Source organism: Peromyscus leucopus, chromosome 20 (assembly GCF_004664715.2).
Source record: "Peromyscus leucopus breed LL Stock chromosome 20, UCI_PerLeu_2.1, whole genome shotgun sequence".
NCBI lineage: Eukaryota > Metazoa > Chordata > Mammalia > Rodentia > Cricetidae > Peromyscus > Peromyscus leucopus.
Genome location: NC_051080.1, coordinates 51,538,086 through 51,659,981, shown reverse-complemented (window position 1 = coordinate 51,659,981; position 121,896 = coordinate 51,538,086). Strand labels below are relative to the sequence as shown.

General features: G+C 38.7%; 2 protein-coding genes across 5 annotated transcripts; one reads left to right on the top strand and one right to left on the bottom strand.

Moving 5' to 3' along the window:
- Nucleotides 1-320: 320 nt before the first annotated feature.
- Eny2 (ENY2 transcription and export complex 2 subunit) lies at nucleotides 321-10,595 on the bottom strand. Of its 3 annotated transcripts, XM_028867948.2 has the most exons (6): nucleotides 10,421-10,548; nucleotides 10,035-10,067; nucleotides 8,989-9,065; nucleotides 6,060-6,130; nucleotides 4,794-4,868; nucleotides 321-3,072 (listed from the first exon to the last, which is right to left on the bottom strand). In XM_028867948.2, exons 1-6 carry the CDS (start codon nucleotides 10,424-10,426, stop codon nucleotides 2,996-2,998), a joined length of 339 nt encoding a protein of 112 aa, XP_028723781.1. In that variant the 5' UTR covers nucleotides 10,427-10,548; the 3' UTR covers nucleotides 321-2,995. The 3 variants fall into 3 exon arrangements, with proteins under 3 accessions (XP_028723781.1, XP_028723784.1, XP_028723782.1); XM_028867951.1 differs by lacking the exon at nucleotides 10,035-10,067 and having other exon boundaries at nucleotides 10,493-10,595; XM_028867949.1 differs by lacking the exon at nucleotides 10,035-10,067 and having other exon boundaries at nucleotides 10,421-10,572.
- Nudcd1 (NudC domain containing 1) lies at nucleotides 10,419-73,956 on the top strand. 2 transcript variants are annotated; one of them, XM_028867946.2, is made up of 10 exons: nucleotides 10,419-11,001; nucleotides 23,378-23,532; nucleotides 39,308-39,490; nucleotides 39,728-39,908; nucleotides 46,684-46,866; nucleotides 49,138-49,345; nucleotides 52,249-52,393; nucleotides 55,639-55,764; nucleotides 68,298-68,457; nucleotides 72,443-73,956. In XM_028867946.2, exons 1-10 carry the CDS (start codon nucleotides 10,887-10,889, stop codon nucleotides 72,733-72,735), a joined length of 1,749 nt encoding a protein of 582 aa, XP_028723779.1. In that variant the 5' UTR covers nucleotides 10,419-10,886; the 3' UTR covers nucleotides 72,736-73,956. The 2 variants fall into 2 exon arrangements, with proteins under 2 accessions (XP_028723779.1, XP_028723780.1); XM_028867947.2 differs by having other exon boundaries at nucleotides 49,141-49,345; nucleotides 72,443-73,628.
- Nucleotides 73,957-121,896: the final 47,940 nt, after the last annotated feature.

Here is a 121,896-nt window from a genome sequence, read left to right as displayed (position 1 = left end):
TGAGCAGCTGTCACAGTTCCTTTGTGTTGGGTGGCATTTTCTACCAAGTTATGTAAAGTCCTGTATCCAATTACCAATCCCCAGCATCAACCAGTCCCTGGCTTGGCACTGCTTAACCAAATGATACACTTGTAATGCCCAAAGTGATTGTATAAATAATTTAGTTGGATCTTCTTTTACCCTATAGAAGAGGATACAGTGATGCTGATACTAACCCAGTGCAGGCATGGAACAACTCTATTACATTTCCAACACTAAGTGTGAAAGGCTGAAAAGGTTTCAGTGTATTCCTACTTTACATAAATCAATGAGAGCCAAAATGTTCACAAAGTTGATTTATTTACAAATACCAGTGATTCTAGATTCAATCTACAAGACATTTAGAAGATGCCAAAGAAAAAAGTGGTAGGGGAGTCTTAGCATTATTTTAAATCTAGACTTAGTTACGGGCCCCGGAGGTGGCACACACCTGTAATCCCAGCACTTGGGAGGTAGAGGTAGGAGGATCAGGTATTCAAGGCTTACCTAGGCTACATAGCAAGAACAGGGAAAGCCTGGACTACATGTGACCCTGTCTCAAAACAAATGGCAAAATCCCAAAATAACATAAACAAAGCAAAAACACCTTCAAAAACCAAATCTATGCTCTTAACTTAAATTTCTACAAAGTATTTTCAATTCAGCTCAAGATATTTCCAAAACTTGATCATTTTTTAAATCTTTTGGGATATTAAAACATTATCTTTATAAGCCCTTTCCATTTGTTTCTATGTACAGAATTGTGAAGAACTACCCCTTATTTCTAATATTTTCTGTGTACCATGTAAGACTATTTCTTTTTTGATAATGGTTAACAAAATGAACATCCCTATCAATACTTTAGAACATCATGAAACTGAAACAAAACATCACTTTGGGTAAGATTTTGTGTGTATACATATATCAAGACACAGTTTACATAGTTATGTAAATGACTTGACATTTGAACTCATGACTTTTAAGTGTGGACCATGAACCACAAATTGAGAAGCCTTTTCTCAATTATACCCTATTAGGGCTTTATCTCATGTTCCTGTAGCACACACTCCATTCATTCATTCATTCCCTTACCCATTTATTTACAAATGAGCATCTTTACAATGAAGACATGCTTCCTCCCCTCCAGAAGTATCACCAAGCCAGTAAGCCCAGCTCTCAGGGTTCACGTTCAAAGCCAGCCTGGGCTATGAGTTTGAGGCTATCTGGCCTATAAAGGAACAGCCTATCTCAAAAATCCAAAAAGAAATCAGTGATAAGGAACTGAAATTATAGGACTGTCAGAACATTTAGAAACACAAGTTGAACTCTGAAGGTAAAGTCGTAAGATGACTTAGCGGGCTTTGTTTGCAAAAGTACTAAGGGATAGAACAATTTAATATGTTGAGGATTCTACAGATTGGAGAGGTAAGTACATACTAGATTTAGAAAGGTCTAGCTAGTATGCTGAATTTGGATTCCATCCAGTATTGAAACATTTCACGTAGGGGAATAAAATGATCAGACTTGAATTTTATAAGGCCACATAGGCAGTAACAGTAAGGGAGAGATAATGGAGGCACAAAGAAGTCACTGCAATCACTTGGGTTTAAGAGGGCCAAAAAGGATAATCCAAGTTTACATCGGATATTCTCACAGCGGTCCTCAATCAATCAGCAGCAGTAATACAAACTTAAGAGTGTTTCAGAAATAATCCTGTCTCTTATCTCTTACCTTCAGAAATAGCATTAACTATCATCTTGAGTCATCTGTAGCTGAGAGACCCCATGAATAAGGAATAAAACAAAGATGGTTACTAGGGGGAAATGCTACTATTTGATGGTTACTAGGGGGAAATGCTACTATTTAAAGTATGGTCATTTTAAAGGTGTTTGTGTAATATCCAAGGAAGCAGACTCACTGATGGTTATTCGTGTATCGAGGCTAGAATTAAGTCTGGCTATGAGGAAGTTTAGCATTTATCAATCTGTTGGTATTTGAAGCCATGGTCAGACCCATTTCCTGGGTTTCAAGCCAGGGAAAATATATTGTTAATTAGAGGACTCAGAAGAAAGTCCTACAAAACATTACTTAAAAGTTACATACAGCAAAAAGTACTTGATGAAAAAAACAAACAAAAACCCCAAAAACAAACAAAAAAAACCCAACCAACCAAAAAAGCTCCCAAAGAAACACACAAACAAAAACAACCAGAAAAAGTGTGAGGAGTGGGATGCAAAGTTCCAAGCAGAAGGATGGTCAACATTATCACTCTGCGTCAAAGGTCACATTAACAAACAAGAGTCCATTAGCTCTAACAATCCTGAGGGCAGAGGAAAGCTAATGGGTAGAAGTCATTTTCCATTAAAGTTCTTTCTTGACCTCAGTATATAGGGATGCAATTTAGAGATTCTGCTTTCAAAGTTCAGATGAGTAGAGAATGTGGTGTGCAGCCAGCTTGCAAATGTTCTGTCTTCCACTAGATGGTAAATTCTTTGAAGCATAAGGAAGGCACATACAGATAAGACCCAGTTCTAACCCTCAGAATTTTTAACAAATAAGAAATTAGACAACCTATAGTACAAGATGGGGCACAACAATTATCAAATATGATAATTCAAAAGAAGAACATATCATATGTAGACAACCCAGAAAGCCTTCTAAGCTGTTAGCACAGAGAACCACACATTATAAATACTGGATTATTAAGTAATTGCTGGCATTTTCTCTCAACATATCTAGTCAATCAGTAATAAACTGAGTCCCATTTATTCCAAAATCGAAAAAGTTTGAAACTCATTCATGAGATATTTATTAAAATAACACATTTAGGGAAAAAATCAATACAATGTATACATCATTACTGAAAACTGTATACCATCATACAAAAAAGGACTTTATTTTGGGAAATCAATCTCTAATTTATGGCAAGTTTTACTTTCAGAACTAAACCCACAGAACACCACATTCTAGTTCACCCTTAAAGACTGGCATGCTGAGCAAGGAATGTTCTTATTCTTTGTAGGAGCTCCTTCTTTACACTGTCAGGTACCAGGGCTGAAACATAAAAATCAAACAGCAAAGTCAGAGGATTCCAATGACCACATGTCAATCTGACTTGACATTTTAGTATACATTACTAATACAGTGATTTCACAGAACTCTCATGGTTGAATTAAAAAAAAAAGATGATATCAGGACTTAACATCATAGCACATCAACGAGAAGCCAGCCTAGGGAAGTTTTTTTTTTTTAAGGATTTATTTATTTATTATAATGTATACATTGTTCTGTCTACACATATTCCTGCATGCCAGGATAGGATACCAGATCTCATTATAGATGGTTGTGAGCCAAAACGTGGTTGCTGGGAATTGAACTCGGGACTTCTGGAAGAACAGCCAGTGCTCTTAACCTCTGAGCCATCTCCCTAGCCCCCGGAAAAATTCTTTAAATATATATATACATATATATATATGTATATATATGTACACATATATGTATACACACACACACACACAGTCCATTTGAAAATGCAAAGGCACACTGACAAATCTGGCTTTAACAAGACTGACCAAGCAAGTGAGCTCTGAATAGTCTGACTGTAAAGTCATCAATAGAGTTGGAGAGAACTTTTATTTGAGGAGTGGGGGTGAGGAAAAATACAGGAAATTGCCGGGCGGTGGTGGCGCACGCCTTTAGTCCCAGCACTCAGGAGACAGAGGCAGGCGGATCTCTGTGAGTTCGAGGCCAGCCTGGTCTACCAAGTGAGTTCCAGGAAAGGCGCAAAACTGCACAGAGAAACCCTGTCTCGAAAAACCAAAAAAAAAAAAAAAAAAAAAATACAGGAAATTGTTCTTTAAAACAGAGGCCATAAATTTGAAGAAGTGGGGGAGGGGCGTGAAGATCAAGCAGGAGAAAAGGGAAAAATGTTGTAATTATAATTTCAAAAAAGGGGGCAATTTTACTGGATACCAATAGAAAAGCTGTAAGGTATGAACATATCCAAGATGGAAATGTTGAAGGAGAAATAGAGGATAATTTCTTATTTAAATAAACAATGTCTAAGCAATCTTAACAGATTAAGGGAAAAAAAATAGAAAAAGAAATTAGAGAAAACTAGCTTAAAGTATAAACTCATAAAATGAACAAATATTTTTCCTGAGCCATAGTTGAAAAAAATAAATGTTTTTAAGTTGTAAATAAACTTTAAGAAAAAGGACCATGGGCTTTATATATAGTTCTTTCTCAACAGGGAATTTGTATTCTGTCATAATTTTCAGACATTTATTATAGTCAAGTGGTTTTGACCATAGCTATGTGTAGAGACATCCTAATCTAGAGGCTTTCACTTCTAAGTCTTAAATATGTATCACCCTGAATTACCAAATTCTTAATTAGACATTCAAGAAGACAGACTTTCATTTATTTTTAATAAGGAAAGAGTAGAACAATGACTCAGGACTGGAGCAAAACTCTAAATTATTAAATATTTAAGTGGAATCAGGCCATATCTAATAAAGTTTATAAATCCAAGCTTCAGGTGACATTTTCCTGTATAAAATCTCATGTCCAAAATAATCTGTTTTAGCAAACATCAACCACACACTGCATCAGCGTGTGTGCCAATTTATATCAATTACTCAAGACTGCTACAGCAGTCAGTGAGGCAACTGTACTCTTACACTTTCCCCACAGGAAGAACAACTCATGATTTTGCAAGGATGTTTTTCCTACAGAAAGCTTGTATTTCCTCTGATACAATTTGTGTTTCTTACCTCTGCCTTTTGGAGTGATTTCAGCCACCAAGTCATCAACAGTAACGTGTTCTAGTCCTTTTTCTTTAATTACCTCTTATGCAAAAGCAAAAAACAAATCATATCATTTAAAATCATTATCTGTAAGAAAGATTTTCATAGAGGAAGGGTTAAAATCATGTTTTTAGAGTATAGATTGGTCTTTAAATAAAAAGAGGACACTTCTTTTTTCTTTTTTAATGAAAATTTACAGACTCATAAATGTATTAATCTCCAGATTATAGACAGTCAGTATATCCTTCCACTAGATAACTTAAGCAAATAGCTGGAACACTTAGGATAAATTAGAACTGTGTAGTGTCAAATCTAACTTCTGTAAAAAGGTGGAAATTTGTAACTGAATAGATTTTACTCTATTAGATTGAGTTGAAATGCATCAAGGAAATAAAATTTATTTCTGGAATCTACTGTATAACTTTATAGGCAAGAATTAGGATGTAGAGCTACTTTGCTCTTTTCTCTTCTCTAGCCTGCACCAAAGGAAATGAAGAAGGAATACAATCAACATTTACTGGTACCCTGGGAGCTGGTTTACAACTTTCAATAGCCACAGTAACTGTAGGTCAAAGGTGAGGCAACTGAAGCGTGAAGACCACTCATTTGTACGTGGCAGAGCACAGTTCAGCTTCCCTCTTTATTAACTTGTCAAAATGCTTTTTATAGTTAATAGCGACAGTCTGTTGTTTTTGCTTGTAGAAAATGTACTAAGGACAACTCATTAAAAATATCTAGAATTTTACTATACCAAAAGTTGAGCCAGAAAAAGGCTCATTTTAAAAGCACGTGTAATATCAACAATAGCTACCAAAAACATAAAAAGTTTATTGTACATTTTCTACAGTACGCTTAGTCCCCTGAAAACACTGTTACAAAACACGTGACCCTATTCCTCACACAACTGGTCTATCAACCATCAAGCGCTCATTTTATTAAGAGAAAGTACATCAGGATAACTAACATTACTTAAAAACACAGGCAACCATATTTTGGTCCCAGAGGATCTGTAGTATTTATGCTTCACTTTTGGAAATACATGGCAAATTCAGAAATTAAGTCTAAAAATATCACTGAGAAGAAAACTCTCACCATAAAACTCAATTTCCTATTTGCTTAAAATGATGCTTGAGGATTTATACTGTAAGATACGAACTATACTTTCTTGTAATGACTCCCATACCAACCCAGTTCAGAGCAGCAGCCACAGCTTATCTAAGTGAAACTGATTACCTTTACAATGTGCCTTCAACTGATCCTTCCAGCCACACTCGATTAATTTAGCTCTCAGCAACTCTTTGAGGCTGTTTAAAGAGGAAATGTTTTCCATTTAATCGAAGCAAGATACTTTAGACAGAAATATCTGAAGCAATGCACTAGTACAAACTGTTCAACCAAAAACCCGTGGCTTTCTGTCCCCAGACTAACTGGGGTCTAATCCTGAGTCATTACTTAGTTTTCTAATGTTACACAAGCCAATTCTCGTCCTCACTTATCTCAGGTTCCAAATCCAATCACTGACTATAGTATTAACCTGCCCTATGTCTCTCCCTATTTCCATACTTCAGCAATTGGCATGTATGCTGAAATTTAATTAACAGGATTTTCTTTTTCTTAATGATGAAAATGTTGTACCAATTAGTGACACCAATAAAATATTATGCTATCTTTTTTGTCACACCCATTTTTGTAAATTCAAAATCCTTAATTGAAAAAATTTTTGTTTAAATGTGTCAGGCTTTAAACTAAACAGATTTTCTTTCCCTGCAAAGCACCACTCTTTCAATAATATCCACAGAGATACACTATGTGGTATGTCTATCTTGATGCCTAAGTAGGTCTTTCCATTTCAAGAGCCAGAAGCCAACTTCATGTTCCCTCCCACTTTCTCTCCTTCTCAAAACAACAATCTCATTCTCTGGTTTCTTGAGCTAGAACTTGGGAGTATCCTTCAAGTCACTACACACACAAGGAATAAGTAAATCCTGCAGTTTCAGTTTTAAAATGCTTACCTAGAATTCAAATGTTTCTGCCAAGAGTACCCTAGTTCCAGCTACCATCTTTTCTTGTCTGGACTTACACCTAACTTCCTACACACCTCCCTGCCTCTTCCCGATCATAACATTCTCCTCAAAATCTTCTAGTGCCTTCCCAACTTCCTCAGGGTAAAATTCAAAGATTCTACTATGGACCAACAAGCTCTGCCTTCTCTTCTGTCATGCTTCCGGCTCTATTTCTTCCTTTCACTCACTTTATTCCTTAGCTGGCATGTGATCAGTAGACAAGTTTATCTTAGACTGTGGCACTTGGAGCTCCCCCACTCTTTCATACTCGTCTGATCGCTTACAAGAGATGCTTTCCTTTTTTTTTTTTTGTCTACAACATCTCCCTCCCTGCATATCCCTTGCTTTCTTCTTCCCCTGGCACTCATTACCGTGTGACATATTACAGTTATGATGTGTTTCTTGCCATGAAAATGTTAGTCGCACGAAAGTACAGTTTACTACTGTATCCTGGGCACCTAATAGATAATGGCACACAACAGACACCGCATGAATAAAAAAGAAAACTGTAATTCTCTAAACCCATTCCTATCAACACTATCTGTACACATTCCAGCAGAGCACCTGTACCTCTTTCTCCATATGGATGTCTGTTTTTCCTTTTCATTATGAAAAAGTATCCAGGTATGTCCTCCTTTCCGAATTTTTGCTTCCTTTCACCTTCACACCCGTTACTTTTCTAACTAATTTTTCTACCAGTTATCTTAGCCTCTTCAAATCTACCTTCACACTGCCAAAATAATATCCCTATGATGAAAATGTACCTTAATCATTTCCTTTCCAAAAACTCTTACTAATTCTCATTATCTAAGGATAAAGACAGCAACATTATGCTTGTGCAAACTCATTTTTCTGCTCTGTAACAGAAAAACAAGCAAACAACACTACTGTGTCACTCTCCCTATACAAATCTGGACATGGTTCTTGTAATTTGAAATATGACCTGGGCAAGGCTGATCATAACTTGCCTATTACCTAAGAAAGATGGTAATCAAGTGAGGCTCTTTGCTGAGAAAGGTACTCTGAGCTGGTGGAATGTAAATTTTGAACTGCTAATCTCTGCCACCTGTGGGTAGGGCCTGTTTGAGAATAAAGACAACAAAGAGGAAAGGAGAGCTGAGAGAGGAAAAGATAAATCTTGCAACAATTTCTAAGTGCCTGGTCTCAATGATGGAAAACCATCTTCAATCTTTTAATTAGACGGGCTTAAATACTCCATTGGCTAGAACAGTTTTGAAATTCAGTATGTTTTCAATGGACAGAATTCTTACACAAAATTCTACACTCCTCACTTTCCCTACATCCTGCAGTTCCCTGAGCACTTCTCAGGTACCAAAGCTCTGACTGCATATCCTGTTCAACATGCCTAGACCATCTTTTCCCTTTGTGACCTAGAGAAATACTGATTCTTCTTCTACCCTAGGTGAAATTCTTTTATTATCAAAATTTACCCAATCACCTCCTGGTAACATGGAAGAGATTCCTCTGTTTCTGAATATTCAGCTTCCTTTTGTAAATTTGATTACTCCGCTCTGGGATCCTTTCTGTTTCTCAGTCCTTTCTTTGTACTTCCAAATCAGTACTTTCTCTAAACATTTGCTCCTTAAGTTAGGTTTTAAGCATAACATTATATAGTGGGTATACAAAGATATTTCTGTCATGGAACCTGGATTACACTGAAGACCATAAACTAATGGAATATGTAGTGGATACAAGAGTTACAATTTGGAGAGAAATAACTGAATATTAAATAAGAGGAGGAAGAAAGTACTGCAGAAAATAGTCGCAGCACATGCTGCTCAGAGTCAGGAGCACGAGGTAACTAAACTAGTTCTATAGTAGAGCCTGGGTAATGGTCTCCAGCTGCATTACTTATGTCCCTGTTGTCATGTTAGCAGCGTCACTCACTGCTTACCTTTGTATGTAACTCTTCCGAATCTTGCAAGGCTGACTCAAACTATTATAGCTGTTAGGGATAGAAATTCTGGTAATCTTTCCTTTTTTCTAATTCCTTCCTTTCCCCTTGACACTAGAAAAACATAACACGTAACTACTATGGATTAGTAAAACCTAATTTATTAATACAATTTATTACTCACCGTTCTCTTTCTCCAGTTTCTATTAACTTTTGGTTAATCGCTGCTCTCATCTGCGCATCTTTGTTCATCTTGCTAACCTGGACATCAACATGCATTTTGAGATACATAATATTTAGAAAACTGTTTCCTTCTAAGTCCTCTCTAGACAATCATCCTAACAGCACATTGAACATTGTAGCAAGGAGAAGATGAGAATATCAAGTATGCTACATGGTATCGTTATTCTTAGTATTATTTAGTGTATCCCAATTCCTATTTGCTATGCTATTCCCTTCCCTTCTACGCTCTTTATTAATGAGTTTGGGGAATCACTACTATTATAACATCATCAAGCACTTACTACCTAATACAAGTTTAACTCCCAAACTTGCTCATTTTACAGATGAGAACACTGAGGCACAGAGACAGAAAATGGTGATGGGAGAATTTAAACTCAGACACCAGGAGCCCCAAACACCTTATTTAACTGGACATTCATAACTGACTACTGTTCCTTTCTGCACCTTAACTGAATTCAAATTTTGGGAAAGCCATACAGTATGCATACCAATAAAAGACACTATTATGAAAAATGAAATAAGACTGCGTGCTTTACTCGTCACTAAAATTTACTGAGAATTACAACTGCCTCCCTAGCTGTGGGGTTCTGTGCCCACAAATACACTTATTATTGGAGGGTATGGTAAAGGAAAACAAATCTCCAACTAGTCCTTAATTGCAAAAATTCTCCATTTTCATTAAAAACAACCAATGCCAAAATTGGTGTAGGAAAAAAAAAAAAGCACGGTCTTAAATTGGGCATTCTTGCCACTTAAAGGTTTAAAATAAAACCAGGGCTAAGCTAATGTTTTCCTACTGAATGTCACTAACTTGAGACTACTTGGTAGTTGCCCAAAACTCGTCCACATGAAAACTGGCGAAGAATTTTCAGAGTTGGACTGGGCAAGGAACAGGAGAACAGAGGGTTAATCACTAGGTAATGCCTGACTTCTGCAGCTGGAGCTCAGCATTTCTAAATTAACTGCAAAGTTCAGTCAGTACCCTACCGAGAAGAGCGAAACTTCATCTCGCCTTGGCCCCTAAAAAAAAAAAAAATCACGGCTGGTGACCTTGGACCAGTCACTTAATGCCTCAAGGCCTCAGTTTTCTCACTGGTAAAACAGGGGCGCTAGGGAATCCCTCCCGGCTCTGACATTCTGGGGGGGGGGGGGGGGGAACTCGGCGGGGACAGCTGGAGAGGCGGGAGGGGAGGAGCCAGAAAACAAAGCGAGGACGGGCTCCAGGCCAACTCCAGAAGCACGCACGCCCTGTCTGTCGGAGAGCCCTACAGGCCCGCGAGCGCGGGTCGGGGAAGCTAACGAAAAGACAGCACATCGAAAGGAGCCTGGGCTGGGCCCGGGTCCCGGCCCTGAGGACCACGGGCATAGCTCACCACCATCACCGCGGGCGAGGGCCGTCCCTTCCCAGCGACGAAATGACCCTTGCGCTGACGACCGTTACCTACCACACTCTTCGGCTGCCCGGACTTAGACCCTCAGTAGCTCGGGCACCTAAAGCACACAGAAAGCTAGCACACGCATTTCCGGGGCGGGATCTGGCCACCCTGCCTATAATGTGAGAATTCAACTAGCGCGGGCCGCCTTCTGGTCGCTCAGCCCTCTGGGTAAGGGAGTCCAGAGCCCGCGGAATGGGCGCGAGTTCGGTTGTCGGGAAACTACAGTTCCCAGCATGCAACAGGGCCAGCTTGCTCGTGCACACTACACTTCCCAGAAGAGATTGGGCGCCGCAGCGTCCTCTGGGATGGGAACCACGCTGCTTCCCACCCTGGGTTCCAGGAGTGAAGCGCGGACCTTTCAACAAGAGCTTTATTGGTTCTCCCGCTGGGCTCCCGGAACGCGATGGAGGCAGCCAATTGCTCCCTGCGGGTGAAGAGACCCTTACTGGATCCCCGCTTCGAGGGCTACAAGCTGTCCCTAGAGCCGCTGCCCTGCTACCAGCTGGAGCTTGATGCAGGTGGGAATCGGCGGCGCCCTCCGGCACTCGGTTCCTTTGCGTGGAGGCTGCCATTGGCGCGACCCTCTGTCACTCTGGCCAGCCAGGCGTGGTGGCCCTTCCTCCACGCGTCCTGCGGGGCTGCACCTAGAGCGGCCGTCCCTGGAGATCGGTGCCCACGCGGGGACCCGGGGGCACCCCCTTCCCTCCGCGTCTTAGCTGCGCGCGGGACGGTGGGCCCTCCCCGGCCTCCGCAGCCCAAGCTCAGGTTCTCCGCCCATGCATCTCTGGCCCCTGCGGTGGTGAAGGTTGCCCTCCCTTCCCGAAGCACCTCCTGTAAACGTGTTCGCTGAGAAGCCACACCTCCTTGGAAAATTCCCCAGCTCCTTTTTCTTCTGACGCAGAACTATTTCTTTGGAGAATTTTTTCCACATTCAGTTAGCAGTTTCAAGACACACACACACACACACACACACACACACACACACACAACGACACTATAATGTATTGAGGGAAAGTGAGTTAATGCACTTAACTACTGCTTACGGCTACTACTTGACTTTATTTGTAACTGGCCAGAGGCTATTCTCATCCTTCTTTTTACAGCGTTAAGATCTGCAGTTTTATTAATGAAAGCCCCCAGCGATTTTGTGTTTTTAAATACATGCCTCTGCAGATTCTGATTTTGATCCACGTTTTCCGAGGGTCGCACTTTGAGAAATACTGATCCAAAAGTATTAGCAGACGTTTGAGAATCAAGCAAGTGTTGGTATTTATTTGTTTATATATAGAGAGACTCAGTAGCCTTGACCGACTTGACACTTGCTTTGAAAACTAGGCTGGCCCTGAAATCAAAAATATCCAGCTGACTCTGTGCTGGGATTACTGGCATACACCCCCATTCCCTCATGAAGCCCAACAAATGCCTGTTTTTCAGTTTGTTTATTCAATTTAGAAGTCATTGTGGGTCTGTTTTGTGTTACATTATGGTGATGGCATGATTGGTATGAAACAATAAGTACCTAATAAGTCGTAATCCGTTTAAGAAGAAGCATCGAATTACAGTATGGGCAAGCAGTGATAGGGGTGTGAACAAAATGTAATGGTATAATTGAGTATGTTTTCTCAACTTGTCTGGAGATCAGGGAAAGCTTCCTGAGGAGTTGATAACTAAGTTGGCGGTGAAGAATAGGCAGGTAGCTGTTGGGCAGTATAAAAGAATAGCTTCCTTTTACTCTCTGTCCTGGGTATTTTGATGTTTTTGTCTCCATGTCAATAAATGATAACTGGTACGTTCAGTTAGTTAATTAATTGGGAACAAAACATCTAGAGGAACAAAGCCTATTGGCTCAAATCAGAAGGTACTGTTGCTCTCTAATGGACGCGTCAGCAGGTCCTCCTCACAGGGCCTCCTCACAGGGTGCATTCCTGCATCTTTGCTCAGTTATGGGTTGGCAGAAGCAGTTCTGGCCATCTTGGTTCAACTTTTCAAGAGAGTTTGCTGACTATTCGCTTGTTTCAGAATGTGTCAGATGGTCTTGACTTGAGTACTCCATGTGGTTGGTCATCTTTCAGCAGGCCAACTCAGGTCTTTTGCAGGAGGTAGGTTGTTTCAGTGTGCTTTCAACAAGTTTCCATGTGTTCTCTTTGCTAAAGTAAATTAAATGATCAAAACCAAGAGTCACTGGAAGGTCCCAGCAGAGGATATAGATCCAAAATGATATTTTTCCTTTATTCATTCATCTATTGATGAACATCTAGATTGATTCTGTTTCTTAGCTACTGTGAACAGAGCAGCAATAAACATGGGTGTGTAAGGATCTCTTGGTGGTAGGATATAGAATTCTTTGGGTATATGTCCAGAAATGGTATAGCTGGATAATATGGTAGTTCATTTTAAGTTTTTGAGGAACCTTCATATTGATCTCTACATGGCTATAACTAGTTTAAATTTCCACCAGTAGTGAATAAGGGCTCATCAGTATTTGTTGTCCTCTCATTTCTTATGGATAGCTATTCTGACTGGGATGACACCGAATCTCAAAGTAGTTTTAATTTGCTTTTCCTGATTGCTAAGGATGTGATGTGATGTCTGTGTATGTGTGTTTTAATTTTTGTAGGGTTTTTTTTTGTATAGTTAGTAACCTCTTGACTGAAATGTAGTTGGTAAAGATTTTGTCTCATTCTGTAGCCTGCTGTTTCACTCTGTTAATAGTTTCTTTGCTGTGCAGAAACATTTTAATCTTATGTAATCCCATTTATTAATTCCTGTGGCTACTTCCTGTGCTGATGAAGTCTTGTTCAAAAGTTTCTGTCTATACCTATGCCTTGAGGTATATTCCCTTTGATTTCTTGTAGCCATTTCAATATTTCAGGTTTTCAATTAAGACCTATGATGGAGTTTGAAATTATTATTATGCAGGATTTGTTGAATTCGCTATCTTTATTTCCAGTTATGTTTTTGAAACCTTTGTGAAAAATTAAGTAGTCCTAGCAGTGTGGGTTGATCTCTGGTCCTCCACCTGTTCCATTGGTCTACGTGTCTGTTTTCGTGCTGGAGTCACACTGTCTTTGTCACTGTGTCTGTTTTCGTGCTGGGGTCACACTGTCTTTGTCACTGTGTCCGTAGAATAAAGTCAGATATTTGATACCTTCAGTAGGATTGCTGCTTAGAATTGTTTTAATTATTTGTGGTCTTATGCATTTCCGTGTGAATTTTGGGGTTATTTCTTCTACTTCTATGAAGATTGCCATGGAATCTTGAAGGAGGTTGCATTAAATCTATAGAAAAAATTTTGGTAATATAGCCATTTTTACAGTATTATTTTATCCAGTCCATGGTCATAGGTCTTTCCATTATTTAATATCATCTTTGATTTATTTTTTAGTATCTAAAATTTTCATTGTACAGAAAGATCTCTCAGTAAGGTTTGTTTCTAGATTGGCTGGTTCTTTTTTTCTTTCCTTCTTTCAAAGAATTCATGACTAGAATATTTTATTTATTTCTCAGCAAGCTCATTATTAGTATATATGAAAGCTGTTAATTTTTGAATGATGATTTTGTATCCTACAACTTTACTGAAAGCCTCTATTTGATCTGAGAGTATTCTGATAGAGTCTGTTGAGTCTTTATAGAATCATGCCAGCCTTTGAGTAGAGATAATTTATTTTGCTTTATTTTCTTATTGCTCTACTTCAGACTTCAAGCACCATATTAAATAAGATGGAAAGAGTGGTTACTCTTGTCTCATCTTACTTTTAGAAGAAATACTCTTTTTCCCATTTAGTTTATAATGTTGGCTATAGGTTTGTTACTTATTATTTTGAGGTATAATCCATCTATTCCTAATTTCTCTAGCACTTTTGTCATGAAGAAACTATGAACTTAGTCTAGTGCCCTTTCTGAATCTATCAAGATGATAGATGGCTTCTTATGTTTATTTATATAGTGTATTACATTTGTTGATTGAGTATGTGGATATAGAACATTTTTATAAGCTTACAGTCTTCTTAAATGTTTTCCCCCTAGGATATAGTTCAGTTATTTGGAAACATTAACACCATTAGGCCTTGTTTTTGTGGTTAAGCTGGTTTGGAATAGTGCTCAGGGTAGGACAAACTATTAGTACTGAGGCAAGACTTTCCCATGTATCCCACCCAGCAGACTCTAATTAGGACATTTTTCCATTCTAACTGCTGGTCTTAGGCATTTCCCAGCCTTGTGTGAGTGTCCAGTACTGCTCCCTCCAATCCTTGCTGTGGGTCTGTCTTAGGCCCATTACTTTCATCAACTCATGCAGGTTCTGCTGTGCTGAGTGCTTGAGGGGAACCTTGTGTCCTTCTCCAGGGTGGTGTCTTGTGCTCTTCTCCTCTTCTCTGCTACTCTGTGCCAGGAACTATGGCCGCTTAGGTTTTCTCAGAATTTCAGGGCAGTGTCTTCAAGTCAAGCACTATTTTCTATCTCAGGTACCTTGTCCTGTGGTCTGGAAGCTTTTCAAGATTGTGAGATGGGGCGTGGCAGGCTGGCCTTCTGTGTGTCTGGTGTCTTGAGGATCTCTATCCTTAGTTGCTTGTGTATAGTTTTGGGAAACTTGCTTCATGTAATTTTGTCTGATTTATCTTATTCATTATTTTGATGAAAGAGAAATTGGTTTCTGTTACTGCATCTTGGTTGGAAATAAAAATTGTTCAAGATATATTTTAAGTGAAAAAAAAAAGATTTCTGTGGAGCATTTGAACAGGTGTAACATGAATTGCTAGTTTTATAATTAAAAAAAGCAAAAAATCCAGAGCCAGAATATTGGGGCAAATGCTGAAAGATCAGAGAGACAAAGGAACAAGCCACAGACACCTCTTACCTCCAGGACTCCCCAGCTTGAAAAAGCCTCAGCCGATAGAGTTTCCTTAGCCAAAAAAGCTTTGGTTCCTGTCTCCTCATGCTTTATATACCTTTCTCCGCCCACCATATCACTTCCTTTCTCAGCCTCTCTAATGCTGGGATTAAAAGCATGTGATTCCCAAGTACTAGGATTAAAGGTGTATACTAGCCTGGCTCTGTTTCTCTCCTAGACTGATGTCTTTCAAACTTACACATTTTATACCTCTTTAGTGAGTTTCTTTTCTGAATTTGTTAACAATGAAATCTATAGCTATCTAATCTTCAACTCCTTCAGAGACCCAAGAAGGAAATGTGGTGATATATTGTGTACCCTAATAAACTTTGCCTGAATATCAGAGGACAGAACAAGCCACTAGAATAAACACAGATGCCAGACAGTGGTGGCACACCTTTAATCCTAGCACTCAGGAGGCAGAGATCTGTCTGGATCTCTGTGAGTTCAAAGCCACCCTGGACTACATGGTGAGATTGACTCAGTCTAGGAGAGAAACAGAGCCAGGCTGTGGTGGCACACACCTTTAATCCTAGTACTTGGGAATCATACACCTTTAATCCAAGCACTAGCTTGAGAAAGGAAGTGATATGGTGGCCAGAGAAAGGTATCTAAGGCGTGAGGAGACAGGAACCTTAGCTTTTTTTGGCTAAGGAAGCTCATTCGGTTAGAGGCCTATCGGCTGAGGCTTTTTCAGGCTGGGGAGTCCTAGAGGTAAGAGGTGTCTTGTTCCTTTGTCTCTCTGGTCTTTTGGCATTTACTCCCAATATTCTGACTGCGGGTTTTTTTTTTTTTTTTTTTTTATTAAAAAGAAATTTTTAGAAATTTGTGTTACAAACAGGAAACAATTGGAAATGGCTGATAAGGATGTATAGAATGGAAGAGGATATAGCTTTGTAAAGAAGTTTGAGAGGTGCAGGGAGACTGTTATTCAGTTTGTGTCACAACTTCAAGGAAAAGAGTTATTTTGCTCATGATCTCAAAGTCAACCTTGCAAACAATGTTCTTTGTGTCCTGCTCCCGCCCCCCCCACATTGTAAACTAATGCACTTATATACTTATTAGATTGTTTCATACTTTATTGCCCAAGAGTTAAATACAGGGAATTTCAAGAACTTCTCATAATAGTATATTTCAAGAGATCAAGAAGTAGCAGTGAGTAGCATTTTTAACACCATTAGCAAAGGAGTGAGGTCTGCTTTTCTCATCAATATGTGCCCAAAGCCAAGTACAATCAATGCCTGGCCTGTAGTAGTCAACATATAACCATAGTTGTTTTTATGGATTGACTGGGGGCAGGAGTTGTAAAGATTTAGGGGAGATCACTTTCTTGGATTCTTTATATGAAAAGAGTAAAATAATGACATTTTTAGTAATGCTTCTTTATAGTGCATAATAACATTAAATAATAAAATATTAACTTTTGGCTTCTCTAAAAGTGGTCTTCATCAGTTTCAAATATCCCAGAGAGATTAGATCCATCCTGGCCACTCCTCCTTTTCTTGGAATGGGCAGGCTTTTTGGAAGAGTTCTTCTGGTTCTTAAGCTCTGCCATGGACTGAACACTGCTTTCTTCCTTTGGGGTGTTCTGTATCTCCTTTTTATATTTAAGATGATTGGCATGATAGATGCAGTTACAACTATTCATTGCTCATTTGAGGCCAGAGAAATAGCCTTTTTTCTATGAACTTTTTAACAGTTTTATAAAATAGTCATCATGCTATATACCTAATGCTGACTTTTGTATTTTAATGACATGTGAATTATATTGTAGAAATCTTATCAATCAAACTCAGATCTATGTATGTTTGTGGGTGGTGTTATAATGAAGCTAAAGGTTAAAAACTTTTGGTTTGTTTAGGGTTACCCAGGGTTCTTTATCCAAATATAACAAGAACATACTTGGCTTATTATTATCTAATATCATTACTGCTTTGGGCTATTATGTTCATATAAGCTTCCTGCATTATTAAGTTTCATCCACACAGTGGTGCTAGAAAACCAACAGTTGGCTAATGTGTTGCTCTTATTTAGTACAGTATATATTTCTAACCGTTCCTTACAAAATAAATAGTTCATTAGACTAAAGGGGACATTTCCACAGCTCCCACCAACATTCTCATAAACTTAGAATTTTGCCTGTGAAGTCTGAAATATTGCCAGGCTTCAGTCACCCCTCTTGGATGTGACATGGATGACCACAGTAGCTTGCTAATAATGGTTTTGCCCCTTCTTTGCTGCAGGCTGTTTTCCACATCTTATTTTTAAGTGCTGTCTTAGGAACTCAAATCTGAACTTTCCTCTCCTGTTTAGACACTGATGAATCCTTACTTACATCGAGTTTAGAAAGGAAGAAATAGAGATAAAGTCAGATTAGATTATAGAAATCTAGCTTCTCCCCTTATTCTCCAGCTGCATTCATTTGCAGCTAGTCTTGGTGTATAATTCCTGTAGTTTACAAAGCCAGTGTGGTGGCTGCTGTGGATATCGCTGTATATAAATAAAACACTGATGGCCAGTGACCAGACAGGAAGTATAGGCGGGACAAGGAGAGAGGAGAATTGGGGAAACAGGAAGCAGGGGAGGGAGACACTGTAACCACCGCCAGGACAAGCAACATGTAAAGATGCCGGTAAGCCACGATCCACGTGGCAAGGTATAGATTTATAGAAATGGGTTAATTTAAGATATAAGAACAGTTAGCAAGAAGCCTGCCACGGCCATACAGTTTATAAGTAATATAAGCATCTGAGTGATTATTTTATACGTGGATTGTGTGACTGCAGGGCTTGGTGGAACCTGGAGAGAAGCTCTCCAGCAACAGGTGGCTAGTTCTAATTGTCACTTGACACAATCTGGAATCACTGCGGAGGAAATCTCAATAAGGAGTAGATTAGGGTGGCCTGTGGGTGTGATTGTGAGAATTAATTGATGTTAATTAATTCATTGTTCAGTTAATTGAGGTGGGAAGGCATACCTTGAATGTGGTGGCACTGTTTAATGGGTTGGGCTCTGGCTTGAGTGACAGGGAAGGGAAGGATGAGTTTAGCACTGAGCATGCCTTCATCCTCTTTCTGTTCTTGACCGTGGATGTGAATAGCTGCTTCAAGTTTCTGCCATGACTTCCCTGGCAGCGATGGATGGTGATCTGGAGTCATGATGTACAGAAATCCCTTTTCTCCCCAAAGTTGCTTCTGTCCAGATTTTATCACAGCAACAGGAAAGAAAAACTAGGACATCTAGCATGAATACTTTGTCTTTTTCTTCCAGTTTCTTCCTGCTTTTGTTTAGAAGGTATATTATTTAAACATGTATTTCTTCAACTAATTCTTCTTTCTGTATCTTGGCCTAGTCTTGGAAAGCTGTTCTTAATCTCCTGGAGATCAATTATCTTTTATATTTCCTGTGGTATTTGTATTTTTTTTAAATAATTTTTTTCCCTCGATAGGGTTTCTTTTTTTTTTTAAATTTCATTATTTATTTATGTATATGAGTGCTTTATCTGAGTGTACAACTTTATGCCAGAAGAGGGCGCCAGATCTCATTACAGATGGTTGTGAGCCACCATGTGGTTGCTGGGAGGTGAACTCAGGACCTCTGGAAGAGCAGGCAGTACTCTTAACCCCTGAGCCATCTCTCCAGCCCTGGTATTTGTATTTTTTTTATGTAACAGTTTAATTCTATAGAATTCAGTATACAACAAATGATTATTTGACCAGTGTCCCTTAGTTTTGTTTGGTGGTGGGGTTATTTATTTATTTATTTATTTATTTATTTATTTATTTATTTATTTATGGGGCACGGTCTCACTATGTAGCCCTAGCTTATCTAGAACTTGCTGGCCCCTAAATCACAGCGATCTGTGTGCCTCTGCCTCCCAAATGCTGGGATTAAAGGTGTGTGCTATCACACCTGGCCCATTATCCTTTGGTTTATTAGATCCTAAGTTCTTAGAAAGTAGAGTATGTTCTCTTTGTGTATCACTAGTGTCATTGGTGCTTGTTAAAAGACTAAATAAATAAATGAGTGAATAAATATGTAAGCAGGACTCGGTGCAGGCATTGAAAACAGGGAAAGTGGGGCTGGAGAGATGTAGAGGGTTCAGTGCCCAGAACCTAAATCATGACTCGTAAGCATCTGTAACTCCAGTCCAAAGGATTGGATGCTCCTTCTGACCTCCAGGGACCAGGCATGCAAGTGGTACACATACATTCCTGCAGACAAACAAATATACAGAATAAAATACAAATGAAAACAACAAAGTGATATGATGTCCTGGATGGTTTTTTGTTGTCAACTTGACACAATTAGCAGTTACCCAGAAAAGGGAATCTCAGTTGAGGTAATACCCAGATCAGATTGGCCTTTGCCCTGTATGTGAAGAATTGTCTTTAGTTTGATTGACATGGGAAGACCCAATCCACCATGGACAGTGCCACCTCTGGGCGGATGATATATACGATAAGTACATGATCATCTCATTAGATGCTGAAAAAGCCTTTGACAAAATCCAACACCCCTTCATGATGAAGGTCTTGTAGTGACCAAGAATACAAGGACTGTACCTAAACATAATAAAGGCAATTTATAGCAAGCTGACAGTCAACATAAAATTAAATGGATAGAAATTCAAAGCAATTCCACTAAAATCAGGAACAAGACAAGGCTGTCTACTCTCTCCATATCTATTCAATATAGTGCCCAAAGTTATAGCTAGAGTAATAAGACAACAAAAGGAAATCAAAGGGATACAAATAGGAAAAGAAGAAGTCAAACTTTTTGCTATTTGCAGACGATATGATAGTCTACACAAATGACTCCAAAGATTCTACCAGGAAACTCCTATGATTGATAAACACCTTCAGTAATACGGCAGGATGCAAGATTAATTTAAAAAAATTGGTAGCTCTCCTATATACAAATGATAAATGGGCAGAGAAAGAAATCAGAGAAACATCACCCTTTACAATAGCCACAAATAATATAAAATACCTTGGGTAACTCTAACTAAGCAAGTGAAAGACCTGTATGACAAGAACTTTAAGCCTTTGAAGAGAGAAATTGAAGAAGATATCAGAAAATGGAAAGCTCCCATGCTCATGGATAGATAGGATTAACATAGTAAAAATGGCAAACTTACCAAAAGCAATCTACAGATTCAGTGCAATACCCATCAAAATTTTAACACAATTCTTCAGAGACCTGGAAAGAACAATATTCAACTTCATATGGAAAAACAAAAATCCCAGGATAGCTAAAACAATCCTGTACAATAAAGCAACTTCTGGAGGCATCACCATCCCTGACGTCAAGCTCTACTATAGAGCTATAGTAATAAAAACAGCTTGGTACTGGCATAAAAACCAACATGTTAGGAAAAGATCTTGACCAACCCCACATCTGATAGAGGGCTAATCTCCAAAATATATAAAGAATTCAAGAAACTAAACATAAAAATATCAAACAATCCAATTAAAAAATGGGATACAGAGCTAAACAGAGAATTCTCAACAGAAAAATCTCAAATGGCCGAAAGACATTTAAGGAGTTGCTCAACATCTTTAGTCATCAGGGAAATGCAAATCAAAATGACTCTGAGATACCATCTTTCACCTGTCAGAATAGCTAAGATTAAAAACACTGATGACAACTTATGTTGGAGATGATGTGGAGTAAGGGGAACACTCCTTTACTGTTGGTGGGAGTACAAACTTGTTCAGCCACTTTGGAAATCAGTATGGTGGTTTCTCAAAAAAACTGGGAATCAATCTACCTCAATACCTAATGATAGCACTCTTGGGCATATACCCAAAGGATGCTTAATCATACCACAAGGACACTTGCTTAACTATGTTCATAGCAGCATTATTCGTAATAGCCAGAGCCTGGAAACAACCTAGATGCCCTTCAACCGAAGAATGGATAAAGAAAATGTGGTACATATACAAAATGGAGTACTACTCAGCAGTAAAAAAAAAACAATGACATCATGGGGTTCACAGGCAAATGGATAGAACTAGAAAATATCATCCTGAGTGAGGTAACCCAGACTCAGAAAGACAAACATGGTATGTACTCACTTATAAGTGACTACTAGATGTAAAGCAAAAGATAACCAGACTATAACCCACAGCTCCAGAGAAGCTAGCTAACAAGGAGGACCCTAAGAGGGATGCATGGATCCCCCTGGGAAGGGGAAATAGATGAGCTCTCTATGGGTAAACTGGGGATGAGGGGGCAATAGCGTATAGGGGATAGGGGATGAGAACATAAGGGAACAGGATGGTCGAGCTGGAACAGAAATGGAATGGGAGAGCAATGAAAGAGATACTATGGTAGAGAGAGACATCATGGGGATAGGGAGAAACTAGGTGCTAGGGAAGGTCCCAGGAATCCACAAGGATGACCCCACCTTAGGCTACTAGCAGTGGTGGAGAGGGTGCCTGAACTGGCTTACCCCAGCAATCAGATTGGTGAATACCCTAACTGTCATCATAGAGCCTTCATCCAGTAACTGATGGAAGCAGATGCAGAGATTCACAGCCAAGCACCAGGTTGATCTCCAGGAGTCCAGTCTAAGAGAGAGAAGAGGGATTCTATGAGCAAGGGGCATCACGATCATGATGGGGAAACCTGCAGGAACTCAGGAAGTTTAGACCAACAGCTGTATAGCCTCCTTGGGACTGGAGCAGGCCCTCTATGTGAGCGAGACAGTTGTATAGCCTGATCTGCTTTAAGGGCCTCTTGGCAGTAGCATCAGGATCCATCCTTGGTGCATGCACTGGCTTTTTGGAGCCCACTATCCCTGGTGGGACACCTTTCACAGCCTTGATGCAGAGGGCGGGCCTAGGACCTGCCTCAACTGAATGTACCAGGCTCTGCTGACTCCCCATCGGAGGCCTTACATTGTAGCAGGAGAAATGGGGGGTGGAGGGGGGAAATGCTGGGGGGTGGGAGGAGGGAAGAGAGGGGATCTGAGGTTGGTATGTAAAATAAATTTAAAATTTTCTTAATTAAAAAAAGAAAGCTGGCTGATCACAAATCAGAGGAAGCAAGCCAGTAAACAACAACAGTCGTCCATGGTTTCTACTTCAGTTCCTGCTTGAGTCCCTGTCCTGAATTCCCTCAGTGAATGATGAACTGTGACCTGGATGCCAGAGCTGGAATTAACCCCTTTGTCTCTGAGGTTTTTTTTTTTTTTTGGTCACGAGGTTTACGACAGCAACAGAAGGGAAAGTAAAACCGTAGGTAAAGAAGAAAATAATTGCAATGAGAATAGAGTTAAAGTGAGTTTTATATAAAGGTAACATGTAGCTTCAGTGCAGTTTACTTCATTTTTTTTTGTTACAACGGAAATTAGTTGTAGGACATCAGTAGTCCTGAGCTGCAAGAGTTCTTAACTGCACAGAAAGGCAGGAGTGTGAGGGAGAGACTATATTTGGCCAATTCAGAATGAGGAAAACAGCTAATGTGTTAGTTTAGAGAGCTCTGTTCTATACATAGAAAAATCTATGTATGTCCTGACTATGATATTGTTTTATTCTATATAATTAGGAATGATCGACTATGATGGTGAGGTGACTGTGTTTACACATTGTTTTCTAACTGTGTAATCATATAATAAAGACATTTTTCCTTTATGTGTGATAAAGATGAATAATACACTGGGGTAAGATTGTTTTACAAAGCATGAAATGCTTTTATAAACTGGGCTTGTTTGCCCATAGGTTAGAAGTCCTTTGTTTTTAGAATTTCTATTCTTGTAATTCAAAATTGTAGAGGTACATAAAAGAAAAAGATTGTACTATGAAAGTCCTGTGTGTTGTAGCCTCTGTAGCTGGAATTGCCTGATTTCTGTACCCTGTAGGCATTCTCCAGAAAGTAATGATCTAAGGTGCAAGTTTTGATGATTGTGTGATTTGATATTTGATGATTTTGATGAACTGTACATATCAGTTTATGTAAATATATATGTGTATATTTATATACATATATTTGTCTTTCAGCTGTAGCAGAAGTAAAACTTCGGGATGACCAGTATACGTTGGAGCACATGCATGCTTTTGGAATGTATAATTATCTGCACTGTGATGCCTGGTATCAAGACAGTGTCTACTACATTGATAACCTTGGGAGAATTATGAACTTAACAGTGATGCTGGTAAGAAAAGCATACAGAGTATAAAGACAGCTCATCCTGTTCTGTTTGTTCTTTAATCTCTTTGAATCTGATGTCTAGACAGTCAAGGTGAGCATACCTTTGGAATGTGGAAACCTGTTGTCAAGCTGTAAGGCTCCCTTTCTGCTTATATCAATTGTAGCTTTTACTCTTGTTCTTGTATTTTATAATCCTTTGTCCCCAGCCATTTCCACCTGTGTGTGCACCAGGGATGGATCCTGATCCTACTGCCAGGTTAAAGTTAAAGTGTATCTCTTATAAACAGCTAGTACTTCATTTGGATAAGAATTTGTCAATCTTACTGATTTTTCTCAAAAACTCAATGCTGTGTTTCATTAACTCTTTTTGTTTTGTTTTGTTTTGTTTTGGCTGTTGTTTGTTTGTTTCTATTTTACTGATTTTAGCCCTGAGTTTATTTTCTGCTGTCTACTCCTTTTGGGTGTGATTTTTTATTTATTATTATTAGAGTTTTCAGCTGTGCTGTTAAATTACTAGTATGAGATTTCTCTAATTTTTTTTTTAATGTAGGCACTTAGTGTTATGAATTAGCCTCTTAGAACTGCTTTCATTGTGTCCCGTCAGTTTTGATATGTTGTATATTCATTTATCCATATTAACAAAATTAGAAATGAAAAGAGAAATATAGCAACAGATACCTAGGGACTCCTTATGATTATAAGGATATACTTTAAAAACCTGTACTCCACCAAATTGGAAAATCTAAAATAAATGGATAATATGCTCAATACATACCACTTGCCAAAGGTAAATCAATACCAGATGAACAATTTAAGCAGACCTATAACCCCTAGTGAAATAGAAGCAGTTATTAAAAACTCCCAACCAAAAACAGCCCCAGACCAGATGGTTTTAGCACAGACTTTCTAAGAATTAATGCCAGTACTCTTCAAATTATTCCATAACATAGAAACCGAAGGAACATTGTCCAATTCATTTTAGGAGGCCACAGTTATCCTGATACCCAAACTGCATAAAGACCCAACGAAGAAAGAGAATTAAAGACCAATTTTCCTTATGAATGTAGATACAAAAATACTCAATAAAATACTTGCAAACTGAATCCAAGAGCATCAAAAAGATTATTCACAATGATCAAGTAGTCTTTATCCCAGAGATACAGGGATGGTTCAACATACATAAATTGATAAACGTACTCTACCAAATAAAGAAACCGAGAAATAAAAACCATATAATCATCTTACTAGATGCAGAAAAGGCCTTTGACAAAATCTAGCACCCCTTCATGATAGAAGTCCTAGAGAAATTATGGATACTAGGAATATACTTCAACATAAGAAAGGCAGTTTACAGCATGCCCATAGCCAATATAAATTTGAATGGGGAGAAACTAAGATGCAATTCCACTAAAATCAGGAAGAAGACAAGGTTGTCTGTATTCCATACATATTCAATATATACTTAGGTAGAACAATAAGACAACTGAAGGAGATCAAGGGGATGCAAAGAGGAAGGGGAAAAGGCAAAATATGTTTATTTGCAGATGATATTATACTATACAAAGTGATCCTAAAAATTCCACTAGGAAACCCCTACAGTTGATAAACATTTTCTGCAAAGTAATTAGATAGAAAATTAACTTAAAAAAAAAATCTGTAGTCCTCCTATATTCAAATGACAAACAGACTGAGAAAGAAATCGACACTTTTCACAATAGCATCAAGTAATATAAACTATCTTGGGGATAACTCTAATGAAGCAAGTCAAAGACTTGTATGATAACAATTTCAAGTTTTTGAAGAAAGAAATTGGATATCGGAAGATGGGAAGATCTCCCATGCTCATGGATCAATAGGATTAATATAGTAAAGATGGCCATCCTACCAAAAGCAATCTCAAGATTCGATACAATTCACATCAAAATTCCAAAACAATTTTTCACAGATCTTGAAGGGAAAAATTTCAGCTTTATATGGAAATACAAAAAACCCAGGATAGCTAAAACAGTCCTGAATAACAAAAGACATGCAGGAGGTATCACCACCCCCAATTTCAAGTTGTACTACAGAGCTATAGTAACAAAAACAGCATGGTACTGGCACAAAACAGATACAATCAATGGAATTGAATTGAAGATCCAGACATAAATTCATACATATGGACATCTGATTTTTGATATAGAAGTCAGAAATACATACTAGGAAAAAGGAAGCATCTTCAACAAATGGTGCTGGTCAAACTGGATGGCTGCATGTAGAAGAATTCAAATGGATCCATGTTTATCATCCTGCACAAAACTCAAGTCTCAATGTATCAAAGACCTCTACATAAAACCAAATACACTGAATCTCATAGAGGAGAAAGTGAGGAATAACGTTGCACTCATTGGGACAGGAAAAGACTTTCTGAATAGAACATCATTAGCACAGGCACTTGTAGCTGAAGTTTTTTTGGTCCTCCCTGGCTCCCGTGGCCTCTCGGTCCCAAGTAAACACACAGAGGCTTATATTAATTAAGACTGTTCGGCCATTAGCTAGCTCCTACACTTAAACTCAGCCTGTTTTTGTTAATCTATAAATTGTCACATTTTCCATGGCTTTACCTGTGTGTCATTACATTCTGTTCCCTGGATGGTGGGCTGGCGTCTGTTGACTCAGCTTTCCCCTTATCAGAATTCTCCTTGTCTGCTTATCCCACCTATACTTCCTGCCTGGCTACTGGCCAATCAGCTTTTTATTTGTCAACCAATCAGAGCAACACATTCACAGCAGGCACTAAGATCCACAATTAATATATGGGACCTCATAAAACTGAAAAGCTTCTGCTCTGTAAACGACACTATTCTTTAGAACAAAGTGGCAGCATAGAGAATGGAAAAGGATTTTTACCAGCTGCACACCTGATAGAGTGCTATGTTGAGTAGTTTTATGTCAACTTAACACAGCTAAAGTCATCAGGAACCCTCAGTTAAGAAAATGCCTCCATAGGATCGAGCTGTAGGCAAGCATGTAGGGCATTTTCTTAATTAGTGATTGATGGGGGATGGCCCTGCCCATTGTGTGTGATATCATCCCTGGGCTGGTGGACCTGGGTTCTATAAGAAATCAGACTGAGCAAGCCAGTAAGCAATACTTCTTTTAGGCCTCTGCATCAGCTCCTGCCTTCAGGCTCCTGCCCCGCTTGAGTTCCTGTCCTGATTTCCTTTGATGATAAACTGTGATGTGGAAGCATAAGCCAAATAAACCCTTTCCTCCCCCTGTTATGGTGTTTCATCACAGCAGTAGTAACCCAACTAGAAGTAATATTTGAAATACATAAAGAGCTCAAAAAAACTAGGTATCAAGAAAACAGATAACCCAATTGTAAATGGGGATACAGATCTAAATAGAATTCTTAAAAGTGGAAACTCAAATGGCTGAGAAACACTTAAAAAAATGTTCAACATCCTTCATCATCAGGGAAGTGCAAATCAAAATTACTTTGAGATTTTATCTTACACCCATCAGAATGGCCAAGTGACAGTTCATGCTAATAAGGACATGGAATAAAGGAAACATTCATCCATTGCTGGTTAGAGTACAAACTTCTACAGTCAGTATGTAAATCAGTGTGTCAGTTCCTCAGAAAGATGGCAATCTATCCACCTTAAGATCCAGCTACACCACTCTTGGACATATACCCAAAGGATGCTTCATCCTCCCTCACACTTGCTCAACCACATTCATTGCTGCACTGTTCATAATAGCCAGAAACTGGAAACAATCTAGATGTCCTTCAACAGAATGGATAAAGAAAATGATACATTTATAAAATGGTGCATTATTCAGCTGTTTAAAAAAAAGAAAGAAAGAAAGAAATCATTATTTTTGCATGTAAATGGATGGAACTAGAAAAAAATTCATCCTGAGTGAGGTATGCCACAATGAGAAAGAAAGTCCGATAGTAGCTGTGAAGACAGTGATAACCAAGCTACAATCCATAGAGCCACAGAAGTTAGTTTTAGAATAATGGACTAAGAGGGACAGATAGATTTCCTTAGGAATGGGAACTAGGTCACATAGTTATGTATAGATGGTGGAGGATGGAATAGGAAGATCAAGTGGGGAGGGAGATGGGCACAAGCGAGGAAATATGGGGAGAGAGTTAAAATTGAGGGTCACTTAAAGGGCAGCACAGAAACCTAATACAGTAGATGCTTCTTAAAATATATACATATATGGAGGTGATCTAACTAAAAACACCAAATAATGGGGGAGAGAAAGCTCCAACTAGCTCTATCTTTTCACCAAATGAAACTCCTAGTACTGGAATTGGGTTACATCTAATTGAGATATTAGCCAAAGGGAATCCCCAAACAACCCAGACTGTTGCCAAGACCATAGGTTGCTATCTACATATGGACAAAAAGTCCCCGCTGCTGAAGACAATACCTACACAACTCTTTGAACACAGAGAAGTCGAGCTGGTACCCAATTATAGTCTTCACCCAGTGTGCTAATATCTTTTGTACAGGAAGATACTCTGCACTCTGCCAAAGAGAAACATAAACATCAGTCTAGTCACAAACGTTGATCTACAATGATGTTCTGCCTGTTATGCTAGTACAGTGATGACACAAAGCTTGTGGGAGTAGCCACCTAATACCTAATTTGACTTAAAGCCCCCTCACAAGGTTGAACCCATACCTGATACTGCTTGGGTGACCGAGAACCTGAGACTGGTTAGTCATAGTGCAGGGGCATAGGGTAAAACCAAATACTACTATCCTTAAAAAAATAAATATGTAGCCATAAAATGACTCCTAATGACATTCCACTATCCTCATAAATCAGTGCCTTGTTCAACCATCATCAGAGAAGCTTCCCCCTATAGCAGATGGGAACAAATACAGAGACCCACAGCTGGACATTATGCAGAGAGACCTGGGAATGTAGAGCCCTAAAAGGGATGTCTCCATCAAATCCTTCCCCTCAGTGCTCAGGGAACCTTGTGGAAGAGGAGGCTGAAAGAGGGTGAGAGTCATAGGGCATGGAGGACACAGCCCTAAATCAGCATGATCTCACAGAAAACAAGGCCCACTAAATCAACATAATCAAAGTTCATATGATCTCACAGAGACTGAGGCAGCATACACAGGCCTGTACAGGTCTGCCCCGGGTCCTTTTCATATATTTTATGGCTTCCTGTTTTGTGTTTTTATGGATTTCTGAGTGTGCAAATAAGAGGCCTTTGTTTCTTGTGCTTTCTCTTGGGCTCTTCCTTTTGTTTGTTTGTTTTTGTTCAATTCTGTTGTGTTAGTTTTTGTTTTATATCTCATATTTATCTTATTATTATCCCTTAGAAGCCTGTTTGCTTCTGTCTCTCTAATAAGAGACTGAAAGGGAGTAGATCTGGATGGGAGGGGAGGTAGGGAGGAGCTATAAGAGGGAGTGGAAACTAATCAGGAGATATTTTCTACGAAAAAAAATCCATTTTCAATAAAAGGAAAAATAAATGAATATTTAAATAAATAACTAATAAGTAGCTAGCTGTTAGTCTTTTACCCAGTATAACAATCTTAATTAGAAGGTTAGTATATCCATGGTTAATATCTTGAATTTTATGTTGGCCTCCCTCCAGTTTGTACTCTGACTCCTTGTTCTTCCTGCCTCTAGGAGGAAAGCAAGCCTGAGAAGCTTAGTCCCATGTTTTTCAGTGACTACTTTTAAAAACTTTATGTGTGCACATATGTATGAGGGTATGCTCCTCTCTGCAGACACATGTTCAAACTGGAGTTGGATGTTAGCTTGGTGCTCCTCCACCAGGTTTGGTGGCACACACCTTTAACCTCAGAACTTAGAAGGCAGAGGCTGGTGGATCTGTGAATTTGAGGACAGCTGGGTCTACACAGTGAGTTCCAGGACAGCCAGGGCTATGCAGAGAGACGCTGATCCAGAAAAGGAAAATGGTGCTGCTCCATCACTTTCCCACCTTGCTTTTGAGACAAGTTCTCCTGGTAAACCTGAAGCTCAATGTTTTGTCCACAATGAATGGCCAGGAAAAACCTACATCTGCCTGTTTCTGTTTCCCAGTGCTGCGATTGGAGGCACCACTGTGCTGGGATTTGAGCCTAAGTGAGCACAGCTGCTCAGATCCTACTTTTTCCTGAAATTTTATTTGAAATTATCTTGTCTTATTTCCTAACATGGTGACATTATTATTTATATTGTTCAGTGTAGAGATCATGGTACATAGCCTTCATGAATGCTTCTATTTATGTTATAAAAACCATATACAACCACTTTTACTTCTCATCTTTTGAGCTATTTGTGTTATATATTTTATTTCATCATATAAATGACTCATGTTAACGTATTAGCTAAACGGCCACTAAGTAGTATGTTAACTGATCCCTAACTGTTCACTGCTCCTTTTGTCTTCCTGTACATTTCCCCTATAGTGCTGTCTGTTTAATTGCCTCTCTCATTTAAATTCATTTAATAGTTATTTCATGTTAGGGCACAGTGTTTGGTATGTAACTAGAACAATCAGTGTTTATGTGATTAAAAAAAAACTGAAAACAGCAAAGGTGCTTAGTGATGTCTTAATCACATTGTTGCTCTGTCCTCGCCAGTACTCATTTGTTGTGAAATTTCTTCATTTATCTAAAGCAAGGTGTGCATGCACACCTAAGTTCTTAAAAATGCAATTTTGATCATGGAATAGGCTCGCTCCCCCGCCCCATCTTGTCTTCTACCACCTCGTCCATGATACTCCATCAGTACTAAACTAGTGCAGTCCTGAAAAACAGCTGTTAGCATTGGGGCTTTTCTCATCTGGTCACATCCATTTGGCCCATACTCTTAGTCCTCTGTCCGGCTGCTTCCAGGTCTTCATGTAAGTCTCTGTAAATCATTTCTTCATTTGAGCAGCTCTGTATCTTTTTCCTCTGCTGCCTAGGAATAGTCACGCCACCAATGCTCAGATGTGCATGGACCATGACCTCCTTTACCAGAGGCTAGCAGATTTTCTGTTCAGGACTAGATATATCAATCTTAATAGGCTCGTCTTCTGTTATAACTACTTACTTTTTGCTTTCCTTGGGAAAATAAAAATAATTGGGTAAAAAATACAAGTATGACTGCCTTCCAGTAAAACTTTATGTATAAACACAGAGAGTGAGCCAGAAGTGGTTGATGAACTGTTGTTAGCTGACCTGTGGACTAGGCCATGTGTCTTTAATACATTTCTTTGAAACATGGTTGTCATTACATTACTGCATTTGCTACTACTAATTTATTTTGGTTTTAAAATTAATTTAAAGAGTAATAGATTTATATATATATATATACATATATATATATGAAAATCTATATATATATATATAGTTTTGGTTGATTCTCCTTCCTTCTTTACTCCCCTTTTTCTCTCTGTCCCCCTTTTCCTGCTGTAACCTTTCACCCTGGTATTGCCTCATCCATTTTGTTGTATTGTTTTTCCTACTCTCCACTCCCTTAAAGCCTCTTTTTTTTTCTCTTGTCACTTGGACCGTTTCTAGTTTTCTGTCTTTACCCATATTTACTCCCATCTGAAAACACATATTTAACTATTGGAGTCTAGGATCTGTTTATTTACATCTGGGTTATCTTGTTATACAGTATTTTCCAGTTCTATCCATGATGTCATATATGTTATTGTATATGTATTTCACAGTTCTATTGTCCATTCACATTGATGGGCATCTAGCCTGACTCCATTTCCCTGCTAACATGACTAGAACAGTGTTAATGATGGCTGTGCAAATATTTGGGTTTTGTGTATATGTCCCGGCGTGGTGTAGCTGGCTCACATGTTAGTCCTCTAGCTAGTGTTTTGAGAAGACCTTGCAATGGTTTCCATAGTAGCCAAACTGCCACCATCAGTGGCTAAGGATCCTCTCGCCTACATTTTTTCCAGTGTTTGCTTTCCTCACAGTGGCTCCAGGGGTGGCTCTGTGTTTTCATCTGCTCCATATGATTTTTGATTTTAGTTTTGCTGTTGTTGGTAGAAGTTCCTGTCCAAATCAGGCATACAGAATAGCAATCAACTATGATGGCATATGAAACTAATCTAGAACATGATTTTATTTTTACGTAAATCTTAATGGATCATCCCACAGAATGCACTGTTTGAATTCCATGTATAATGGTCATTCCCTTAATTCCAGCCTTTGAATCTGCTGGCAGGAAAACTTACTGGGTAAAAATCACAAGCCTGCATGATCTACAGGTGACATTATATTTCTGAAATAACTACCATACTCTCTATATATTTTTAACTTTTGTCAAATAATTCTTAAATTTTTTATGTCGTGGTCTTTAGAGTATATGATTATCGACTTGAATTGGTGAGTACGGTAAGAAGAGTGAGCCTCTTTAACGTAAAGGAAGAAGAGTGGGCAGTTAATGTAGGCGCTATGATTCCTTTGTCTTTCTTACATCCTTTTTCTTTGTAAAAAGATGATTCAGACTACTTAAATCAAACTGCCTCTTTTAGTCTTGGTCCTCTGAATAGTGTCTCCAAGCAACTTGTATTATGTGCTTAGGATCAGTTTGGCCTACTTTTGACATGTGTATATGCTTCAAAACTTTCCACTGTTATTCATCAGTGACATCATACTTCTTTGTTTCTTCTCTCAGAATTTTCTTAGTAAAGTAGAGGTAGATTGCTCTTGGGAAAATATTTTCAATAAAATCTAGTGGTTCTCTTTGAAGGGGAACATTCCATTAGCATACTATAAAAGACTCATTTCTAACCCTTTTTATTCTGTTTTACTCATTTTACACTATTCAATATTTTTAAAAATCCACATGAATACGTATTCTTAGTTATCTTTAGTTTTTGATATAAATTAACCTCCCCAGTAAAGAAATACTTTTCTTCAAAGATTGACTGAATGCTTCTATATGGTTAGTCAAAAGTAAGTTGATCATATGCCGAAGTGAAGTCCAGCAGTAAGATGTACCATAGTACAGAGGAGGAAATGACAGATGTTGGGGATGCAGTGGTCAGGGTTTCCTGAGTTGATGTCACCTCAACAGAGTTTGGAAGGATGAATTAGAATCTGCCTCATAGGAGCTGGATGTGATGGTGCACACCTGTATTCACATCACTCAGGACATGGAAACAGGAGAATTATAAGTCAGAGGCAAATACATAACAAAACTATCTCTAAACAAAGGAAGGAAAGAAAAGAACTTGCCTTTTAGATTGAGGCAATGAGTATTCTGGCAACATAGAAACACATTGGACAAACAAAGTTAAGGCATAGTGGCTCCCTATAGGCAGTATGTTGAACTGGGAGGGGTGTATGGACAGGATCACAGTTAGAGCCAAAAGCTTGGTTGTTATCAGTTGTCTTGCTGATGACCAGGATTTGGAGTACCATGTCCAACTTAAATCACAAATACTTGATTAGAAATCTGAGGTAAAATTTAATTTCACTGGAAATCTACATAAACATTGTAGCTTGGTCCAAGTATTTTCCTCTGTTGGAAACTTCCACAGGAAACATATAATCAGAAGTTTTCCTGGGTTCTTCTGCAGCTGCTCTCAAATAATCACTCAGAGGCATAATATGAATTATAAATGCTCCACCAATAGCTCAGTCTTATTATTAGGTAACTCTTATATTTAAATTAACCCATATTTCTATTTATGCTTTGCCACGTGGCGATACCTTTATTAGCATGGCATGTTCATCTCCTGCTCCCTCTGCATCTGGCTGGTGACTCCTGACTCCATACTTCTTCCTGTCATCCTTTGTTTGGTCCCCCGGCCTATACTTCTTGTCCAGCTACTGGCCAATCAGCATTTTATTAAACCAATTCAAGTGACAAATCTTTACAGTGTACAAGAGGATTATTCCACAGCAGAAACAAGTTACTTATAATTATATCCAAACCGATTATTTGACATGTAATTGGAGCAAATACCAATACCAATACTTTTGAAATTCATTTTTTTCTGACCTAATTTGTATTATCTATGGGCAACTTAGAGAAAGTGGTTATACTTTTTTTTTTTAGTTTAGTTAGTGCCTTTTCTATTTTCTGCAATATTCCTCTTTTTACTCAATCAAGTTTTAAAAAGAGACTATTATTATAATAGTATATATTTTTAAAAAAGCCATGTTTTAGGGGTTTTGTTTTGTTGCTTTGTTTTTTGCTCCATTAATTCAGCTTCTTTCTTTGATTTTCCAACTCCACTTCACCTCAGAATCATGAGAGTAATTGGCTAACATGGGAACTAATTTCAGGATTCCATTTCCAAAGCCTCTGAATCAGTGTGTTATGACTGACGGTGGTCAGGAAATTTAAAATTTTATCCAGCACTGTAGGTAATTTTCCTGGGGTCCTAGTAGTGACTAAATCTTGAAGCCCAGTGGAATATCATACTTACTATTTTTTCTCATCAACAATAAAATAAATCAGCGAATTCTTTGAACTACTATGTTGACAGCATGTGAAGAATGCAGAGCATTAATTAGACACCAGCTTTTCCCTGTGGCTGGTGTAAATGAGTACCCTTGTTAAATCGGCAAATAGCACCATGGGAAAGTGGAAGGCTCCTTCCTTCCCTAACTATTAGGAGCCAGCAGATGGCAGCAACTCAATATAGCGATAACAGAGAGGCCTCCCACGCCAAGCAAGTTACTGTAGGATTGCAATGTTTAAGCTTTGAGAAATGTCAATGAGGAGAAAGTGTGCTTGGGGCATAGAAAAAGCCTGGAGGGAGAAACATTTTATTTGCTGCTACTGCACAATTTAAGGAAACTTGTTGTTTCTCTGTATTTAGAATACTTCTGTCATAATAGACTTCTGTTTACTTGACAAGCTATCTTGTGTTCTCCAGTAACAAGTATGTCATCTTCTTTGGTGTCTTTAAAATGTAGGCAGTATTTCTTGGATTTCACTTGTAAACATATATTCTGTGGCCATGCCATAGAGAAACAAGTTAGAACTACTTTTCAGCCCAGATCCTTTGGTGCCAGCAGGCTAATTCTAGGCCTGAAGCTTGGCTTATTTTTAACAGTTCAGTTAGGTAATGGGACCTAGTTATTTAAGGTAAAAGAAGAAGATAAAAGAGAGGGGTGAATTTTGAAAATAAAAATGTTTAGTGCAGTATTAAATACTTCATTTTACTTAGACATTAATGAAGCTAAACTGATTATAAACATCTATGCTTAAAGCTTTATAAGAATAGAAATGGAGAAAGCTTAAGAAATGAAGTTAGTTCTTAACAGTGATGGATGCTTTTTTTTGCTTCCTTTTTAAGGAACAAAGTTTTAAATGCTGTTCTAACAGCACTGGTGGGTGGCATCCCTCCTAAGTTCTGCTTGAATATGTTTTTAACCTTGAGTTTCCCTCTAGAGTATAAGTATTAAAAAACAAAACTTCATTCATTCAAAGCTCTATCTCCAGCTGCACCTACAAGGGTCCCAAAATCTAATTTAGATAAATATGTGCTATTTAAGGGCTTATTGACTATTCCTATATAATGCCATCCATCTGTAATATATGAACATTATGACTTATATTACACCTTATTGGTATAGGAGCCAGTATAGCCAAAACTATCATGTTTGGTTAAAGAAAAACTTAATGTGGTAATTGCAGTCAATGTGAATGTTTTAGGGGATGATATTTGGAAATTGCATTGGGACTTGAAGTATTTGTTTAGAAAAATGGTTTCTTTTCTAGAAGATAATGATAAGGGAAAGAAATACTAACCATCCACAGGACTGAGCAGGATTGGAATCTTGGCCTATGGCAGTGGAGTTTCAGTCAGATTTATCCATGTGAACCTCTTCTTAAACTGGAGTTAATGATTCATTGGTTTGGTGATGTTTAAATGAGATGGCCAAAATTGGAACTGCTTCATACTGTAGTCCCTCATTGAGTAGTAAATTTGCCAACACAATTCCAGTCCTGCAAATCAACAGAGAATTATTGCCTCAGAATAATTTTCCCAATATCCTTGAATATGGTTGCCTTACTTTTTGTGAGGAAGGGGAAATGGGTGGAACCTGGAACTGGAGATGTCACTTTCATAAGGCATTATTATGAGGACGCTTTCAAACTGAACTGAATTCTAAGTTGGGAACATTTGGGTTGTTTTTGTTTTATCATTTAACTCAAATGAGGCAGACACTGTGTGTTTTAAATTAGTTAATTTTGGTTTCACATTTATATACTCAGGCATCTTAATTATTCTATTAGATATTGTACCAATTTATCTGATAATTATACTGCTATTAACTTCAGTCATGTGTAGCCATGTATTGAAAAGAAAATGGCCTGAAACACTTACTGGTATATGATTGAACAGTGATTGCCTAGTTCAGTCCTCCTTCTTAATGATGGTTCACTAGAGTAAGTCTGACGGGCCGTGCAGTAAACACCTGCTTTGTGAAATTCTATTTTACTCTGTATTATTAATATTTTTAAATTATCTGTGCTACACAAATAATTTGGAATAGGACAAAAATAGCAACATATTTGAAGCGAAGGAGGAAAATTTGCCTTCTCCCTCATCTCCTTGCCCCCAGTCATACTCCAGTCTTATTTCCCTTCCTGATACCAAGCACTGTTGTGTGTCTGTCTGTAATTTACTGTGAGCTGATGTCTCACATTTGTTTTAGAATGTATGAATTCACAATGAATGTTAAACACATTGTGTCATTTTGTCTTTTTCTTTGTTAGTATCTCATTGAATTTATTATTATATTTTTGTCAGCAATACAAATCTATCTGAGTACATTTAACTGGTATTTGAGATTCCCTAGAGTGGATGTTCTATTTCCTTGCTAGCACTTGCTAGGCAAACAACAGTCACACTGTTGAACAAATTGGATTTGTTACTTCTTACAGTAAGGGAGAACATAAGTGAAGGAGAGCCACAGGGTATCTGGGAGCGTTTAGCATTGGTGGTGGTGAGGTATCTGACTCACATTAGGTGATTTGGAGGGGCAGGGTTTAAAGCAGTGGATGTGTGGGTATGTCATGTCTCACCTAGGAAAGAAGACTGGAATGGAACTCTGGCTATCATTAGTCAGGAAGATGTAGTGGCTCACACTAGTGCACTATAGAATCAGATTTGTAGTGTTGATGTGTTCTTCTGTGCATAGGAGTCCTCATAGAGTGACGTTGTTTTGTCTTGCTCCATTGGAGTTGTTGTGTTTGTCTGATATGAGTGTTCAGTCAAAGAATGCTGTAAGTATTGGACTTTTGTAGGCAAACCAAGACCTGCGCGAGGCTCCCAAGGCAGCTGCACTGTGTCGGGGCTGCTGTTACACTCCATCCCAGTTTTTACTGGCTTAAGTGTCTTTTTCTTTATACTTGAGCTTTATATTATTTGAAATACTATATAAAGTCCTATAGGCTGAGTTATATCAAAGGGTATGTAAAACACCAATAAATTTGATTTCTTTTCATTTTTAATAAGTCTGTACTTATTTTGTCTACCAACAGGGCACCTCAGCCAAGGCTGGCATTGCAAGTCTAATTTTTTTTCTCTCTGCTAATGGTAGAGTATTATTTTACCTTTTTTTTTTTTTTTTTTTTTTTTTTTGGTTTTTCGAGACAGGGTTTCTCTGTGTAGCTTTGCGCCTTTCCTGGGACTCACTTGGTAGCCCAGGCTGGCCTCGAACTCACAGAGATCCGCCTGCCTCTGCCTCCCGAGTGCTGGGATTAAAGGCGTGCGCCACCACCGCCCGGCTATTTTACCTTTTAAAAGCATTTTTAACAGGCTTTGAGGACTCTTGGAGTTTTAAAGACAAGGTGATTTTTATGCAGACATTAGTCCTGTGTTTGTTGTCTTTGGTTCCTATATCTTGCATTTTTGTATGGGCACTCATTGACTACCCTAAAATTATTAAACAGTCCTCTATCAGTTACTTAACTTCTCCTCTAAAGCATTCAGATTAATAGTCCATCTGGAATATTGAATATTTTTGCGTATGTGTCAGGTTTGATTTTTTTCCCCAGAAGTATTAAGCATGCCAGTATCACCTGTTGACCAGTCTGTTTTCTTTTAGTAGAAATACCATGTTGTGTTCTATATGTAGATAGACATGGACATCAGCCTATGGCAAAATTTCTGCTCACTGACCTCCATCTAACTGATTGGATTATCTGATGTTCTTTCCTCTAAAACGTCAGGACTGGAGACCACAATAAGCCAAGTGTTTACTGATGGAGGCTATACTGCACTGTATTTGAGGCATCTCAGTACTGTCATGTAATCCTGTTCCACATGGCTAATACTCAGATTTGATGTTTCTACAACAGTTGTTGGTAGCTATGCTTGCTATTTTTTATTTCTTATGTAATATAACATTACCAAATTTATAAAACATGAGCAAAAAATTAAAGATAGGATTTCATCGATAACTAAGTTTTTTAAAACCTTGTAATTAAAAGAGTATAGATTAAAACAGTTGTAGAATCGAACAAATACAGTGCATAAATTAAGGATTACTTTCCTTCTGTAGGGAACTCTGATAGTTAAAATTTTTTTAAATGAATATAGTCTGTTAGTTTATGAGCACTTGTTTCCTAAATGGTAAATTTTGAATGTATTTTCTCATAAAACATTTTGGTGATTCTTCATATCATAGCTCTATATTATAAAGACAGACATAACTGAAAATTTGTTAATAAAAATCTGAGTTGGTAGTATCTAAATGTAACACTCTCCCCACCACCCCCTAGACAGGGTTTCTCTGTGTAGCCCTAGCTGTCCTGGAACTCACTCTGTAGATCATGCTGGCCTCAAACTCAGAAATCCTCCTGTCTCTGCCTCCTGAGTTCTGGGTTAAAGATATGTTGGTTTGTTTTTCAGGTTTTTTTTTTTTTTTTTTTTTTTTTTTTTTTTTTGCTATAGAACAGTGGTTCCCAACCTGTGGGTCACAACCCCTTTGGGAGTTAGACGATCCTTTCATAGGGGTCACTTAAGACCATTAAAAAACAACAACAAAAACAAAACCCACAGATATTTACATTGCGATTCATAACAGTAGCAAAATTACAGTTATGAAGTAGCAACGAAAATAATTTTATGGTTGGGGGTCACCACAACATGATTAACTGTATTACCAGGTCACAGCATTAGGAAGGTTGAAAAACACTGCTATAGAATATTATCTACAAAGGCATTTGAAAATATAACATGGTATGTAGTTAGTAAATTAGCACTACTGATCATTAACCCTAAAACTAAGAATGAAATTAGATTACTGTATTGTACTAGCTTCTCTTGATAGAATAGTTACAGAGCTCAGTCACTTGAAGCAGTAGACAATGACCATCTCACTCTTTTTGTGGTCAGGAATTCACAAAGTGGTGAAAGTGACTGTCTCCCTTATGATTTCTCAAGGGAAACTTGACGACGGACCTCTAAGGAATGCAATTTCAACATGGTGCTGTTATTGTTGGGAGCCCCGGTTCCTCTCGATGTGGGTCTTTACATTTACTCACTATCTTATCTTCACCAAGCTTGACTGCTAGCCACCTTACAGTGTGTAACCTAAGAAAGAGCAGAGGGTGATGTAAAATGTTTGTGATCTCATCCTAGAGGCTGCGTGCCACCTGTCCCATCTACTGTGTTTTGTTTGTTAAAATCAGTACCGTTCATACGCAAATGAAGGGAAATTGACGCAGCTTTTGAATACAGAAGAATCAGCCGTACTCTAGGTATTTTGTGTGTGTATGCATCAGGAATAGGAAGGATTTTTTAATAATCCTTGGTTTCGTTTTAGGACACTGCCTTAGGAAAACCTCGAGAGGTGTTCCGACTCCCTACAGATTTGACAACATATGACAATCGTCTTTGTGCTTCTATCCATTTCACATCCCCTACCTGGGTTACCTTGTCAGACGGAACTGGAAGATTATATGTCATTGGAACAGGCAACCGTGGAAATAGTCCTGAAAAATGGGAAGTGAGTTGTTTTTTGTTCTTTGTAAGACGTGTGCAGAGTCCAGAAGGCATGTGTAAATTAGATGGAGGAGCCATTTACGTGACTGTGCTGAGTGCTTTGTGAAGCATCCCCCTTTCCATTTATGGTTCTCTTCCCCCGTCCATTCTGTTCAAAAGTTCTGTTATTTCTTTGGTGATGATCATATTTCTCTTTTATAAACCATGCATTTAAAATATGTGTGATTTTTTCCCCCTATAGATTATGTTTAATGAAGAACTTGGGAATCCATTTATTATAATCCATAGTATCTCATTGCTGGAAGGTGAAGAGCACTCAGTAGCTATGCTTCTTCTTCGAATAGAGAAGGAGGAATTGGACATGAAAGGAAGTGGCTTCTATGTTTCTTTAGAGTGGGTCACTGTCAGTAAGAAAAAAGAAGGTAAAGTAAACAAGATTCTGAACCTCTCTGGCTTGCCTTAGCTGGTTGGGGCTTGAAATGGAATACTGCTTGTTTCTTGAGCATTGTGATAAATTATGCTTCTAAAAAAACTATGATATGCTTCTACAACCAATTATGCAGTCTACTTAAAAGAATTACATGAATTGAATTTTGGAGACGTTTACCTAAAAATTCATATATATGAACATGCATATAAATAGCTATTGTGAGACATGAATAAACTTCATCCACACTAGATACAGCACTAACAATGACCAAAGTCACTACAGTGTATAGCTTAGTGAGCCCTAGCATTTACGTTTACGGGGGCTACATACAGGAGCCCCAGTAGATGTGTTATTTGCAGGGCCTGGGTGGTGTACAGGCAGCTACAGCACTGAAGAGCTCACCCCTGCATTGGTAACAAACTCACAGAACTGTCTCCCTGCCCCCCAACTCCCAGCGTGCTCCATTACAGCTCATATTACCTCAGGAGGGCCTTTGAATTTTGTAACTTTGGGGAGTTTCCTGAAAATTGTTTCTTTCACCTGAGTCTTACGAGCCTCTTTTTAAAATGAGGATGTGTCTCAAATTACAGGAAATAACTACCTAATAGCAATAGTAAATTTTTTTTTTTTTTTTTTTTTGGTTTTTTGAGACAGGGTTTCTCTGTGTAGCTTTGTGACTTTCCTGGAGCTCACTTGGTAGCCCAGGCTGGCCTCGAACTCACAGCGATCCGCCTGGCTCTGCTTCCAGAGTGCTGGGATTAAAGGCGTGCGCCACCACCGCCCGGCTGCAATAGTAAATTTTAATCTAACTTAAATACATTTAAATATAAGTACAAAAAGGAAAATGGAGTGAATGCCTTTATTTTGTTCAACCTAGTCTTTTGTTTCTATCTTCCATAAAACTTTCTTATCAATGTATGTCAGACTTCAAGCATGACATTAAAAAGTAGTTTTTTTTGTGTTACTGAGGTTCCTAATGGTGAGTGCCTGCTCTTTGCCATTGCTTAGTTCTTAGTATTTAACGTTCTTGCTCTCAGTCCCTCTCCATTTTTCTCTAATTGCTAGCTAAGAAGAGAGTTTGCTTGTTTTTCTTTGTGTTTGTTTGTTTGTTTTGTTTTTTCCATGTTGACATTGTCCCACTGTTCTTATTCATTACAAAAAAACTTACTGCCAATTACATTGTGCAGTGCAGTAAGGTTTTCTGCATATTTGCTTTCTAAAAGGAATAACTCTGTTAAGAAATGTCTATATTGACATGGAATTGCTTATGCTTAAGCTGAATAAATCTTCTATGTTTGTTTTTCACAGCATTTATCTCCATCTCTATAGGAAAGCAGTAACTACATTTTAGGAGTTGGAAAAAAAAAAAAAAAAAAAAAAAAAAAAAACTGCTTTAAAGGACCAGACGGTAGCCATCCAGTCTGTGTCACAGCTGTCCACCTGTTTTGTTACGACAAGAAAACAGCAGTGGATAGTGTATGAAGGCATGAGTAAGCTGGGCTCTAAAATACTTAGGGACATTAAAGCTTGAGTGACCAGAATTGTTACAGGTATTTAAATATTCTTTTGATTGATTCTCTACCATTTGAAAGAAAAAGTAATGCTTAACCCTCAAACTGTACAAATACAGGAATAGATTCAGCTTTGACTCCTAGGTAGTACTTTGAAGACTGCTACTTAAGGAAACAGTAGAAGTGGTTTTCTGTTTATTTGTCCTTTTTTTTTTTTTTTGTATATGATTTAGCTTCTTAGAGGAGAAATCATCATGCATTTTCCTTCTCCCTGTTCAAGAAACTTGGTTCTGTAGTTGCAGGTCAGTCCATGTTACTTACCTGATGCCTGTAGATTTCACAGCAGCTCTGGCATCACAGCCCCATTCTTCATCTCCTGCCTCATTTGAACAGGCACATTTAGATTTACCTTTCTGTTTTCACCCAGGGTTATTATTTGTGGAACTCAGCAATTCTCTTATTCTTTCTCTGCTCTTTTTAATATCTTACCTTCCCCAATTATTACTAATAGAATTTTTTAAAAAAATATTTTAACCCCCTGCCCATCTCATGTGTGTGTGTGTGTGTGTGTGTGTGTGTGTGTGTGTGTGTGTGTGTGTGTGTGTGTTCAGGTGCATGTAGAGGCCAGATGCAGTCCACCTTGTATTTTGAGATGGTGTTTCTCACTAGTCTGGAACTCACCAAGTAGACTAGACTGGTTGGCAGTAACAACCTGTTCTGCTTCTCTAGTGCATGGCTTTTTAAACGTGCATTCTGGGGACCAATGTCAAATTCTCATGTTTGCAGAGTAAGCACGTAATGGGCTGAGCTGTGTTTCCAGTCCTTTTGATGTTCGAATCTAACAAAACAGAGCAGTATTTTTCTAAACCATGTTGAAGGGAACATAAAATTAATTATATCTTTTTGTCAGTTAAGTTGGAAAATGAAAATGTTTAACATCCCCCAAATACACTAAGAATGCTAAAGCTTCTCAGTTTTATTTAGCAAAATAGAAAATTTAATCATGGAATCTACTGCTTAACACTTACTATTATTTACTTTCCCACACATCATCCTTGGTTTGGGGTCTTGAAAGAAATGTAGGACTGTTTGGTATGCATGTTTGTGTGGATGAAATATAGGAGTTTTTAGTTCATTCATGAAATGACAAGCTGGTTCTTAAATAGTTATGAACTGAATGTGTGGCTATAGGTGAGGATATAGAGTAAAAATAATTACATGTTTTACAGAAGATTGTATTGTTATATTTAATTTATAATAATGAGTTGTTTTTTTAACTACATAGTGTTAAGCTTATAAAAATTAGTAGGAAATTATTTTTTGTTTGCTTGTATGTTTGCATTTCTCATTATTATTTTTAAAATTTTTGTGTAATATATTTTGATCATATTCTTTCCCCTCCCCAAGTCTTTCCATATCCTTCCTACCCAACTTCATGTTCTTTCACTCTCTCATAAAACCAAAAGAACCCTAAAACAAGAAAACAAACTAAACAAAAAAGACAAAAAGCACACAAAAAACACCATATTTGGTGTTTTAAATGTATATTCTGGGGACCAAATTGTTGGTCAACTACTCCTAAGCATGAAGTCTGCACTGAGGTGTGCTTGTATACCCAGTGATACTGCACTGGAGAAAACTGATTTTCATTTTACCGGGAGGTATCAAATGCAAATTACTTCCTAGTTCATAGTGGGACTTTTATACACTTTCACTTATACTTCTTTGTGGTAGAATTTTATCTGGCATGAACTTGTACAAGTCTTGTGTGTGCTGTCACAGTCGCTGTGAGTTCATAGGTGTATTAGCCCTGTTTTGTCTAGATAACTCTACTTCCTTGAAGTCATCCTCAACCTCTGGCCTTTACAATCTTTCCACCTCATTTTCTGCATAGATCCCTGTGGTAGTTTGAATGTAATTGGCCCCCATAAGCTCATAGGGAGTGGCATTATTAGGAGGTGTGGCCTTGTTGGAGGAAGTGTGTCACTGGGGGTGGGATTTGAGGTCTTAAATATACTAAAGCCACGACCAGTGTCTGAGTTCACTTCCTATTGCATTCTGATCACGATGGAGGACTTGGAGCTCCTTCCTTCTCCAGCACCATGTCTGCCTACATGCTGCCATGTCCTGCCATGATGATAAGGGACTAAACCTCTGAACTGTAAACCACCCAGTTAAAATGTTTTCCTTTATAAGAGTTGCCGTGGTCATAGTGTCTCTTTGCAGCTATAGAAATCCTAAAGACAGAAGTTGGTACCAGGGACTGCATTATTGTTGTGATAGGTCTGGCTATGCTTTTGTTTGGAGGAATTTGAACTTTGGGAGTTTGGATTAGAAAGCAGTGGAATGCTTTGAGCACTGCTTAATGGGCCATCCTAGTAGGAGCATGGAAGACAGTGGTGCTGAGTGTGGTTTGAACTGTGGGAGCCTGACTCAAGAGGTTTCAGAGGAGAATGTTAATGTGTGGCTTAGAGATCATTCTTGTGATATTTTGGTGAAGAATGTGTCTGCTTTTTGTCCTTGTCTAAAGAGTCTGCCTGAGACTAAAGTGAATTTTTTTTAAATTAGTTCTATTGGCAGAGGAAATCTCAAAAACAGCCTAGTATGGATTCTGTTGTATGGTTCTTAGTGTTAAATCTAATGAAGATTTATAATGAAAAGGAGCAAGCTGAGCAAGGAAAAATAGAAAGTGTAAAATTTGAGGAGAAAAGGAGCACCAGGAAGTGGAATGGAGCTAAGTCCTGTGTTCAAGGAGATAGACAGATTAAGAAATGGAATAAAGGGAGTGGTAACCTCAGGGCAAGATCCCAACCAGCAAAGTTTTCAATTTGTGGAAAGGAATTAAAGAAAAGCTTACAGCCAGGTATGGTAGTACCCGCCTTTAATCCCAGCACTTGGAACGCAAAGGCAGACAGATCTCTGAGTTTGAGACTAGCAAACTTGTTCTACAGAGCAAGTTCCAGGATAGTGAAGCTTAGGCCATGAAGGTAACCTTCGAAAAAAGAAAGCCAATGAAGATATAATTAAACAAGGGGGCCATATTCCAGCCCAGTAAGCAGCAGAACTCTGCAGCTTCAGCCATGTTCTAGAGTCAAGGATAAAAGAAAGGCATCATGGAATCTTCCTCTGCAGCTAAGGAAAGCCGCTGAGGCCAGGTATGTGTCATAGGTATCCCTGAATGGAGGCCTAGAGAGGCCATTTTCTGTGAGTTGTGAGTTGTAGCCTGGATTGCCTTGGAAACCCCAAGATGTTGGAGAGGCTGGAGTCGTGGGATATCTGCAAAGGAGAGATGCTAACAGGGAGTGGAACCAGCCCAAGAGAAAGAAGTGCGTTGCAGTCAACAAAGCTGAACAGAATTGGAGATCTGAAGAGTAATTTTGATATCAGACATGGAGATGCAGTTTGGAGTTTGCCCAGCTGGTTTTCAGTCTTGCTTTGGTTCAGTATTTCCTCCTTATGCTGTCTTCCCTACTTTTGGAATGGTAATGAATATCCTCTGCAATTATATGTTGGAAGTGTGTGATCTGTTATTTCATTTTTATTTTATAAGGGATTACAGTTGAGAGATTGTGTGAATCTCAGAAGAGACTGAACTTTGGACTTTAAAGCATTGTTAAGACTGTAATAGACCATAGGTCTATTTTGATCTTGGACTAAATGCATTTTACATAATGCTATATTGTTGCAAGCTTATGGGAGCCAGGGAGTGGAATATGGTAGCTTGAATGTAGTTGACCCCCATAAGCTCATAGGGAGTAGCACTATTAGGAAGTGTGGCCTTGTTGGAGTAGGTGAGGCCTTGGAGGAAGTGTGTCACTGAAGGGTTGGACTTTGAGGTCTTATATATGTTCAAGCCATGACCAGTGTCTCAGTTCACTTCCTGTTGCATTCTGATCACAATGGAGGACTCTGAGCTCCTTCTCCAGCACCATGTCTGCCTGCATGCCATAGTGATAATGGATGGACTAAAGCTCTGAACTATAAGCGAGCCCCAAAGAAATGTTTTCCTTTATAAGAATTATCATGGTCACAGGGCGGTGGTGGCGCTCGCCTTTAATCCCACCACTAGGGAGGCAGAGCCAGCAGGATCTCTGTGAGTTCAAGGCCAGCCTGGTCTACAGAGAGAGATCCAGGACAGGCACCAAAACTACATAGAGAAACCCTGTCTTGAAAACAAAAAAACAACAAAAAAAAGAATTACCATGGTCATGGTGTCCCTTCGCAACAATAGAAACCTTAACCAAGACAATCCTTGAGCCATAAAAGGAGAAGTTTGATAGCCATCCCATTTAGGGCTGAGTTCTCCAACATCACTCACTGTCTGCACACTGTCCAGTTGTGGGTCTCTGTGTTAATTCTCTCGTAAGGGTTGATCTGGGTCCCAGCCAACTGTGGGGGCTGTGGGGTTCTGGGTAGAGAGTGGTTCTTTCATCTGAAGTGTTTTGAGTATGTAGAAAACAGTCTGTCTTCATAAGAGAATAAGTTTATTAAAACTTTAAAATTTAGTTAAATTGGTGTTTATTGTAAAGGTTTTAAATTCTGTTATTTCATTATTGATTATAATAATTATGTAGTTCTATCTTGGTATATAAAAATCAATTGCTCTGAAAATATTTCATTTTTAGAAACCCTCTTTATCCTTAGCTAAAACAAGAGAAAAATAGTTCATTCCACGTTTTTCCCCTCGATCTAAGCTAGTGTCTCTTTTCAAAAGGTACCTGTCACATACATGCTGGGAAAGTAGTCAGTCCCTTTGAAGGTCTAGACTTTGTTCTCCAGAGGAAACATGTGCAGGTTAGACATGTGCTGTGTGTGTGTCATTCACTGGGATCAGCCACTTGGAATGTGACTAAGTAACTGAGGTAGTGAGCTTCAAAATGGACTTCCTTTTAACAGCCATTTGCAGCAAGTGGCTGCTGCACTAGACAGTACAATTGAGAGTCAATTTCATCAAAAATTTCAGTATTTTAAAGTAGGACTTGAGGTAGGTAAAATTGTCAGGTGTTTGTGTGTGTGAGAGAGAGAGAGAGAGAGACAGACAGACAGAGAGAAAGAGGGGGGGCAGAGGACAGTTATGGGAGTCAGTTCTCTCCTCCCACCGTGTGGGTCTTGCCCATCAGACTCTTGCCATCAGGCTTGGTGGCAAGAGCCTTTACCCACTGTGCTGCTGCCTTGGTCGCTGTAAGTTGTTGATTTTTTATTCTTACCAAAAGATTTTTTAAAATGTAGCTTTTCATAATACTTATTTTCCTGCAGATAGTAAAAAGTATGAAATTACCAAGCGTCGTGTTCTCCGTGGCAAGTCAGTGCCGCATTATGCTGCTATTGAGCCCAATGGAAACGGTGTAATGATTGTATCCTACAAGTCCTTCAAGTTTATTTCAGTTGATCAGGATCTTGAAGAAAGTATGGATGAAGACAGGTCAGAGAAAATCAAAGGTAATTTAGCCCATCGGGGGAGCTCATGCGTACTTATGTACATAGACATGGATGTCTACTTTGTCCTCCCAGATGCTATGCGTCCCACTAGGGCACAATAGATGCTTACTCTTAATTTTATTTCATATCACCCACCCCCATCTTTTTGGAAGATTCTCCTTGAATGATGTGGACTAGTTTACCTTTATAATTTTGTAATTATCTGGTGTTTTAGAAATTGAAGTTGCTTACATGATTCCTTGTTTAATACTTAATAAATAATGTTTATATTAACAATGGATAAGGCAGTATGATAGTGTTCTTCTAAAATAAGATGTAATATCCATATTCTTGCCTTCATACTAAACTGACAGTTCCTTGAGGGCCGAATCATTGTGTTTCTCAATGTTGAGTGAGTGCATAAAGGTTATGAGGTCATGCCCTGGAATGAAAAGCTCAACAATGGAAGAAGCTTATATTTATAAATAAAGGATATTGTTGTTCCTATCAGAGAATAGTATATTTAACAGAATTATAAAATGTTTGATAGTTGCATATTATTCTTTGCATCTACCTTTTATTTTGAAATAATTAAATTATTTGAAATAAAATTAAGGACTGCAGTGATGATTCAGATGTTAAGAGCACTTGCTGATCTTGCTGACCTGGGTGTGGTACCCAGCACCCACTTGGTGGCTCACAACCATCCTTATCTGCAGTTTCAGGATCTGACATCTTCTGGCTTCTGAGGGCACCAGGCACACATTTACACATACATACATACATACATACATACAGACAGACAGACAGACAAACATATATGCAAGCACACATACATATTAAATAGCAATAAATAAAGCTTTAACATAAAAGTGTCCTCAGTATATTTGTGTACTTTTAAAAAAAATGGATCCTTCAAACCATATTTAAATATACTAATGTAATCAATATTTAAAAGTATTTCCCCAGATTTACAAATGTATGAGCCTCTAGATAGAAAAAGTTGTGCCTTGAGGCCTTCTCTCCTTCCCCCACCTTGTTTACACACACACACACACACACACACACACACACACACACACACACACACACGTTGTTAGACTGGGACTTCTCTCAATGAATTCCCTAACCTTGTTTCATTGGTAAATGTGCTTAAGCCCTTACCAAGTCAGTGCTCATGTATCAAGTCTACACACCCTTAGAACTCATTCACCGAGCAGTTGTGGAGGAAGGAAGGAATGAGAGCCTTGATCACTGAGATGTCTCTATCCATGTTGGGACCAGCACCAATCACAGTCCCGGCAGAGTACTGTATGTGTTTATGTCACTGTAGTTCAGCTGCTAGTTTTCTTGTTGATGCTTCATGTTACATCTTGAATTCTTTTGCAATTTATTTATTATTATTTGTGATTTTTTTCACAATGATAAAGGAAAAGAGACATATTTCAAATTACATATACTTGATTGATTAGCATTTTTTAACACTTCTGAGAATAGAAACTGGTTTCGTTTTCTGTAAACCTCATGGAAAATGGTGTCTGGACTATTTGGTATCATCATAATAAGACAAATAATTATATTTTCTTGTAAAAATGTAAACATAATCTCTAATGGCACAGGATGACACCTCAAGTTTTCCACAGTCAAAAAGGTCTGAAACAGCCTACTGGAGGAGGGCTTTCATAGCAGGTGCAAGCCCCAGGTTTGACCTTCACCAGAAGAAAACAGGGGAAATGTAAATGTTAATGTACTCCCTGTGATGAGGGGATTCAGAAATTCTGCATTTTCTTTAGTCTATTTTCACTAAAAACACATGTTATTTTACAGGTTCCTCTTATCCTCATTGTTTGTCAGAAGTTATCCTTTATGTGATTATATTGAGTTAACTGATAGGTTCACAATTCAGGGAGACTGGTGAGTGTGTGTGTGTGTGTGTGTGCGCGCGCGCGTGCGCGCGCGCTTGCATGTGTTGTAAATAAGAGGGAGAAGAAAGGGAGCGGTAGAGAAAAGCAGATAGTGAAGTAACGCAGTAAGGAATTGCTGTCAGCAGTATTTATGAGTGCCCATCCCTTAATGTGTTGGGTGAGCCTGAAAGAGGAAAATACCATGTGTATTGGTTACAACTCTTTGTGTCAAATTCCTTGACGTCTCGTGTGTTTACAATTGGTGTATGTGTGAGCGGGATTCTGACTAGGAAATATCCTGATTGACTTGGCTAGGTGTTCTCTTAGAAGTCTAAGTTTGTTATGTTGTATCTAATTTTTATTACATAATGCATTCTCTTATTTCCAGTAGAACCTTTGTATTACTGGCAACAAACTGACGATGATTTGACAGTAACAGTAAGGCTTCCAGAAAACTGTACTAAGGAAGATATTCAGATACAGTTTTTGCCTGATAACATCAACATTATGCTGAAGGAAATCCAGGTTTTGGAAGGAAAACTCTATTCATCTATTGATCATGAAAGCAGTACATGGACAATTAAGGAGAATGATAGGTATTTTTGTAGTTTTACATTTGAAATTTTATTTTTTATTTTACTTTTTATTTTTTTCTCTCTACAGTAGTTATATTGAAGATGAATATAATAGTCCACCCATAGTGATGGTTTTTTAGGTAGATTAAAAATGCTGAAACTCCATCGAACAGTAATTGTAGTTAAGAGTAATGACGCTGCTGCACTTACCTGCTTCTCATTACCACCTGTAGATACAGTGATGACAAAAGCTGAGACTATTTGTTTAACTTATACTCTTAAAGCTTTGTGATAGACACAATTTCAAGTTTAATTTACTTATGAAATAATAATATCCCATTCTTTAAAATTTATTTAAAGTGTAAAAAGTTATAGGGTGAGAAGTTTCCCTCCAACTAGTACCCCCAGTCATCGGTGCATCCTCCCCTCTGGCTACTGTTACTAGTTTCCTTCTAGAGGCATTTTCTGTTTATTCTACTAAATGTTTCATTTTGTTTTTAAGAAAAAAAAAAATCTCTGATATATGGCTATACATCTTGTCTTTCCGCATTTGCAAACAATGAGTTTTAGGTCTTTTCCCATTAAGGATACATGATTATTTTCAGTACTTTCTTATGTCTTTGTAAAGTTAAGTCTGTTAGGTAGATCATCATTTAAAACAATTAATTTTCTGTTGTTGAACATTTAGAATGTTTCCATTCTTTTGCTATAGTGAATAATTATCTGTTATTTTGCATATATAAAATATATATGAAAGATAGATTTCTACCTTTGAAGAATTAATTTTGAGAAACAAATTTTATTTCAGTATAAATTGATCACTTACATTTCTTTTATGTGTTCTGTGTTTGGTACACAAAAAAGTTAAATCATATAAGAAATGCATGGCAATTGGACTTGGTCTAAAATGTTTCTGCTCTTTAGAATTGAGAAGTTAAGCCAAGTGTGGTGGTGTGTATGACTTGTATCCCAGTGCTTGCAAAGCTGAGTGTCAGGAATTCAAGGTCAGCCTAGCTATACTTTTAGTCTGAGGTCAGTCTGGGTTACATGAAACCCTATCTCCAGAAGCCAAAATCAATTTTTAAAAATTGAAATTTTATGCTCATCTAAAAATGTTTTGCTTTTAAAGTAAGACATGAACAGTTACAAAAATATTTATAATAGAAACTTACATTTTCAATGCATAAAAGACCTATAAATTCCTAAGATAACCAAGGGACTTGGACTAGTTCAGTTGGTAGAGAGATTGCCTATCATACACAAATTTACTGTTCTTTTTGTTTTTTGTAATATATGAAAACAACTATCTTCAAATTCTTTTGAAAAAACTGTGTATTTCTACAGCTGTTTGAGGATAGCAGTTAAAATTATCAGTTAAAAATTAGTAAATAAAATGGGTAACTAGAACATACTGTTAAATGCAGTGCTTTCCTAACTTGTAAGTCTGGCAAGTTACTTAACCTCTTAAGTGTTTTTCATTCATATTTGGAACATGGACTTAAAGACAGAACTTTATTTGGTTGTGTTAAACAATAAATGAGGTAAAACATGAAGTTCCCAAGGCAGTCCCTATCATATGGGAAAGCGCTAGGTGAGTATGAGCTAGTGTTGTTGTTTTTGTTTTTGTCATTTTTATCAGATTAGCATATTCCTTAAGTCTGGGCATTATTGATTGTGGTGATATTTTTCAGTGTTAATGATAAGAACTTCATATTGCTCTGTAAGTGATATTATTTTGTATAGTCTCTTAAATAGTTGCAGAAAATTTTTAATGCTTTAATTATTTTATGAATTCATGATAATAACAACCTTGCTAAAGAATAGTTGATAAGTTTGCATGTTCTATTTGATAATTGCAGTAATGGGTTATTATTGTACTGGTGGATTTGTTTGCTTGAAGCTGTATTTTAGAATGTGGGTTAGTGTGGTGCACATTTATCAGAGTTGGCTCATGGATAAGATTCCTTCCTGTGGAAGCAACACAAGGCCTGCCACTTGATTTGCCTGACCTGTCCAGAGAAACTTGGGGTAGCTGCCTCCTCCTCTGTCCTCGTCTGCTCTGACCCAGGCCTTCTATTTCCTGTAGCCTAAGTTCTTGATCTGCGGGTCTCTGGCTGGCCCTGCCTAGTGCATTTGGAGTTGCTCTTTAACAGCTTAAATGTATAGAATTAGATAGAAAACAAGTTATATAGACTATACTAACATTTCTCCTGTATTACAAAGTTTCTTTTTTGAATTCCTACATTTGTTTTCAGTTCTTTAAAAAAATCCGTATTTTAAAAATTAACATTGGCGTTAATTTCACTTGCTCTGTCTTTGATTAAAACTACATGTTAAGGCTCCTGGTTTATGGTAGTGAATTGTTGGCTCTGTGTCCTGAGAGGTTAGCTGTAGGCCATTTTTTTGCTGTCTGTGCTCCGCTGCACAGCTGCTGCACATAGATCCATGCTGCTTGGACTTCATTGCTTGGATTTATTGACACCCTGCACACCTGCGTTCCAACAGCATTTTCCACATGCTCTCTTTCCAACCATTCCACATTCTGTCTTCAAGCCATTTGATGCTCCATTTCTGGTGGTACTTTAGTGTCTAGTTATTAAGTTTAGGTTACTTACCATTGGATTATAGATTTTTCCATCAGATGTAAAGCCAAAATGAGTAAGATTTTTGGTAAAATATTCTCTAGATACCAGATATTTACCTTCTTCTCCTTCTCCCTCTTCCTTTCTAGTCTTCCTTTTCCCTCTTCTTCCTCTCTCTCTAATTTTGATATGTGCTCTCACAACATGGCCTCAAGTGGCCGTGAACTCTTGATTCTTTCCTGTGTGAGTCTACTGAGTGCTGGGATACTGGAATGAAATACCACATCTGGTTTAAATGTATACTATTTAATGTAGCATCAGGTTTCTCATTTAATCTTTTAGCTTGGAGATTTCCTTGATTAAGAAGAATGAAAGTCTGACATGGCCAGAGCTGGTGGTTGGCGACAAACAAGGGGAACTCGTAAGAGACCCAGCCCAATGTGCTGCAATAGCAGAGCGCTTGATGCACCTGACCTCCGACGAGCTGGTAAGTGACTGCAGTAGTCAGGCACTGTCCGAGAATCCAGAAGTATCTTAAATGATGGTCATGCATGTTAAGCATTAGTGTGCCTTTCCTAATAGAAACGACACAGATAAGTGATTATCAACCTAATTAATGTTTTACTATGGAGGTTCTAATATTTCTATGTTTTACTCTGAATATATATAGAAATGTGAAGGCATATTTTACATGGTGTAAAATATGTAGAAATATACCTTGAGATTCTTTAGAAGAATCAACCAATGTTGACAGAAGTAGACATTACAATTATGCCAAATTTATGTTAATAACCTAGACTGATTCTATAACTTACTATTGTAAATAGTGCTATAATAAACATGAGTGTACAGATGTCTCTTCAGTGCATACCTAACCAGTGTAGAAATTACTATGGAGTTTCTTCATAAAAGTAAAAGTAAAACTACTGTGGGTCTGAGCTGTACCATATACCACTCCCAGGTAAGTGTATAAATCCCTCTCTCCCCATGTTATCATGAGCTCACAATCATGACTAGAACAGTCAAAGCATAACCAATATAAAACCTAATTAATTATTGACTATATGAGAGTAAGTTTAATAAAAGGATAAGTCGAGGTAAAAATAAAATAAGAGCAACAGTGACCATGTCTCTTTTACAGTGTTAGTAAATGTCCTGCATTCTTTTTGTCTCATGGATTTAAAGCTTTGCCCCTTTGTAAGTCTGCATTCAGTGTTCTTACCTTTATCTGTTTTATGTCTGTTTTTATTGCTGTCCATTGCCACTGCGTGCTTCCTCCTTTTTTCTCAAGTCCAGTCTTGAGTTAAGATTTGTGGAGATGTGGAAGATTACTGTTTGTTCCTACTTCACCATCTTCTAGTACAGGAATTTTTTTTTTTTTTTTTTTTTTAGGAATTGTTTTAATGGATGAAATATTTCCTTATAATTACAATGGCCTGACAATACTTATTCAGCTGCGGGGTAGAAAATATTACCACGTTAATAACTTGCAATAACCTGTTGAAAATTTGAAAACATTCAGCAATATTTTAGAACATTGGTAATATAATCATTTACCAAAAGTGCTCTCAGCATGTGTATTGTCTGACTTATTGCTATGTTGAATTAAAGTGATAAAGAAGATTCTGAAAAATTATTGACCCTGAAGGGTTAGGTGCATCCTAGTCTAGAAAAGAGAGATTAAAATATTAAAAGTATTAAGTGTCCTTATCAAAAAGAAGTATGGCCCAAATAGAGAACACAAGTTTCATCTTTGTCAATAGTCATTAACAATTTCAAGAATTATTGGAATTCATATGCCAGGATACGAAGTGTGATTTCATAGCTCTTTTTACAATAGCTTCATTCCTTAGGCTCATTCACTTGGTAGATTTTATTATGACCAGCATTGTTGTGAATATAATAATTGTGACACTAGAAGAGACTGTAGATAATTAAGCTGAGTGTTTTTAAACTTGATGGTTTCAAAGAAGCATTGATATTTATGAGAAAAGTTACTTACGCCCCAAGCAGTGCTTTATGATTTGAACAATAGAGAGATACAATATTGTCTTCTACATCTAACATCAGTGAACTAGGGAAATGGTAAATGGTAAATTACTATGACAGGTAAAAGCTAGATAATCCTTATATTATAAAATGATAGGGAAATCATCCTCCATCATGGAAGAGATTATATAGTATCACTGTTATATTTTAGCCATCTGAGCTTTGAGTTCCCTTCTTTGGAAGTTTTTAACTATTCAATTTAATACATGGAGTTTTATCTTAAATATGAGTTTCTATTGACTTTCAGTTTTTTACTTTCTAAATTGCTAAATTTATCTTGCCCCTTTGCTTACTTTGAATTTAGTTTGTTCTTTTTCTGCCTTTGAAGGTAGCTTAGGCAATTAATTTTTAAAATAATTAATATGTATACTTATTTTTGTTTGGGTGAATATTTGTGTATATATGTTAAATAACTATCTCTAATATTTCTCTTTTTAAAAGTATTGTTTCGCCGGGCGGTGGTGGTGCACGCCTTTAATCCCAGCACTCGGGAGGCAGAGCCAGGCGGATCTCTGTGAGTTCGAGGCCAGCCTGGGCTACCAAGTGAGTCCCAGGAAAGGCGCAAAGCTACACAGAGAAACCCTGTCTCGAAAAATCAAAAAAAAAAAAAAAAAAAAAAAAAAAAAAAAAAAAAAAGTATTGTTTCATTTACAACTTAAGAATTATGTAATGTATCCATTCCTTTATCGTTTGTATTGTTGTCATGTATTTTATTTCTGTCTCCAATCCCTAATAATTCAGTATTTTTCAGCCTTAGTCAGTTTCTTGAAGAAGAGCAAAAATGGAAGAAAAGAAGTCTTTTCAACTTATGTGCCTGTCCTCATTTCCTCTGGTTTCCATTTGGGTCAAGTCAGACGTCACTGACGTTTTCCCTTGCTTTAGGAATTTCCCCAAATGTTTCTTGCAGTAGTGTATATATGCTGGGGATTCATTCTCTCAGCTTTGTTGGTAAAAGTATTTTTCTTATTTAACCTTTTTCAGTTACTTTTGTTAGGAGTATCATTCAGTGGTAGCAGCAGTTTCTATTTCTGTGAGAAGTCAGTTATTTGTATCTGTGTTTAGTCATGCAAAATATTTGCTACTGACTGTTTTTAGCATTTTCTCTTTATTACAACTTTTCAGCAATCTTATTATTTTGACTTGCTATACTCTGACTTTTTTAAACATACAGTGATTTCTGATGTGTTATAGTGTTTAGCTTGTTCTGTCTTTATACTTCATGCATTGGCTAATTACATTGCTCACTTTTGTTTTCTAGTCTCACTTTGCATATTCATGTCCAGAAGTTCATTAAGGTTCTTTTTTTCCCCTGTCTTTCATATCTCATCATGTTCAGTTTTTATTTTATCTTTGAGTGTATAGAAAATATTTTACAGTAGCTAAGGGTTTTTTGTTGTTGCTAGCTGGTTGACTAATTTGTTGGTTGATTGGTTTTAGTTTCTTGATATTGGACTCCAGTCCAGACCGAACGCTGTCTCTCTATGTATCCCAGACTGGCTTTGAAGTCATGATGGTCCTCTTGTCTCAAACATTTGAGTCCTGGGTTCATAGGCTTGAGACACTGTGTCCAGCTGACCGAATCTGTCATTTTGACAACATTTTTTTAAAGATGGATAAATTATGTCCTATTGTTTGATATATTATTTGCTATTTATTTATTTGTTTGTTTGTTTTTGGCTTAAGAATCCAAATCCAGATAAAGAAAAACCTCCTTGTAATGCTCAGGAATTAGAAGAATGTGATATCTTCTTTGAAGAGAGCTCCAGTTTATGCCGATTTGATGGCAATACATTAAAAACAACTCATGTGGTAAGTTTTTGATAATGGTAATTCTAAAAAGCTGTGGATAATAAGTAGAAATTTGGCAGATAAAAATTGAATGAAATATATGTTTTGCAAAAATTATTTGATTGATATTTATTGGGTGTAATAAATCTCATCACTCCACAAAGTAGCCTCATTTCCATACTACCAAATGCAGTAAAATGCAGACCTGTTGTTTGAATACTATTGTGCATTGATTTTTTTCCAGGCTTTGTCCTCTGCCTACTTTTTATATACAGTTGTGACTCTGTTTTATATATTTATATATGTATGTGTATACATATATATATAATATATACATATATATATTATATATAATTAGCTTCCTTCATGCCTGTTTTCTGACACTGACCATGAAAAAGTAAGCATTTTCTCTTGCTATTAATAACTTAAAACAATGGCTTATTATGCATGCTTGTACTCAGGAATGTTTGGAGAGAGGCCAGTAGAGGGAGTCAGACCCCTCAAAGTTGAAGTTACAGGCATTTGCAGAATGCCTAGCTTGTTATGTGGTGCTGAAATACAAACTCTGGTCCTTATGGTTAGTCAGCAAGTGCTCTCAAGTGTCAAGCCATTCTTCCAGCACCCTTTAATAATTAAACAACAACAACAAATCTTTAGTTAGGCAAAGTCTTTTTTATGTTCAGAAATCTTTAAATAAGAGTTAGAGAAGTCAAATTAGTCATAGACTAATGCTCTTGGAGACTGGCTTCTACCGTCATTCACATAGCTGTGTGTCCGTCACTGCCCACTTTACTGCACTTTACCTACACCTTCTGGGCTGCTGCTGTCAGACATCCACTTCTTAATAACTGCACTCTGTCAGCTGTTTCAAGTCAAACACCCTTCCATGCAAAGATGGCGTTTCAGTGATTGTGGCTCCGGTGAGAAAGCGTGGTTGTCATTTATTCATACCATCCAGCTTCTCTAATATATTGGGGAAAGTTCTTGTGAATAGTCCCTTTTAAAAACCCTTGATGCTTGCAGAACCTGTGGTAAGTCTCTTTTATATGTCATATATTTCTTGATCAGTCTGGCTAGAAATTGATCATCTTAATTAATTTAATAAAATAACCCAGTTTCATTATTTTTTTGTTTTTGCCAATTTTATTCACTTTGCTCCTTATTTTTCTGCTTTATCTAATTTAAATTGTCTTTTTAATCTTAGGAGGAGATTAGATAACTGATTTTTTAATTCTTGTTGTCACTGAATGCTCACTAGACTTTCCTGACCCCCAGGTTCTTATGCTCTCCACTGAGAGAATTCAAACAAGACACAGAATGTTGTTTGGATGATAGGGAATGTACTGCAAATGAGAGCAGTGTTTTCAAGGCCAGGAGTGGCTGGGCAGGCAGGGATGGACCAAGTCCATTACTAAGCAGCGTAGCTTCAAGGAGTGAGTGTAGACAGTGGCCAAAGATACCCTGTATAGAGTAACATTTTAGGAAGGCTTTCCATTAACCCATAGAACCGACAGCTTGTTCTGGGGTAGTTTTTTTCCTGGGGTGGGGTAGGGGGGCAGGGGTTATTTTTTTGTTGCTTTTCCAGTAATTGACAGGCCTACTCGGATGGGTGTTTACTAGAAGGGATGGTGATATATGCTTTTTCTTTGTGGTGATATTGTGTTCCCCAATATATTGTGCACTCTAATAAACTTATATGGGGTAAGAGAACAGAACAGCCACTATATAAAGAGGTCAGAAAATGGTGGCACTCACACCTTTAATCCTAGCATTCGAAAGCAGAGAGTTATCTGAATCTTTGTGAGTCAAAGCCACACTGGAAACAGCCAGGCATGGTGACTCACGCCTTTAATCCCAAGCAGTGATGGCAGGAACCAGAAAGGTATATAAGGTGTGGGGACCAGGAACTAGAGCTTGGTTAAGCTTTTAGACTTTTAGAAGCAGTTAAGCCAAGATTCATTCCAGATGAGGACTGAGAGGCTCCCAGTTTGAGGAAACATCGATCAGCTGAGGAACTGGCAAGGTAAGGTTGGATGTGGCTTGTTCTGCTTCTTTGGTCTTCCTGCGTTCACCCCAATACCTGTTTCCAGGTTTGTTTTTATTAACAAGACCTTTTAAGATTCATGCTATAGTTCTTTATCAGAACTCCTTTCATACAACTGTAGACTTAGGTAGGTGACCCATTTTAATGGCCTTCTGGGCAGGTTCAGAGTCTCCTGTCTCTATCAAGTGCCAGAGGTAGGACTTGGATCAGTTTCTTGACCCATAATCAGAGTAGCATTATTGGGTTGGATTTTACAAACTACTGATTATGAAGGAGGGCCATCTTTAATGATCTCCGTACATGTCCATTTCTAACTGGCTGTTGAACGTTGTTGAAACTTAAATGTCCCTCCAAAACTCACTCTAAAATTTAGTTACTATTTTAAAAGTATTAAGAAGAGGTGTGTCAGTTGTCATAGTCCCAGGCCTAAGGTCTGCTCCTGGGCACCAAACAGACCATGCCTGGCCACTTGCTTTACTTCCCTACAGGAGGGAGTTCTGAGCGGTGGTGAAGCTGGAAAAAGGTTTGAATTTGCTTTCTGAATGAAAAAAATGAAATCAAAGGAGGAGGCCATGACTACTCCTGAAGCATGGAGAAGATTTTTATTGTAGATATAAAGGGGAAAGCAGGCAGAGGGAAGAGTCCAGGCTGACCATGGCTGGCAGACTAAACTAGACCATGAGAGGAGAAAGGAGGGAGAGCAAGAGAGGTGGCCTGAACCAAAAGATCAAGAGACTGGAGTAGCCAAAATGGCTGAGTTCTATAGGAATCAGGCGGAAGCCCCGAAACTGGGAGGGAGAGACTTAGGGTAGGGGTGGGGTAAGAAGTGCTGGGAAGAGCCACAGGTACCCAGTGAGACTTGTCCTGGGTTTGAGACCTAGCACTGTCACAGTGGTGAACACTGAGAAGAATTTCAGTCCAGTCACATCTAAACCACAGCTGTCTTCTAGGTGTTCACGGTAGCTCTGGGATCATAGGGTATGGACCAAGGTGGCGATGCAGAGGTCTGTATGGTTAGCAGTCTGACTGGTTGGTTATTTTGTCAGGTCTAGTTCTCAAAGGCCATGCTTATAGCAGGGGAGAAGTGAAGGGCAGCTTCAGTTCCCTTCTTCAGGGGAATTGCTCACAGGACTTGTTCTTAGAATTCACCATCAGCTGAAAAGAAACAAAATGAAACAGTCAAGTGAAGGAGGGGGCTGAGAGGCAGGAGGGACAAGGTCACCACAGCATCCCAGAAAGACTTAAGGAAGCTGTGGGAGCAGGCAACTCCTAGGGGGAGGCAAGGAATCTCAACAACATATCAGCCCAGGAGGGCACAAGATAGATAGAGCAGGTAGCTGGGGTGGAGGTAGGGAGACGGTAAGGAAAAGGTCACAGACCCAGGAGTGTGTAGGAAGCTTCCTGGCACACTGATGTGGCTTTTCTAGTAAAAATAGATAAAAGCAGGGGGCTCTGTATTGACACTTACCCAGTAGAAGGGGAGAGACTAGTAGATAGAGCAGATCGGAGAAAATAGCTGAAGAGGTGTGCTAGGAGACGCTTTTGGAAAAGGAAGGGTTCTAATAGAGGGAGAGGCGCAAGTGTCTTAATAAGTAAAATTCCCGTGTGGTGGGGTCCCAAGAGCATAACAGGGACATGCCCAGAGACTAAGAAGAGAATGCCCGGAGACATTGGTTAGCAGTATAGCCATCAGGAGTAAACGTGTGTGTGTGTGTGTGTGTGTGTGTGTGTGTGTGTGTGTGTGTGTGTGTGTGTGTGTGTGAGACTTCAGGTCAGCAGCAATGAGTTCTCAAATTGATTTGTACCAAGGACAATGGATTGGCCTTTGTTGAATGCAAAGCCAGCAACACAACCAGGAGACAGAAATAAAGAAAAGCTTATTACTGGCAAGTAGTCTACTCCAAAACAGAGAGAGACAGGGCTTTTTTTTTTTAATTGGGAGAAACTTAATACCCATTGTCATCTGTAGAATCATGTAAAGGCATGCCTGAGCATGCTCATTTTGTGGTCATACATCACATGAAAAATGGAAAAGGGGGGGGTAGAAACGTCATCTGATCTGAAAATTTCCTCCAAGTCATCTAAAGAGAGTGAATCAAGGTAGTGTAGAGATGGCTTATTCTCTAGAAGGTTTTCTGGAAGATCTTACATGAATGAACAACCACCCTAAAAACTCAACTTTAAAGAAATATTGACAGTCACGTAAAGGGCCCCAGCTTCCCTTTCCTCCTTATGACTGCCAGACAGCTAGCACATCATTAGGAAAAGAGACTGACTACAGAGAACCTTTGCTTTGGTTGCTCCTCTAGAGGATTCCTCGCGTATCTGAAAGCCGTGTGTGGCAGGCAGCAGGAAAGTGTGGTGGAGTTAGGAAGTGGCAGCAATCTTTTACCTTTGCAGTACTCCATAGCATCTGATACTTTAAATTATTCTGCAAAAGGAAGTGTACATTCGCATCTCTCTCCAGGTAAATTTGTAAAGGTGCGCCTTCATGAGTAACTCACCTGCTGATAGTAGTTACAACAGTACACTGTGTGTTTATTCCTTATAATTAAGTCCGAGATGTTTCCTTCTTAGATTATTGTCCCCTTACAGAGTGAGTGAAGAAAGTAGTGATTTTTGTAGTCAGTTTAATACTTAATAGCTAAAATTTAAATTTTAACTTTTTAAATTTTGACTTTTAATTTTGAAAGTAATTTAAACTTTGGGAAAAGTTTTCAATAACAAAATGAATTTCCAAAATTCAGAGTTAGTTTTCTAGAGCCTCCATAACAAAGTGCCAAGTTAGTTTTCTAGAGCCGCTATAACAAAGTGCCAAGAGACTGGATGGCTGAAGTGACGGAACTTCTCTGCTCATCATTGAGGTTGAAATCACGGTGTGGATAACTCTGGCTTCTTCTAAAGTCTGGCTTTGTAAATGGCCAGCTTGGCTTTTATCTTTACCTGGTTTCCGCTTTGTATTTCTGTATCCTGGTGTCTTCTTTTAAGGGGCAGTCCTTCTGGATTAGAGACGGCTCTTTTAAAGGCATTCTCTAACCACAGGCACATTCTGCAGTGCCAGGGTTTGGTAGGTACATCATGTATCGGGGGCAAGGTGCAATTCAATCTATAACTGAGATCTTAGCAGCTGCTGAGATTTTACCACATTTATTTTTTTCTCTGTTCTCCCTTCTTTTTGCTGGAGTGTTTAGGAATGAGCTGCAAATATTGTCCCTTTGCCTGTTTGATATAGACACTAAAGATCAAGGCATCTTTTACTGTAATCATGAGACAGTTAAGGAAATTTAATATTGATAGAATAGTTTTACTTACTATAAAACTCATATTCAGATTTTACTAGTTGGTCGAGTATGTACTTTTTGGCAGTTTCGATCCTGACTCACTTAGCCCCTGCACACACTACATTTAGATTTAGTGTCCCTCTATTCTCCTTTACTGTAGAACAGCCAATTATAAAATATTCTTGACACTGAATTTATTTTGTTAATTCATTCAGTACATTAATATTTTTCTATTAGAATTCTTTGGTGGAACTTAATGACAATTATGATTTATATCACTAAATACCAAATTTTGATATATCACAAAACATCAGTTTTGAAAATGGAAAAATTGTCAGTCTTTTTCTTATAAGTGGAAATTATTCTCTTAGAGGTTTTTGTAAATATTTGAAAGTTTATTTCCATCATTTGCATTTTATATCACTTAGCTAATTATATCATCCTAGCTTCTACTTATGGAAAAAATTATATAGTTAATTTAATAAATGAGTGATCAAACAAAATGAAACAGGATTTTTTAAAACTCCCATTTTCAATTTAAGATATAAAGGCATAAACAACTTACTGTACAACCTAACTAACAGAAATAGAACAGAAACATAATACAGTATGTAGATTACCATATCTGAAATAGTACAACACAGGGAAACTAGGGTAGTTGCTTCATAGTTACTATAAAATGGATTGTTGAAGATAATACAGTTTGGTAATGGAGAACACAAGTTTGGAAGCACATCAGAATTTAAATTATAGCCACTATTTGTTACCTCCAAAATACCTCTGCTCCTTAAATTTGAATTTCTTCATTTGTGAAGTGGGATCATATTTTTGTTTCTTTGACACTGAAGATTAAATAAGGTAGAAAATAGAGATCTTCTGAGTATTCCAGAGATTTAATCTGTGTACCAATTATGAACTGGAAATCCACATCTTGATCTGGTATCCCAACTTTGTTCTTGAATAGATAAATAGCATCTTTTTCTCAGTAGTATTTTTCAGTTTCATTTGCTAGTAACAGTAACAAGATTCTTTGAATTTCTTCATTCTGCCATTGAATTCAAGCCTGCTTGCTGGGTAAGAAGGATTTCAACTGAGTACTTGATGAAACACTCTTCCCACTTTCAAGAGAATAGTTTACTCTGAGTGTAGTCTTCACTGGACATCAACATTAAATACAGCCATATTGACAGTGAATATGAAAAGAGAGATAATGTGAAATTTTGGACAAAAGATTTATTAAATTTAGGCAATAAGGTATGAACAAAGAATGAGCCTCTATAAAGTAAATTGTCTAGATTAATTTTTCACATTTAAATATAAAGCATATATTTAAAGCCCTGCCAATGGTCTCATTCAAATCTCTCTTTTCCCATTGTTGTTATGTAGAGTATCCTGAAGAGAAAGTCACCTGTAAACCTCAGTTACCAACTGTCTATTCCTATATGTGTCTATAGAGGCATTGGAAGTCATTGGCATTTATTGCCCCTTCAGTCTGCTCCTACAATGTTCTTTTCTGATTGCAGTTGGTTTACCATATTCTTTGTATTCCTAATAAACCATTGATTATTACTATTGTTGACGGAATGTCTGCCCACAGCAATCATGGTTTTTGTTTGTTTGTTTGTTTTGTCATGCTCCCAGTTTACTTTGTCTACAGTTATAAATTCTGTGAGATTTTCATTATAACAGGGATATAGAGTTCTCTTTTGAAAATTGTGATTTATGCTTCCTGTTCCTGACTAAGGATTGAAAAATATCTGGGGATTGAATCCAGAGCTTTGTAGACAAGGGTTGTACCACTAAAGTACACTTAGTAGCCCTTGTAGTAATGTTGGCTACTCTGGAGCCCTCTAAACATTTTGTTCTTTTTTTTTTTCCAGGTAATTGCTCATGCTAGGTAATGATTAATGTCTGACTTTTGTCTTCTTCAACTTGATGTGTTTTTTTTTTTTTTTTTTTTTTTTTTTTTTTTGCTTAAAAGTGACCCCCCTTCATTATTGCTGTTTCAGCCTCTTTAGGATCATACAAAAATACAAATTACGGGTTTTAGTTATCTCACTTCAGTTCCTTCACTTACTGAGGTAGTTATTTTAATCAGCTTAGTCTGCTGTACACTGAATCTTGACTGTCATCTTGAATGGATTGAAAAGCATGTAGATTAGAAAAGTTCATTTCTGGGGTTGTTGTGTGAAGGCTTTTGCAGAGAGGAGTGACTAAGGGAGGAAGCCCTGCCCTGAATGTGAAAGGTGCCATCTGATAGGCTAAGGTCCCAGATTGGTAAGTACGGGAAAAGAGAAAGCCAGTTGGCACAAGCATATGCCCTACTCCACGCCCATCCCCGCTGTACCCCTGCCACCATGATGTAAGCTCTTCTGTTCCTGCCCCCCCCCCCTTCTCACTGTGGTGACTGAAACAGAGAGCCAAAGGAAGTCTTCGTCCTGGACGCTGTTTATGACAGGTGCGTCGTCACAGAAGTGGCAAAAGCAACTCTCCACAATAGTAAAAACATTCTGTTGTTAAGAAACAAAACTCAGAAGTGACTCATGGTTGGAATTACCACAGTATTATGGTAAAGACAAAGTAGAAAAGATAAAGACATGCTACACATTAGAGATAAAAATTGGAAAAGAATAAAATTAAGAATTAAAAAAAAGCAATTCAAAAAGAATTGCACTAAACAGACTCATGTGTACTCAGTGCACCACAAAACCAACAAAATGAATAACCTTGAGAGGGGCATGCTAAAAATCTCCAGTACTGAAACTTTCCACATCCCATCAAAGTGTCTATTTGCAGCTCACTGTCTGGCAGGAGAGTGTTCAGTGTTTGCTGTTGCTTCCCTCGAACATATGCAAGGGTCTGTATATAACACTAAGTAGAGAGTCTGAAAAGAGCCAAGGAATGCTTATCAAAATAGAGCATACTCAAGACCAAACAAAAACAAGTTCTAAGAGAATGGATAGAAAATGCTCTCTGGCTTGCAGCTTCAGGTCATAAGTTAGTGATGCAAAAATATGTGGAAATTCAGGGACACATTTCTCAGTAACTCACAAGTCAAGAGGACTTTTGTGTTGAGTACAGATGACACCCAGCATAGACAGGAGGCTAGGTGCTTCAGGGGGAAATTTACATCACCCCATGTTGCGTTACTGTATCCACATGAAGAAAAGAGCAAACTATAGCCAAAGCAGAAAGTAACTTGTAGAGGTGAGTTGTCTTCATCAATTAAATTAACGTATGGAATGTTGTAGTGCTGAAAGTACAGAGAAAACTGATGAGATGGAGCTGGGCTGTTGGAGTCATATCCTCTAAAGTGGGTGCATTAGAAGGAAATGCATGGACATTGTCACAAACACTGAAAGCCAGGGCAGGGGGCGGGAGGGTGGGGACAGGGCAGGATGGGTAGCCGAATTTGGGAGAGTAAAACAGAAAGCACAGAAACCCATCTGCACCAGTGAGCCTGTTCCCCACCAGGAATATTCTTTAAGAATCTGGTTGTCAGATATTTCACTTAAAAGTCTTTTAGTTTTTCTAACTGTAAAATAGACTGTAATAGTCTCATATCTGAGTACAGAGCCTTGGTGAAAATAGTTTTAAAATAATTATGCAATAAAGACATAGAATATGGAAACAAGACAAACTTTTAGTTCTCAAGCTATTTACTAACATGGCCACTATCTTGGGTTACTCTTACTGTGACAAATTGCATCAATTAGTGACTAAAAAATCGTAATTCATTCCAGTTTAATTCTGAATGTCAGAAGGCCTAAAATGTTTGTGAGGTCTGTCTGTATTGCTTTGAGGAGTTCTAAGGGAGACTTCATTCCTTCATTTCTCACTTTCAGAGGCTGCTTACATGCTTGGCTTTTGGCACATCCCTTAGTCACACAATCAACAGTGTAGTATCTTGCAGTCACCCTCTTTCTCATTGTGTCTATTCTCTTGTTTTCATCCATGTTTTTTACCTTCTCTCCCTCTTACAAGGAAGCTCACTAATACATTGAGTTCACTCAGATAATTCAGGGTAATCTTGCCATTTGAAAATCCTATACATACCTCATCACTATCTAAAGAAATATTCAGAAGTCAGAAGACTAAGGTGTGGGTGTACCAGGGTGATAATATTTGGCCTACCATAGATGGTCTGCATGCTTAACTATAATCTAGTATAGCAATATATTTTGTTAGAAATAATAGACACGTAATGAGTTTTTAGAATTGAGCATCTCCTAGGATCATGATAAGTATTCCAGGAAAAGGTGATGATTGAACTGTGTCTTGGGGGGATAAGTAGAATGTGAAGGGGACAAGAGAAGTCAATAAATACAGACTGTAGCACTTTGACATACTGTGTGATGCAAGTGTATCGAGGACTAAGGGGATCCAACCCTTTGATAGTCCCCTCCCAGTGTCCAGGAAGAATCTACAACCAGCTGATAATTAATCTTTGATGAAAAGAAATGAATTTATATACACGAAACTCCTTAGTTCATACACCTTATTATTCTATGATAGTTCTCTCTATATACAGCTTCTATTCTGCTCTCATTTTTAGCTCCTTTCTTGTCTGATTTCTCTCTACATTCATCTGCTGTCCCCTTTAGGTTCTATCTTAATTCCTTCATCTTAGTTCTGCCCCTTCTAGGTTCTCATCCATCTAGTTCTTTCCCATATCAGTTCCTCTCCCATCTCTTGCTCTCTCATCTTGTTCTTCCCCATCTGGCTCTTCCTCATCTTCCATCTTGTTCCTCTAGTACTCTCTTTTAGCCCTTTAATCTAGTTCTTCCCATCTAGTTCATTCTTCTCCAGTTCTTACCCATCTAGTTCTTCCGTTCTCTTGTCTCTTTGTCTCGTCTTCAAGTTCTCTCTTCAAAAATCCTCCTCTCTCCCCTTCTACCTCTCTGTTCTTTGTCTTCTCTCAACTCTTTCTAAATTTCTCAGGAATCCAGTTATAAACCCAAGCAATAGCAATCCTCTGCCCGAGCAAGGTCACCAGGTTAGAATTACGGGGTTAAAAAGACAGGTAAGCATTTTCCTCAGACAGTGACCACCAGGCTTTCTTTTATAATCCAAAATGGGAGTGGTAAAAGAAGAGGTCAACTGAGTGCTGATGACCGGTTAGTATATCCAAAAAGGGATCTGTGTGCTCAGTCTACATTCCAAGAAGTGGTTAGGTAAGAAGTTAGGGGTCTATAAAGTTAGTGAGGCTGTAAGAAAGTAGGTTCCAAGCTATTACTTAAGGTCCACCCAACCTAGGCGGTGTCTCCTTGTGGAATTTACCTTAAATCAGGAGACTTGTATGTGGTGGTCTAGACTGTTATTACTGTTAGTCCTTGAATGTGGAGATATCTGATTCCAGTGCTGAAAGGGAAGAAACAGATGGGCTGGGGGGAAGGAAGCCTTTCCTGAGGCTGTTCTCCAAATACCATGAAGGTATATGTCCAAAGAGTGATCAGTCCACACTGTTAGCAATTCTTAGGGAAAAATCAATTGCTATGAAGGCACACATGATTTTCATAACAGAAGACATCTGAGATATATATATATGTGTGTGTGTGTGTGTGTGTGTGTGTGTGTGTGTGTGTGTGTGTGTGTATAGAGAGAGAGCTATAGATATATGTATATAAATAAAACAAACCAAATAACATCAAAAAGCTCCTTGGAATTTGGCTTCCTCTGAAGAAATTCCTTGATCCCTTCAGGTAGTGGCTTTGCCATAACCAGCTGAGTTCTTATAATATTTTCCTGTGGCCCGTAGCACAAGTATGGGTAAGTAAGTAGAAGAGAAAGATCTAGTCAGAACAAGGGGCTGGCGATGAGAGACCTGATCCACACCCTCTCGTTTGCATGGTTGATCTCTCTCTTGGTTAAGCTTTTGGTTGATGCTTGATTTGTTCCTTTCTCACGCTGTCCAGTCACCGCATGCATAGGAGGCTCGGGGATGAGTTAGTTATTTCATTAGTAATGGTAATACTCACTTCACTCATGAAAGTAAATGCATTTTTATGAAAGTTCTCTTGTAGCCCACTTGTACCTCAGTTAGGTTTGTCCTCCTGGGAAAGCCTGGTAATTCAGAGAAAAGCAGTGGAGGTGAGGAAAGCCGAGGCAGTGCTGGCTCCTCTGAGGCTCTCTTAACAGGCCCGTTCAGTAGTGGTATTTTGAAAATAAGTCTCACTTAGCCCCTGACAGTCCAGAGCAAGGGAGGAAGAGATAAGCAGTGGGGAGAGCACCCCAGCCCGTTTCCTTGCTGCAGAGTGAGCTCTGGGGCTCCCTAAAATCTCTGTTCCTGGAGGTTATTCTCATGAGGTTGGCAGCTTTTCTGTTGGCCTCTGAGAGCCTAGGTTGCCCTGGTGAGCCAGTAAATCCTTGTGCTATAGCCTTTCACAGTGTTCCTTACAGAGTGCAAGTCAGTTCTCAGCTTCTTACCCAACGTTTTGTTCTTCATTGTACTGTAAAATTTACAGACTCAAGTCAGCATTTATCATACACTCGGCATCTCCACCCTAACCCTAACCTTAGCATCTACATTTGATATTATTTCTGCCAATATTTAATTCTTTAATAATAGAATGGCTGATAAAGAACACGGCTACAACCTAGCTCTATTAAAGAAGTTTCCCTATGTGTGGGATCCAACTGTGAATCTGAAATGATGATTTTTGTAGTGAAATGCTTTCCTCAAGCATCAATATTACAGTAGTAGCTGCTAATAATATTGATATTAATACTGCAATTCAGGAGCACAGTGGAGCAATTGGTAAGTGGCTCTGAGGCTTTATCTAATACTGTGATTTTTTTTTCCTTGTAGCATAGAAGCAGTTACTCAAAATCTCAAGGCACTGCTTTGAACTATTGCATGAATATAACAGCAGCCTCTTGAGCTATGGAAATTAGTACTTAGACCATGCCTGCCATATAGAATATGCCCATAAGTTGTAGTAGCTGTTAATTACTCTTGGTAATATTGACAAGTTAACATTAGTAAGTTTAATCTTTGTATTCTGTGATTTAAAACTATTCTTTTTATTCAGTTGGTACTTCCTGTGTGAAATGCTAGGTTGAAACAGGAGAATTTCCAACTAAAGGCCAGCCTGAGCTATATACTAAGACCTTGTCTTAGAAAGAATGGAGGGAGGAAAGTTCATTTTACAATGGTTGCTGATGATGTCGTATGTCAGTTTTCATCACTTTTACTAACTTTTTTAATAAATTTATTCTTATCACTTTAGGTGAATCTTGGCAGCAACCAGTACCTGTTCTCAGTCACTGTGGATCCTAAAGAAATGCCCTGCTTCTGTCTACGCCATGATGTTGATGCCCTTCTCTGGCAACCACACTGCAGCAAGCAGGATGACATGTGGGAGCACATTGCGACCTTCAACGCCCTAGGTAGAAAGCATTCTCTTCAGTAGCGTTTCCAGTCCACTCAATTAGTCATCTCAAAGGAAAACTATTCTGCTAGTTAATTGGTTCATGTTACGATTTAGTTGTCTATGTTCTATTCACTGTTAGAATAGAATGATGAACCTGTTCTTACAGTTGCACAGACAATAACACAGAATGAACATGGAAGTGGCAATATAACCATTTGAATCTTTCTAATGGGTTGAATTAAATACTGAAAAAATACAGTTTGAGTAAGGGCTTTGGCATTGTGGTACTCTAGCCCTAAGTTTCTCAGGGTGCTGCTCAGACCCAAGTAAACACACAGAGGCTTATTTATTTACAAACTGTATGACCTATGACTTTAGCCTCTTGCCACCTAGCTCTTTCATCTAAAATTAACCCATTTCTCTTTCACCTTAAATCAACCCATTTCTATTAATCTATGTTTTGCCATGTGTTCCATGGCTTTTCTGGTCTGCTGGTCTGCTGTTCCCTGGGCAGCAGGCTAGTATCTCTTCCACCTCTGCCTTTCTTCTTTCCTGTCTTTCCTTGGATTTCCTGCCTGCCTCTAAGCTGCCTTGCCATAACCAATGGAAACAACATATATTCACAGCATACAGAAAGACATCCCCCAGCACAGTACGTGCACTCGTATTTGTCTCTCAACATTATATAGTTGTTGTACAAGGATGTACATTTTTAATAAGAAGACATACTTCATTGAACTTAAGTGAAAAAGAATCCAGGCCTGGTGGTACATACCTACATTCCCACCACCTGGATGGACAAGGCAGGAGGCAAGAGTATGAGGCCAGCCAGAGTTATATACAAAGAGCCTGACTCAAAATCCAAACCACAATGAAAACAAGAAGCCATGGTAATGAAAGCAATTATGAAAAGGATAAGTATAAATTGAATTTATTGTTAAAATGTATTGTTAAAAATATTTTTTAAAACCACACCTTGAAAAAAATTTAAAAGTATGTAACAATAGACTATGCAATCATTGGTTTTAAGCCAAAAAATATCCATATTGTGTGGGAATTCTGTTATGTTATTTAGCTACAGTTATTGCTTTATTGTAAGCTTATTTTAAATTGGCAGCAAAAATGTAAAATTGTGGGTTTTAATGCCTATATATGTGCAACTCTAATTGATGAGGAAGTTTGTCACCTCGCACTTATGACTAAACTGTTTCACTCAGACTCTAAGTGGATCTGTATGACTTGAAATGCTAAAGGGGTTGATGGATTAATTAATCACACAATTTTGGGCCTCTACTGTAATTCCTATTTTGTAATTATCTTCTTCAGGAAGAGCAAAGTTCATCCACGTCACCTTTAGATGCTCAGAGTCTTCAACTGCATGTCAAAACCCTCTTGCAAATGAATTCTGGTGTGCCTGATCTTAAGTTCAATCAATTTTATATTAGATAGTACTTGAGTTATTATGTGCATTACTATCAAAGTTGCCTGGACAGCTTATGTTCATCTACTCAGATAGATCCCTACATCTTCACTTTTCCATCTTCACATCTTACCTAGTATTTTAAAAGCAGTATTGACCTGCTTGTGCCTCCTGGCTTTACTCACTTTTGCATATGTAAACATATATGTAAAAATATGTAAATATACATGTTTGCATTTAAACCTAGAATTTGCATATGAGAAAACTGTGATATTTTGTTTCCTCCCTTATCCTTCCTTTTTTACTTCCCACTCCCTTTAGAACCTTTCCTCTCCCTACATTGTCATCTGTCTGACCTTTTTATTTCTTTGTATTTACATATATTTGTGTGTGTGTGTGTGTGTGTGTGTGTGTATTTGTGTGTGTGTGTGTATTTGTGTGTGTAATGCATGTGCTTAAATCTAGAGTTGGTATGTGAAAGAAACATGCCATATTTGTCTTTCTGAATCTGACTGATTTCATTTAGCATAGTAATCTCCATTCACATCTGTTCCCTTGTAGATGACATCATTTTGTTTGTTCGTTCATTTGTTTATTTTTCAAGACAGGGTTTCTCTGTGTAGTTTTGGTGCCTGTCCTGGATCTCACTCTGTAGATCAGGCTGGCTTTGAACTCACAGACATCTGCCTGGCTCTGCCTCCCAAGTGTTGGGATTAAAGGCATGCTGCACCACTACCGCCCAGCAAGAGTTATTTATTTATTTTATATATATATATGAGTGCTTTATCTGCATATATGACCTTATGCCAGAAGATGGCATCAGATCCCACTATAGATGGTTGTGAGCCACCATATGGTTGATGGGAATTGAACTCAGGACCTCTGGAAGAGCAGCCAGTGCTCTTAACCTCTGAGCCATCTCTCCAACCTATATTTTGTTCTTTACAGGTGAATAAAACACCATATTTTTGTGAGTGTTTATATCACATTTTCATTATGCATTCATCTGTTGGGTATCTAAGCTAATTCTATATCTTCACTTCTGTAAATAGTGTTGTAGTAAACATGGGTGTGTAAGCATTTCTGGTTCACTAACTTTGGTTTCTTCTATTATATGACCAACTATAACTGGATCATATGGTAGTTCTATTTTTCAGGTTGTGCTGATTTCCATAGTGTCTGCACCAGTGTACACGCCCATCAGCAGTGAAGTGAGGGTTCTTCTTTCTCCACGTTCTTCTAACATTTACTGTCCTTCATTTTCTTAATACCAGATATCCTGAGAATACTCAGGTAGAATCTCAATGGAGATCTAATTTGAATTTCCACATTAAAGATGATAAACATTTTTTATGTCTACTGGAAATTTGTGCTTTCACTTTTGAAAACTACCTGTTCATTTCATCACTCATCACACTGGAGTTGTTTGGCTTTGGGGTAGTTATGACTTCTTTATATATTCTGGATACAAATCATCTCTCTGATATATTGATAGCAAAGATAGTCTCCCACTCTGAGGCTATGTCTTCTCACAATTGTTTCCTTGCTGTGCATTGCCTTTTTAATTCCACATTATCCAATGGCATTTTGGGTTTTATTTCTTGAGCTATTGTAGTCTTTCCCTGAAGTCCTTCCTTTGCTTATCTCTTGTTATTTACATGTTTTTCTATACTAGTTTCTGAATTTCAGGTCTTAAAGTTTTTGATCCACTTGGAATTGTTTCTTCATTCTTCTCCATGTGGCTGCCCTGTTTCCCAGGATCACTTGTTCTAGAGGCCGTAGGATTTCTAATGTTTGTTAGTGACCCCTTTGTTGTCAGTTAGGTTGCTTTGGCTGTGCTTATTTATTTATGGGCCCGCTATACCATTCCACTTATCTGTATGTCTGGTTTTGTGTCTGTGTGTGCTGTTTTTGTTCTTGTGCTCTGTAGTGTGGCTTGCAATCAATAAGTACTGTAATTACCTCTAGCCATTTCTTTCTGCTTAGAGTTTCTTTGGCTATTTAGGGTCTTTTGTGCTTCCATAGGAATTCCAGGGTTGTTTTATCTGTTTCTGTAAAGAATGTCATTAGAATTTGATAAGGTTCTTTGGCAGATTATAAACCACTTTCACGAATAGAGCCGTTTCACAGTACTAATTCTGCCAATCCGTGGGCATGGGAGGCCTTTCCATCATCTAGTGTCGTCTTCATTCATTTTTAAAATAAAATTTAACATGTCATTTTAAGTTTTTTGTTTTTAAGCAAGGCATTAAATTTTTTATATATTTGGTATTTAAAATTTCAGATATTTATTATTTTATCTCACAGAAATTAAATAGAACTGTATTAAGCTTTTTGTTGAAGAGAAGCCCTGTTTTTTTCCTTAGTAACTAAATTAAACTTATATTTTTGCACTTATTAGAAGGAATTGTGGCTTAGTGTTAATGGTACTGAATTCATCCACTGTTGACTATTATGGTATATGTTTTACTTAAGTACTGAAATTTGTGATGGGTACTGTGAAATAGTAAGTGTTCAGTCGAGACTTTTCTCTCATCAGTTTAACATACAGTTATTTTTTTCCCCCTTATATTCTTGTCAGGTTACGTCCAAGCATCAAAGAGAGACAAGAAATTTTTTGCCTGTTCTCCAGATTATTCCTACGCAGCCCTTTGTGAGTGCCTTCGCCGAGTATTCATCTATCGGCAGCCTGCTCCCATGTCCACTGTGCTCTACAACAGAAAGGAAGGCCGGCATGTGGGCCAGGTTGCTAAGCAGCAAGTAGCAAGCCTGGAAACCAACGATCCTATTTTAGGCTTTCAGGCAACAAATGAGAGATTATTTGTTCTCACTACCAGAAACCTGTTTTTAATAAAAGTAAATACGGAGAATTAATCCTCCAACATTTGGCTGAAAAGTTTCCAGTGGCACCTGGAGAGCTGAACAGTTGTACTGTAACCTGTTAAGTTTTAATGTGTTAAATGAAAATATCTTTCCTGAAGTTTTATTTTTAAAGGATATTGGAAATGTATTCAAGATTATGAATCTGTAAAAGCTATAGGATAGATGAAGCTACGGATTTAGAGAACATTGGCTTCTGTAAAAAATATGAAGATTTTGGCAAATGTAGTTATTTTTTAAAATCTGGTGATTAAATCTCATCTTTTATATGACAAACATACAATTCATTGTTTAAAAATAAAAATATTTATCATGTGCTTAGCTCATTGTTTAGATTGCTACAGTCACTATATAGAATGTTTAGGGTAGCAGTAAAATACTGAGCATTATAAGGTATTTTAATGGGCTGAAGTCTACATAAAGAATTGTGAGTCCAGAGTTACAAGAGTACAGCAATTTTGATAATGTTGCTTATAAACCTTAATTGTTTTCATAGTAAGCATAGATTTGTTTATGTATTTTCTCTACTACATTATAGAAAGTTAGGCATTTTCCATTATTGCATAACCAAGTACCACAATGCTCAGGTATTTAAGAGTTTATTTCAGTATCTGGGAGGCAAAGGCTGGAGAATTACCAGTTCAAGGCCAGCCTGGACACATAACAAGACCTTGTCTCAAAATAAAAATAACTCAAGGTTTATGGTTTTTCTTGGTTCTGTGAACTGGCTTCTCATGCTCTGGGTGGTCTCTTGTCTTCTGGTAGGCTAAGCTGTGCTTCCTGCCATGAAAGAGAACAGTCTAAGAGCAAACCAGGGTGCAAGGGTTTGCCAAGCTTGAACTTCCATGGTTGCTAAAAAAAAAAAAAAGGACAGTTTGACTCACATGGCCAGGTCTAGAGAGACGGCAGAGCTGTAACACATTAGGGCCATTGAGGCCATAGCTACATCTGTCCTATGAGGCTCGTAGGACAGATTATACTATAGTTGTCTCATTAAAATCTCTTTACTGTTCTGACAGGTTTTTTTTATTTACACATTGAATTTTTTCTCCACAAATATTTGTGGTTCAGACTTACTCCCCAAACTTCTTTCAATTTGTATTTATTGTGGGTTTGTTTTTTTTATTTTCACATTATTTTTAGAGTTCTTGTTTTATTAAAGTCCTTAGGAATTTAATTGAAGAGGAAGAAAATAAAGGATTATAAGATGGAAAATATTTGTATGAATGTATGTTTTGCCTATCTGGAAAAAATACTCAACTGAATTAAATTTAAACAAGTATTCAGTCTAGGGAGGGGGCTCTGTCGGTAAAATGATTGCAGCAGAAGCATAAAGACCCAAGTTTAGATTCCTGTAACCCACATGAAAAAAAAAGGAAAAGAAAAACAAGCAGACATGGCTGTGTACATCTGTAATCCCAGCATTTGGGAGGCAGAGATGGGAGGATTCTTGCTGGCCACACAGTCTAGCCAAATCAGCTGAGCTCCAGGTTCTGTGAGACCTTGTCATCAAATAAGGTCGAGACTGAGCAAAGTACCTGGTGTCAGTATTTGCCCTCCACATGCATGAATATATGTATGCACACAGACTCATAAACATCTATACATATCATAAGCATACACATATACATAATAGCTCACAGAGAGAGAGAGAAATTTTAGCCAGGTGTGATTGACTAATTTGTTGTTACTCTTGTGGCCTAGTTCATCTGAGACAGTTCGTACTGTAGTCCAGGCTGGCCTGAAACTCGTAGTCACCCTTTTCTTACCTCAGTCTTCTGAACAGCATTATCCAGAACACCCAGCTTCAACTGAATTTTTACTGAATTTAAATATCAATGAAACTCTTGCATTTTTTTCTCTAGCATAGTGAGTGAGACTAGGAAAGGAAGGAGGGAAGCAAGGAAGGTAGGCCATCTCGAGAGACAAAAGAGGCAAAAAAGAGAGACTACACATTGAAATTCTACATAGCTCAGGGGTGGAGCTCTAGCAGTAATAGGATTAAAGATCACTGAGCTTGGACCCTTTATAATCATCGTGTAAAACGAGGAACGCAAACTGTGGAACTCTGATTAGTAGCCAAAAGACTGGGACTTGAGATCTTAGTGGAACTGTTGAAAAGATCCCAAGATTGCTGTCTGGTGAGAGTTTCTAATAAAAACCAAAAGATGTCCTGACCTCCTCCCTTAAGAGTTAAATCCAGATGAGCCTGTCAGTCAACTGGGAAAGAAAAGGCCCAGGAAGCCCTCGGTTCTAAGGACTCAAAGAAAAACTACAGAGCATACCTAAAAATGTAGGTCAATACTATAGTCTCTGCCCGCTGTCCACTTTCACCTTGAGGTTCCCCTAAGCCCACCCCACCCCCCAGTGGCCACTTTGGCCATTGCCCTCCTCATCCTCAAAAATGACTCTTTTTACTTTGTAATAAACTCTTCCTGTCTTCTACAGTGTGTTTTGTGTGTCTTGTCTGAATTCTTTCAACAGAGTTCCTAAAGACTGGGGAGACCAGAGTGAAATATGATAGCACTATGTTAAAAGCCCTGTGTTTGATGACCAGTACTGTAAAGTGAGTAGGTAACTCAGCTCTTTGTCAGAATGTAGTTTTCCAGAGAGAAATTTAAATGGCCTCAGATTATTGCAGAACAATCCCTCTCCATTTAGAATAAAGATGTATAGTTTAGATATAGGAATTTGTAAACATTTTCAGAATTGGAAGATTCTGCAACTTTTCTCTTTCCCTCTTGGTATCAAAGAAGGTTCTTTCATTTTTTTTTTTTAAATATATAAGTATGTATCTTTGAGGAGTCACTAAACTGTTTGAGAATGGCCAAAGAGAAGCCATAGTGATTCACACTACAGGGAAGTCCAAAAGTAGAGCTGAACATTGGTAGGTGGTACTAGAAGACATCATTAAGGCTCATTTTCTCTTACAGTCACTAAGCTCCCTCTCTCAGCTGGTTATATAGTTTGAAAATTTTTTTACCTTACTGCAGTGACAAATACAAGTCTTTAAATCTCATCACTATCATATCCAATAAATGTTTGTTGCAAAAATCATAGTAAATGCCTATTTTGAACCATTGTTTCTAAATGGGTCAAGTGCCCACTGGAGCAAATCTCGGTCATTAGGGACTTCACATTTGCGAGGTACCCACTGGCTTATCCTTTGTGATATTCTCCATACTGGTGCAAGGACTGGATCCAGTAACATACAAAATACATGGAATTAGAAATGATAAGTGTCGCCTCCAATGTAAAGGAAAATAGATGTTGATGCTCAAAATACAAGAAATGTGCAGCGAGAAGCCATTCTACACAAGTGGAAATGTAGCAAAATAAGATTATATGGAGAATTTTGATAAATTTCAATACCTAATTTAAAACTCTTAACAGTGTTGGTGATGGATTGCCTGAAATTCAAAAGAAAAATGTAATGCAAGGAAGAAAGTTTTTCAGAATGGAAGCTATTAAGCAGCACTTACACACAGTCCCAGCTGCTGCCTAGAATGTGGTCGATTCCATTCTAACCACAGGCATCGGAATGCTGGACTGTACTATGCCCAGAGGGTCGAGATGTCCTCAGGCTTGACTCATGGACACTACCACTCTGTTTATATATCCTTTTTCTGTTGTGTGCTGTGTCCCTTGGTCTTTCTCAGCCTTCAGTGTCCCATTTAAGCTCCTACTTTTTATACCTTGCTTGGAGGAACATTGATTGACAGCTACCTAAATCCCTGATGTCTTCTGAATTGCAATTCCTAAAATCCCTGCTCTTCCCCAAAGACAGTTCTTTTTTTTTTTTTTTTTAACCTTTCTGGTATTATGTAAACTGATTAACATACAATAAGCTGCACAATTAAGATATGAAATATGTGTTGATCTAACATTCCTTTTCCTGCCATATAATTCCTAAAGCTATAAATGTATTTTTGTTGAAGCCATGTTCATCTCTTAGAAAGCTCCCCAAACACTGCATGTTGAGGGCTCCTTGGAATCTACAGAGATAAAGTGTATTTTTGTAATACTTTGATGAATAGCTAGTCACCTGTAGGTAACTTCTGAACATATCCCAGCTTTAACAAGGCTCAAGCTCCCTTTCTGGACAAAGTGCACATGGCTGTCGATTTTCTCCAGGATCACACTGCTCTTCTTGCCAGAATGGCACCTTTTCCATATAATCTCTGCTTCCCCCTCTCAGACTGAATCCACTTCCACTCTTTCCCACTGCAGATCCATAACGAAGTAAGTAATAACCATGCCACTGCCTGGATGTTACATTGTCTTGAAATTTCTTCTGCCAAACACCTTAGTCCATGACTTTTGAATTTAGCCTCATTCAATTTTGCAGTACACAGGTGAAACAATCAGTGTCTTTAAAATGGTTGGTTTTAATGTCAGTTTGCCACAGTTAAGAATCAGCTTGGTAGTGAGCCCCACCTGAAGAACTGACTTGATATGGGAAGGCTGGCCACCTTCGGGTAGCAAACCAGATAATAGAGAACCTTTCAGAAGGAAGTTTCTCTTGCCTGCTGCTTACTCACTTGGCCTTCCCTCTTGCTGGCCAAGATCATTGGCCCTGTTGCTGCTCCTGCCCCTTTTCCCATCACAACCAGTAGCAGAGTCAGCACTTCCAAGCTTTTATCCTGGACGAGGGCTCTCGGGAATTTTCCAGGTTTCCAGTACCAAACTGGGACTACTGAGGCACCCTGCTTTGTGGACTGAGTAACTGCTGGTCACCATTCCCTAGTGAGAGAGAACTATTCTGGGACTATTCTGACTGTTGAGGCACCCAACCTCAAAGGACCCAATGTCATGTTCTCACCATCTGAAATGTGATTTGACTGTCATTACTATTTAGAAGCTCATGTAATAAATTCTGGTGTGTGTGTGTGTGTGTGTGTGTGTGTGTGTGTGTGTGTGTGTGTGTGTTTATCTTGATTCTGTTCCTGTAGAGAACCTGACTGACAAGCCTCTATCAAATTGTGTCCTCTTCTGAAGCCATTACTCCCTGTATTTCTTCTGGTGTTGCAGTCTTCTGAATTCCCAGGGAATGGCCCCAAATCTCTGCTTCCCTGTCTTTATAACTATTCTAGGACCTCCCTAGCCCACAGCTCCAAACTCTTCAACATGAATCCCACAAATCAATGAACCATGTCCGCTACAGCATCATCTCCTCTTTTCAGTAACAATTTTGTCAATATAACCACTTTTCTCCTCACTGGGACAAGAAGCAACCGAAGGAGGACAGGTTTCCACCTCATGGGTTAGGGGATGCAGGCTGTTACTGCAGATACCTGAAGCAGCAGGAGCAGCTCGCTTCTGTGGGAGCAGAAAGGTGCTCACTTTGACGTGGAACAGGAAACAGGCAGGAATCCTGGTGCTCAAATGGCTTTCTCCTTTTTACTTTTCTTCAGTCTGGGCCCCTCATGGGATGCTGCTGCACATTTAAATGTGGACCTTCTCTTGTCAGTCTTCTTTGGAAACCCCCAAATGCATGCAAAGGCATGTCTCTTAAGTGATTCTGAATCTTGTCTTTGACAGTGAAGACAGCCAAATGTGTGTTAAGAACAAAAGTATTCATGATGGACTACTGTAATAGAGCACTGAGCTTATAAGAGGTATTATTGTAAAAGGAACATTAAGTAATAGTCAAATTGGATAGGACCTTACATATTAGGTTTTGAAGACAGGGAACTGAAGGAATTTGGGAGCTAAGTAGTACAGGAAATAAATTGACACTTGAAAACATTCATCTCTAGTTAGTGTCGCTCAGCAGCTCAGTGTTTGCTTAACAGGTTCAAGGGCCAGGGTTTGTTCTCCATTACCGTTTTAAAGCAGCATATGTATGTGTGTGTGTGTGTGTGTGTGTGTGTGTGTGTGTGTGTGTGTGTGTGTGTGTGTGTATGCTGTGCCTTTAGCTTATGCCCGAGTTTTCATGATTCTGATGGTGATGACTTAAATCATCTCTGTCCCACATCTCTAGTTTAATAGGTGGATAGAGCATAAGAGCATGGGGTACACACATGCATCTTAATATAGTCTCTTATACTATACATATATAGTATAAGAGTGTAGACAACAGAGAAACTGGAGGCATGAGCTCTTTGCAAGAGCTCCTCAGTAATAGTAGAGGCAGTCAAAGGATAAGGACATAGAAAATATTAGAAAAGAAATAGTAATGGCAGAGGCGGTCAAAGCAGAGGGGCATAGAAAATACTAGAAAAGAAACAGAGTAATGGCAGAGGTGGTCAAAGCAGAGGGACATAGAAAACATTAGAAAGGCGGTAGCAGAGTAGTAGCAGAGGCAGTCAAAGCAGAGGGCAAATAGACAATATTAGACAAGAGTGGCAAAGAAACCATGAAATGAAATATAATACAAATTTCTCTTTAATCATGCCTTTAGGATTAGAGAAAAGTTGTAGAAGAAATATAATTACACATATTAAACCATTCTCTTTTGAACACTTCAGTCTTAAATTCCTTTGAAAGACCTTCCCACATTAAAGACAGAACTCTCCTTTCAGAAACAATAGCAAAACCTCTTGAGATCTTGAAACAAGATGAATGAACACACCTTCAACTTACACATTTAGTGGCAGATTGAAAGACTTGAAAGACTACTAAAGCTAATACATTGAGAGCACTACTTTGAAGGAGCCAGTGTTAGCATACTTTATACATTAATCCTCTTTTTATACCAACCTTAAAGAGAAATTAAGTAGCCGTCTCAGTGACACAGCCTCACAGTGGTGAGGCCTTGATTTGAACCAAGATAATCAGGTCTGCTTTGGACAAACATCAGCTTATCAATGTTTTCCTTTAATGCTGAGAAGCAAAGGCCCCTGGTAAGCTAAGCCAGCACTGTAGCACGGAGCTGTGTCTTTAGTGTATGCCCGAGTTTTCATGATTCTGATGGTGATGACTTAAGTCATCTCTGTCCCACATCTCTAGTTTAATAGGCAGATAGGGCATGGTGCACACACACGTGTCTCAACAACTGCTTTTATTTTGATGTCTGTGACTTTCCTTGCAGTTATCAAAATTATCTTCAAGGACAGGGGCTTTGGAATAGTGGGTAAAAGTTTTCACACCAATGGGAAACTTAATTTCTGATTTTAGAAACTCATGGTTTTATCTCATACGTGGTGGATAGGTCACTTTCCACTGTGATTTTCATGAATACTGGTTTTGGAGTTGCTTTTAAATGAATTCCTTTTTATGATTTCCCCTGTACTCTGAAGAAGCCACTGACTCCAGCTGTGGGATAGCTCCTAAATAGGCTTTAAAAGGTTAGTAGAGCCTGTTTGTTACCTTGAGAAGGAAAGCTGCTGGTCAAGCTGCTCCTGAATAGCTTTCATTCAGGCAATGATTCATTTGCAGGCTTATGTCTGTTTGTTTTTAAATTTTTAAGCATTTATTTTTGGCAAAAAGGGAGCACATGGCAGTGGTCTTGTGTAGGTCAGTGGACAAATTGGAGTCAGTTCTCTCCAGTGAGTTGCAGGATCAGACTCAGGTCCTCAGGTTTGGTATCAGTGCCTTTCTTTACCTGTTCAGCTCTCTTACCAGCTCCTCTTTGCTAAGAGTCATTTGACTCTGTCCTCCAACTCTTGGCTCCAGTATATTTTTAATTGACAATTAAGGCATGATGTGCCTTGATCAAATCTACTCACCTTTCCCTCCCTTCCAGTTAGTTCCTCCTACATCTGCACAGCACCACCACCATTTTTCCATTTCACCTTCACGTGCTCTTTTCTTTCTTTTTTAAAAACCCAATGAGCCCATTTAGTGCTGTATGCATGTGCATGAGTACGGGAGCATCTACTGGAGCATGTGTAGATGTCTGGGGACCATATCACTGAATGATACTGACTCTCGGCTTCACAAAGCCATTGGCCTAAGCTCCTCAGTAGGGATGGCACTTCACGGGCCCCTCCCTCACGCTGTTGTTTCAAATAAATTCTCTGGACGTATTTTCTTAAAGTACTGTTTTAATGTTTGTTTAATCTTGGCCTAAAAGCACTTGTTTACTTGTCTGTACACCCTGTTTTACAAAGATAGCAGTCATCTAAACTCCCTGATAAGCCCAGTGTTCATGAGTCACCTACAAAGCTGGAAAACCTGGGGTCCTGTTTGCCACGTCGGCCTCCTGTGAAGACAGGTGCAATGACAGACTTCTGTAGATGAGTGAAGTTCTCTGATAGACATATAACTAGTAGCTCCCATTGCCTTCCTGATAGGACTTGGAAAGCGTGATTCCTAAGAGTTGGCTCATTGAAGAGAGGGAGGAGGGGAGCAAGCATCTTTCCGTTAAGAAATGTGTTCACTTGGCATTAACAAGCATTGATCTCAGGTCTAACAACAACATGAAATCACAACACAGACTGATGTAGACTTAGAAACTCTAGTTGATTTATGATAAAGTACCAAAAATAATGGTGCTTTTATGGGTCAAAAATTCTGATTTTAATCAACAGAGAAATTCAATTTTGCCATATGTATTTACAGCTGGTAACGTGGAAATTTTGAGAATTACATCCCCTAATTTTCTCCAAGAATTGTATTTAAAAGAACATTAAAAAGAGGTTGCTATATGTTTTTAATCATTAATTTGTTTTTACCAAGAGGGAAATAATGTGTTGAGAAAGAACATTCTTAAAATTATGTTACTTAGCTTATTTTGCCCATTCTAGGTGTCCAAAAATAATCATGGTAAGAATCCTAGAGATTGATTAGTTTGGGATATTCCTTGTTGTACTAGTGTTCTAATAAAGTAAATATCTAAAGTAACAAAAATAAAACAGACTGGAGAGGGAATTAAGCTTATTAAAATGCTAACTTTATAATAAATGAAAAGATTGCCAGGGCATCCCCATGTAATTGAAAGGACACCAAGGTGTGGAAGTATTGTATAGCATGGAGAAAACTCAACCATTGCTGGCTTCCGGGTGGAAGAGACTCTGAGCCACAGAGTGCATGAAGCCTGTGGAAGCTGCAAAGGCAAAGAAAAGGAATGCTCCCCATCGCCTCTCCAACATCTGCTGCCTTGCCAATAGCTTGACTTTAGAACTGTCAGTACTGGCTTTGGATTTCTGATCTCCAGAACTCTATATCAATCAGTTTGTATTTGTTTTCTTGGTGCTGTGACCAGATATCTGATACAAAGTCTGAAGGAAGTCTTCAATTTGGTTTCTGATTTTGTTTTTTAAAACAGGGTTTCTCTGTGTAGTTTTGGTTCCTGTCCTGGATCTTGCTCTGTAGACCAGGCTGGACTCGAACTCACAGAGATCTGCCTGGCTCTGCCTCCTGAGTGCTGAGATTAAAGGCATGTGCCACCGATGCCCAGCTTGGTTTCTGGTTTTAAGAAGAGGTAGTACCTCGGGGCAGGGAAGGCATGATGGCAGAAGCGTGAATCAGCTGTTCTCTTATCAGCAGTCAGGAGTCAGAGAGTAGATAGAAAGGAGGCCAGTCTCTGTAAACTCAAGCCCTGATCCAGTGAACAACTTCCTCCAATGAGGCTCCACTTCCCAAAGGTCCATAATCTTCCAAAACATGTAGGATCCCAGTGTTGAAACTCATAAGCCTATCTGTACTTTTCCTTTCAAACCACAGCAGCACAATTTAAGCTTTTGTGCACAAAAACCTATGTAGGACATTTACAGTCAAAGCACAGTGTAGACTATACTGTTTAAAGTGACTGTATTTGTAATAATTTGCTATTTTTGTGATTTGCTGTATTAAAAAGTATAAAACGACCTGCCAAACTAAATGAATCCAAGATTTATATTGTGATTGATATTAAATTATGTACATGTGTATGTCTCTATCACTCTATCTACAGATAGATTGAAAACAATCTCTACTTCAACTCCTTTCAAAGTAATTTCTGGAAAGCAGAAATTTGAAGTGGACTAATGACGAAATGAGGAGAGGAATACACACTTTGCGAAGGCTACTGAGGAAACAGGAACCAGCTCACCAAGCTGGAACTCTATGGTAACCCTGGACTCAGATCCAAACACCGGGCAGCCCGAGGGAGCCTCAACCAGATACAATCAGAAGTACTATTTAAACAACTCCATTGTTTCTGTATGACCAAATGTGCCTGTGGCTTCCTTTTTTATCCCCTTCCCTGTTCACAGGTCACAAGGATATAGCATTCTTCAGGGGAGAAGAGCATCTGTGGCCTTTTCTGCTCAAGTGAAAAACCAGAACTGATTCTCTGAACCCATTCAGGGTCCTTGGTAAAGACGTTAACATTTCTGAGAAAAGTCTTTCTCGTTTGAGAACGTAGGCAGATCTGTAGCTTCACAGACAGTTCTCTGCTTGCTCAAAACAGGGGCCTTGTACTAATGAACCGACGCTGAATTCCTCACTAGATTTCCTAGTTTAAAGAGGACCCTGTTTTTTGTTTTGTTTTTTTGTCATCTGCCCCCCGTAAAATGACCTAATCAGAAAAGAAATCAAGATTCCCAATATTAGAGAATATGATCAGTGACATGACATTTATTTTTAATAAATATGACATGACATTTATTTTTTAAAAAATTGGATGATGATTGGTAATGACAATTGTGTGAATATTAGGAAAACAACGAAGAGTCTTCAGGCTAAAAGGACTGAATTTTTACAGAGAAACCCATATCTGAATAGTGCCATGAACTTTCCCAGTAACAACACAAAATTATAATCCTACATACTTCAAAGAAAAAAAAAAACCCAGTTCACCTAATTTTCCCCCAGTTCTACTGACAAATAAAAATGATGGCACAGTAAATTAAAAATTCTGTCATAAGGTTATTTCCAATACAGAAATTTTTATCCTAAAAATTATCAGCTTAAGTTCAGATTAGATACATTCCCTGTGTGTAAGCTCTCAGAATAGTGAATTTTTTTTTCTAAGTATAGGTTTTTCAAATCAATGAGAGAAAAAAAACAGGAGAAAAAAAAGCAAGACACAGGAAGTGAAATGATAAGGTAGCTATATAAGTAAAATAATGAGGAACAAGATTTCAAGATCAAAAGCCTTAGAATAGAGGTGGCCCTTTATCGAGTGCAATCCATATTTGACCTACTCAGTGTTTGCTAAATATACTTGTCATGTATGAGAGTAAATGGTAAATTGAATCCCTTGTGGGAACCCACAGAGGTTTCCTAGTGAGATCTGAGCTTGCTTTACCCAGCATAAGGGTGCTGTGGAATAATGCTTTTGTACACTGGTTTAATAAAACATTGATTGGCCAGTAGCCAGGCAGGAAGTATAGATGGGATAAGCAGACAAGGAGAATTCTGGGAAGAGGAAGGCTGAGTCAGGAGACGCCAGCCCACCATCCAAGGAACAGCATGAATGGCACACAGGTAAAGCCTCAGAAAATGTGGTGACATATAGATTAACAGAAATGGGCTGAGTAAGAGCTAGTCAATACTAAGCCTGAACTAGTTGCCAAGCAGTTATAATTAATATAAGCCTCTGTGTGTTTGAGTATGAGTGGCTGTGGACCAGGCAGGACACAGGAAAATTTTCAGCTATATAAGAGGATGATTAGACCACGGGCTTGGGTACCACGTCTTTCAAAGGGTCTACACTTGGTTGTATCTAGTAATGGGGAGGTCTTTTGCCTTTCCCCATGACATTATTATAAAAAGCCCCTTTGAATAAAGTTCTGGGCCACTGGGTATTGACCCAGGTCCTCCCAAAGCTATCCTGTGTTTCTGTCTTTCCTCTCATCAGCTAGGCCTATATATTAGGCCTACCTAAAATTTTTTATTTCTCTCTCCTTTTTAAAGGAACTCTTTAAAAGATGGGAGCAGGCCTTCCACAATCCCTGAACAAAATATAAAACTGAAGATTAAAAAAAAAAGTCATGTTTCAAATACCATGGTGTGATTTCAGGCTTTGAAGTTTAAATTTTAACCTTTGTTTTTTCCTTAGTGTAAGTAACATTAGGTCACACTACTGTACTCGCAGAGGTGGAAACACAGTTCAAACAATCAAATAACATATCTATAACCATATATATGAAAGAGGAAGGGAGGAGGGGAGGAGAGAATGTGGTACTTACAGTAGAAGGCTGTGAAGGGGAGTGGTGAGGTGAGTCAGTTGGTAAAGGTGCTTGTGACTAAACCTGATGACCTGAGTTTCATCCTTGGGATCCCCAAGATGGAAGGAGAAAACTAACTCTTACAAGCTGTCCGATGACCCCCACAGGTGTGCCTTAATACACTCATGTGTGGGTCCACACACAGGCATGCAAGTGTGTATACACAAACACAAGTAAAAATAATGCAGAAAAGAAAAGGTCATGGGATATGCCATGTGGCTGTTCCTTGGGTGCCACTAAATCTTCACATGGTCTGTTGAACTCACATACATGAATGAGTGAGTTTTGTGAGGAGGGTCACACAAGAGGCTGTGGTGTTCTCAAGTCATGATTTGGTACAGGTCATTTACAAACAAGAAGCTGAGTCGACTTACTCAAAGTGGTAGGAAGACCATGAAGTCCCTAGGAATCAGCTACTTACTGTCTTTGAATGTAGGGTAAAGCCCCAACTGGGGCAGGAAGGGGAGAAAGTTTCATGAATAAAGAGGTCATTTTAAAGAAATCACTGCTCTTATGCCTATAGCAGCTATGTTAAGCAAGGACTTGGGATCTAACAGAAACACTCGTGGTAAAGATATGATCTTCACGACCCAGGGACTGTGTGGGACTTCAGAAAGTGAACTACAACTTCAACCCTATTGACACACACATTCCCTCTGGGTTCTTTTCCTTAGTATATCACTTTCACACTATCATGCTGCTCCTAGGATTTCTCCATTTGCTGACAATTTGACTTGTCACAGTTTACAGTATTCCATACTAATGATTTATGATCTGCTAGTTAAGAAAAGAAACCCACATGTTGGCCTTCAGATAGTCTTGGTCTGTGAACTGGTCTCTTTGCAATTATTTTAGTGAAAGGAGCAAGGCTCTCCAGTAGCTCAGCTGTGGCATAGGAATTTCTCTTTTACCTGATTTTAAGAGGCTAATCAAAGCTCATAGAAGGGTTCTGAGCCTAGTTTGTGTCCACAACACAATAAGCAAGCAACAAAAACCCCAAAGCCAACACACACACACACACACACACACACACACACACACACACACACACAATCATAAATTAAGTATTGTATAAACTCTCACTTTACTACAAGGAAAATAACTGTAATCATCAAGTAAATGAGGTTTTATTATGGACATCAGAATATGTGAACACCTGGTTTTCAAGCACTCAAGAAGGAGAACTTTGTGCATTACTCAATCATGCATATATTTGTACGAGTTAGTGATTGGTTGGCAGGTTTCTAACAACAAATCCAGAAGAATTCCCCCAGCAATCCACTATTCTCAAGGTGGCCTTTACTTCACAGCCCAGCTCATCTCCACTTAGCATCTTGTGTAATGTATACCTCTTCTGAGCCCTTCTACTTAGTGTCAAGTTCTGCATTTTGCTTGCAGCAACTTATCACGTAAATTCATCTTTTCTAATGTGTTACATCACCCAGGTAACAGAGCTCATGGTTGATTATCTAGGATAAATTCCCCCTGTATCCAAACTATCTCTCTCTGGGCCAAATTAATTTCCTCTAAAATGCCAGTATATTTTTCATTAAAATGTTTGCAAATCCTTCAGGTTATTGAGTTTATAGCAGCCCCATTAAGTAGAACAATAATGATTTATGTAAAAAGTTAGAACAACATTTTTGTTTTGTTTAACAGAAAGGTTCATGGTCTGCAGCCAGTCTCTTAGTATAACACTGCATTGTACCCTCATCTTTGTGACTTGGGCTGCTTGCTGATTTATCTCTCAGAAGGATGTTAGTCATCCTTAAAATTCTTCTTTGGGGTTTAAAAGCTGAAAGGCCAGTTATGATGTTATGAAGCTTTTCAGGAAAGGCTGCAGAGACTTTGGATTAAGATAGACCTGGATAAAGCTATCTGATACCAAATCTGTTTTAAATGCTCAAGTGATTTTGTTTTCTGGTCAGTCCTTGAATGATACAACCACTTAGCAGAGTAACAGTACCTAGCATGTGTAGTAGGACAGGCCCATAGGGTTGAGGAAATTGGCTCAGACCAGTTGCCAAGGCATGCACATAATGTACTCCTTGTGAGTCAACCTGGAGTCTGCCTGAGGGCCTAGCAACAGGAACTTTCAGAGTCCTAGTCATTGTTAAAGTTCCTGGTCACTGTCAGAGGTCCTGGTGGCTGTCAGAGTTCCTGATTGTGCTGATTCTGCCGGAAGGCCTAGCAACAGTAGCTGTCAGAGTTCCTGGTCATGCCCAGCCAAAGAGGGATGACCACACAGACTGGGTGCTAGGAGGAGAGTATATAAGGCCTTCCTTGTTATTGAATAAATGAGTTCATTATTTGTCTTCAATGGACTCCCGGTGTCTGTGCCATTGATGCCATGCCTTCTCACCCCCTCCCCCAAGGTAGCTATTAGCATCCAAGCAACAAGCATGGATACATTTAGATTTGTTCCAAGATTGTTAAAACTCATACTTAGGATGATATGTTATAACATCTAGAGCAGATACTTAAAAGGATATATTAACTCTGGTCAGGGAAACACATAGGGTAACACCAGACCTTCACCTCTGCCTCCATCCCTCCAAGCCCAATCACCCAGTCTTAACCCCAGCTCTGGAGCAGAGCACGTTTGGCAACCTCATCCCACTTCTTTTCTAGCGGATCCCACTGGTCTTCTCCTCCTAGCCTCCCTCACCTCACTCATTTTATCCTAGCCCCCAACTCCAGCAGGCCCACCCTGGGATCCCATAGACCATGTTGGCAGGGAAGCGGGTAGACTAGGTGAAGAGCTTCACTTCTGCTCCTTCAAACCAAATCCCTTGGTCACATCCCCAGCTCTGCAGCGGACCACCTGCTGCTGTCTCCCATCCCCTCATCATTGCCCCCTTTTCCAGTGAATTCTACAGATCTCCACTCTTAACTTCCCCCATCACTTCATCCCAGCCTCCAACCCCAGCAGGTAGGCCCTGGGAACCCACAGGCTATTCTGGTCAGGGGAACAGGTAGGCTAACACCAGATATTCACCCCTTCCTCCATTCCTCCAAGCCCAATCCCCCAGTCCTATCCCAAAGTCTTCAGCAGACCACCTCCGGAGCACTCCCTCACCTCCAGTGATCTTATCCTCCTAACCTCCCCAGTCCCCCAACTTCAGCAGGTGCTCCCTGCTAACACACAGGCCATTCCAGTCAGGAAGGAAGGGATGCCAGCTGCAGACCTTCACTTTTCCTTCTGCCTCTCCAAATCTCAGTCTCACCCCCAGCTCTGCAGCAGAACACCTGCTGTGGACTCCCTTCCCCTCCAGCCTCCATCTCCAGTGGACCACACAGATCTTCCCATCCAAACCTCCTTCCCAGCACTTACTGCTTTATCCCAGCCTCAACTCTAGGATGCACTCCCTGGGGAACCACAGGCCACTCTGAACAGGAAAGCAAGTAGGATTAATTGCAGATTTTCACCTCTCCCTTCATTCCTCCAAGTCCGCTCCCACAGTCTCCTCCCCAGTTCTGTACTAGCCTTTCTGCTGTGGCCTCTCCTCACTCACTAACCCCACTCTCCTGCAGACAAACTAAGCAGATCCTGGTGGAACACCCTGCTTCCTTCCCTCTTGTGAAGCCACCCCCCCCCCGTGCCCCCATCCCTTCCGCACTCCTAAATCTCAGGTCCCCATACCCAGAAAAACATTTTACCTGGAACCCCCAGTGCTCACCAAAAGATTTCCTACAGGTAACAACACAGCCATCACACTCCTAAGAACCAGAGAGACAATAAACCAAGGAACAAAACACACCTCCCACCACAAAGACAAGATTGGATATCAGCACCTAGAACTACAATCTTCCCAATAGTTGATCATAATAAGAACTGCCCACATTCCAGAACCAGGTTGCCTCAGAGCACCCCCATCCCCCACCCCAACCCCACCTTCAATGATCAGCACCAATGGCTCCCGCCGTCAGAAATGGCCAATTAGACTCATTTCTAACATCACTATATTTTCCCAGTGCACAATCTCCATAATCCCTATAAAGCCTGACATCATGGCCTGGCATGTTGCTGTCTCCATCCTTACTCAGAGGCAGTCATGTTTTTTGCCTTCCCCTGCCCCCAAATATATCTCTCTTGTGTGAGGTTTGTTGAATGGTGTGATTTTTTTTTTTTTTTTTTTTTTTTTTTTTTTTTTTTTTTTTTTTTGGTATTCCTTGGCCCTTGGTCACATTCTTTTGCCCAAAAAACCTTTCACCAATCCCAGATGTCTAGATGCCAGCATAAAACCAAAATAACAGCCAGGACAATGTGTCTCTATCCACTGGAGTCCAGCAACCCCACCACCACAATCCCTGAATATTCTAACATAGTTGAAGCACAAATAGAAGACCTTAAAACAACTTTTATGCATATGATAGAAAAGAGGAAATAAATAAAATCCAATAAAGAAATCTATGGAAACACAGTGGAAGGAAATAGATAAAACCATTCAAGACCTGAAAGTCAAAATAAAACCAATAAAAGAAACCCCAAACTGAGGGAAATCTGGAAATGACAACTTTATGAATTTGAACAGGAACCCCAGAGACAAATCATCAACAGAATATAAAATATGGAATAAAGAAAATATCAGGCATTAAAGACTTGATAGAGAAATGGATACCTCCTTTCAAAGAAAATATTACTTCTAAAAACCTGGCACAAAATATCCTGTAAATCTGAGACACTATGAAAAGACACTATGAAAATCTAAGAATAAGAGGAATAGAAATAGAAGGAACACAGGCCATAGGAACAGAAAATATTTTCAACAAAATCATAAAAGAAAACTTCCCTAACCTAAAGAGGGAGAGGCCTATCAAAGTACAAGAAGTATATAGAACACCAAATATACAGGACCAGAAAAGAAAGTGTCAGTTTTATGCAGTGTTAGTTTTATTCATTAAGTGGCCATTCATTAAGTGGTGCTGTTTACCATACGAGGAAAGCCATGAGGTACTGTGAGACTAAAATGAGAACAAAATGCCTCCATCTTAGAAATAAGGACTAAATGTTCTCCATTTTAGGTATAGGTCTTGAGTTACTGGAATCAGTCGATCCAGATTCCAGGAATGTTCCAACCCTGTTTTCCAGGGTAACTAACCACAGAAATGTCCCCACCTGAGGGTAGCCAATGAGGAATGGTGACAGGCATCTACCCCCCTTAGATGTAAGATAAAGATAAGGTTTCTGGAAATTCCCTAGAAGTGAGCCAGTCAGAATTGTACCCATCCTAGCACCCCTAACTGATGTAATCTTGTGGTTTTTGTCTTCGTCCAGCTACCACTGCTTTGGATCTGTTGGATGAAGTCCCTGCTTAGGCTTGTATTGCTTTTGGATATCCCAAATTAAACCTTGCTTTTTGCATTCTGGTAAGCTCGTCTTTGGTGGTCTCTCTGGGGGTTGCAATCTGGGCACAACAGTACAACAAAGTCCATTATATGAGTTTATTAAGGACAGATGTGCTTAGGCCTATGGAGATTGTTCAGGGAGAGAGAGGAAGAAGAAGGGAGAGGAATCTGTGACCAATTTTTATGGATTCCCCCCCACATGTGCATATGGGCTTATATAGCTATGCCATGCACATACATAGATTACATGATCACACTGCATGCAAATTATGTGACCACAGAAGTGCAGGGATTACACAGGATGGAAGGCCCCAGGTGACTAAGTCTTTTGCTTGACTACTGGACAGCGCGTGTGAGGTCACGTAGTTGGGGGAGTGGCCAGTGGCCAGAAATTCCAACAGAAAGTCCCCTCAGCATATAATAATCAGAACTTTAAATATACAGAACAAGAAGGGATATTAAAAATTTCAAGGGAAAAAAGACCAAGTGACATATACAAGCAGACCTATTAGAATTATACCTGACTTCTTAAGAGAGACCCTGAAAGCCAGAAGGGCCTGAACAGATGTGCTGTGGACTCTAAGAGACCATAAATGCTCTACCCAGCAAAATTTTCAAACACCATAGAGGGAGAAAATAAGATATTCCATGATAAAACTAAATTTAAGCAATATATATCTATGAATACAGCCCTACAGAAGATGCTAAAAGGTAAACTCCAGTCTAAAGGGGTTAAATACATCAATAAATCACTGGGAATAATCTTAGATCAGCCAAGTCAAAAGAAGGACACACAACAATAACCATCACCATAACAAAATAGCAGGTATCAATAATCATTGGTAATTGACATCTCTCAATGTCAATGGTCTCAGTTCTCCAATAAAAAAACAGACTAACAGAATGGATGTGAAAACAGTATCCATCCTTCTTTTGCATCCAAGAAAACATACTTTAACAACAAGGATAGACATCACCTTAGGGTAAAGGGTTGAAAAAAGATATTCCAAAAAATGATATTCCAACCTAAGAAGCAAGATGGTGTAGCCATTTTAATATCTGACAAAATAGATTTCAACTTAAAACTAATCAGAAGAAATAGCAAAGGACACTACATACTCATCAAAGGGAAAAAAATAAATATATCAAGAGGACATTGCAATTCTTAACATCTATGCCCAAAACACAAGGGCACCCACATTTGTAAGATAAACCCTACTACAGCTTAAGTCACACATTGACCCTCACACACTGATAGTGGGAGACTTCAATATTCAATCTCACTAATGGACAGGACATCCGGACAAAAACTAAACAGAGAAATGCCGGAGTCCAATGAAGTGGCAAACCAAATAGGCTTAACAGATGTTTACAGAACATTTTACCCAAACAAAAAGAATGTACCTTCTTCCCAGCACCTCATGGAACATTCTCCAAAATTGACCACATACTCAACACAAAGCAAGTCTGAACAGATACAAAAAAAATTTGAGATGACGCCCTGCATTCTATCAGACCACCATGGATTAAAGCTGGACATCATCAACAACAGAAACAACAGAAAGCTTACAAACTCATGGAAACTGAACAACTCTCTAATGAATGAAAAATGGGTCACAACAGGAATAAGAAATTAAAAACTTTCTATGCTCCAATGAAAATGAATACACAGCATACTCAAAAATGGACACAATGAAAGCAGTGGTAAGAGGAATATCCATAGCACTAAGTGCCTACATTTAAAAAACAAAAACATGTCCAGGCTGTTCATGTACATCTCATCCATTTCTCCATCATTGGGCGATCCCCATGTCTTTCTTGGGGTCCTGTTTTCCAGGTAGCCTCCCTGGTGATGTGAGTAGCAGTCCAGTCATCCTTGTTCCACATCTAGTATCCTCCTATGAGTGAGTACATACCATGTTTGTCTTTCTGAGTCTGGGTTACCTCACTCAGGATGATTTTTTCTAGATCCACCCATTTGCCTGCAAACCTCAGGATGTCATTGTTTTTCTCTGCTGAATAGTATTCCATTGTGTATATGTACCACATTTTATTTATCCATTCTTCAGTTGAAGGGCATCTTGGTTGTTTCCAGGTTCTGGCTATTACAAACAATGCTGATATGAACATAGCTGAGCAAGTGCTCTTGTGGTATGATTGAGCATTCCTTGGGTATATGCCCAAGAGTGGTATAGCTGGATCTTGGGGGAGACTGATTCCCAATTTTCTAAGAAAGTGCCATATTGGTTTCCAAAGTGGTTGTACAAGCTTGCATTCCCACCAGCAGTGGAGAGTTCCCCTAGCTCCACATCCTTTCCAGCATAAGGTGTCTTCAGTATTTTTCATCTTAGCCATTCTGACAGGAGTAAGGTGGTATCTCAGAGTTGTTTTGATTTGCATTTCCATGATAATTAGGGATGTTGAGCAATTCCTTAAATGTCTTTTAGTCATTTGAGTTTCCTCTGTTGAGAATTCTTTGTTTAGTTCTATAACCCATTTCTTAATTGGACTGTTGGGCATTTTGGTGTCTAATTTCTTCAGTTCCTACATGAGTGGGGGTAATGAAGGGCGAGGGTTGAGGGAAAGAGAGCTTGGGGGAGCAGGAGATCCCAGCTGGATCAAGAATAGAGAGGGAGAACAAGGAATAGGAGACCATGGTAAATGAAGACCACATGAGAAAAGGAAGAAGCAAAGTGCTAGAGAGGCCCACAGAAATCCACAAAGATACCCCCACAATAGACTGCTGGCAATGGTCGAGAGACAGCTCGAACTGACCTACTCTGGTGATGGGATGGCCAAACACCCTAATTGTAGTGCTAGAAACCCCATCTAATTACTGAGGGATCTGGATGCAGAGATCCATGGCTAGGTCCTGAGTGGAGCTCCGGGAGTCCAATTAGAGAATGAGGAGGGTTTATTTGAGTGAGAATTGTTGAGACCAAGGTTGGATAAAGCACAGGGACAAATAGCCAAACGAATGGAAACACATAAACTATGAACCAATGGCTGAGGGGCCCCCAACTTAATCAGGCCCTCTGAATGGGTAAGACAGTTGATTGGCTTGATCTGTTTGGGAGGCATCCAGGCAATGGGACTGGGTCCTGTGCTCATTGCATGAGTTGGCTGTTTGAAACCTGGGGCTTATGCAGGGTCGCTTGACTCGGCCTGGGAGGAGTGGACGGGACCTGCCTGGACTGAGTCTACCAGGTTGATCTCAGTCCTTGGGGGAGGCTTTGCCCTGGAGGAGGTGGGAATGGGGGGTGGGCTGGAGGGAAGGGGAGGGTGGCAGGAGAGGGGAGAACAAGGAAATCTGTGGCTGATATGTAGAACTGAATTGTATTGTAAAATAAAATTTAAAAAAAATTAAAGAAAAGAAAATGTGGTTAAAAAAAAAAAACAAACCAAAAACTGGAGACACATCATACTACCAACTGAACAACACACCTGAAATCTTTAGAAGAAAAAGAAGTAAGCACACCCAAAAAGAGTAAATGGCAATAAATAATCAAAGTGAGAGCTGAAATCAGTAAAATAGAAACAAAGAGAACAATACAAAGAATGAATGAAACAACGAATTGGTTCTTTGAGAAAATAAGTAAGACTAACAAACCATTATTCAAATTACCTAAAATGGGGAGTGAGACTATCCAAATTAACAAAATCAGAAAGGTAAAAGGGTACATAACAACAGACACTGAGGAAATACTGAGAATCATAATGGCATACTTTAAAACCTGCACTTCACCAAATTGGAAAATCTCAAAGAAATGGATAATTTTCTCAAAAAGTATTATTTACCAAAGTCAAATGAAGATCAACTAAACAATTTAAATAGACCTATAATCCTTAGTGAAATATAAAAAAAAAAAGGTCCAGGGTTTTATAGCAGAATTCTACCTGATTTTCAAATAAGTGTTGATTCCAATACTACTCAAAATTACTCCATAAAATAGAAACAGAAGGAACATTGCCCAATTTATTTTATGAGGCCATGGTTACCCTGATAGTCAAACTACTTAAAGACTCAACAAAGAAAGAAAATTACAGACCAATTTTCTTATGAACATGGATGTAAAAGTACTCAATAAAATATTTGCAAACCAAATCCAAGAATACATTCAAAAGATCATCCACCATGATCAAGTAAGTTTCATCCCAGAGACACAGGGATGGTTCAACATACAAAAATCTGTCAAAGTAATCCACTATCTAAACAAACTGAAAGAAAAAAAAAAGTGATCATCTCACTAGATGCAGAAAAGGCCTTTGACAAAATTCAACACCCTTCATGATAAAAGTCCTGAAGAGATTAGAAATACATGGGACTTGCCTCAACATAATAAAGGCAACTTCTAGCAACCAGATAGCCAACACTAACTTAAATGGAGAGAAATTCATAGCAATTCCACTAAAATCAGGAACAAAACAAGGTTGTCTACACTCCATACAAATTCAGTATAATACTTGAAGTCTTAGCTAGAGCAATAAGACAACTGAAGGAGATTGAGGGGATACAAATAGGAAGAGGGAAAGGCAAAATATCTTTATTTGCAGGTGATATTATAGTATACATAAATGATCCTAAGAATTCCACCAGAAAACTCCTCCAGTTGATAAATAATTTAAGTAAAGTAGCTGGATATGTAATTAATACAAAAAATCACTAGCTCTCCTATATACAAATGAAAGACTGAGAAAGAAATCAGGGAAACAACACCTTTCACATTAGCCTCAAGTAATATAAAATACCTTGAGATAATTTTAACCAAGCAAGTGAAAAACTTGTATGATAAAAATTTCAAGTCTTTAAAGAAATAAATTTAAGATAATATCAGAAAATGGAAAGATCTTCAATGCTCATGGATCCATTGAATTAATACAGTAAAAATGACCATCCTACCAAAATAATCTACAATCCCCACCCACTAAAATTCCAACACAACTCTTCATAAATCTTGAAATCACAATTTTCTGTGGTGATATTATGTTCCCAAAATATTGTGCATCCTAATAAATTTATCTGGGGTCAGAGAACAGAACAGCCACTAGATATAGAGGTCAGAAAATGGTGACACACACCTTTAATCCTAGCATTCCAGAGGCAGAGATCTGCCTGGATCTCTGTGAGTTCAAGGCCACATTGGAAACAGCCAGGCATGGTAACAAGATCCTTTAATCCCATGAAGCAGAAAGGTATTTAAGGCATGAGGATGAGGAACTAGAGCCTGGTTAAACTTTTAGGCTTTTGAGCAACAGTTCAGCTGAGATTCGTTCTGATGAGGACACAGAAGCTTCCAGTCTGAGGAAACAGGATCAACTGAGAAGTTATCGAGGTGAGGTTAGCTGTGGCCTGTTTTATCTCTCTGATCTTTCAGAATTTACCCCAATACCTGGCTCCCAGGTTTGTCATTATTAGTAAGACCTTCTAAGATGCGTACTACAATTTTCAGCTTCATATGGAAACACAAACAACCCAGGATAGCTAAAATAATCCTTCTTAATAAAAGAATTGATAGAGGTGTCACCATCCCCAATTTCAAGTTATACTATATCTCTATAGTAATAAAAACAGCATGGTATTGGCACAAAAACAGACACATTGACCAATGGAATGGAATTGAAGACTTAGTCATAAATCTTCACATATATGGACACCTGATTTTTGATAAAGAACCCAGAAATACACACTGGAAAAAAGACAACATGTTCAGCAAATGGTGTTGGTCAAACTGGATGGCTGAATGTAGAAGAATCCAAATAGATTCATATTTATTACCCTGCAAAACTCAACTCCAAATGATTCAAAGACTTCAACCTGAAACCAGATACACTGTACTGATAGAAGAAAAGTGGAGAATAACCTTAAAGTCACAGGGACAGTAATAGACTTTCTGAACAGAGCACTGTTAATGCAGGCACTATGGTCAACAATTAATAAATGGGACCTCATTAAATTGAGAAGCTTCTGCACAGCAAAAGACACTGTCATTTGGACAAAGTGGCAGCTTAAATAATGGGAAAAAATTTTACCAACTCAACAGCTGATGGTGGACTAACATCAGAAATATATAAAGAACTCAAGAAATTAGATATCAATAAAACAAATAACCAAATTAAAAAATAACATACAGATCTGAACAGAGATTGTCAATATAGGAAACTCAAATGGCCAAGAAGCATTTAAAGGAAATTTCAACATTCTTAGCCATCAGGGAAATGCAAATCAAAATGACTTTGAGATTTTACCTTACACCTCTCAGAATGGCTAAGAGCAATAGATTAATTGATAGCTCACACTGTTGATGATGTGGTGTTAGGGGATCATTTCCCCACTTCTGGAGAAATGCAAACTCATACACCCAGTATGAAGATCTGTGTGGCAGTTCCTCAGGAAGATGGGAATCAATCTGTCTCAAGATCCAGATATACCACTTTTGGGCATATACACAAAGCATACTTCATCCTTCCACAAACACTTGCTTGCTCAACCATGTTCATTACTGCTCTATTCATAACAGCCAGAGATTGGAAACAACCTAGATGTCCCTCAACAGTAGAATGAATAAAAAAAATATGGTACAGTTACACAATGGAGTATTACTCAGCCATTAAAAAAATGACTGCTGTGGGATGGTCTGTATGTCAAACCTGTTGCTCTGATTGGTCAATAAATAAAACACTGATTGGCCAGTGGCTAGGCAGGAAGTATAGGTGGGACTAACAGAGAGGAGAAAAGAAAGAACAGGAAGGCAGAAGGAGTCACTATCAGCCGCCACCATGACAAGCTGCATGTGAAAATGTCGGTAAGCCACGAGCCACGTGGCAAGGTATAGATTTATGGGAATGGATTAATTTAAGCTATAAGAACAGTTAGCAAGAAGCCTGCCATGGCCATACAGTTTGTAAGCAATATAAGTCTCTGTGTTTACTTGGTTGGGTCTGAGCAGCTGTGGGACTGGCAGGTGACAAAGATTTGTGCTGACTGTGGGCAAGGCAGGAAAACTCTAGTTACAAATGATGTAATGAAATTTGCAGGCAAATGGATAGAACTACAAGAACATCATCCTGAGTGAGATATCCCTGATCTAGAAAGACAAATATATTATATATTTGCTTATGTGTAGATACTACCTGTGAAGTCAATAATAACCAAGCTAAAATCCAAGAACTACAAAGGGTATTATAGAGTAGCAGACTAGATGGAACAGATATATCTTGTTAAGAAAAGGAGATAACATAGATAGTTATGGACAGATGCAATATATCTGAAATGAGAGGATCAAGTCAGGAGGGGTACTTGTGGGAGGGACTATTGGAATAAAAGAGCTAAAAATAAGGAGCATTTGATGGGTTGTATGGAAAGCTAATACAGTAGAGACTTTCTAAAATATATGCATACATGAAGGCATTTTAAATGAAATTGTTAAATAACTGGAGAGAAAAAGTCCAAGCTAGATATCTCTTGTGACTAAATGAAGTTTCCTATACTGGGATTGGGTTACAGTAATTGAGTAGTTGTTGGTCAAAGGGACCCCAAATGAATCCCCAAACAATGGAGGCTGTTGTCAAGACTATAGGTTGCTGTCCACAAACTGAAGGCAAAGCCCCAATGTTGAAGACAACACCTATACAACTCATTGAAGATGGAGATGTCAAGTAGGTGCCTACTTAAAGCTTAAGCCCTAAGTTCCAGTGTTGTTGGTATAGGAACATACTCTGCATGCTCTCAAAAGAGAAATGTATATGCCAAGTCAGCCACAAAACCTTTATCTACGTATGACGTACTACTTGCAAGATAGGCTAGGGCAATGTGGCACAGAGCTTGTGGGAGTAACCAACTGATAACTGGTTAGATTTAATGCCCACTCCACAAGATGGAACCCATACTTGATACTGCTTGAGAGACCAAGAACCAGAGACTAGATAGTCCAAGCACCTAGGAAAAAATTCAAATAATACTGATCTATAAAAGAAAAAAAAAAGGAGTGATAAAAAGACTTAATGATATTCTGCTATAGATCAGTGCCATGTTGAGCCATCATCAGAGGAGCTTCCTCCTGCAGCAAATGGGAACAAAAATAAAGACCTGCAGCCAGACATTGTGCAGGGAGTAAGAGACTTTGGAACACTCGACCTGAAATGGGATGTATCCATCAAATCCCTGCCTCGGAGTTCATGGAATCCCTAGGAATAGATGGCAGGAACAGTGTAAGAGTCAAAGGGGATGGAGGACACCAAGAAAACAAGTCTCTGGGGGTCTTTATTACACCTTTTTTAATTAAGCATATTTAAAAAAATCTGATTAGCTCTTTCTATAAGTGTTTGTCCTATATGATTGTGTGACATACCTGCAATATGCTTTATGTTGTAATATGCAAAACAGTTTCATTTTGTTAGAGACATATGCTGAAGCATTGTCAGTCTTAATTTGTACAGGTATTCTCATGATGGCCATGACTTCTAATAGGTGTGTAATTACAGAGTCAACCTTTTCAAAACTCAAAGCTGTTTCCCACTGAAATTCTGAATGAATATCTATGCATGGTGCAAAAAAAAAAAAAAAGAGAACAAGTCTCTAAATCAGCATGAACAAAGCTCATATGAATTTACAAAGACTGAAGCAGCATGCACAGAGCCTGCATGGATCTCTATCAGGTCTTCTGTGTGTATAGTATGGCTTCTAGTTCAGTGTATGGGATTCCTCAGAATGTGAATGAGGGAGTTTCTGATTCTTGGGCTTCTTCTTGGACTCTTTTACTTCTGTTGCTTTGCCTTGTCCAACTTTGATGTGACAGTTTTTGTTTTAGCTTATTATATTTCATTTTGTTATATTTGAATATTTGCTATATGTGAATGAAAACCTAGTCACTTGGGTAAAGATTAACTACTGATCTGTCACTTACATCTACTGGGAGAGGGAAAGTCGCTTTCTCCCAGAGATACTGGGTATATCAACCACTCCAGGACATGCCTCAGGTTAATCAGGAGTAGTTAACCAACATATCCACAGCTTTTATGTGGTTACAGTTTAGCGGTTGTTTGTTTTCTTCTCTGGGTGTGATTTTGTTTTGTTTTCTTGGTTTTGGGACTTTTGTTGCTGCATTGGGTTTTTGTTTGTTCAGGTGGGTTGGGGGAAGAGCAGCTGGAAGGACTTGAGGGGAGGATATGACCAAAATACATCTAAATATCAAATATTGTCTTTAAATATAAGAAACAAAGAAAACCGATTTTAAATGGGGAGTTATATTTAGAAACTATTGCAATAGAGGAAAAGAGACCCCAGCGTGTGACTGGGATGGCTTCTCAATACAGCAGAGGCAAATAGTAACTAATAGCCAAGAGAAGATTGGGGTTGGGGAGGGAGAATCAATAGATGGAGAGCTACTCAGCAGGGACATCAGGGTGAAGGAGGTAGAGTGTCCAGATGCCAAGGGTGAGGGATGATGAGCAATCTGACCAAATATTAAAGATGATAGACTTTTCTCTAAGAGAGCTTAGAGACATCCTTGTTCAACAGTGCTATTCAGGCCTGATGAGGATGGATGCCAGCATCAAAGCTTAGAGGGCTCAGCGGAGACAGACTAAATCTTAGTGGAGGAGATCACTTGCCAATATCCAAGTATAACTCACTATTAAATAGAAAGGAGTAATATGTATGCTTAGAACATATTTATCAGTCTCATGCTGATATATTTTTGTTCAAAATGGGAGCAAATAAACAATACCTACAGGTTGGGCAGAAAGAGTCTAAACATTCTTACTTGTTTATATTTATTAACTGAAAAAATTTTCAGAATAAAAGTGGAATCCTTTGTACCAAAACTAACAAAAATATAAAGGCCAAAAATATAAAGGCTGCACTCCCCACTGGGCTCCGCCTGGCCTGGGCTCCAGAGAGTAGCACCTGGCTCTAATCCACCTTTTGTTTAGCAGACACCTTTTGTTTCCCTTGTCACCCTATGTGAGTCTTGTCTCAGAGTCTCCCTAGGATGCAAAGGCCTATACAAAACTTGGTTCAGGAACTGTAGTGGGTAGCCATTCCAGCTTGGATCTGGAAGTTCCAAGCCCCATTGAGACTCTGGCAACTGTCACGCCTACGAGGCGGGGCCAGGGGAGGCGCCTGGAGACCGGAGACCTGGATGGGCCAGCGCTCTCTTGGTCCGAGCAGAGCTCCAGAGAACACCGCTGGATTGCGATACACCTTCCTTAGACCCTGCGACCTACCTATCGCTTAATTTGTGAGTTACGCCATTAAATAAATATCCTTTTAACTACGTGGAGTAGCCAAAATAATTTCTCCAATAAGGAACCCCCGGAAAACTGTGGTACCTGATGAATGGAGGAATTTGCACTTGGCATTGTAGTTTTTAAGGAACTTCTTTCAGGTTGTTTTTGAATATATGAAAATCAACTGGCTAAACTGTAAATAAAGAGAAAAACAAAAACACCCTGGGCAAAGGAACCGTTTTCAGTCCTTAGAGACTGGATTCCCCCCCTGCAGCTCAGAAAAAAAGCTAAATTCATTCTTAAGGTGCTTCTGAGTTTTCTTTCCACGGATTTGCATGAACCCACATGCCCGTGCTGCGACATTTTGAGACATCTAAAGAATGATTTTCAACCATAGTTGTCTAACAGCAGCTATCAGAAAAGACCCTCCTAGAACTACAACTTGGTATAAAGGCCATCACAACCTTACACACACACACACACACACACACACACACACACACACACACACACTTCTATAACAAAGACATCTACGCATCAGCTGCCTGTTCAGCCTCAGACTGATACCACCTTTGCTATGAATTCTTGTGGCCTAGGACCATTTTTAAAAATTATTTTTTTTATATAATTATGTTCATATTAAAATAATAATATGTTCATATTAAAACCCTCCCTTGCCTCTTGGAATATGCTCGTAATCTATTTTGGTTCCTATGTTTTCTTTGCAATATTATTTTATTTCTAAATACACATCATTAGTTTTTGCAAACCTGTCTCTGTATTGAAAGTTAATAGTATGATGTATCATCTCCTTGAGTAGCACATCTAAGAGTATTCTACTTTAGGGTTTCTGTTTACAGCAGAATATAATTTGTAACTAAATCACATATAATTTTCCTTTTGGCTGATTATCCATCCTTATATTGCTGGGAAGGAGCATTTTATCAATAGGACATAAATTTCATCAAACAAATTTATTACCATCCCCATAAAACCCTGCTTTACTTGCTATCAACTAGTGGCATCAATGGCAAAAAAAAAAAAAAAAAAAAAAAAAAAGACACAGAAGTACAGAAAGTAGAGAAAATAGCCAGAGATCTAAAACATGTAATACCCTGGTTCCAATAGCTCTAAATCCAATGTATTCCTCATGTTGTTGAGATCCAACAATATTCTCATAATAAATTTATCATTTTCACTTTGCTAGTTTTGTACGTGCCAGCAAGTGTCTCAGGCAAAGGGAGGCAGAGGAAAGGACCATTTAAAAAAAGCTGGTCTCTAAACAAGCAAGATTAGAACACAAGCTAGTGACTGAATAAGGCCTTTCCTTCTCTTACGGGACATTTTCAAGCAGAAGAGAGAATGTGAATTTTTTTCTTCAAAAAATAATTCTAAAATATTTTTTAAAGCTATATTTATCATAACTTGTTCACAAGTTTCCCCTCACTCTTCATCCATTTTACCAAATATTTTTGGAATATGCCCTTTCAAGTTATCACAAAGATTTAAATGAAGAAATCATATTTACTAAACCACTCTGGCTAATAATTTGGTGTTTATAAGTCATGGAGTTACTTACATCTTTTGATAAAGATAAAAGTGAGTGAGTCACAATAAATGTATCTTCATTTTAAGAGCCAAACTTAAAAAAAAAAACAAAAAACCAGGACACATGCCCAAAGCAATTAAAACTAATAGAGATAAATGCAATACAAGACAGCTTTTGGTATTGATCAATGAGCTGCCAAGTGATATGCTAGATTGCGAACAATCTGATGGGTACTTAATCCAATTAAAGTTGGCTTTTCATATCCCTTTATTTCCCTGAAAATAAAAAGGACTGTGTAGTATACACTTTTTATTTTCAAAGCCAAGTAAACACTTCTGTTCGTAGATGCTTGATAAAAGTCTGCTGAATTAAGAAAAAAAAAGAAAAAAAAAAACAAGCAAAAAAAAAAAAATATCTCATGCTCCTGGTAGCTTTATTGCTTGGTTTATGTCCAGGTAATAGTCATCCCTCTATTTGATGGGGATAATTTGGAATACAACCTACAACAGATATTTCTACCAAGAGATATTTGAAACAGGGGAACAATTACAATAGTAATAGGAAGTGTAAGTGCAACCAGAGGATGGTCTGACAATTGACAGAGGATGGAAGGACAATGTTTCCCAGAAGAAACTATACAGCCATTGTACCCCAGGGCTAGGGAAAAAAAATGGAGCCAATTTTGGTTACCGTGTAGCTCAGAGCAGAGGCTCCAGTACTTAGTGGCTCCAAGTGATGATCAGAGTTTTGAAGAGAGGGCCTCCAAGATCAGCAGCTGTTGCTGTCTCTGAGGTGCCATAGTAACTTCAGTTCAGGCAGTGCCAGGGGAATCGGGAAGTGAGGGCAACTGTTGTCACTGAAGCAGCAGAAAGTCAAGTGGGGACAGATAAGTTGACTTCTTTTCAAAAGCAAATGCAGGGCTAGGGCTGTAGTTCAGTGGTGGAGCACTTGCTTTGCATGTTTGAGGTCTTTGGTTCAATCTCAGTCATAGCAAATAGAAAACAAAGAAAAGAAAAAAAAAAGCACATGTTGGTACAATCTGCCGAGAAGTTAACAACGTAAGTGGCACATGCAGAATTCAGTTTGAATCCTTGTGGGCACTTCATAGTTTAAAGCAGTCATCATCTGGGGAGCTATATCTAAGGTAAAGGACAGGCCATTGTTGCTGCTGATTTGGAAAAAGGGCAGACAGGACTACCCAAGAACTCAGCACTATTAAACATTATACAGTCCACAGATTTCTATGACTCTTTTTTTTTTTTTTTATTTGTCTGGTTACTACTGGAAGTTCATGTAATGAACTTCCTTAACACTTGGTGCTCAAAGCAATGACTGTTTTATCAGTCTCATGATTCTGAGGATTCTTTCAGTCAGCCTGTAGTATAGAGGACTTGTTTCCTGTCCAGAAGGATACAAAGGCAAGGGGGACTCAGTAGTTGGACTCATTATCTGGAGGCTACATATCTGGTCCCTCAGTTGTTTTGGTCAAAGACCACAACCTTGGCCAAGGTGTCTGAATATGTCTTCCTCACACAGCCTGGTTTCTGTGCAGATTGTTGGTCTTGAATCACTCAGTTTTTCCATAGTGGTATAGTTCTCCAATCTCAAGTGTTTCTGGGAATCTGGCAGAAGATGTGTTACACTTTATGGGTCAGCCTTTGAAGTCAAGTGCCTTTCTATTGTATTCTACTATATTTAAAATGGCCACAGACTTTTCCTTGACTCAAGGCACAGAGACGCTACTTCTAGGTTGGATGTAACCTACAAAAGAGCTGGTAGGTAGCAGGTATTGTCACCAGGGATAAAACACTCTTAGAAGGCTTATCTCAGAAGTATTTTTAGTACACAGAGATGGAGCATTTCTAACAGAAAGAAGGAAGAGCTGGTATGGTGAAAAGCGTTCTGCCTCTGACACACCACACTGTCCAAGTTCTAGATGTACCCACTGAGTCAAGTGATTAGAGCGTAGAAAAATCAATTTTTCTTCTTGCTGTTGTATTATAACTTCTTTTTGTCTTTTTTTTTTATTTGCTCATATAATACATCCCAACCACAGACTACTATCCCTCCACTCCAGCTCCCACCCCCACCCCCTCTCCCTCAGATCCACTGCACCTTCATTTCCCTTCAAGAAAGAGCAGGTCTTCCAAGGATATCAAGGGAACACAGCATAACAAGATACACTAAGAGTTGGGACAAACCCTTATATCAAGGCTTGCAAAAGATATCTGACGATTTCACAACACTTAACATCCTTAAAAATGTAACATTCTTTGATCTTCACTTACAATTGTACAAAAATGAGTTCCCACTGTGAAGATGACTTAACTAAGCCCAGAAGTTTTAGAGAAAGACAACCCTGTAGCTCCTGCCAAGCCCCACCAGTCCCAGAGTCCACTTATAAAATAAACACACAGACACTTATATTATTTAAACTGTTTGGCCTAATGGCTCAGGCTTCTAGCTATCTAGTTCTTATAGCTTAAATTAATCCATTTCCATAAATCTATACCTTGTCACGTGGCTCGTGGCTTACCGGTGTCTTCACATGCTTCTTGTCATGGTGGCGTCTGGCAGTGACTCCTTCCGCCTTCCTGTTGTTTCTTTTCTCCTCTCTGTTAGTCCCACCTATACTTCCTGCCTAGCCACTGACCAATCAGTGTTTTATTTATTGACCAATCAGAGCAATTTGACATACAGACCGTCCCACAGCACAACCCTACTCAGGTGGGTGCTAGCCATCCACAGACCAGCCTGGGTCCTCAAGGCTTGGGCTGGCGGGAAGATATCCACAGACCCACTGAGGAGATGGATGCCATTATGATGAGCAAATGTGTGGTGGAGAAATAGGAAAGAAAGAAACAGAAGGGTTCATGTGCTATGGGAAGAGGCATGACTGAAGAAGTGAGAGCAGTGAGGAGGGGGCTGATGTGGGTGCCCTGCTGGCCACCAGAGGCCATGGTAACATCCTAGCCCAGGCTGCTGCCAGGGGCCATGTCTGGGTCTGTGGTCCTACCATAGCCAGGGTCTGTGTTGACACCCTAGGTCCATGTTGCCACGAAGGGCCACAAGGATGCCTATTACCTGGGTAGCTCCCTGTGGCCATGTAGGTGTCTGAGGGCTGTGATGCCCCAGGGGCCATACCAATCTGAGTGGCCTGGGCTGCCGCCCAGTGCCATGGTAACCTCTGGGACAGAGCTGTATCTGATGCCCATGTCTGGGTCTATGGCCTTACTGCAGCCAGGGTCTGAGTTGATGTCCTTGGTGCTCAAAACAATGACTCTTCTTGGATATCCTATGGCTGCACCGAGTCATGGAGATCCTGTGGGTATCATTCCACAAGACCAGTCCCTTCATGCGTTCCAGCAGGACAAGTTGAACAGGTATAGAGCACTATCCTCCTGCAGATATTCTGGACTGAAGATATCTAGTTAATCCTGCTGAGCAGTCCAGATAATCCTGTTCAGCACTCAGGTGCAGTGGTCCTGCTGTAGCCTGAGACAGGGACGGTGCATTGGTGGAAGAATTGTTTGACCACCAGATGAGTTTTATACAAGTGGCCATACTTCAAAAACAAGCATGTTTTTTCTACCTTCCAGGATTAACTGTGAAGGTCTAGACTTGATTTTACAGGCTCCATTTTAGGGAAACTGGCTCCTTGGTGGTCTCTGGGGTTCCGAAAAATGGGTACAACAAGACCACCAAGGAGCTGGTTTCCCATGCAAGCACATAAGGGTCCTTTTATTCAAGTTCAACCTGGGCCACTGCACAGCAGATGGAAGGAAATGTGGTGACGGCCATGAGACCAGGTGTAGAGTTTTTATAGGGAAAAACCACAAGCCAGGAATTGGCAACTTGGGATTGGGTAGAAGGAATATGGTGCAAGGTGATTTTTTGAAACTATTGGTCTAGACTTTGGGCTCAAAACCACAACCTGCTGAACAGGATTGTCTGCACTGCTCAGCAGGGTTATCTAGATATCCTCAAGGACCATAAACCAGACAGGATGTCTGCAGGAGGATACTGCTCTGTATCTGTTTGAGTTGTCATGGTACATTCCTGAGGTCCTTCTTGGAACTGAGTACAGCAGGTGGTATGAGATGGTGGCCCTTTCCTTAAGGTGGAGCCTGTAAAGTCAAGTCTAGGCCTTCACAGTCTCTAGGGGTTTTGCAAGACGGGTACAACATAACCATTGGAAAAACAAATATGTTTTTTTCCCATTAAAACAACATCCTGAACTCACAAACATAGGCATGGCACACGTTTTCAAGAACTACAATATCGTCCAAAACTTAAAGCATATTTAGAGAAATTGGGGAGATTTGCCATAAATTGCTTGCATACAGTTAGCTTTTATTTCTCTAACTTTGTCCTACAAAAGGGTCCTGCATTCCTAAGCCTTCTATAAGAAACCTGAGAAGCATCAGTTCCCAAAGAATTTTAGGGGAAAATATTGGAGAAAAATATGGGGTTTCCAGGAATGATCATATCTGTTCCATGCATGACTGACAAAGTGAAACTAAGAACTGCCTGCATTGAGCAGGCTTTTTGGAGCCCACTACCTATGGTGGGACACCTCTCACAGCCTTGACGCAGGTGGAGGGGCTTAGAACTACCTCTATTGAATGCACTAGGCTCTACTGACTCTCCATGGAGTAGGGAACGTAGGAGGGAATTGGGGGGGGGTTGGGAGGAGGGGTTGGGGGGAGGGGAGGCTGGACTGGTGGGAGGAGGGAAGAGGGGAATCTGTGATATGTATGTAAAATGAATAAAAAATTTTTCTTTAAAAAAAAACTGCCAGAAGAATTGTCAATATTATGAAAGAGAAGAGAGCAGGCAGGCTGCCCGGTATTTTGTGCTGTCCTGAGGTCCACTGGTCCTTGGCAACTGAGATACAGTCTGCACAAGCTTTGCCCCTGAGAGACTGGTTGCACAAGTATTCATGTGGTGATTTGAGTCCCCACCACCTCACCACCAGCCTGGGAGGACTGACCCTGATGGCGAGGGTGTAGAAGAGCTGGCTCCGCTCCTCACCTGAGGGAGGGGTGGGGCCCCAGTGGCCAGGACTGACCAGCTCAGCTGCCACCCAGAGCCACACCCAGGTGCCACCCAGAGCCACACCCAGGTGCCACCCAGAGCCACACCCAGGGCCTTCGGCTGACCCACCCTAACATCTACCCCATCAGTGTCCTGCTGGAGCGCATGAAGGGACGTGGTCCTGTGGAATGATACCCACAGGATCTCCATGACTCTGTGCAGCCATAAGATATCCATGAGGAGTCTCAGTGAAGGCCCAGTGATGTTGGTGTACCAGAAACCAGAAGCCTAGAACCAGACCAATGACTGATTACAATGAACATTTACAAGTAAGGCTGATTGGGCAAAAGGGTATGCTGTGTAATACACCCCAGCTCCCAAAGCCACTAAGAGGAATGAAGAGGTAGTGGAAAGATGGAGGAATGAAAAGGTTTTTTATTTCTTTTTTGTTTGTTTTGGTTTTAATTTTTTAAAATTTCTTTTGGGGGGCATTCTGCAAGGGTGAGGGGTGGATATGAGGGAATTGAGAGATAAGCAGAATTGGGGTGCATGATCACAAAGAATCAATAAAGAAATCATGTTAAAAAAGGAAAAAGAAAGAAAGCCAAAAATAGAAGTGTAGGGGAAACCAACAAAAACATTGAGCATTAGGTGTAGTGAAATATTTCAGTTCATAACCTGTGCTTTTGTTGCTGAAACAGAGCCTGGCTACTTCTTTACCCAATTGGTACCACTTCTGTGAGTTCTGGAGAAATAGTGTGTCTGAGAGAAGGTTATTCTTTTCATTGTGTAAAAAAGATTTTTTTTTCTGGGTAAAGATCTTGAAGGATTGTTTACATTTGTTTCCGATGCCTCAGATGTTTATTTACATTTGTCTCACATGTGCCAGGTTTTTCATATTTATCTTTAGGAGAAAAAAAAATGAGTATCTGAAAGACTCTTAAACATAACTTCTTTGAATGAGTTTAATGTATGGGGATATACACTATTTTTTGTCTTTTTTTTTCTTTTTGGACTTATTTGAGACATAAGAGGTACCTGTCAAAACATAAGGCTATACTATTTGGTAAGAGTTAGTATTCCTAAGAAAAATGGAAAACAACAACAACAACAACAACTCTAGATTTAAAAACCTAAAAGCAAAACTGATAAACGTTTCTTACTGAAAAGGACAAGTCAAACGTAAGCATTAAACAGTCAGTGGCTTAAGTCACAGAGACACTTTCTTTGAAATTGCTTCTTTCCTTTTCATTACAAGTTGGTAACAACGAGCATATATTTTAAAAGGACAGAAAATGATGCATTATTTAATTTCCTTTATGTGATGCATTACTTAATTCCCCATACTTGAGAAGTGATTTCCATGGCATTGGCATGTTATCAAAATATTAAGGTAATATGAAGCAATATAAAATGTCAGTAGGAAATCAAATATAAATAGGAACTATTGCAAAAGCCCATTAATTATAGGGAAAGCATTAAATATTTCAAATTGATACTAAGTAATAGAGAAGGGGTTGTGTGATACCAAGGGGTAAAATTACATAAGTCCTTTTAAGAAGTCTAAATTACCTCAATTATAGTCATTGTCATTTTTGTAGTTTTATTGGTTAGATAACAAGACCCCCTATTAGCTTTTCAATGAAACCTTCTACCTCATTTATGTTCTCCCTGTCTGCTCTTTCTTACCCAGCAAAACTTCCAGAAGAAGTAAATAATAATTGCTTTCTTACTTCCTTTAATCTGCTCCTACACTGCTCCCTGGTTTCTCTTAGCAATTTGCTAAAAGACCTTTTACTAAGATATCAGTTCCAGCCTAGTTCTCAACCCAGTAGTTAGTCTGTTTCTAGCCTCCACTCACTGTGATTCTTGGTACTGCACAGCACTCCAGGAACATCTTTTCTGTCTTACTTTCTATGATACCATTATCTCCTATTCTTTCCCACCTCTATGGATATTAATTCTTGGTCTCCTTAGTTTTAATATTTTCTTCTACAAAATTTCTTATGTTTTCTAAAATAGGGATATAATTCACAAAGCATCGACTTTGCCATTTTTAAAGGCTCAATGTCTTTCAAGTACTCATGAGGTTGTCTATTTTACTCCATATTCTGTTGCTATATATGAATATCACATACTATTCACTGAAAAGAATAGAAATATACCTAACTCACAGTTCTAGAGAGTGAGAAGCTAAGAATGTGGTTTCTGAATCTCTTTGTCAGGAGGTTACATATGGAAAGGACATCAGATCTGAGAGCATCAGACAGATATGACACCTTTAATACAGCTGCTCCCTAAGAGCTCCTACAAATGGACTGTGGGATGAACTAACCACTGTTTAGAAGCACTCCCTCCAAATGCCATGAACATACTATTTTGAGGATAAAGATTGGCATACATGAATCCTGAGGAACAAATACTCAAACCATAGCATTGTGCAGTGATCGTTATCCTATCCCATTCTATTTCATCCTTCCTCAAGGATACTTCAAGGGCTATGATACTGCATTCCCCACTGCTGTCCTCTGTTAACCCCAAAAGCATTTCAAACAAATGAATCCAATTGATAAGAGATGCTCTTAGTCTGACTTCTTTTACTTAGCAAATGTTTTCAAGGCTTATCTATGGTATAGCATACGGCAGCACTTCATATTTTCTAGATACATCAAGAGAGCCTGAAAAAAGTTACTATTGGAACAAACATGAAGTTCACTAGGAGTGTGACTTAGGTTCTAGAAGAAATGTGAAAGAAAGGAGAATAAAACTATGTGAGGAAACCTTAGCTCCAACATTTACAAATTTGATGAAGATTAAAGTACAGATCCAAGAATCTCAAAGAAACTCTAGTAAAATAAATACAAAAGACAGCACCTAGGTCATCAGAGTTAAAGCAGCAGGTACCAACTATAAAAACTTATCTCAGAAGTAACCAGAAAGGGTGACATTTTTAGAAACAGAAAACTTATGTTATATTAATTACCAGAAACAAATAATATCTAGTATAACCTTCAATAATGAAGATTAAATAAAAAACATTCAACTTAAAGCCAAGAGAACTAGTTATCACTAAATTTATAGTATAAAACACATTTTACTATATATTATATTACAGAAAGTTCTTCAGGCAAATGAAGCTTTTTCCAGGTGGCAATTCAAACAATATAACAACAAATGGAAAACATCATGAACGATAAACTGATATATAACTACTTATAGATCCATTTGCGTTCTCTTTTTATCTTAATTTCTTTGAGGGCATATGATATTTGAAAACAAAAGTTTTAATGCTCCAGCCAGGGAATTAGATCAGTGCCATGCTCAGCCATCATCAAAGAAGCTTCCTGATGCAGCAGATAGGAACAAATACAGAGACCCATAGTCAGACATTATGGAGAGAGAGAGAGACAGAGAGAGACAGACAGACAGACAGACACACACACACACACACACACACACACAGAGAGAGAGAGAGAGAGAGAGAGAGAGAGAGAGAGAGAGAGAGAGAGAGAGAGAGAGAGAGAGAGAACTTGGAATACTCAGCCCTAAATCAGATAATCAGATGTCTCCATCAAATCCCTCCCCTCAGGGCTCAGGGAACCCTGCAGTCATGTCTGAGCTTTTCCTTTCCTTTCCTTTTATTTTTTTTAAAATTCCATCTTATGTTTTTTTTTTAACATTTTTAAAAATAAATTTTATTTATTTATTTTACATCCTGGTTGCAGTTTCTCCTCCCTCCTCTCCTCCCAGTCCCTTTCTCCATGCCCCCAATGGACTTTTCGTCTGGTTCTGTTTTGGAAAAGGCAGTTCTTCCATGAGTATCAACAAAACATGGCATATCAAGTTGCAGTAAGACTAAACACCTCCCCATGTATTGAGACTGGGCAAGGCAATCCAGTATGGGGAGTAGGGTCCCAAAAGCCAGTAAAAGAGTCAGAGACAACCCCTGTTCCCATTGTCAGGAGTACCACAAGAGGACCATGGTACTGTTTAGTTATGTTTTCTTTCTTTTTTTTTTTGTATATTTTTTCTCTGTTTTTACCCTACTGCTCTTTCATTAACTGAAGGAGAGTAGAGAGGTATTCCTTGGGTAGATTGGAGGGAGGAAAGGACAAATGTAATTATATTATAATCTTAAAAACATGAAAAGAAATTATTCCACATAGGGAAGTTTGTATCAGAAAAGGGTCCCCTTTACATCAGGAAGATACTTTCATGATACAGATTTTACATATATGTTGAGCTCACTCTAAGTAGCACTTGGAGACTGACCATATTTCCTACAAATCATAGAGCATTGTGTGAATAAATTTGAGAAGAAGAAAACAAAGACTTCTACTAACTCTTGTGGAAACCCTGTAGGTTGTCTTGCAAGATGATACATTTAAATAGTTGATCAAACTATTTTTTTTTTTTTTAGTAATTTCTAACAAGTGAGTATTGGCTTCATAGAATAGGTCCAACATTAATGCCTTCAGAAAATGATGAATAGAGAAAAAGAATATTTTGAGAGCTCCTGGCTAAACTAATGTTTGAGTATGAGCGCAACCAGTATCTAGCTATGGTGGTTTACTGTGTGCCTTTCATAGAATTCTTTAGCTGTACCTTGTGTTTGGATGAAAACCAAATTAACAATGTCTCGTTGTTTGGCCCATTTTGAGTTGGTCACTCATGCAGGAAACTTGTCTCTAGACTAGTAGATGTTCTTGTGACTTTGGTCCATGAAAACATCATGCCTGCTTGTCCATCATTGTGGTTCTGGGTGCTGTATCTTGTATTTTCCCGACATCTTAGGGAAAAGTCAGGCAGGGGCAGTGTCCAGTTCTTCAGATGAAAAGCATGAATTTGACACACCAGCAAAGACTTAGCTTCAAATCTAAGCCAGGAAGAAGTAACGAATCTGGAAGGCAGTTTCTGTCCCTAGTTGCTGGAGGTAGACATGAAGAGCTGGGCAGCAAAAGAGAGAGTCAGTGCTGCGCCAACTAAAGGATATGCAAGAGAAAAGAGTGGAGGTTACTACAATTTCTCCAAATGCCAGAATGGCCTGTTTAAGGGAAGTGGGCCAGGAAATGCAGTGAAGAGCTCAGTATATTGACAGGAGAGGAATCTGTAGTGGTTCTTTAGTGTAATGTTTTCAAATTTTCTTACTTTTAGACTGACAGAAAAAAATTAGATGTATTTGTGACAGATAACAAAACATTTTGAGATACCTACGTACTATATTCTCCTTATGTTCCACTTCTTATGAGAAGTAAAGAGCTAAGAAGAGCTTATAAAGTTTGGGCTGTCTCTCTTTATCTTTCCTCCCTCCCTCCCTCCCTCCCCCTCCCTCCTCTCTCTCTGTCTCTTTCTTTCTCTGTCTCTTTCTTTCTCTGTCTCTTTCTTTCTCTGTCTCTTTCTTTCTTTCTCTCTTTCTTTCTTTCGTTCCCTTCCTTCCTTCCTTCCTTCCTTCCTTCCTTCCTTCCTTCCTTCCTTCCTTCCTTCCTTCCTTCCTTCCTTCCTTCCTTCCTTCCTTCCTTTCTTTCTTTCTTTCTTTCTTTCTTTCTTTCTTTCTTTCTTTCTTTCTTGTTTTTCCCCATTTCTTTGAAACAGAGCCTCTCTCTGTGTAGTCTAGGCTTGACTTGAACTCACTGAATAGCTAAGGTTGGAATCATAACAATCCTCTTGCCTCAGTCTCTCAAGTTCTGGGACTGACTATAGACATCTGTGTGAATGCACCATTGAAAGTTGAAATCTAGCCAAGTTTGTGTCTCGCTCTGACTTGAGCAATGAGGGTGTGATAGAGAACACTAGAAACCATGTCAAGGGTGACAAATCCCTGGGCTGATATGAGAAGTTAGACCTATATCTAAAATAGAAGCTGAGGCAAAAAAGGAATTCACCATATTTTAAGTCTTTAAGACCGTGTATTAAAAAAACCTTTTGATTTTCCCAAGATATATGAAAAATGGTCTTCAGTGGGGTGTCCTTTGAGGGACACAAAATGAAAACAAAAGATTGGAATTATTTTTTTACCTTAAATCAAAGGAATTAGCATTTCAGGTTTTTCAAAGCTGCTAACTGATGGGTGGAACTACAAATGAGATATTGCTCATTTTATATGGACAATAAATCACCATCAAAAGCTAGCAACAGTTATTTAGCATTCAAATCATTACTTCTGGTTTTATTTCACAGAAATGACAGTGTTTTGCAGAGACTATCATAGAGAAAGTCCATCTCCTGGGTGGGATGTAGTAAATTAAAAATACCACGACTGATTAAAAAAGAGTGTGTAACTAGAGAAGGAGTGATGCATGCTCAAAGAAACTTAGTGACTTCATTTCTAAGCTTCCTTTGAGATGCATAGCTAGCCCAAGCTGTTCCTATATTTTTAAAAACATTGTTGAGATTTCAAAGAATATTAAGAAACATTCTACCTTATTTTAGGAAGTCGATCACTAATTAGTTGTCGGCCATTGTTGTACATTCTAGGGTTTTGGAGATGTTAAGTGTTCTCTACATAGTATTTCATTTCACTAGTTCATTCAATGTGTATATGCTGAATATCATCAGAACTCAAAATACTGCTCTAGATACTTGGGATATAAATCCAGAAAAATAATGGTAAAAGATAGAGAAATCATTTAATTTCCTAGCTTATATTTTAAAGAGATGACTGTGGTTGCCTCAAGAAGCATGACAGAGGACAGTGAGTACGCTAGTACAGTAGTAGTCTGGGTGGAGAGTAGTGGTGTTTTGAACCAGGAGAAAAATGGAAAGATGAAGGCCTGTCAGGTTCCAAAGACAGGAGCATAAATGTTTTTCTTCTTTTTTCCTTACTTTCATTTTTCTGTCTGAGTACTAGCCTGCGTATTACTATGACTGGTTATATTAATGTTTACCCCTTTAATTTTTACTTTCTAAAGGATGTAGAAGAATATAGTGAAAAGGAGTTTTGTTCTGTTATCTTTAGGCTGTAAGAATGTGGGTAGCCACACTCTCTATATTTCAGTTAAATAGAGATGAAAGCCTAGTGCCTATCTGATGCTATTATGAAGATTAAATAGGTTTGTACACAATGGGCCCTTAGAAGAGTACTTAGCAAAGGAGGGCACTCAATAGTTGTTATCTGTGATTATAATCATCATAATAAAACAGTCTGTGTAAGGGTCGTACATGAGGACTCTTGGACAAATGTGATGTTTTGATATCTTGTGATAACCCAGATTGCTTTAAAAATGCAACGAAACTCTTATCAAGTATTTAAAAATAATGTAGAAGGCTAAAATTGCAAATACACAGATGCAGACAGGGCTGAATAGGAGAGAAGGTAGACAAAATGGCAGGAAAATATTCACCCTGAACAATATTTACTAGGTTCTCATTATGTATCATCCACCATACTTGGTGTCCTTAGTGTAAGCACTAATACCTGCCATCCCAAACAATAAACTCCTTGCCATCCTGGAACTGCATTCTAAAGAATTTGAGGTGAGACAGCTGAGACAAATGTATGAGGGAGGAGATGAGGATGACAGAGTGAAAATTGGAAAAAATATTACATAGGCTTTTTGCTATGTTAACTTTATAGTTTATAATTTGAATTTTAAGTAAATTTAAAAATGTATATGATATATTCAAGTTATATGATTTCTCTGACTACATTCATTTATTCTGGCATGGAAATGCAAGGAAGATAGCTGAGCTCAAAAACAAGTCAGATGGTTCATGAGATAACTTGCAAATGCATCATTTTAGCAATGGTCCATACAATCTACTATGGTTGGCAACAGTGATGACAAAAAGGGGGTATTGAAAAGAGGGGAGAGCTGATTAAAAGAATACAAGGTCTATATGGGGCAACTAAAAGTTCTAGTAGGAGACAAAGGGCAGGTGGAGGTTATAAGTTGTTGTCAGAGAAGACTGACATTGATGGCTTTATTGGTTGAAACTACCACAGGCAATATTGAGCTATGAAATTGAAATAAAGTAAGAACCAAGATCATTTTGAAGGAAGGTTATGAAACGTGGACTCCCAGTGCTGGATGGGTTCCCAGAAGTTATTGAAACAACTGTGAACGATGGCAGAGTAAGCACTGAAGGGAAGTAATGGAACCTGAAGCTCCAGCTCAGACATCTGCCAAGCCCATACGCCTGAGGGGAGCAAGCCACATGCCAGCTTCTTCCTCAGCCCCAACTAAGTGTTGCCAGGCAGGCATTCAGATTCAGCTTTGCAAAGGGTATGTATTTTTCCAGACAAACCAATGTGCATTTATCTTACGTAAAATTCCCCAACTTTAAACGTTAGCAACTAATTTAATCTTGGGAAGATACTGGGAGACACAGATAAATCCTATATTTGCACCAGATTTGGCACACAGATATTCACTTTGCCATCATTGAGCCAAAGCCTTCAGTCGATAAGAAGTAAGTTGGGTTCAAGTATGTGAAGTAAGGAACAAGTGATATGTTAGACAAACCATACTATCCTCAGGAAATTTAAGACAAAACAAGGCTGAATGAATTCAGACAAAGTATAATTATTATCTGAACAAAAATGACCAAATATTTTCCTGTGTTCACTAACAACTATGCTGTTGTCCATCACATGTTTATCCTTGTTTCATAACCTTCCAAAAAGTAGATAAGATTTACTAAGGTAATTTTATAAAATTTCTTATACTTCTGGATAGCTTCCAATTCAGAACAAGGTCCTGCCAACTTGGATGTTTCCAGCACAAACTCTAATCCTTGCTTGAACAAACAAAATGAGAGGTCAATTCTGTGAGTACTCACTGAGAAACCCCATGGGTCTCTGTGGTGTATCAACTCTCTCTTCAGAATAAATCAATAAGCTCAACTTTGTCCAGGTACAGGAGTGTTCCTGTGGTCTTTGGTCAGGAGGGATTGAAATGTCTAAGGCTTTAATCTTGCAAAACCTTTTCTCTTGTTGCAACATGCAATTCCTCACTACTTGAATTACGTAAAGAACTAAATATAAAAGCAGGTTCATTGTCAAAAGAAGTAAGAAGGCTAGCTTTCATCTTTAATATGGCTTTGGGGATATTTCAATTTTTATTTGTGAGTTATGATTTGAAATCTTGGGACCGATAGCACTGGTCTAGAGAAATGAAGAGTTTCTAGATAGATTTTTCACCATACTCAATTTCTTAGCACCAAGAATCTCATTAGAGATTCTTTTCTTTTTGTCTGTCATCACTTCATTTGGATAATATTTTAAAATAAAAATAACCCTAGAGGCTAACTGAGGTATAAATAAAGGCAAAATGTGACACTAAATACACTATTTTGTTTTTTACTAGTTGGCTGTATTGAATAAGTAAACTCATTTCTTCCTCCATTAAAAACCAATTCTTGACTGCTTGGTATATAAAACATTTTTCTAGTTATTGGAGGGGCAGTGATGAATGAGGCAGATCACTTATAATCTCTTCAGGATCAGTATGGGACATGAGAAGACAGATGAACACATAAGCAAATGATTCCAAGTTGAAAATAAACCCTGTGAAAAAGACAAATCAAGTTAAAAGGTCTGAGATTAATTAATGGGAGCAAGAAGAGAACTAATTTTGATGAGCTACTTGGTCAGGGGTTTAATCTCTAAAGGGGATGTTTAAATATGTGCCTGAATGGAACATAAAGGTCTTGATATACTGATGAGCCTAGTCATACCAACCAATAGAAAGAAAGGTACTGTTTCTGAAGAGACCTAGGTCTGGGGTGAGTGATGAGATTAAAGAGGTAGGCAAGGGACAGAAGAGTTGTAGTGTGCCATGATAAGGACTTGTACTTTATGACAGGTATCTTGGAAAGATACTGGAAGGATTTTGACATGGGAGTTCCATGATCTGACATGATTGTTAGATCAATTTGACTGCATGTGGAGACTGGAGGAGCAGGAGTAGGACACAACAACCAATGAGGAGGAGGCAACTGAACCTAGCAGGTTCTACTAGAAAAGTGCCTTCCAAGGACTGGGGCCTATTAGAGCAGGTTTTATTTAATAATATATGAGCCCTTCTGGCATTCACCATGATATTTCCATTGTGCCTTATTAATGAGATCTATGGGCATATTTGAAGTTTTCCTTGGTGTTGTTGGCCTGTATACATAATAAGTATTGGCCTTTTCAAGGGCATTGGATTCCTGATCCCTGAAGACTTTTCCTCTGTGGTCCTTCCCTTACAAAGGGTTATTATTGTTCTGTTAGAAAAGATGATGCCTTGTTCTAATGTGAGGAGAAATGGGGGAATTGGAAAACAATCAAATTTTAGAAACCCATGAAGTGAGAGATGACAGGACTTCTTGATGCATTGAGGATGAGTTGTAGATTATAATAAGGGATTGTAACTGGTTCCTAGCCACCTAAGGACTAATGAACAGTGGCATCATTGAAATTGGAGAAAATTCAGAATAAAAACTCAGATGAAGATTTCTCCTGGGGTATGCTATGTTTAAGAAGTGTTGCAGTGCTATGCCCAGTATTGAAACCCAAAGAGAAGGAAATATGTTTACACTTTAGCATCTAGAATATGCAGCTGCTCTATATTAGTATATAAAGTGAGACTAAGAAAGTTACCCATTCATGAACACTTCTACTTACCTATGAAAAGACAGCTCAAGCCTACATAACCGGTTCCACTTCAGAAGACTCTCCGGATTTTAAGGACTAGATCTTGCTATAACAGAACCTATTTAATAATATCTGAGTCCTTTTGGTAGTCATCATTACCTGCCTGCTGTGCCTGGTTAATCTAAGCTAAAGCTACATTTGAAACGTGTCTGGTCTTCAATATTCCATAGACGTGATAAACATTGTTTCTTTCCTGGTCCCTTGAATCCTATGTCCTGAAGACTTCTTCTCCGGACATCCCACTCCGTAGAGTTATTTATATTCTGGTTTGAGTATTAAAGAATGTCCATTGTAACGATAATTTTAGGAAGCAATGTGTTTGGAAGAAGTGAGTAGGTTATAGAAGACCTGTGGATATGGAAGTGGGAGATAGATATAAGTTAAATAAAAACAGAATAGATGAAACGAGAGCACAGTGAGTGTAGACCTGTAAAAGGACTCTTAGAGAAAGTACAAGTAGTAGTTTAGGAATCATAGCATTAGGTTGTGGGTTATTTGACTGTGAGGCAACATTTGTCCATATTATAATACTGTCAAGAGAAAGACAACACAAACTGTAAATGGGGAAATATTTGCAAAAGACTTTGATAAAAATCTGCTATTTGAATGTATACTGAATCTCTATATCATTCAATTTTGGTGTGAACTGAAAATGTTCCATAAAAGGTCTTAAAGTTTTCAAAAATATTTAAATAAGTAAAACAGAAATGGAATAAATAGGCTTACAGTTTAGAAAAGTAGAGTACTAAAAGTAGAGCTTGTGGGTCCAGAGATATGGTCCGGCAGTTAAAAGTGCTTGCCGTTCTAGCAGAGGACTCAGACTTGGTTCCCAGTACTAATGTTCCCAAGTACTAATCACAACCACCTGTAACTCCAGTTCTAGGAGACTTGATGCCCTCCTCTGTCCTCCCCAGGCACCTGCACCCCATGCACCCAAACTGTTGGTTGACACTATTTCTGGGGAGACATTAACACATTTCTATTCACCCCAGATAGTGAATTGACAACAGATTTAGATACCAACAATGTCCGATTTGGTAAATGAATGAATTTATTGGGGTTTCTTACAGAAATATGGGTGAAAGGTATCTTACAGGGACAGAACTGGCACAAAGACAGCTGTATTATCAAAAATGCATGCTAGTATAGAAAACAGCTTATGAAAGCTAGAATCCTAGTGCACACTGCAGGCAACTCAATAGGTCAGAGAACGTCTCTCTCAGGCAGCTCAGCTGCTCTGAACATTTTTCAGGCAGCTTGTCTTGTCTTGAGATTGTTTCTCGGCAGTCTTTACAGCTTATATAAGCTCAGAGAGGGAGGGGAACCTAGTGACTCCGGTTAGTTTCAGGTATTTCTTTGCTATCTGTAGAACCAGGTCTCACCTACATCTCCCAGAATGTTCATCCCAGACTCTCCCTCCCTAGACCTTTTATCGTTAGCTTTGTTTTTCAGTCAGTAGATCCTATCCTTAGAGGAGATGTCACATGTACTTTCCAGCCTGCTCACTTCTACTCTGTCTCAGTCAAAGACAAGACCAGATCTGAGGCCCTTAAGCTATAGATCCCATTTTCACGGTCACATGTAGTCTGAGTTGAGTTTTGATGTAATTATGCCTCCTTGTGCACCAGGGATTGTGTTACACCAGGAAGCTTTCTTCCAAAATTACTGCATTTAAATCTGCTTACAATAAACTTCCTGGTGTCAGACTCTCCAAAAGTTTGAACCAGAACCAATTAAGTTGGGCTGAACTGAGTTTTCCTCCTCCTCCCCCCTCCTCCTCCTCCTCTTTTTTTTTTTTCTGAGCTAGGGTTTCTTTGTGTAGACCTGGCTGTCCTGGTACTACCTCTGTAGATTAGGGTAGCCTCAAACTCATAGAGATCTGCCTACTTCTGCCTCCTGTGTAATGGGATTAAAGATGTATGCTACTACAGCCTGGTGAGTGTTCCTTCTTGTCCATCATAGTTCACTCCCCAGCTGGTTGTGATGCTTTCAGGGACTCCCACATTTCTTGAAACTATTGACTGTCCTAGGGTTTCTATTGCTGTGAAGAGCCACCTTGACTATGGCAACTCTTATTAAAGAAAATGTTTAATGGAGGCTGACTTACATTTTCAGAGGTTTAGTCCATTATTATCACAGCAAGAAGCATGGTGGCATGCAGGCAGACATGGTGCTGTAGAAGTAGCTGAGAGTTCTACATCTTGCAGGCAACAGGAAGTGAACTGAGGCACTGGGTTTGACTTGAGCATATATGAAATATCAAAGCCCACCTCCACAATGACACACTTCCTCTGACAAGGCCCCATGGACTCAAACAAGGCCACACCTCCTAATAATGCCACTTGCTATGGCTCAAGCATTCAGACACATTAGTCTATGGAGGCCATACCTGTTCAAACCACCACACTGAGTCTTAACAAACTTCTCTTCAAGATAGAATGTTTTGTCTTGGAAGAAATTGTTACAGGAGACACCTAGAGATTCACATGCATAAATAAAAACAATTTTAAAAACCTAGGTCAATGGAGAAGAACTCAACTTGGATTTGAACCCTAAGAGATCCAATAAGAAAATATAATTTTACAAGAGTGAGTCCTTAAGAAAGGATCTTCAAGTGGAAAAAATTACAACAGATAGTACAGGAATAAGTTTTGGTTCTAGCTAATTGAGTCTGGAACCCAATAGTCAACCAGACCTTTACATTATCCTTGTTTCAGAGAGCAGTCTTCTTTAAAGTCTAGGAAGACTAGTGTAAATAGGTATCACATGATGTGAAAATTTTCACCACTTCCTGTATGCTCCTGCCATTTTTCAGAACAAACACAGCTCCCCTTTTTAAAGTTTCAGCTCTGTTGTGGGTGAAAGCAGTACTCTAATAAGGAAACTGTGAGTACGGACTCCACAGTCAGATGGTGAACACTCAAATCATCACTTATGAGTGCGTTTTTCAAAAATTTACATAGTCTCTATACCTCAGTTTACTCAGCTGAACAGTGAAGTTCTCACAGGATCATCATGAAGAGTAAGCCACCATAACAGAGCAAAGCTGTTCCTATACTTTTACTAGTAGCCACATTTTGATTAATGTGTGTGTGTGTGTGTGTGTGTGTGTGTGCACATGTGTGAGGGTGGGGTTGGTGCACATGCTATGGTATACATGTGAAGGTTAGAGCACAGTTATTGAGAACTGATTCTCTTCTACCACCTTGTGGGATATAGATATTGAACTTAAACAGTAAGACTTTTGTACAAGTGCCTCTACCCATTAAGCCATCTTGCTGGCCCAGAATACACATTTTAAAAAGGTAAATTTAATTTTAGTATTATATTTTACTTAACCTAATCTGCCAAAAATATCATTATGATAAGTTGTGATAAATCTGGACTATAATTAGTGTGATCTTTTAATATTAGAGTATATCTCAATTCTTTCTACTAATATTTTCATTACTTAGTGGACACCTGTAGTTAGTTGCTGCCATGTTGGAAAACACAGTAAAGCCTTACTTTAAGATGAACAATTCAAATCAAATTACTCAATACTGGGATTCTTTTTAAAGGACTTGGAGTGTTGTATGATATCCTGGTCTCTTACTATCTTGCTATTTTCTCTCTTTTCATTTCTCTCCATGCACTCTCAGAAGAAAAAGAAATTAAAGAAAACTAGTTCATCTAGTCATTCAGAAAAAACTTAATCTTCTCAGTCCTGAGATCATTTTCCAACTTCTCTTTCAAATAACTCAGTTTTTTGTTTGCTAGGAACTGTGTACAAATGATCTCCAACTTAAGATATCTTTCAAATAATTCAGTTCTTTGTTTGCTAGGAACTGTGTACAAATGGTCTCCAACTTAAGACATCTTGAGTTCTGGTTTGGTTATTTTCTTTTGTCTGGCAGATCTTACTTCCATTTTTGTGGTTTTGTTCTTTGACTTAACAATGATGTGAAAGCATAATATATTCATTATAAACTGTAATTTGAATTGTAATCTCTTCCCCGAGGTTAGCTTGAGCCCTATGGTACTTCCTCAGGAGATTCAATTTAGTAGAAAATCTGGTTGTCAAATGTGTGGCTTCTTCAAACCAAATCTTATGATAAACTTCAATATTTTCTTTTACCTCACAGAGTGTAAGAAGTACTGTAGTCTGTGTACTGGATACAAAGTTTGTTCTTGGAAATTTTCCCAAAGGCCTTTATAAAGATACAACATTTAAAGAATACAATTGGAACACTGCAGTTAGAATTGTCATTCCTCCCTCT

What these genes read in the sequence shown, in the direction of transcription:
- Nudcd1 (XM_028867946.2), top strand. Translation starts at nt 10,887, where the DNA reads ATGGAGGCAGCCAATTGCTCCCTGCGGGTGAAGAGACCCTTACTGGAT. An exon ending in TGAACTTAACAGTGATGCTG is followed by an intron (nt 23,533 to 39,307) that starts GTAAGAAAAGCA and finishes GTTTCGTTTTAG; the next exon opens with GACACTGCCTTAGGAAAACC. An exon ending in ACAATTAAGGAGAATGATAG is followed by an intron (nt 49,346 to 52,248) that starts GTATTTTTGTAG and finishes TTAATCTTTTAG; the next exon opens with CTTGGAGATTTCCTTGATTA.
- Eny2 (XM_028867948.2), bottom strand. An exon ending in GTTGAAGGCACATTGTAAAG is followed by an intron (nt 4,869 to 6,059) that starts GTAATCAGTTTC and finishes CTTTTGCATAAG; the next exon opens with AGGTAATTAAAGAAAAAGGA. An exon ending in AATCACTCCAAAAGGCAGAG is followed by an intron (nt 3,073 to 4,793) that starts GTAAGAAACACA and finishes TTTATGTTTCAG; the next exon opens with CCCTGGTACCTGACAGTGTA.